Source organism: Gossypium hirsutum, chromosome A13, assembly GCF_007990345.1.
Source record: "Gossypium hirsutum isolate 1008001.06 chromosome A13, Gossypium_hirsutum_v2.1, whole genome shotgun sequence".
Classification (NCBI taxonomy): Eukaryota; Viridiplantae; Streptophyta; class Magnoliopsida; order Malvales; family Malvaceae; genus Gossypium; species Gossypium hirsutum.
In genome coordinates, this window is record NC_053436.1 from 111,493,342 (window position 1) to 111,631,499 (window position 138,158).

At 35.2% G+C, this 138,158-nt stretch overlaps 23 protein-coding genes, 1 long non-coding RNA gene and 1 pseudogene across 88 annotated transcripts in view; 14 read left to right on the plus strand and 11 right to left on the minus strand.

The window, feature by feature from the left end:
* The first annotated feature begins 1,257 nt into the window (after positions 1-1,257).
* LOC107957665 (rab3 GTPase-activating protein catalytic subunit) lies at positions 1,258-10,499 on the plus strand. Of its 5 annotated transcripts, none has more exons than XM_016893210.2 (22): positions 1,258-1,524; positions 1,670-1,713; positions 1,799-1,862; positions 2,030-2,144; positions 2,237-2,304; positions 2,431-2,528; positions 2,719-2,890; positions 3,151-3,376; positions 3,508-3,670; positions 3,823-3,929; positions 4,057-4,149; positions 4,596-4,724; positions 4,831-4,964; positions 5,694-5,783; positions 6,002-6,075; positions 6,656-6,839; positions 6,956-7,027; positions 7,756-7,795; positions 8,623-8,864; positions 9,388-9,565; positions 9,644-9,855; positions 10,127-10,499. In XM_016893210.2, the coding sequence occupies exons 1-22, from the start codon at positions 1,471-1,473 to the stop codon at positions 10,433-10,435; spliced, it is 2,868 nt and encodes a 955-aa protein (XP_016748699.1). In that variant the 5' UTR covers positions 1,258-1,470; the 3' UTR covers positions 10,436-10,499. The 5 variants fall into 5 exon arrangements, with proteins under 5 accessions (XP_016748699.1, XP_016748701.1, XP_016748702.1 ...); XM_016893212.2 differs by having other exon boundaries at positions 3,829-3,929; XM_016893213.2 differs by having other exon boundaries at positions 3,544-3,670.
* Positions 10,500-10,982: 483 nt separating this feature from the next.
* LOC107957666 (heat shock 70 kDa protein) lies at positions 10,983-13,426 on the minus strand. Its single transcript, XM_016893214.2, has one exon. It carries the CDS (start codon positions 13,123-13,125, stop codon positions 11,167-11,169), a length of 1,959 nt encoding a protein of 652 aa, XP_016748703.1. The 5' UTR covers positions 13,126-13,426; the 3' UTR covers positions 10,983-11,166.
* Positions 13,427-18,396: 4,970 nt separating this feature from the next.
* LOC107960649 (uncharacterized) lies at positions 18,397-20,799 on the minus strand. Its single transcript, XM_016896957.2, has one exon. The coding sequence runs from the start codon at positions 20,797-20,799 to the stop codon at positions 18,397-18,399; it is 2,403 nt and encodes an 800-aa protein (XP_016752446.2).
* A 229-nt stretch (positions 20,800-21,028) lies between these two features.
* LOC107960650 (vimentin-like) lies at positions 21,029-21,919 on the minus strand. Its single transcript, XM_016896958.1, has one exon. The coding sequence runs from the start codon at positions 21,917-21,919 to the stop codon at positions 21,029-21,031; it is 891 nt and encodes a 296-aa protein (XP_016752447.1).
* Positions 21,920-25,336: 3,417 nt separating this feature from the next.
* Positions 25,337-26,403, plus strand: LOC107957667 (uncharacterized). Its single transcript, XR_001700518.2, has 2 exons — positions 25,337-25,766; positions 26,019-26,403. It is a non-coding gene; the product is annotated as an uncharacterized lncRNA (long non-coding RNA).
* A 1,771-nt stretch (positions 26,404-28,174) lies between these two features.
* LOC107961246 (protein LIGHT-DEPENDENT SHORT HYPOCOTYLS 6) lies at positions 28,175-29,215 on the plus strand. The gene has a single exon (XM_016897435.2). The coding sequence runs from the start codon at positions 28,411-28,413 to the stop codon at positions 29,065-29,067; it is 657 nt and encodes a 218-aa protein (XP_016752924.2). The 5' UTR covers positions 28,175-28,410; the 3' UTR covers positions 29,068-29,215.
* A 2,989-nt stretch (positions 29,216-32,204) lies between these two features.
* LOC107957668 (glucan endo-1,3-beta-glucosidase 9) lies at positions 32,205-34,595 on the plus strand. Its single transcript, XM_016893215.2, has 2 exons — positions 32,205-32,637; positions 33,206-34,595. Exons 1-2 carry the CDS (start codon positions 32,300-32,302, stop codon positions 34,320-34,322), a joined length of 1,455 nt encoding a protein of 484 aa, XP_016748704.1. The 5' UTR covers positions 32,205-32,299; the 3' UTR covers positions 34,323-34,595.
* Positions 34,596-34,702: 107 nt separating this feature from the next.
* On the plus strand, positions 34,703-36,342 carry LOC107957669 (UDP-glycosyltransferase 87A1). The gene is made up of 2 exons (XM_016893216.2): positions 34,703-35,323; positions 35,416-36,342. The coding sequence occupies exons 1-2, from the start codon at positions 34,834-34,836 to the stop codon at positions 36,306-36,308; spliced, it is 1,383 nt and encodes a 460-aa protein (XP_016748705.2). The 5' UTR covers positions 34,703-34,833; the 3' UTR covers positions 36,309-36,342.
* A 645-nt stretch (positions 36,343-36,987) lies between these two features.
* Positions 36,988-41,113, plus strand: LOC107957670 (UDP-glycosyltransferase 87A1). The gene is made up of 3 exons (XM_016893217.2): positions 36,988-37,570; positions 37,676-38,213; positions 40,636-41,113. Exons 1-3 carry the CDS (start codon positions 37,078-37,080, stop codon positions 40,961-40,963), a joined length of 1,359 nt encoding a protein of 452 aa, XP_016748706.1. The 5' UTR covers positions 36,988-37,077; the 3' UTR covers positions 40,964-41,113.
* Positions 41,114-41,259: 146 nt separating this feature from the next.
* LOC107961247 (UDP-glycosyltransferase 87A1) lies at positions 41,260-42,999 on the plus strand. The gene is made up of 2 exons (XM_016897436.2): positions 41,260-41,959; positions 42,055-42,999. The coding sequence occupies exons 1-2, from the start codon at positions 41,467-41,469 to the stop codon at positions 42,915-42,917; spliced, it is 1,356 nt and encodes a 451-aa protein (XP_016752925.1). The 5' UTR covers positions 41,260-41,466; the 3' UTR covers positions 42,918-42,999.
* Positions 43,000-44,607: 1,608 nt separating this feature from the next.
* On the plus strand, positions 44,608-47,365 carry LOC107957675 (mitoferrin). Its single transcript, XM_041085994.1, has 2 exons — positions 44,608-46,010; positions 46,871-47,365. The coding sequence occupies exons 1-2, from the start codon at positions 45,231-45,233 to the stop codon at positions 47,078-47,080; spliced, it is 990 nt and encodes a 329-aa protein (XP_040941928.1). The 5' UTR covers positions 44,608-45,230; the 3' UTR covers positions 47,081-47,365.
* Positions 47,366-47,686: 321 nt separating this feature from the next.
* LOC107957672 (shewanella-like protein phosphatase 1) lies at positions 47,687-51,215 on the minus strand. Of its 2 annotated transcripts, none has more exons than XM_016893219.2 (10): positions 50,844-51,215; positions 50,204-50,304; positions 49,907-50,020; positions 49,519-49,731; positions 49,145-49,280; positions 48,832-49,007; positions 48,674-48,762; positions 48,512-48,581; positions 48,127-48,234; positions 47,687-48,018 (listed from the first exon to the last, which is right to left on the minus strand). In XM_016893219.2, the coding sequence occupies exons 1-9, from the start codon at positions 51,019-51,021 to the stop codon at positions 48,148-48,150; spliced, it is 1,164 nt and encodes a 387-aa protein (XP_016748708.1). In that variant the 5' UTR covers positions 51,022-51,215; the 3' UTR covers positions 47,687-48,018; positions 48,127-48,147. The 2 variants fall into 2 exon arrangements, with proteins under 2 accessions (XP_016748708.1, XP_016748709.1); XM_016893220.2 differs by having other exon boundaries at positions 49,525-49,731; positions 50,844-51,163.
* A 426-nt stretch (positions 51,216-51,641) lies between these two features.
* LOC107957671 (rRNA biogenesis protein rrp36) lies at positions 51,642-55,352 on the minus strand. The gene is made up of 6 exons (XM_016893218.2): positions 54,516-55,352; positions 54,193-54,405; positions 53,990-54,103; positions 53,492-53,674; positions 52,946-53,110; positions 51,642-52,332 (listed from the first exon to the last, which is right to left on the minus strand). Exons 1-6 carry the CDS (start codon positions 54,738-54,740, stop codon positions 51,997-51,999), a joined length of 1,236 nt encoding a protein of 411 aa, XP_016748707.1. The 5' UTR covers positions 54,741-55,352; the 3' UTR covers positions 51,642-51,996.
* A 1,174-nt stretch (positions 55,353-56,526) lies between these two features.
* On the minus strand, positions 56,527-58,556 carry LOC107957673 (60S ribosomal protein L10). The gene is made up of 4 exons (XM_041085995.1): positions 58,367-58,556; positions 57,087-57,588; positions 56,902-56,983; positions 56,527-56,818 (listed from the first exon to the last, which is right to left on the minus strand). Exons 1-4 carry the CDS (start codon positions 58,374-58,376, stop codon positions 56,750-56,752), a joined length of 663 nt encoding a protein of 220 aa, XP_040941929.1. The 5' UTR covers positions 58,377-58,556; the 3' UTR covers positions 56,527-56,749.
* Positions 58,557-59,228: 672 nt separating this feature from the next.
* On the minus strand, positions 59,229-68,827 carry LOC107957676 (probable LRR receptor-like serine/threonine-protein kinase At1g06840). Its single transcript, XM_016893222.2, has 21 exons — positions 68,517-68,827; positions 68,162-68,423; positions 67,723-67,873; positions 67,466-67,537; positions 67,229-67,300; positions 67,002-67,145; positions 66,816-66,887; positions 66,602-66,673; positions 65,234-65,308; positions 64,629-64,697; positions 64,454-64,522; positions 64,269-64,340; positions 64,051-64,137; positions 63,763-63,831; positions 63,039-63,550; positions 62,239-62,397; positions 61,660-61,943; positions 61,147-61,198; positions 60,770-61,020; positions 60,222-60,356; positions 59,229-59,887 (listed from the first exon to the last, which is right to left on the minus strand). Exons 2-21 carry the CDS (start codon positions 68,271-68,273, stop codon positions 59,537-59,539), a joined length of 2,880 nt encoding a protein of 959 aa, XP_016748711.2. The 5' UTR covers positions 68,274-68,423; positions 68,517-68,827; the 3' UTR covers positions 59,229-59,536.
* A 7,206-nt stretch (positions 68,828-76,033) lies between these two features.
* On the plus strand, positions 76,034-78,194 carry LOC107957678 (trans-cinnamate 4-monooxygenase). The gene is given in 3 exon segments (NM_001327661.1): positions 76,034-76,818; positions 76,926-77,059; positions 77,596-78,194. Coding segments are annotated over 3 exon segments (1,518 nt in total).
* An 851-nt stretch (positions 78,195-79,045) lies between these two features.
* Positions 79,046-79,564, minus strand: LOC107957680 (RING-H2 finger protein ATL73). The gene has a single exon (XM_016893229.2). It carries the CDS (start codon positions 79,562-79,564, stop codon positions 79,046-79,048), a length of 519 nt encoding a protein of 172 aa, XP_016748718.1.
* A 1,045-nt stretch (positions 79,565-80,609) lies between these two features.
* On the plus strand, positions 80,610-83,106 carry LOC107957681 (bZIP transcription factor 18-like; annotated as a pseudogene).
* Positions 83,107-84,850: 1,744 nt separating this feature from the next.
* Positions 84,851-86,495, plus strand: LOC107957679 (expansin-A8). Its single transcript, XM_016893228.2, has 3 exons — positions 84,851-85,314; positions 85,399-85,711; positions 85,903-86,495. Exons 1-3 carry the CDS (start codon positions 85,182-85,184, stop codon positions 86,204-86,206), a joined length of 750 nt encoding a protein of 249 aa, XP_016748717.1. The 5' UTR covers positions 84,851-85,181; the 3' UTR covers positions 86,207-86,495.
* A 5,671-nt stretch (positions 86,496-92,166) lies between these two features.
* On the plus strand, positions 92,167-95,982 carry LOC107957677 (probable serine/threonine-protein kinase WNK4). 2 transcript variants are annotated; one of them, XM_041085996.1, is made up of 7 exons: positions 92,167-92,694; positions 93,346-93,611; positions 93,709-93,932; positions 94,019-94,176; positions 94,270-94,564; positions 94,662-94,973; positions 95,192-95,982. In XM_041085996.1, exons 1-7 carry the CDS (start codon positions 92,617-92,619, stop codon positions 95,638-95,640), a joined length of 1,782 nt encoding a protein of 593 aa, XP_040941930.1. In that variant the 5' UTR covers positions 92,167-92,616; the 3' UTR covers positions 95,641-95,982. The 2 variants fall into 2 exon arrangements, with proteins under 2 accessions (XP_040941930.1, XP_040941931.1); XM_041085997.1 differs by having other exon boundaries at positions 92,558-92,694; positions 93,315-93,611.
* A 3,990-nt stretch (positions 95,983-99,972) lies between these two features.
* LOC107957682 (transcription repressor OFP1) lies at positions 99,973-101,182 on the minus strand. The gene has a single exon (XM_016893230.2). The coding sequence runs from the start codon at positions 100,961-100,963 to the stop codon at positions 100,019-100,021; it is 945 nt and encodes a 314-aa protein (XP_016748719.2). The 5' UTR covers positions 100,964-101,182; the 3' UTR covers positions 99,973-100,018.
* A 5,051-nt stretch (positions 101,183-106,233) lies between these two features.
* Positions 106,234-109,233, minus strand: LOC107957683 (transmembrane protein 87A). 3 transcript variants are annotated; one of them, XM_041086000.1, is made up of 5 exons: positions 108,826-109,233; positions 107,457-108,352; positions 107,277-107,372; positions 107,062-107,198; positions 106,234-106,785 (listed from the first exon to the last, which is right to left on the minus strand). In XM_041086000.1, exons 1-5 carry the CDS (start codon positions 108,923-108,925, stop codon positions 106,617-106,619), a joined length of 1,398 nt encoding a protein of 465 aa, XP_040941934.1. In that variant the 5' UTR covers positions 108,926-109,233; the 3' UTR covers positions 106,234-106,616. The 3 variants fall into 3 exon arrangements, with proteins under 3 accessions (XP_040941934.1, XP_040941933.1, XP_040941932.1); XM_041085999.1 differs by having other exon boundaries at positions 107,457-108,361; positions 108,826-109,208; XM_041085998.1 differs by having other exon boundaries at positions 107,457-108,393; positions 108,826-109,206.
* A 202-nt stretch (positions 109,234-109,435) lies between these two features.
* On the plus strand, positions 109,436-127,640 carry LOC107957684 (uncharacterized). Of its 13 annotated transcripts, none has more exons than XR_005907945.1 (13): positions 109,498-109,839; positions 110,394-110,532; positions 111,241-111,374; positions 111,463-111,806; positions 111,903-112,942; positions 117,497-117,546; positions 123,281-124,141; positions 124,544-124,735; positions 124,840-124,961; positions 125,078-125,207; positions 126,439-126,502; positions 126,890-127,026; positions 127,240-127,640. XR_005907945.1 is itself a non-coding variant. In XM_016893231.2 (5 exons), exons 1-5 carry the CDS (start codon positions 109,580-109,582, stop codon positions 112,415-112,417), a joined length of 1,392 nt encoding a protein of 463 aa, XP_016748720.2. In that variant the 5' UTR covers positions 109,436-109,579; the 3' UTR covers positions 112,418-114,357. The 13 variants fall into 13 exon arrangements, 1 of the variants encoding a protein (XP_016748720.2); XR_005907948.1 differs by having other exon boundaries at positions 123,281-124,132; positions 126,388-126,502; XR_005907950.1 differs by lacking the exon at positions 126,439-126,502 and having other exon boundaries at positions 123,281-123,619; positions 123,963-124,141.
* Positions 121,020-122,075, minus strand: LOC107933476 (uncharacterized). Its single transcript, XM_041084854.1, has 3 exons — positions 121,523-122,075; positions 121,344-121,441; positions 121,020-121,208 (listed from the first exon to the last, which is right to left on the minus strand). The coding sequence occupies exons 1-3, from the start codon at positions 122,073-122,075 to the stop codon at positions 121,020-121,022; spliced, it is 840 nt and encodes a 279-aa protein (XP_040940788.1).
* A 552-nt stretch (positions 127,641-128,192) lies between the features above and the next one.
* The window catches only part of LOC107923852 (uncharacterized), a 17,153-nt gene continuing 7,187 nt past the window's right edge, over positions 128,193-138,158 (plus strand). For 5 of the 45 annotated variants that reach the window (XR_005907966.1, XR_005907971.1, XR_005907961.1 and 2 more), the window contains exon 1: positions 137,369-137,849. Coding sequence is in view for 1 of the 45 variants with exons in the window: in XM_041086001.1 (XP_040941935.1) it covers positions 131,146-131,236; positions 131,323-131,390; positions 135,866-135,948 (242 nt within the window). In the remaining 44 variants the exon portion in view is untranslated. Of the gene's footprint in view, positions 128,455-129,185; positions 129,349-130,178; positions 130,406-130,991; positions 131,237-131,322; positions 131,613-134,961; positions 135,571-135,655; positions 135,726-135,818; positions 135,949-136,038; positions 137,850-138,158 lie in introns of those variants that run through there. The other 40 variants (XR_005907993.1, XR_005907999.1, XR_005907998.1 and 37 more) reach the window with 31 other exon arrangements.

Here is a 138,158-nt window from a genome sequence, read left to right on the forward strand (position 1 = left end):
AATTAATAGATTAATAACTATAATTTGTATCAAGATTGAATTTTAAAATTCAAAAAAAATATGAAAACTTAGAATGATCCAATTAGAAAATATTGATCAAATCTACAATTATACACATTAAAGTGTTTCCCGACAATATTGATAGTTTTTTTATATAGATTCTTGTTTGATAGTAGTGGTAGAGCTAGGAGGTTAGCAGGAGACTTGGTTCCCTAAAATAGAATTATTTTTATTTAAGTCATTTATAAGTTATAAAATTTTAAATTAGTAAAAGTAAAATTATGCTTTGGCCTCCCAAAGTGATAAAAATTTGATTTAATATTTTAAAATTATAAATATATAAACTATTAAAACTGTAAAATTATATTTAGGAAAAAAGTATTAGATAAAAAAATTAATTTAGGAAAAAAATACTCCTTTAAAATATAAGTCAAGTTTAAATTTTAAAATTCAAATCTCAAACTTAGCTCAACCTATTTTTATTTTTATTTATAATATATAAATTTTTTATTTTTATACTATACGTAATTAAATCAAATAAAAATGAAATGTATAATACCATAATATAACATTAGTAAATGTATACAATTAAATGAAAATAATATAAAATTAGTAAATATTAAATAAAAACTATATTATATTTTGATAAAAATAGAAAATAATATGAAGATGTAAATAAGTTTAAGTTAATCATTAGTAAAGGGTAAATGTACCATTACATGTTTCTTTATTATAAGAAAATTAAATTAGACAGTTGATAAGAATAAAATAAGATTAAATTTTAATATAATTAACATTTACTTTAAAAAAAAATTGTCAAGGGAGTTATCTTTTAAAAACATTTTGTGATTTTGCAGATAAAATATTGTTGGAGTTGAACTATGAATGAAAAAAATATTTTTCACCTCATTGTTTTAGACAATAAATGTTAATTTCATTTCAACGTGATCTTATTTAATTCTTTTTAATAATATATAGACCAAATTGATCTTATATCTATAGTAGAGGGACTTCTCAGGAAATTCCACCTTAGTAGACACACGATTCGGGCATGATCAGATGCGGGAAGAGACTGCTAGTTAACCTACTTTACTTGCATTTTCGAGCCAAATTATTGGTTCGAAAAATGGTCAGACTTGAAGGATGGGAATGTTAAAAGACAAATTTCGAATTTTAACTAAAAAAGCAAGAAACGTTTGTCATTACGAATAACTTGAGGGAGGTAAGTCTAATTTTGCAAAACTTTAGCATTAGATCGAGCTTATTGTAATTCCATGGCTAAATTGCTTTTCCTACTTTTACTTGCGTTTTCCTTGAGAACCAGATCTTTCCCTGTCACCCTCGTCGCTTTTGATTATACTTTTTGCTATGAACGATTGATTTTGATTAATTTTCTGTAGCCACCGGCAATTTGCGACGGAACCAAAATTTGAAGCTGATTTTACCTGCTCGATAACGCGTGATTCTTTCATGGCATCTACAAGCAAAGCCAATTTAACTGAAGACGATGAAGAAGAAGAGGAAGTTTGTCATTCACATCTTCACTTTTGTTTTTTTTCCTGTTTTTGATTTCCGAGTTTCCCTTAGCTAGAAAATTTCGAAAGCAATTTGAATTTCTTTTGATTTTTTTTTTGGTTGGAAAATTGAAGTTTACTGGTTATTGCTGCAGATTGAACACTTTGATGATTTCACTCTGGCTTCTTCATGGGAAAGGTATTTAATAACTTAACGATTTCACTACTGCATTTTACTCATTTATTTTTCTTCCCTTTTTAATATTATCTTATCGAATTTTTAGGTTCATATCTGAAATAGAGGCTACTTGTCGACAGTGGTCAGCTGATGGTCCAAAGAATTTGCTGGTACGCTTGCTTTGATTTCAGAATATTGTTCTATTTAACTCTGGTTATTCAAAATCTTTTATTTTCTTCTAAATAGTTTTTATAGATAAGAATAAGGATGCAGGATAAGATTATATTTGCTATCCCATGATCACTTTCAATGAAAGCAGATTTCCTGTCCTTTGTAGGAAAAGGGAGCTGTTCATTTGGATTATTCTAATAAAATATATAGGATTAAATCCGAGTTGAAAGATGCTACAAAAATCTATTCCATGGAGTACTACTTTGGGATCGACAATGATGGTATTTTTGGTGAAAAATTACTTTTACCCCCTATTCATTGAGCTACCGGGTTTGAACTTATGTTTCTTGACTTGCGTTTTTGATTGGCACAGGCAACATTTCTGACTGGAATTGCACTTTGCATGATTTGCAGCTTTGTTTTGGAGTAAAAGAATTCTTGGTATGCTCAGCATCTTGTCCTGTCCCTTCCTATTCTTTCAATAGTCTTCTTGATAATAGTTCACTTCTGTTTGTATAATGTTATGATGCTTTCATTTCCTTTGCGCCTGATGTGTGCCATCAATAGGTGATTTCACCTCAGAGTGCCAGCGGTGTGGTACTTGATGCTCCAGAGTCCAGCAAGCTTTTAAGTGCAGTTGCAATTGCTTTGTCAAATTGTTCATGGTGGGTTTCTGACAGAAATATGCTGCCATTAAGTATAATTTTCTTTGATCTGCTTTTGACATAGCAACATGTGATGTTATTAATCGTTAATAGATTCTAATTATTCATATCTGTAACGTTGGTATATTTGTTACATGAAATATTACTAATAACTTTGAATCTGAAACTTATATAAATTTTGGTGCTGCAGTTTGTGGCCAGCATTTGTGCCAGTCCATGATCCTTCAAGAAAAGCGTTTATTGGAATCCAGAACATGGGAACAATTTTTACTAGAAGGTTTGAGGCAGATCGTATTGGTAGCCAAGTTCCTGTAAAGTTCATGCATTTGGAAGGATTGTATGAATTGTTTGTTTCTAAGTTTGTAAGTTCCCTCGTTATTTATTAAAAATGTGATATTGTTCCAGCTCACAAACTATAGTGTGTGTTTGTTTTTGGCATTTAACATGGGTCAATTATTACGATGGTAGTGAGATAACATTAGGTTTTTTAACTAGCATTTTATAGTTATTTCTCATGTCTATGCAAGAGTGTTTACATCAGATTTTTTAATGTCTTTTATACACATTGATGTTATGCTCTTATTTTTATGTGGTAATATTAATTGGTTATTTATTTTTGAAGGCTTACTGGACATCGGACCATTTGACACATCTCTTCAAAGTATATCTTATGATGAAACTTACGTATCGAACCCTTCCCAATGATGATGAAAATGATGGTATCCAAGACGCTGATGCTGAAAATGCAGAATCTGAAAAGATGCCTGACGGTGGCAATCTCAATAGGAAGCATTGGGATGATGATTGCCCTTGGAGTGAATGGTATTCTGCAGAAGATCCAGTAAAGGGTAATCTTATTTTTGTTATGCTCACTTTTCTTTATTAAGAGGAGGCTGGTGGAAAATTCTGCCTTGTAGATAACTTGCAGGGTCTCTAAGCTGATGCAAGCTTTGAGAGACTGCTTTTTCTTTATGCATAGCCGCAGGCACTGGCTTGATGGATACTATGCATGTAGGGTTTGATTTGGTGACCACTTGGTCGGAAAAGGTGATTGAAAGCTCCTTGGAAATGGCTGAAATGGAAAATGCTTCACCCCATGAAGCCGAGAAGTGGATTCTAACTCCAAATTTGTCTCCAAATCTGTAAGGAATTTGTGCATGTGTTCTATATTTATTCTAAAACTGAGATTGGTGCTGCATATTCATCTTCTTGTTTTTATGGTCCTTTTTGATTTGTTAGTTCCTTAATGCCTTTCCCTATGAAATATCTGATTATATTGATTTTTTGTATTAAGTGATAGTTCAAAAGGAGACCGAATTGGATTTGCTTCCCAGTTGCAGCTTTTGGTTAGTGCACTGGATATGTCATTTGAAGCTCAATTTATGGAGGATTTCGTTTCAGGTCTTAATAGCTCTATCTCCATCTTGGCATATATATGATGCTGCGGATGTATTGAAGTCACCTCGAAATTTATTTTAAATTGTGTAACTTGTTCTTTTTTGTAACTCGTGCATTTTGTTACTAGCAGTTGAAAATCTTGGTTCAGACAATTTAAAGTCCTCTATGGTTATACCGCCACCTACCGTCCTTGACCGTGTGCTTAAAGATCTTTTGCTTGAGGGTACTTTTTCTTTCAATTCACTAAGCATTTTGATGTGTTATATCTCTAAGAATATGTTGCGTGCTTTATATATTTCTCTCTACGTGCTTATATAAAGTCTTTGATGTTTCCTGCTGTGGCATAAGTTACCTTCTCCATCTCTGTGTCTTTTTCTAGAAATAACCAAATGCTCTTTTTGGCCAAAAAGAAGAAAAATCTGCCTTTTCTCAACTCATCGTCAGCTTTGCTGGCTTGTTTAAGTAGTTTCTATGAATATTAATTTTCTTTCTTGACATATGACTTCTCAAGGGAGAACAGCTTTTTTTTTTTTTAAACCTTACATAACAGTCTTCAATTTGCTGATTTTGCTAAGGCAAATATAAGAGTTCTTAAGCTATTAATTTTCTGCCTTCACATATGACTTATTGTTTAAAATTCACTTGTTTCTTTCTAATTTTACATAACAGGTCGTCAATTTCCTGATTTTGCTAAAGGCGAACATAAGAGTTCTCGAGCAATTAAAGGCGCACCTCTTGAATCTCTTTTTGCACAGTTCTGTTTACACTCATTATGGTTTGGCAATTGTAGCATACGTGGTATGAATGGAATCATGCATGATAAATTTTCTAGAGTAAAATGTCTGTATTTGACCTTGTAACATTTTCCCTGACTAAATGTTGGTTATTCTTCTTGTGTGTTTAGCCATTGCTGTGTTGTGGGTAGAGTTTGTTCGAGAAATTCGTTGGTATTGGGAAGAGTCACAGCCATTGCCTAAAATGCCAGCCCATGGTTCAATTGACCTAGCAACTTGTTTAATCAACCAGAAACTACAAATGGTAATAAAATATAATGGTCATTGTTTGACAGCTTGTGACTATGTTTCAAGTGAAGACAGTTAATATTGATTGAAATATAGGGCTTTTAAAGGAGCTGAACTTCCTATATGTGTGTCAAGCTTGTATCATTGACTTCTTTTCCAGCTGGATGGTGCTTATTAATTATTGTCGTCTTTCTACTTTAGCTCCTTTCTCTTGCATCCTTTTGTACTGTTAACTGTCAAACAATTTTCTCATACTCTACTGCTATCTTTTACCCTTAATTCAGTTTACCCAAGTTGGAGGGGAAAATGAAGACAGATACAGCTGTATTTGCCATGCACTTATTTCATGAGACCTTTAGCTAATTTTTTAATTATCATTGCTACTCAAATTTGTCTGCTAGCTTTCTAGTTCAAATCTTTTAGGTTAGACATGGGTTTGCAGTAAAATGGTTCTCTTAAGTCCTGAGAGCCATTGGTTACACTGAATGGCGCATGCTTTAATGTGATTTACAAAGCTCTGTTGCAGGCTAAACTTAGATCCGTAGAAAATTACCTTGTTTGCATTTTGTTGTCAAGATCTTGTATGTTCCATTTTGTTTTTACTTTTCTTCCTCTAGTAGGCACTTGTTTATGAAGAATCTTATCTTATTTATGTAATTAGTTTATTTTTAATATTCACTTTTTTTTTTCTTTCAAGCAATATGATGACCATTGAATTATTTTACTTTGCCCTTTTGCTTGTCAGCTTGCAATATGCATTGAGAAGAAGCGTGAACTCAATGAAGAATTTCAAGACTGTCTTGGAAGTAATGATGACGTGTTTGTACATATGGAGGTTGTGAGCCCCTTTTGTCTTCTCTTGTTCCTTCACTGTGCTTATTGTATTTGATAGTAAGGCGAGGTGGAGGTTGAGAAAAAAGAGTCTACCCCTTGTTCTTCTTCTCATGCTTTTTACCTTTCACTTTCTTGCTACATTTATTCTACTTGTACCTCTACGGTCCTGGTTCATCATATTGTCTTTGGCTTGAACTGTTCATTTGATAAAAAATGCAGGAAGATATTCAAGTTGGAGAGGAGTCTACTAGTTTTCTTACTCAGAGTCAAGATTTTGATGGGAAACGTGACAGGTGAACTAAGCAAGTGAGAGTTCTTTGGTTTCTTCATAAAAATTTGTTGTCCTTAGTGGATTTGACAACTCCTTTTTAGTTCTCTGCTCTTGCTTTAACTATATTACATAAGCGATATTAGTTGATCCACTTTTGCTTACTCTTATGATGACACTGATTAAAGCGCATTCATTCTCTGCCTTTATTATATTGATACTTGTGTAGGCAGAATTAGTGGGGCTTATTGAATATGTGTGAATGACAAATCTATGCACCTTGTTACCTGACTAGGTGGTGCATTTTTAAAAAATGATGTATGAGATGCTGGGTTCATTTTCTGTTTACTTCAGCAGATATGTAACCTGGGTTAATTACATGTCTAGAATTCCTGAGTTAGAAGGTTCATTTTGACGTATCTTGTAATACTTTTCCATATCACAATAATTAGTTAGTGTAGAAGATTCTATGAAATACAAATGAGATAACAAATTTATCAATTCATAAGTTCTCCTTTTGTACTGCAGTGTGCAATAGGTTACTGCATCCTTTTATTTTGGACTAAAGTTATAATAAAAACATGATATCCTTTTGGTTTTTGCAGTCCCTTGATTCTAGAAGGTTTTAATGAATCTAAAACATCTATATCAAAGTTCAGTACAAATTCTCAAGATGCCTATTCTGCTGATAAAAGCACTTCAGATTCTAAAAGGACAGGGTCAGCTGGTCCTGTAGGGTCTATGAAGCTTCTGAATTCGTGTCAGAGCTTGCATGCTCCATTTACACAGGTTTCACTTACATCTCTGATTTACCAACACCCCCCCCCCAAAAAAAAGAAAAAAAAAAAAAAACTCCTACAAAGTATGTTTAACGCAGTGGTCTCTTTTCCTTTGAACTGTTATAGAATGCACCACTCATGACAGAAGACATGCATGAAGAACGACTCCGTGCTGTCGAGGCCTTTGGTGATTCATTTGTAAGCCCAATGTTTTTAGAAGCCATTTGCTTATGATTGTCAGTTTGTTCTTTTTTTGTTGCATCAGACAAACCATTAATCTTAAACATATCACCTGGGAGTCGTATGATGTAAACATGGTATTAGTCAAGGTAGCCATCCTGCTTCTCACACCCTTGAACTTGGATTGTATAAAGATTTAGTCAGTTATAGATCAGTTCAGACAGTCATGTAATGTTCTGCGTGCCCTCTCCCTTCTTCCTGACATATTAGTTCTCTCAAGCCAAAGTAAGATTTAACATGCTTTAAGCATTTTAATGATATGTTTCTCTTTACAATCAGTGACTCAAAACTGATACCTAGCAGCTTTTTCTAGTTACTGTTTAGCTCAGGCACCAAAGAATTAATAGAGTTATATTTCATTGTGCTAAATATCTAAAATTTACGGGTTGGCTTTCTCTTGCAATACTTCATTTTGCAGTTCAATAGCATTATTTCCTTCATTAATTGGTTAACGGATGCTTGAATTTTATGGCTATCTCTGAATCATGAATAGGATCTAATTTGCTGATCACAGTTAGCAATAGATTTACCTTTATACATTTTTTCTTTGCGTGTTTCATCTATCATGATTATAATTAGAAGGAAAAAAAAAAAAGAAGTTATAGCATTTTTTATATATTTCATGTTGTCTTGAACAACTTTAATTATTTACTACCGCTCAAGAAGATGTTTGATGTTCATTACAGAACTTTTCTGCACAGTTGGAGAGAGAAACATTATCTTCAGGTAATAACTATACTAAGTGGTCTTCCTCTTGAGAGTGATTTTGTTATGTTACTTTGTAAGTAATTAGATATTGCCAGTGGCAGATGTAACTTCAAGAGACTGCTAAATTCATTTTATATGGAACCATGCTTTGATGTTGAACTGGGAAAGTTCAAAGAAAACATAAAGCTTTTCAACATTTACATCTGGTTTTGTTGGGGATTAGTTATGGAGCTAAGAAACTGTTGAATAGTTGGCACAAAGAATATCTTCCTCCCTATTTAGAAATATTTTGATGTTTTGTTAGTTGATATATCTTTTCCTATGTCAATTTTTAATCCTAGTCCAGCAGATTGGGAATTCATTGCATCTATTTAAATATAACTGTTTTGGATCCATACAATTGCTGAATTCTTTCTGATCTGACTTCATCCAAAGAACTCCCTGGCAGTACAACTGTGAATAAGGTAATTACGTATTTCATCTTTGTTGAATTATGCATCAATGGAACTGCATGTTTCAACTTTACATCAAGGAAGAGGATGTTAAAGTTACTGGCTACCTTAGTGGAGTCACACACTGCATGTAGGCACTCTCCTTGGAGGCTGATAAGAGGGAATCAATTCTTAAATTGCCCTCCCAATTCGGTAAATTTTTTTATGTACGAATGCAAATAGGATAGAGGCAATAAGTCCAGGCTTGTATGATGTTAGATGTTAAATGGTCCCTTCATTCTCTGTTTAACCTTCTTCTCTCATAAGTTTGATGCTTAAAGTCTCAAATATGTTCTTATCTGCTCTATGCTTCACTGTGCATCTTTCCTGACAATTCTTCAAATTTTGAAATAGACATGTCAGCCTTTAAAGCTGCAAACCCAGATGCTGTTTTCGAAGATTTTATCCGGTGGCATTCACCTGGAGATTGGGAGAATGATGGAAGTAAAGCAAATGATAAGTGGCCTCCTCGAGGAAAACTTTCACAGAGGATGTCTGGCCCTGGGAACTCATGGAGAAAGATTTGGAATGATGCTCCTAGTTTGCCCGCTTATGAACAGAAACCCCTGCTGGATCCAAACCGAGAAGGAGAGAAGGTTAGCTTTTTGTTCCCTTAATTTGAATTTTACCAAGAGCATACTGATATCCCCTGTGGTTCCTTTGACCAAAAAGATAATGTCACGTGCAGAGACATTACCGAACAAACCTGTGGCCTTAGGCCTGAAAATTATGACTTGGAATGCCTAAGCTTTCCAACACTCTTTGCAGAGTTGTGTGCAGTAGCAAACATGATTTGAAAGTTCATTCTAGTTTCATTATCCTGACTCTGACAATGGGAAACTGCTTACTCATTCCCAAGTTTGTGATGATGATGTTTCCAGAGGCAAACCCTTCTGTTAGTATCCGCCTTAATTGATTTATAGGGGAAGAGATTCAGAAATGGTACCCACATATCTTGAGTTGTGCCTAAATATTCACATTTGATTCATTGGTAGCAAAGATTTATTACCTGGCATATAGATGACTTGAAACTTTGCTCACCAAGTAGCTCGGTAATAACCGTCACCCAGTTCTTTGATGCATCAAGCTTGATTCTTCTTGGCTTCTTGAATTCTACAGATACTTCATTACCTAGAAACTGTGCGACCCCATCAGCTTCTTGAGCAAATGGTTTGTACTGCCTTCAGAGCCTCAGCTGACACACTGCACCAGACGAATTTTGGAAGCTTGAAGCAGATAACAACTAAAATGGACCAACTCTTCCATACTATGGCATCTACACTAAGGCCTTTGCAAGGTTTTCTTTCATCATTCTTGCAGGTTTATACTTTTCAAAATTAAGGTCATTGAAGTTTCAATCTCATGCATGTCACAGCAAATCTGTTATCTGGAAATAGTGAGAAAATTGAAGACCTAAAACGGCTTTGTGTTGCCCTTGAACATGTTGAGAAGTTGCTAACACTTGCAGCTTCTCTTCGTCATAAATTCATACAAGCACCACGTGTCTATGAAGCTATTTTCAGTGACTACTACGACTTTTACCTTCCGAACATGGGAAAGGGCTCAGCAGATGTTGATATTCAGAAGGTAAATAGCTTCTATGCCATGAATCTTCACTTTTACCACTCTAGCATTCATGGGCATCGTGGACTGTTTCAGTGTACTATTGCTTGGGGAAATCCATTTCATGTCTTTGGACTTGTGATTAAAATGTTGGCAATATTGCAATCTACTATTCCATAAAGACTGAAATCAGCAAGTAACTTGAATTTAGATTTAACTAATAGAAACTTCAGCGCATCAGTTTCTTAGAATTTGCCTCCAACTGTGTTGGGTTTAACATCTTTTGTTTGCTTAGGAATTTGACCTGAAGCTACAGCTACGGGTGAACGAGAGACAAGTTGTGTCAAATATGTTTACCCCACCCACTGCCAATCAGTCATGGAGAAAAGTTTTAAGCATGGGCAATCTTCTTAACGGCCACGAACCAATCCTCAGGCAGATTGTCTTTTCCAAGCGTGACAGCGGCAGTGACTGTCACTATGCAGTTAGCACGCGCGGCGGACCTCACATGGATGATCAACAAGAAATAGAAACATATCGGATGTATGTATGTGGAACCTCAAACGATCTACGGGTAGCACTTTGTGTCACCTCATACGATTAAATGTATTTAAACAATGCAAAGTGTAAATGACGTTGTTTTAATTGGGTTATATTTTCACTTGTTAGCTATTGATTGCCAAATTGCCCGGTACACCAATTCTTTTGCATCAATGGATGAGTAATTAGGGTAAATTATACTTAAAATCATTAAACTATTAACATATTATATTTTGATCACTTAACTTTAAAAAATTACAAATTAATCATTAAATTATTCACAAATTTTCAATCGTTTAGTCTTTTTCATTTACATCGTTTGCACTAATTAAAATTTTCGTTTTTACAATTTATTTTTTCATGAAACAATTATAAATACCATAAATACACAAATCAAAATCCAATAATTTTTAATATCCAAAATTAATCTTTAAATAGATTTAAATTTAAGACATTTTCCTATTGACTTATTATACCGAACATTAACCTCCAACTACTAGGGTGTAATTACTTACCCTATTAAGTAACCCATATATATAGCTCAGAAAAGGTAGCGCTAGTAGTATTTGTAAAATCATAATCTGAAAATAATGAGTTGAAGAGTACTTATGTTGAGGCGAATGAAATTTCAAGTTCTTATTACATTGTTACGTTTTTACATCTAAAAACCTCACCTATCGCACCCATCACATAATACTAGCCAAACCAAGGTACACAAAAAAACAAAAAAAAAAAAAAAGAAAGGAACAGAGACAACAACAGACAATTTAATATGCAGAAGAAAAGCCATGGAACTTAATCCACTTCTTCAATCTTGGGCCCTGCACCAGACCCACCAGACCCACCACCGTTAGGCATCTCAGCACCACCACCCATTGGCACATCACCTCCAGCACCACCTTGATACATCTTTGCAATGATGGGATTGCAAATACCTTCCAATTCCTTCAACTTGTCCTCAAATTCATCAACTTCAGCCAGCTGGTTCCCATCAAGCCATTCAATTGTATCATCAATGGCTTTCTCAATCTTCTGCTTCTCTGCAGGGTCGAGTTTCCCAGCAAACTTGTCATCTTTCACGGTGTTCCTCATATTGTAAGCATAATTCTCAAGCCCATTCTTAGCTTCCACCTTCTTCTTCACTTCCTCATCCTCTGCTTTATACCTCTCTGCTTCTTGTACCATTCTTTCAATCTCTTCCTTGCTCAATCTTCCCTTATCATTTGTAATTGTTATCTTGTTCTTTACACCTGCAGTCTTATCTTCAGCAGACACGTTCAAGATACCATTTGCATCAATGTCGAAACAGACATTGATTTGTGGAACACCTCTTGGTGCTGGTGGGATCCCCGTCAGCTCGAACTTGCCGAGCAAATTGTTGTCTTTGGTTCGAGCTCTTTCACCTTCATATACCTGAATCAAAACCCCAGGCTGATTATCAGAATATGTAGAGAAAATCTGTTCCTTCTTTGTTGGAATCGTCGTGTTCCTTGGAATCAACACCGTCATCACTCCACCAGCAGTTTCAAGACCAAGGCTGAGAGGAGTAACATCAAGAAGCAACAAATCTTGGACCTTTTCGTTCCCTTCACCGCTTAAAATAGCGGCTTGAACAGCAGCACCATAAGCAACAGCTTCATCGGGATTTATGCTTTTGCACAGTTCCTTGCCATTGAAGAAATCTTGTAAAAGTTGCTGAACTTTAGGAATCCTGGTTGATCCACCAACAAGAACAACTTCATCGACCTGACTCTTGTCGATTTTGGAATCTCGTAGACATTTCTCAACAGGTTCCATGCATTTCCTAAACAAATCCATGTTCAACTCCTCGAACCTTGCTCTTGTAATAGTGGAATAGAAATCAATACCTTCATAGAGTGAATCAATTTCAATGGTGGTTTGAGCAGTGGATGAAAGAGTCCTTTTAGCCCTTTCGCATGCCGTCCTTAATCGCCTCAAAGCTCTTGCATTGGTGCTGATATCTTTCTTATGTTTCCTTTTGAATTCTTGAACGAAATGATTAACAAGCCTGTTGTCGAAATCTTCACCACCAAGATGAGTATCACCAGCGGTGGCTTTAACTTCAAATATACCTTCCTCTATCGTCAACAATGAAACATCGAAAGTTCCACCACCCAGATCGAAAATCAATACATTCTTCTCGCCGGACCTTGATGCCTTCTTGTCCAAGCCATACGCAATTGCAGCAGCCGTTGGCTCATTGATAATCCTTAAAATATTAAGCCCGGAAATGGATCCGGCATCTTTTGTAGCTTGCCTTTGGGAATCATTGAAATAAGCAGGCACGGTTATAACAGCGTTTTTCACGGTTTGACCCATATAAGCCTCGGCAACCTCCTTCATCTTGACTAACACCATGGAAGAAATTTCTTCAGGAGCGAACTGCTTCTCTTCACCCTTGTAATTAACGACGATCATCGGCTTATCACCAGGGCCGGCAACAACCTTGAAAGGCCAATGCTTCATATCGGCTTGCACCGCTGGGTCAGAGAATCGACGACCGATCAGACGTTTAGCGTCGAAAACAGTGTTCTGTGGGTTCATAGCGACTTGGTTTTTAGCAGCATCACCGATGAGACGCTCGGTGTCGGTGAAAGCAACGTAAGACGGTGTCGTTCGGTTGCCTTGATCGTTGGCAATAATCTCCACTCGATCATTCTGCCATACACCAACACAACTGTATGTCGTCCCGAGATCAATCCCAATTGCCTTGCCTTCAGCTTTGGCCGCCATTCTTATGCGTTAGACAAGAAACAAGAATTATACAGGGAAAATAAAGGGATTTTTAAGAGAGCTTGTCTGGTTGAATCGATTGCTTAGATGAATTTGTAATATTAACTGATGATTTAACAAAGGGAACCCGGGAGGTATATATACAAAAGGGGGGAGGGGATTTAGGAGAAATGAAGAAATTTCGAGACATGAGTGGAAAGGTAGTGAAAATGGAAGAAATAAGAAAGCGAGCGATGAAGCTAGAGAGTTCTAGAAAGGCAGAGGATGATGAGGTGCTTTTATTTGTTTGGTTGGGCTGTTGTTCCTTCTTACAGTTCATCGCATGTCTAGTTACGTGTTGTAACTTCTAAAGATATTATTTTATGGAGCGGGAAAAATAGGATGTGGTTACACATGGGTCCGGTTATCTATACTAATATTATTTTTTTGAATTAATATCAATTATAGTAGAAACAATCTTGTGGACAATTTAATTTTTTTTAAATATATTTTTGGGCTAATTTTTTTAAAATATATATAATTACTATTTTTAATGTCACATATTTGAAATGTTAAACTTTCGATAAATTTTAACATATTATTAATTAAGAGATGTGTACATTTTAATACATTTGTGTTTTTTTTTTCATTTTCAACACATCAATTTTATATAAATTATTATAATTATTTAGATTTACCAATTTACCATAATTAAAAATAAATCTAGTTTTAATATGCAATATGATGTGTAACTTTAATTTATTTTAACTTTACACATAAAACATTAAATTAAAAAAATTATATTTTAGACCTTTAAAATTTAAAAAATTATAATTTAATTCTCTCAAAATTAATATAATTTTAATTTCATCCTTTTAAAACCTATAAAAATATAAATAAATATGGTAATAAAATTACATTTTAAGTTTTATAATAATATAAAATTTGACCTTGACTCCTAAACATAAAAATTTGATTGATTTTGAGAATGGTCTATGGAATGTAAGTTGCAAAGCAAAGGATAGGAATAGGATAGCTTGTCAGCTCTTCCTTTCCTTTTTACCCTGCAAACCCACCAAAGTTTAACAGATCTTTTTAACACTTTCATTTATTTTATAGAAAATAGAAATTAATTTAATTTTGTTATTTGAATGATTTTGTCAAAATATATTTTGTTTAGTTCTTTTCTTGAGAAGTAGGTGTTGTTATATAATTATTAAAGGTGTATGATAAAAATTGTAGCGATGATAATATTAATTATTGTAGTTATAAGGTAAAAAATTTCACCTCACTACAATCACCGCTCATTATGTGTATTTTTAGTTCTTAAAGTTTTATAGTTCAAATTATTATCTTAAAAAAATTTCTAGTTTTACCTTTGATTTGAGCTAAAGTTTTATCATATGCAAATTATATCTAAATTTATTCTAATCTAAGTCTGGGATAATTATTCTTTGCATTTAATTAATTCTAATATTAATAGATCAGATTTATATTATTTATAATTATATTTATAATTAGACATGTGAATTTTAAAAAATATAAATATTTGTAGTAAAAAGAAAAAACCATGGTGAGGGTAACGGGAGGCCCATTAAAGCACGGTCCAAAAATAACATGGACTTACACGTATGGCTACGGAAGGGTTGGGGCCGTCATCGTCCCATTTCAGTAAATTTTCCCATCGTTCATTCAAGTATACAAACAAACAACAAAAGCTCGAGCTCACACACTTCATCCCATCCATTAACTATTTTTTTTTTATTATAGACAAAACCCTATTAACATAGCATAGGTTTTGGTTATGACTCTCTATCTAGATTCTCACCCTACAGCAAATTACATTTAAAAAAATAAAAAATAACTATTCCATTGATTTCTTAGGTATAAAGATGGGACTTAAAATAATGATTTATCCAAAATGTGAAAGTGTTACTAAGTTTTGGTCAACAAAACAAGGACATAGACCCTACAAGGGGCCAGGGAATATTGGACTAGAGTATGGATGATGGTAGATGGGGTTATTAGATAGAACAACGAGGGCCTGTTACACACATGCATATACGTACAACAGCCTTTCATAATATAGAAATCAACAAAGATGATGCAGCTTTGTGATGGTGTACAACCTATCAGCCTGGCTGTGTGCCCCAGACCAATATTTACTGTATTAGATCTATTGATCCTTTGTTATTTGAATGATATCCCCACTCCATTGTAAAAAGGTAGGTGTCGAAACCATTTTTTTTAAACGGGAAATCGACTTTTGAAAACGAAAAGTTGGGAGTCGCCACCAATCGTTTTTTAATAAGGTGTGATTGGATCACCTCAAAACACGGTCGTTTTTAATAAACAAATAAATTTTCCAAAACGACGATTTTGGTCTGCAAAAATAGAAAACCGGTTCGAAAGTCAGTTACGTACGAGGAAGGATTAGCACCCTCGACATACCCAAAATTGGTACTTAATCGATTAATTAAGTCCTAAATGTCGAAAATTAAAGATTTTGTAATATCTGATTTTGGGTCTAGTCGGAATAGTGGTTTCGTGACCACAAAATTCGAGATATAAATAATTATTTTATGATTATTTTAAGGTCTATGATATGATTGCATGATTGTGTGAAAATTTCGTGATGAAATTCTATGCCTAAAGTGCTTAAATTGAAAGTAGGGACTAAATCGAATAAGTTGCAAAACTTGCATTCTAGAAGTTTTTAGTACGAAATTGTGTTGGAATATTAATGAGGAGGTCTTAAATAGCAATTTGACCAATTTTAAGTTCATGGACAAAATTTGGACATGGAAGGAATTTTGGAAAGTTTAGTAGTAAGGGTATTTTGGTCATTTAGTTATTAAAATGAATTAAAAACAAAATTAAAAGCCAATTTTTGTCCATCTTCTTCATTAGGCTGAAATTTCAAGGGTTCTCCATAGCTAGGGTTTGTTTCAAGCTTCCAAGCTCCATAAGCAAGGAAAACTAAAATTCGGGCTAAAATGGGGAAAATACCAAGTTGTGGACAAAATGGTAAAAGTAGCCATTTTCGCATACGGGGTAAGTTCATGTGTAAATGTAGTAACATAATTGTCATTTTAAGCAATTTAATGTTGTTTATATGATATGATGCTGATTTTTAATCGTGAAATATTATGCTTTGTGGTTAATGTTGAGTAATATGCAAATTATGTTTACTACTTGATAAATATGAATTGCTACCGAGTATCGGTTCCGATATTCCATGGAAGACGGCAAATGTGAGATCGAGGAAAAAAGCCCGTTTGAACCTTAGGAATAGATTAGGATACAAGTGACATGTCACTAGGATGGTTGAGCATCCGAACTCGTTGAGTTGAGTCCGAGTTCACTTATGGATGCGAATGTCCGAACTCGTTAAGTTGAGTCCGAGTTCGAGAGATGTAACTAGGCATCCGAGCTCGTTGAGTTGAGTCCGAGTTCACTTATGGATGCGAACGCCCGAGCTCGTTGAGTTGAGTCCGAGTTCACTTATGGGCGGGTTACATGGTAGCTTGGCTACATATGTGGCACTTATGTGCAAACTTTCCATGTATCCGAATTATATTCCGATGTGTTCAACGGGTAAAGTTCTACTGAAATGGAGGAATACTCAAGATGAAAGGGACGTATTGTTTTGACAAGCCAGCTCGAAAATCGGGAACGGTCGGAGGCTCGCTCACACTATCCGTATACCATCTTGGCATAATGGCTTGTATATTTTGAGTATGGCATGTATAGCATTATAATCATTTTGTATATATGGTCTTATAATATGGTTATTGAGTGGTATGGAAATGCTTGGTAATGATTAGCCATTGGAATGGCTAATCATGATCATATTTGGTGTTATGTATGCTAAATTGCTAGCTAATCCATGGAAACCATGAAATAGGTAAAATTTACCATAAAATAGATTCAGACAGCACCAGTGACGTGAATTTGAAAAATCACTAAAAATAGTAGAGATACAATTAGATGATGAATAATATATGGAATTGAAGAATTATGAGTCTATTTTCATATGGATGGAACAAAACAGGTATATGAGTTATATTTTATGAGATGTTTAAATTTTTGTGAAACAGGGCCAAAGCGATTTCTGGATCCCCTGTTCTGACTTTGTAAATTCACCATAAATTTTACAAACGGCATAGTCATTGAAGCTCTGTAGAGGGAGATATCTGATTCGTAATACACAGAGGTCAGAGTAGTCGAACCCTGAAACAGGGGAGACTTTAACTAATAAACTGTACTAATTGGCCCGACCAAAAATTCTAGAAAAAAATTAGTAGATAGATATATGAGTCTAGTTTCAGGAAAAATTTACGGAATTGGATTTCGAGTTTCGTAACTCGAGATATGATTTTTAAAGCGACTGTGATGCAGTTAGCCAGCTTGTATGGAAATTTTAAAATGAATTGTATGAGCTGTTTAAGTAATGAATTAAGTCTATTAACACCTCGTGTTCGACTCCGGCAATGGTCTCGGGTACGGGGCGTTACAGATTTGGACAGAGTTCAAAATACGATCCTCCTTTTATTGGCTTTTAAAACATTTAGGTAAGTCAAATGTGTGTTAAAGACCATCTCACCTTGAGGTAAAACATTACATCCAGTACGTTAGGACACAACATTTTTGACCCTCAAATGTGATTTTACCTTTAAAACGTTCGTTTTAGCTTTAAGAGGATATTCGAATATTCAAAATAAACAAAGAAAGCGAAACCCAGTACGTTAGGGCACGATCCTTTGAATTCTTTACCAGGGAACGCCCCTTTCCCAACTGTCAACTGCAGGCTCATTTTCGTAGCTCCTAATATCCTAGGTATCGGAATCCTGTTTCCTTCAGTTATAAACATTGCGTTTACAAACTCTAATGATCGAAATGAACATTCAACTACTTCGTTGTCATTCTCTATGTAGGGTGCATCACTGGTAACTGACGCAATAATGTCCTCCTCCGCATTTATTGTTATTAGCCGACCCTCAGTAACCATCTTTAGCTTCTGGTGCAGCGAGGATGGCACTGCCCCAGCTGAATGAATTCAAGGTCTTCCTAATAGACAGTTATAGGAAGGCTTAATATTCATCACGAGGAAATCTACCTCGTACGTGTTTGGGCCAATCTGAAGAGGTACTTCTATCATTCCCATTACTTTCCTTTCTGTGCCATCAAATGCTCTCACTATGTTCTGACACGTCTTTATATGGGAACTGTCTATAGGTAAACGGTTTAATGTAGCCCACGGCAACACGTTCAATGCGGATCCATTATCAACTAATACTCCGGGTAGCGTATACCCCTTGCAACGTGTAGTGACATGTAGAGCCTTAGTAGACCCCCAACCCATGGTGGTATCTCATCATCGCTGAAGGAGATGAAATTGCCAGCGCTTATGTTGCCGACGAGACGGTCTAATTTGTTAACCAAAATGTCATCCGCAACATAGGTCTCGTTCAACACTTTCATCAATGCTTTACGGTGGACCTCCAAATTTAACAGCAGAGCTAATACCGATATACGATCCGGTCGTTGGTGTAGTTGTTCTACGACACTATACTCGCTGTGTCTTAGGAACTTCGAAAATTCCTTAGCTTCAGTTTCCATTACTGGCTCATTAACCTGTGATTCTGATCCCTCTGCTTCTTTCTTAAACATGACGAGTTTCCCTTTTGTTGGTTCGACTTCTATGTTTGACGTGTTAATCGAACCCTCCTTATCTGAAACTGTTATACTACAGTTATAATTCCAAGGCACCCTATGGCTATCTTTATAAGGGGAAGCTGTTGGCTTCTGAATTATAACTCTTGGTGTAACTCTTGCTTCTACTTCACTAACTCTAGGCTTCGAAATAATTATCACTAGACGACTGGCTCTGCCACCTTCTTCACTCGACTCTCCTATTAGAGAGCATACATCTTCCTCTTCGACAGACTCAAAGAACTTCAATTCCTTATTATCCATTAGACCCTGTACTAGGGCTCTGAACTCAATACAATTCTGGATCTCGTGATCTTTCTCATGATGGAACTCACAGTAGTTCCGTGTATCTTGGATTTTATCTCCCAACCCTTGCGGGACTAAACCTCTCTTCTGCATCTCATTCCAAACTAGCTTCAATGGGGTTCTCACCTCCGCGATATTCAGCTTGACTTTCCTCCCCACATTCTCAATTATCGCATTTACCCCTTTATCAGTATGACTGGGTAACGGATTTCCTGTACCAGGTGTATCATCAAATTTTAGAACACCTGCTTTGATAAGCCTTTCCACGCACCTTTTGAATGAGGTACAGTTTTCTATCGAGTGCCACGTAATCCCTGCATGGTATTCGTACTGAGCATTCGCATCGTACCACTTAGGGTATGGGGGCTGCAACGGCTCTAAGTGGAAAGGAGCCACTACATGTGCATCAAACAGATTTTTGTACAACTCCCTATATGTCACTGGTATGGGAGTAAATTGAAACTTCTCTGTATTCTGTCTCATGTTAGGCTCCCGCCTTAGTGAGGCCTGTTGGCCTATGACTATCGCCTTTGACTGACTAACAGTGGCCAATTTTGCGTAGCCTGAGCTCACATTACCTACTTCATTCTCTCTTTTCTTCGGGGCTGACCTTCTCGTGTTTTCCCCGACTTCTATCTTACCTGATCTTATGGCATTTTCTATCATTTCGCCAGACATTACTATGTTCGCAAAGCTCTTGGTTGCGTTACCTAACATATGAGTAATGAAAGGCGCCTTCAATGTATTGATGAAGAGCATGGTTGTTTCTTTTTCTAGTAACGGTGGTTGGACCTGTGTAGCGACCTCTCTCCATCTCTGAGCATACTGCCGGAAGCTTTCGCTTGGCTTCTTCTCCATATTCTGGAGTGTGATCCGGTCCGGTGCTATATCTGTTATATGGCCGTACTGCTTCATGAAGGCCTGAGCTAGGTCCTTCCATGACTTAACTTGGGTACGACTCAACTGATTGTACCATTTGGCCGCAGCCCCAGCCAAACTGTCCTGAAAATAGTGAATCAACAACTGATCATTATTGACATGACCCGTCATTCTCCGACAAAACATCGTGATGTGAGCCTCAGGGCAACTAGTTCCGTTGTATCTTTCAAATTCTGGCATTTTGAACTTGGGAGGTAATAACAAATCTAGGACTAGACTCAACTCTCTGGCATCCATTCCGCAGTAATCATCAACACTTCCCAACGCCTTGAACTTCTCCACCAACCATTTATATTGGTCCTCCATTTGTTTGGGCAGTTCTATTTTTTCTTTTTCCAACTCTGCTGCGTCGTCGAAGTCAGGGACCTGGGGGTTTGCTAGATTATCCTTAGGGTTGGTGCTCGATCCCGCTGGGAAGTTTACTGGTGCCGAGGTACCAGTTTGATAAAGAGGTTGGACATTAACAGACACCCTTGGTGGTTGTGTTTGCATGTTTGTTGGCGCAAAACTTGTAGGACAAGCGGAATCCTCATTGTCATTTCTCGTGTCAACCATAGGGTATTTTCCTTTGTCAGACCCTTCTTTAAACAACTGTGTCAGCTTGCTTATCATGCTATTTTGTGATTCTAGCATGTTTCTCTGGGACTCCAGCATTTGGTCTCTCATTTCCTGCTGGACCTTAGCCAGCTGCTCTTGCATCTGAGCCTGCAGTTGCTCTTGCATTTCCTTTTGCATTTGCTCAAACCTCTGATCCGTATCCTTTGTCTTCTTTCGTGTGTAGTACCGGTGTTCCAGGGTAACTAGATAAATGGCCACTAATTAATAAGGTTCTTTTGTGTACATGATGTTATGCGATACAATGTAATGCAAATGCATGGCATGAATGCAAAAAGGAGACGTCGATTCGAATTCAACTTCATTTAGAAAACTTCGCTGAAAAACAAAATCTTTTACATAAAATGAATTACATATACGGTCTTGCCCTAACACCCAAAGCTTTTACTTTCCTAAGAAGGCAGGCTAACTCTCGCCCCCGAACTGATTCTAACTCATATTTAACTCCTAGCACATCTGCTTGGACCGCCAAAGTCTGTAAATGATCAACCACCTCTCGTATCTGAGCTATAGCTTCACCCATTAAGTAATCCCTATCTCGGACCTGATCCTGAGATCGGTGAAGTTGCTCCCCTAGTTGCTCATTATTTGTTTCCAATAATTCAATTTGATTCTCACAGTTCTGAAGTGTAGCTTCAAGTTCTTCTACTTTCCCCTTCAAATTCTCGATCTTACTTAGACTAGCTCTTAATTCAATTACTGAGTTACGACACCGATGTTGCTGTAGTGCCATTTCTAACTCCTCCACCTGAGCTCTTAACATCTGTTTTTCATTCTGGCTATCGTCCAAACTCTTTTTACAAGTGACTTCTCGAGCCTGAGCATCGTGGAACTTTCTTTCCCACCAATCGGCCCTAGCCTTTTCCTCTTGGATTTCTTGCCTCCACTGTTCAGACGTTTTACCCAAACCAGCATTTCTCATTGACTTTTGCAGCTGCTTGTAATCAGTCTTTAGACTGTCTAGGTCCTCCTCAACTTCTCTCTTTCTTTTTCTCAAATTCTCAGCCTCGGATTTTTGAACATCAACATCCAGCTTTAAGTACACTTTTTCCTCTTCCAACTGCTCTATTTTCCTTTCTAACTCCGAGGTTTTCTTTTCGAAGTCTTGCTTTATGATTTCCAATTCGGAGGGGACCACTCGCAGATATTCCTCTATCGGTCGAGCTTCTTCTAAATTTGGCTTCGGGATATTATCGTTAACCCTTCTACTCCAACATTCGTTATATTCAGGAGTTACCATTGGATTCACAGCAACTCCCTTTATCCGGCAAGTTTGGTTCTAAGCATTATAAATCTCACGGCTCTTTTTCTTGGAGTCTTTCTCCCCATATGAGAACCCACTCTGAGCTAGCCCCTGCGTCATCGGTATAAATTGTCTTGATCTATATTGCCTCAATACCAGTAGAGGGACGTATCTAACGGCTCCCCAAATCCCCAACAAAGGGACCCAATCATAACTCCCACATCGGTAGAGAATCTCATCAGAAACCATCCAAGGGGCCTTTCATTCGATATCCTCCTCTTGGAGATTTTGAAGTATCGCCATCCATTTTTCCTTTGTCATGTCATCTTTTCTCGATATGGTCACTATCTCATTCAAAGGTGAGTAATCTCCGAAAAAGGGTCGGTAATAGGCCTTTTCTACCCTCCAAAAGTGGCTATGAAACCATACTAACAAGAGTTGTGCACACCCAATAAATCTACCTTCCCCTGACCTCCGACATACACTCAAAGATCTGAAAGTCTCCGCCAGGATTGCAGGAACTGGAGTGACACCTTTACCTAATCGGTCAAATAGATCGGCGACTACTTCATCTACATGCCTTAACGCTTTAGGGAAAATAACCAAACCATAAATGCTCAGGGCGAATACATCAACTCTTTTCTTCATGTCAGGGTGAGTCTGGATCAGATCTCTCAAATTTTCCCAATGGATGCACTTTCCACTGCCTTTCTGCTAGACCCGAGCCTCAACCCACTGTTCACTCATCCCAGTGATGTTCATCAACCTTTTTACAAAGGTTGGGGTATTGACAGCTCTAGAATAAATCTTATCAACTTGAAACCTCGGACAATAAAGCAAGGCTGTATATTCCTCAACAGTAGGTGCTAGATCCACCCTTCCGAAAGTAAAACAACTGAATGCGGAATTCCAAAATTGAGCCATGGCGCGGAACAAATACCTATCTACCTTAACATCGAGGAGATAAGGAATATCACCATAATTACAGTAGAGTAGCTGCTCCATCTCATCATCCCAATGACTCCATAATTCTTTCAACTCCTGAAGATCGTTCTGAACCACACTAATGAGAGTAAAGTTCCATAACTCTGACGTGCACTCCTTTGTCAAACTGTCACCTTTCTCTAACTGTGCATTCTCCGACCATCTTTGGACAAACGCGTTGTCTTTCACTTTATCAATGAATTCGTTCTTCATGGCAAAACTTTCTATTAGTAACCAAACCGTATATTGACACCTCCTTTTATGATGAAAATGATATGCAAACACTATTAAAGAAAGAAGTAAAAGCACAAGTCAGAATCATGCATAAGAATATAAATCAAAGCAATAAATAAATTAGCCAAAGCCTATTCGGAAAACCACTAGGGCTAGGTGTAATTCTACCTAAGGCGGGTTCCTACAGCTCACTACATGTGATTTTGTTCTAGTGTAAAGGTACCTGAACCAGCAGATTCCTCGACCCTCGCCCATTATAGGTTCATATAGATCAAGTTCAGTTCAGGGGAATACATTTCCTTATGCCCGTGCGGAGGTGAAAACCTCACGAAGACATAAGTACGGATGTATTCCGGAAGCGATCCCCTAGCCCATGCGGAGGTGAAAACCTCACGAAAGCATAGTTTCTCACTCCCACTTAAAAGGCGCGACCACAACGGTCATGCAAAATGATGCAAGAATATATCAAAAGACTCAACAAATAAAGTAAAACCCACATGATAAAAACTGACAAAAACACAGAAAGTACAATGAGAGGATCGTAGATTTAAAAACCAAATTTCTAATTTTTAACAATAAGATAGAAAACAATCAATTTACAGCTCGACTAGTAAACTCCCCAGTGGAGTCGCCATGCTGTCGAAACCATTTTTTTTAAACGGGAAATCGACTTTTGAAAACGAAAAGTTGGGAGTCGCCACCAATCGTTTTTTAATAAGGTGTGATTGGATCACCTCAAAACACGGTCGTTTTTAATAAACAAATAAATTTTCCAAAACGACGATTTTGGTCTGTGAAAATAGAAAACCGGTTCGAAAGTCAGTTACGTACGAGGAAGGATTAGCACCATTGACACGCCCAAAATTGGTACTTAATCGATTAATTAAGTCCTAAATGTTGAAAATTAAAGATTTGGACAGAGTTCAAAATACGATCTTCCTTTTATTGGCTTTTAAAACATTTAGGTAAGTCAAATGTGTGTTAAAGACCATCTCACCTTGAGGTAAAACATTACATCCAGTACGTTAGGACACAACATTTTTTACCCTCAAATATGATTTTACCTTTAAAACGATCGTTTTAGCTTTAAGAGGATATTCGAATATTCAAAATAAACAAAGAAAGCGAAACCCAGTACGTTAGGGCACGATTCTTTGAATTCTTTAAATACCGAACATTGCCTTGTTTAAAATTTTTTAGAGTGAACCGGTAAAAGGATATTCTGATATTCAAAACAAACAAAGAAAGCGAAACCCAGTACGTTAGGGCACGATCCTTCGAATTCTTTAAATACTGAACATTGCCTTTGAATTAAAAAACGAAGATAATGGTATGTCACATGCAAATAACATTACCATAATAACCTAAACGGTGCATACTAACAATAAAACATAGTAGCAAAAAGGTTTGATGACAAATAAAAAAAATGGTAATGGTAACATATTAATAACGGTATAAACAAAAGATATAAAACAATTATATAAATATATAAAACGGAAGATAATAGGAAAAAAGGATTCCTAATAATATACATATTAATAATAAGAAAATAGTTGAATAAACAGTATAAATTTTAAAACGGGATCTTTAAAAAAATAATAATAATAGCTGTATACGTACAATTAAGAAAAATAATTTAAAAAAATAAACAAATAATTATACACAATATACAAGTAGAATAATATGGAGTCAATAATAAAATATATATATATAGATAGATAAAGAAAGGATCTATAAAAAAATAATAAGGTGAAAACAATAATATATATACATATGGAGGGATAAAACAAATTAACAATATAAAAATCAAACTAATAATGTAAAATGACTTGTTTAAAACGAGTTTTAAAAGAAAGACTAATAGATGATAGAATAATAAAAGGAAAAAAAAATAAATGAAACTAATAAAGAAAACATAAAATGAAATAGGTAAATAGTAATAATAATAGTAGATATAACCGTAATTATATAAAAACACGAAAAGTAAAAATATATATATACATTAGTAAGCTTAGTAATAGGTTTTAAAGAAATAAAAATATTGGATAAAAGAATGCTGAGAATATCTATTAAATAAGATATAATAATATATTAATAGTATAGTAAAACGTAACAATATTAAAAAAGTGATAAAATAATAAAGTCATAGTAGTAAATAAAAACTTAATGTGATAAAAATTGTACAAAGTTGATTAATTTAACAACATGATAATTAACAATGTCAATAAAATAACTAATTTAATAATAAAGTAAGCCAAATGGCTAAGAAAGGACTAAAATCGGGCCAAAACAGAAATTTGGGACAAGTTTGAAAAAAGAAATATAAAACATTGAAAAGATAGAAATCACAGAAGGATCAAAAGCACAATAAAACCAAAAAAGTAAAGTGGCGCTATTCCCTTTGCAATTAAAACCAGAAAAACCAAAGGGTTGTCTGCCATTTTCTAAAGCAAAATTAAAACACCCCATTTATCAACCCATTTGCCGAAACTGGAAAAAACAAAGGGGCTTTCACCCTTCTTCCCTCTGCTAGGACCAGTGAACGCGCCCATCATCGCCGGACCACCACCAGATCTAGTGGCCGACATCGCGCAATAGGGGTTTCAACCCCGTTTTAAAACACGCGGTAAGTGTATTCATTTTTCCCCTTTCTAGTACTATTTTTGAGAAAGAAAAACAAATCGAAACTTAAAAGGTGTGAGATCTGAAAGAAAATCACCTAACAATCAATTTCTCTGCGATTTTCCTCTGTGTCTTGTGGTATTTGTTCGTATATTCTCTTTTTTAAATCCAAAAAAAACGTAAAAAAAATACACTGTTTAAACGAGTTTATATAGCCTAATTTCTAACTACTTGTTGCGTGCTTGCTGGTGCCAAGCGGAGATCGCGGGGAGGTGGTGTGGCGCACGACTCGGAGTTGCGCGACGTGCGGAGCCCGGATTCAGGCTTGCGGCGCTGGCTTCCCTGATGCTGGGTTTCTCATTTCCTTTTTTGTTTTATTGGTATTTGGCCTAGGTATTATGTGGGCTTGTGTTTTGTTTTGTATATTGGGCTGAGAGATGTGGGTTAGGTTTTGGGTAATCTGTTGGGCTTTGGGTTTGTTTTAAATTTGGTCCTACAGTAGGGTTTTGGCATTCTTAGCTTTGATTGATTGCTTCAGAGTTTGAGGAGTGAAGAGGTGAAGTATGAAAAATATTTTTGCATGACTGAGAAGAATCATTCATTAGTGGTAGGGTATACAAAGATTATGATTTTTTGCGTTATATTCCTTCACACTACTTTTTTAGATATGTATATCATATATAATATTTATAAAAAATATTGAAAAATGTTAACATTTGAAGTAGTTGAAATGAAAATGAAGGAAATCGAGGAGATCACTCAATCTGTCTTCAAACTCCATTGTTGTTTTAATTACTATCACCATCACCAAAATGCTATTCAATATTATTAACGAGGAGATGTGGTAAAACTGTGATTATAATACGTTTCACTATATTCGAACCAACGTCCTCCTACATTATAAAAATATCTATGTTAATTGAGCTACGATTCAAAATGTCTTTGGATTGACAGTGATTGTGGGTGATAAAATCTTCTATTTTATCGCCAACGCTATTTTTAACCTTACCGGAAATAAATACACCGCCCATCCAAAGGCACGCTAAATCAGTTCAACTATTCATTTTAAATATTTCTAAATATTTTTCAATAATTTTAATATATATTGTAACATTTTTCATATGATTTCCGGTACATCCCATGTTATTATTCTAATTTGCTTGTACTAATTAATTAATTAATTTTAAATCCAAATTCTAACAAAATTTGTTTATATGAAATCCACTCAGATTTTGAATATTTTGTTATATTTTTTCTTTTTTATATTCTTATAATTCTATTAGCATATTTTAATTTTTTTTAAAAAAGTTGTTAATATTTTTACGAAAAATTTATTTACACAATTCTATTAATATTCTTCTTATAAAAAATAATGTTTAGATACAAGATAAAATAATATTTACTATTTATTATTATTATTGTTTTTATCATATTATTTACATAATTCAAATAAATTTAATTGATATTAAAAAACAGGATAAGAAAAACTAATATATTATAAATCATTGTTCATGATCATCTAATTTCAACATATGACATTGCCTTGAAGTGCACTCTAAAGCAAAATGCAATGTGTAAATATATTTCTTTAGATTATAATTGTAGAAAAGCGATTATTCTATGTATACATATAATAATAACTCAAGAAGCATGTACTAACATATTTTTATTTGTTGTATTTAAATTATATATATTTGGGATTATTGAAGATGTAAAATGTTTGGGTCCGTAAAATGTGCAATGGTTGTACAATTGAAGTTAATTCAGGTGTCCTATTCCTTGGTAAAATGTAAACATCAAATACTGTGGCTACCAGCATATGCATGGTGCATGTGCTTTCTTATTGGTATTGCCCTTTTTTATATTTTATGTTTTTTTTATATATATATTACATTTTAATTTCAAATGAAGGGAATTTTTCTATGGAGATTAATTAATCTTTTTAAAGTTAATTATTATTTCTCTTAATAATTTCATCTATGTCTTATCATTTCAATTTAACTCTTTAAATGCACCACCACAACCATAACTATCCCATGCACACTCTCGATTTCCTAACGTTTACTGCACTTCTACACAGCAACTAGGAAGCTCCCCATTTAGTTTTGCTTTTATATTAATGGAATATGGATCCTTTAGCGGAAAGGGGTGATGGGGCCGCCGGGGATGGGATTCAATAGTGAACCATGTCACCTCCATTGGGGCCACCATGTGATCCACCCTACATGAAAACTATATACACTATATATTATTGAATATTGAGCAATATACATACACAAAGAGTACACCACCACCATTTCTCATGATCCACTTCGTAATCTACAGTATTAGATTTGAATATTTAATTTTCAATATAAAAATGCACGTAACATGTGTATTTGGATGTCCCACATCATCGAGATTCCTGTTCTTGCTACTTGTTTTTTTTTTTCTAACATCAATTCATTTTATTTCCTTCTTTAACTCAGAATCATATCTTCTTCTCTATCACCAATAAAGAGAATACAATTATACAAGAAAATCTTTCCTGTCACCGGTGGGTGGGGGAGCCTATTACTTCTTTCAATATGAACACTAATACTACTATTTTACCTAACCTAAGAGCTTAGGATTTTGATAGGTTTAGTGTTCTTTTTTGTTTTAAATCGATGGATTCTGGTTCCAGAGCCAACCCGAATAGCATCAACGAGGGTTCATCATCAGCTACAGCACCGGTGCCGATGGATTCACAACAAGGTGGAGCTGGTGAATTGTCTTCTTCTCCAGCTCATCCACCGAGTCGCTACGAGTCACAAAAGCGTCGCGACTGGAACACTTTCTTGCAGTACTTGAAGAACCACAAGCCCCCACTGACGCTATCTCGTTGCAGCGGCGCACACGTAATTGAGTTCTTGAAATATCTTGACCAGTTCGGCAAAACTAAGGTTCACGTAACCGCTTGTCCTTATTTCGGACATGCAAACCCGCCCGATCCTTGTTCTTGTCCACTCAAGCAAGCGTGGGGTAGCCTCGACGCGTTGATCGGACGGCTGAGAGCTGCTTATGAAGAAAACGGTGGACGTCCGGAATCAAACCCTTTTGGGACAAGGGCTGTGAGGATTTATTTGAGGGAAGTGAGAGGAGGGCAGGCTAAAGCTAGAGGGATTCCTTATGAGAAAAAGAAGCGAAAAAGGCCTTCTACTACGGCCGTGTCGGCGGCTTCTGGTACTCAACCACCTGGTGGTGCTGCCGGTGATGGTAGTTGTGGTGGAACAACGGCTAACGATGGTACTGTCACCGCTGCTGCAACCACTAATAGCGTATAGTTGTTCTCTTAATTACTATTTTTATTTTTTATTTTATCTTCTAATAGCTGTTTTATATGTGATTATGATGAGTTATCACATGAACTAAGTTTAGTTAGCAATCTTGTTTAATCTCTTTCGACATATTTCCACTTCTACAGTTTCTTCATTTCTTGTCATGCATGAACATGATTCCTATATATATATAAACACATACATATATATGTATAAGTTGAAATAAAAACAATAAGATGAGAGTTATTAATCTATTTTTAATATCCCCGGCCCCTTGTACTCCATCTTTAAAAAAAAAAAAACAAAAAAAAAACAGAGAGCCTTTTTTGCTTCTATAATTATTTAACTTTAGCTTCTTCCTCAACAACGAACTAATGGGTCACTTTGCATTCATGTTATCAAGTAAATTAACTTGGCAAAGTATCATTATTGCTATTGGGTAGCTTTCATTGTTTTGACCTATTTGTAAGCTTTAGTCCAATCAGATAATTTTGCATTTGAATGGATTTCTTTTGGAAGGGGGGGGGTTGGGTGGGGTTAAGATATGTTTTTAGCTGACAAATTAATACAAACACTTGTTACACTGAACACAACACAAACACTTGTTAGCCGAATCTTATACTACAAAATAGATTTCTCTCAACAACAGTACGTGATCTGGTCCCGGCTTTCTTCACCTTCAGCTTTGTTATATATATATATGCACACGTGCACCTCTCTGCATTTAACTAATAAAACCTTCATCTAAGATGTTGAGGGTTTTTTGTTTTATTCTCTCTTTTAATTTGCTGTTATATATAACTCTTTTAAATCCCATCCTCTCTAAATTATCTGCTTCTCTCCTCTCTTCCTCTCACATTCTTTTTCTCCATCTGGAAAACAACACTTATTAATTTCTCTATCTGCATTGCAAGCATGGATGAATAATAATTAATAAAAATGATCCTTGTGATTGCTGCCTTTGGGTAAGCTGGCCCTGCCTAACAGCGAGAAGGACCAGTAGCTAGCCAACCCTTTTCTTCCGTTCTATTGCATAAGTGTATGTATATATGTACGTATATATGTATTATGATAACACTCCATAATATTCTTCTGTTTTGCTATAATAACATAGACCCACAACTCAAATTCCTATTTCTGACTTTCATTTGTAGATCTATATATCAAATTAGATCATTGCTACATTTTTTGCTCTCTTATCATCATAGCTTAAATTGTTTTTATTTTTACAAGTTCTTTTCTTCTTCTTTCATGGATTAAGCTTTTTGTTGTAATATGTCCACTTGGCGTAAACTCTAGTCATTCTCCCCCAAAACTAATAAATTCCTATTGTCTGTAAATATTAATTCACGTTTGTACAAGTTTATTTGATGAGGATGAGGATATGAACTCCAACTTTGATCAATCTCTCATTGCATCTCTACTAGTCTACATTAATTTGATTGAAGTGAAAAGTAAGCAATTAAAGTGACGTACGAAAGGGAAAAGGTCGTAATACATAGATGCCAATTGTTGCTTTTGTCGTTACCTAAGGAGGGCTTTCATGGTTTTAGGGAGACATGCAGTAGCTACATGGTTTTATAATTCTTAGTGCGTGGTTCGTAGTGTGAAAAATAAATAATAAATTATCTCAAACATGAATCAATCTCCTTTAATTCTAAAGAACACATAAATAATGAATTTTGTAGATTAATCACTTTCTAACACATATCTATATATAATAGATGATAATTGATAAGAAAGTTGCCCCGTGGGATTATAAATTTATAATTAAATCAAACAAATTTTTAATGATAAGTGTAACCACAAATTTTCATTTATTATTAGAAATTATGGTAAACTATTTATAAACCTCATCAACAATGTTTGGAGAAGAACTGTAATTGAAGAAGTTGAACGTTGCATTAAGTGAGAGGTAAACAAGTAAATAGATGGAAGTGATGAGAAGCCGAGACCCAACAAAGATTGTAAAGAATGAATAGGACAAGAGTGGGTCCCACCCCTCTCAGCTGGTTTGAAAAGCTGTTGTTTGGGTCGCCGACAGCATTTCAGGGACGTTGTAGACCAAAAACCTGCATCTTCTTCTTTTTTGGCTCTGCCTTTAACCTATCCCTGTTTTTATCATTATATTTTGGCTTTAAGAGGTGAAGCAAGTAGTAGAAAACCGAAAGGAGTGATTCTTCGTAAGACTTGGAAGTGGAAATGTGATGTGAGGCAATAAGGGAAGGGCAGAGCTTCGTATGACGTGCAGTGCTCACTCGGGAACTGCAATTCATTCCAACCTTTCAGTTGGGCAGCTTTGCTTTTTTAACTAACCTCCCAAAGATAACATCTTTGAAATGGACATACCACAATCCATCAAAAACTCATTCTTATATATATATGGAACCCATTCCATTGCTAACTCAATTCTCTACAGACAATAGTTACAGGCCATAATAAGTTATTTTTCAAAGTAAAACACATGCATTTCAAGCCTCAATCACATCATCCGAACTCCGTAATGACTTGTATCACAAACCTCCACCTGCTCTCTCTTCTCTTATAAACCCCATTTTGCCAAGGCAAACCCATTTCAGTATAACTCCCAACTATGACCTTGCACATCAAAACAATGCCTTTAGGCCCTGTTTTTTCTTGTAACCTTTTCCCAACATATGCCTTTTATTCTTTTGGATAAAAAATAAATACTAGTCAAAGACCATATATTCTCACTTTTAGGCCAATCATGTGATGAACTGGTCTCCACCCTATTCCTATACCAATCAAGCATTCAACCCCAAGGTAGTTGTCGTTGAATTTATGCAAGTCTATGCCAATTGGTTTAATAAAATAAAATTATTGAGTTTGGGATCATAATTTCAAATAAGAAAGAGTAACAATCAATTTCTTTTTTCTACTTGCATTACATGGCTTCCATTTAAATGAATACTTTAAAAAAAATGCCGTAATTCAATTTAATGAAATTTCTTTTACAATGCTTTAATGAAATTTCTTTTACAATGCTATAAATCATAGAGGAATTAAATTTCTGAAATTAAAAGTAAAAGAATTAAATTTTAAAAATGGCGATAGTATAGGGATTGTAGCATAATTAAAACCATATTATTTTATATATCGGTTAAAACTTAAAAGCTCAGTAGGAAAAAGGAAAACAGAGCACACTCATTTCTACCTTCACTGTCTCTCCACCAAAACCAACCACTCAAGACATTTTAATTCATTGCTATCATAGCAAATGTATCCCTTCCCAGTGTTTCTCTTTCTCACCATTCTATGCCTTCTTGGTTCTACAGCTGACGCCATAGGCGTCAACTGGGGTACCATGTCTTCTCACCCTCTCCCACCTCCCAAGGTGGTTGAGCTCTTGAAGTCCAACGAGGTTTCCAAGGTCAAGCTTTTCGATGCTGACCCACTTGTGCTACAAGCTCTCTCTGGCTCCAACATTGTTGTCACTCTGGGCATCCCCAATTCCATGCTCAAAACTCTTAACTCCTCTAGGAAAGCTGCTGAGAGTTGGGTCCATGATAATGTCACCCGTTACTTCTCTCATGGTGGAGCTGGAGTTCGAATTGAGTATGTTTCTTGCTCTTCCTTCTCCTTTTTTTTTTATATATATCTTTTTCTTTGGTTTGATGTTAAGGCATAAATTTGTTTCCTTTAATTTTGTTTGTTTATTTTAAATTATGGGGTATATATTTTTCATGTTTCGGTATGAGGTTCTTCATTTAGTTTTGATGTTAGGGTTTGGAATGGTAATGTGGGTAGGTGAGTTGCTGATTTTGATGGATTTTTTTTCCTTTGTTGGGTGTTTGTAAGCTACAATTTAGTAGGAAAGCTCAGCTATATCAGTTTAAAGATAACAAACCAGTGGTACTGAACTACTGATTTTCAGTGCTTTATTGCAGAATTTATGAATGTTGATTTGGTTTAGCTTTTTAGTCTCTTAGACATTAGGCCTAATAAGAGCTAACTGAATGGAAACCAGAGACTTGGTCTCATAGCTAGTGCAAAACTTTGTCCAATCTTTATGGGATGCATCATATTTTCCTTTGTAAAGTTCTTGCCCTTTTCTTTTGATTTATTAAGTTATGATTGACATTTGTTCTTTTTCTACATCAATGGCTGAGTAAACCTTTTGTAGGTATGTTGCTGTTGGAGATGAACCATTTCTTCAAAGTTATGGTGATCAGTTTCATCCCTTTGTCATTGGAGCAGCGATGAACATCCAAGCAGCTTTAACAAAAGCTAACTTGGCAGGTGAAGTGAAAGTTGTTGTTCCATGTAGTTTTGATACGTTTGTGTCCGAATCTGGTCGGCCTTCAAAAGGACACTTCAGGACTGACCTCAATAAAACCATGATCGAACTACTTACATTTCTCAGCAAGCATCACTCTTCTTTCTTTGTGACTATTTCTCCATTTATAAGTTTCCAGCAGAACAAAAACATATCCCTTGACTTTAGTCTTTTCAAGGAAAATGCTCATCATCATAATGACAGTCTTAGAACTTACAAAAACAGCTTCGATTTAAGTTATGATACCCTTGTTAGTGCATTATCAAAGATTGGGTTTCCAGAAATAGATATTGTTGTTGCACGCATTGGTTGGCCTACCGATGGAGCAGCCAATGCAACCTCATCTATTGCTGAGACATTTATGAAGGGCCTCATTGATCACCTTCATAGCAAAACAGGAACTCCTCTCAGACCTCGGAATCCTCCTATCGAAACATTCATATTTAGCCTCTTGGATGAGGACCATAGAAGCATAACCTCTGGAAATTTTGAGCGACACTGGGGCGTGTTCACTTTTGATGGCCAAGCCAAGTACCATTTTAACTTCGGCCAGGGCACTAAAAACCTTGTGAATTCTCAATTCGTTGAATACCTTGCTCCAAAATGGTGCGTTGTAAACAATAACAAAGATTTGTCAAATGCATCTGCAAGTGCTTTGGATGCATGTTCTACATCTGATTGTACTGCGCTGTCTCCAGGTGGCTCCTGTTCCAATATCAGCTGGCCCGGTAATATATCCTATGCATTTAACAGCTACTATCAGCAGAATGATCAAAGGGCAGATAGCTGTGATTTTGGGGGGTTGGGTCTCATCACTACTGTTGATCCATCGGTTGATACTTGCAGATTTTTTGTTGAACTTCAAACTTCCTATTCAACTTCTGCTCATGAGGCTTATATCTTTCCGAGGATAATATTGCTGTTGGCCTGCCTTTTTTCATGTTTATTGGGTTTCAAATGGTAGAGAGAGATGCTTTTTAAATTAAAAAAGGCTTATTGCTGTGATATTTCTGCTGCAGGGAATTAGATTAGCTTCCAAAGCTCTGTTATTTGCTGGTTTTCAGTTGAAAGAAAAAGGATGGGAGAAAATTAAATTGACCTCAATTTTGTGTACTCGGAGTCATTTTATATCTTTGAGGTTGTTTGTGCTGGAAATGTAACCTTGATTTCAATTTTTCTAGTCAAACTTTAGCATCAAAGTGATGATTGACATTAATCAAAGACTATATGTTGAGCATACCCTGTTTACCAGTTTATCCTCTTGGTTAATGTGTGAGATCAACCATTCATCCAGGTTGCTTTGTCGTCCCAATTGTTACCGCCTAATAACTACAGGCCAAACTTGCAAGTCACACAATAAAATATAAACTGAAAACTTTTAAAAATATTTGTATATATAAACTTTACATCAATTGCGTTTGCCAGATTGTTTTCAGAATTCTTCCCCATATCTTACTCTTTGTTAAATATCTGGCATGAATCTGATCCACACGAGACCTATCTCTGGCACTCATGTGGTGGCAATACCTTATCCTGGAAGGGGCCATATCAATCCTATGATGAACCTGTGCAAGTTACTAGCTTCAAGGAAGCATGATCTTCTGATCACCTTTGTTATAACCGAAGAGTGGTTGGGTTTTATCAGATCCTACACCAAGCCTGATAACATACACTTTGCTTCGATACCAAATGTTCTCCCGTCTGAGCTGGTTCGTGGTGCTGATTTTCCTGGCTTTTATGAAGCTGTTATGACAAAGATGGAAGCTCCATTTGAGGAGCTCCTTGATACTCTTGAGCTACCAGTGACTGCTATCATAGCTGATACTGAATTGAAATGGGCAATTTGCATGGGAAACCGAAGAAACTTTCGTGTGGCCTCGCTCTGTACAACATCAGCAAAATTTTTTTCTGTATTGCATAGCATGGTTCTCACAGAAAACTGGCGTTTCTTGATCGATACATTAGGTACTGATTTACAGCTTGTAGCGTTTTCCATATTCTGCCAATATGTCTCAATTGTTACATGATGTTAATGATTAATTGATGACTATATACAGATAATGGAAGTGAGCTTGCGGAGCGGAGCTCTGGAATTTCACCGGATATTCGGATGATATTTGAAGGAAGTACGAGGCAAGTGTTCCAGCTTTCATTGGAATGCATTTCACGGGTGCCAAAAGCCAAATATGTTCTATTTACTTCAGTCTATGAGCTTGAAGGACATGCCATTGACACTCTAAAAGCAAGGTTCAATATTCCAATATATACGATTGGCCCTGCAATCCCCTACTTTGAACTTCATGGGAACTCCTCAGAGACTATGGTTCAAAATGTCCCCAGTTATCTGCAATGGCTTGATATTCATCCTCCGTGTTCTGTTCTGTATGTCTCCTTGGGGAGTTTCCTCTCAGTTTCCAATGACCAAATGGATGAAATTGCTGCTGGGCTACAAGATAGTGGTGTTCCATATTTGTGGGTAGCTCGTGGAGAAACTTCTTGGCCGACGGAAAAAGGCAGTGAAATGGGGTTTGTAGTACCTTGGTGTGACCAACTGAAGGTGCTATGCTATTCTTCTATTGGGGGATTTCTAACACATTGCGGGTGGAATTCCATTCTTGAAGCTATCTATGCAGGCATTCCAATGCTCACTTTCCCGATACTTTTTGATCAAGCACCAAATAGTAAGCAAATTGTTGATGATTGGAAGATAGGGTGGAGGTTGAAAGAAGAACAAAAAGATGGAAGTTTGGTGACAAGAGCTAGCATTGCAGAGCTTGTCCGAAGTTTCATGGATCCAGAGAACAATGAGGTGAAAAACATGAGAAAATCAGCAAGTGAACTCAAAGAAAAATGCCGAAAAGCAGTCGCCGAGAACGGATCATCTCAAAGAAACCTTGATGCTTTCATCAAAGACATCTCACAAGGTCATGATGTAATGCTCATTGAGTAAATTGATTTTGATATAAATGTTATGCATTTGTTTTTACTTTGTTGATTATAAGTTGGCAGCAACTTTTACATCATTTGCCATCTACAAGTTTTAGTGTTTTTCTGCATGAAAAGACATGAACCAAGAATAACATCACGATGAAGTTCGAGTTAAAACCCCATTAATTTGTAAGTCTAGAATTCAAAAGAAGGCAAGTTCAATACGAAACATCCTATGAGCCTAGTAAGACAGCTGAGATCAAAGGTAAAAAAAAAACAAAAACAAAAACAAAACATGAGGCATCTGATAAGATAGAAAGAAGATGGAAGTCCTTTTCAGACAAGGAAAATGTGTCATATAGTCCATGAAAGACGGTCATTCGTGTTCCTATTATAATCTATAAAGTTTCAGACATTATAAACTAATATATCTCATTTTCTAGTGCCATCGACTTTTAAAGGACGTAAAGTGTCTAAATCAAATCGAATTTATTCTTTTGAGTGACAGTGTGACACCTTAGAAAATTCACTACAGTTTTGTCTGCTTCTTTTTGACATATTCTTTTCTCAATAAAGAAACAGAACGTATATTAAAATCCCTTTGAAAACAAAGTTTACGATGGTCGTCATCAATGACGACTCGGAAAGCACAAAATTTGAGACCTTGGTTTATTGTTTTAGCTATAAAGTCCAAAGAAAATATGTCTTCTCAACGATGATAAAGAACTATCATTGCTGGAAAATATCAACTCTCACGAACTCGTCAAATCACTCTCAGTGAAGTTCCAGACATGGATTCAACAAATGTTCGGACGACCAGGGTGTGCCACGTGGTGGCCATGCCGTTTCCTGGACGTGGCCACATCAACCCCATGATGAATCTTTGCAAGCTACTTGCTTCAAGGAAGAAAGATATTCTCATCACCTTTGTTGTGACAGAAGAATGGCTTGGCTACATCGGCTCTGATCCCAAGCCCCATAACATACTTTTTGAGACAATCCCGAATGTCATCCCACCTGAGCGGCTTAAAACCGCCAACTTTCCAGGCTTCTACAATGCTGTGATGACAAAGATGGAAGCTCCTTTTGAACAGCTTCTTGATCGACTTGAGTTGCCTGTAACGGCTATCATAGGAGATATCGAGGTTCGATGGAGCACCGGTGTGGGGACTCGAAGGAATATTCCGGTGGCCCTGTTCTGGACGATGTCGGCGTCTGTGTTTTCCATGTTTCATCATTTTGACCTCCATATAAAGCAAAGCCATGCAAAAATTGATCTAATAGGTAAGGGATGCTAAATTAGTGAAGTATCCTTAAATTTTGAAATTAGTAAAACTACGTTTAATTATTTTTTCTTTTCTGTTTCTTTTTCATTCTTCCTTGCAATAGAACAAGTAGAAAGCATAGAAGGAATGTCTTCATCCAATGTAGAAGAACTTCGGACAATTTTCCATAGGGACGACCCTAGAGTGTTGGAACTTGCTCTCGACTGCATTTCAACAGTGCCACAAGCACAGTATCTCCTATTCACATCAGCGAACGAATTTGAACCCCAAGTCTTTGATAGCTTAAGGGCAATTTATAATTTCCCGGTCTATCCCATCGGCCCTGCCATACCTTACCTGGAACTTGGAGAAGGTTCCTGTGAAACTAAAAGCTACCTTCAATGGTTGGATTCTCAACAAACAGGTTCTGTCTTGTACATCTCATTGGGAAGTTTCCTTTCAGTTTCAAACACCCAAATGGATGAAATTGTTGGCGGGTTGCAAATCAGTGGAGTTCGATACTTGTGGGTGGCCCGGGGAGAAGCTTCGAGGTTGAAAGATCGTTGTGGTGATATGGGGTTAGTAGTTCCTTGGTGTGACCAGTTGAAGGTACTGTGTCATCCATCTGTATGGGGATTTTGGATGCATTGTGGATGGAATTCCATCCTGGATGTTAGAATTGTGTGACCCAAATTCTAAGAGATTGCTTGCAAGTCAAGTTAAACAAAAATATATTTTCTTTCTAGAAGATTTAGTATTTATTAGTATAATATATTTAGCATTTATTAGTATAGTTTATTTGACTTACTAATTTAGCCTATAAATAGGCTCATTTACAATCTTAGAATTAAGAGACATCCATTAGATTAGAACTCATAACACATTCAGAGAATTTTGTGTTTACATTTGAGGGTTCTTTGTTTTTCGGGTTTTTGGGATTTAGTTTTTATCTCCATCTTTTGTACTCTTCATTCTTTTGCCATTATAGTAAAATTATCTTTGCTCGTGATTTTTTATCCTCTTTTGAGGGGTTTTTCCATGTTAAATTTGTGTGTTCATCTTCTCAATTTTTTCTACTATTTTTACTTGTTCGTTGCTTAATCGGGACGATCCTAACAAGTGGTATCAGAGCTAGTTTAACTTTCATAGATCAGCCCGGTCAGAGATGGCAGCAACAAGGTTTGAAATTGAGAAGTTCGATGGAGAGACAAATTTCAATCTGTGGCAAGTTCGGATGATGGCAATTCTAGTTCAAAATGGCTTGAAAAAGGTTGTTACAGGGAAAAAGCCTGAGAATTTAAATCAAACAGAATGGGAAGAGCTTGATGAAAAGGCCTTGTCTGCAATCCAGTTGTGCCTCGCGAATACAGTATTGCAGGAGGTATTGGTGGAGAAGACCTCATTCGCCTTGTGGAAAAGGTTAGAAACTCTTTATGCGACTAAGTCTCTAGCTAACCGTTTAGTGTTGAAACAACGTCTATTTACGTTTCGCACGAACGAAGGTGAGCTTCTTAAAGATCACATCAGTCAATTCATTACTCTTTTAAATGATTTAAAGAATGTTGAGGTTTATATTGACGATGAAGATCAAGCTATGCTATTATTGTGCTCTTTACCCTCTTCATACAAGTCTTTCAGGGAGACCCTGATTTATGGCAGAGACAAACTCTCGTTCAAAGATGTGAATGGTCATTTGTTGAGTAGAGACAAACTCGACAATGAGTTTGATTTGAATAGCAAAGCAGATAGACAAGCTTCCGTTTTGGTAGCATCAAAGAAACGAGACAAAAGGTGTCGCTATTGCAAAAAGTTAGGTCACGTCAAAGCAGATTGTTATAAACTGCGAAATAAAAGAGCTGCTGAGAGTAACGAGGAAGATGTAGCTGGTGCTAATTTGGTCGATGAAGGCGGTGATGATTTCTTGTTAGTGTCAACGAGCGATAACTCCAAGCTTACGTCTGAGTGGATCCTAGATTCAGGATGTTCTTTTCACATGTGTCCCAATAGAGAATGGTTCTCCATGTACAGTTCAGTTGAAGGTGGAGTTGTGCACATGGGAAACGATTCATCCAGTAAAATAATCGGTATTGGTACTGTTAAAATTAGGATACACGATGGGACGATTAGGACACTCTCAGATGTCAGGTATGTACCTGATTTACGAAAGAATCTCATCTCCTTGAGTATTTTAGACTTGAAATGATGCAGAATCAACATCGAGTCGAGCGACATTAAAGTATCTCGTGGAGCTCTCGTTTTGTTAAAAGGTAAAAGAACCGGCAGTCTTTATATTCTGGAAAGTTCTACAGTGACCGGTGAAATCGGACGTCCCTCGTCCGTTACGGAGTCAAAGTCAACTCATTTGAAGCGGAGGCAACTTGGTCATAGGAGGGAAAAAGGTATGACCGTTTCGTTGAAGAGAGGTTCTCTTTTGGATGCAGGTTTTGAAAAGTTAGGGCACTGTATTCGTGAAAATCAGACCCGGGTTAGTTTTGATTTGGCAGTGCACAAGTCGAAGGCTAGAAGTCTTCCAGCTTCTAAGCATAGATTCGACTCAGTTAATTCCCTGCATAGTTCAAGATAGGCCCGTGGCGGGTTTTGGCAAAGATGGCATTGAAAGAATTCGTATCAAGGTGGAGATTGTTAGAATTGTGTGACCCAAATTCTAAGAGATTGCTTGCAAGTCAAGTTAAATAAAAATATATTTTCTTTCTAGAAGATTTAGTATTTATTAGTATAATATATTTAGCATTTATTAGTATAGTTTATTTGACTTACTAATTTAGCCTATAAATAGGCTCCTTTACAATCTTAGAATTAAGAGACACCCATTAGATTAGAACTCATAACACATTCAGAGAATTTTGTGTTTACGTTTGAGGGTTCTTTGTTTTTCGGGTTTTCGGGGTTTAGTTTTTATCTCCATCTTTTGTACTCTTCATTCTTTTGCCATTATAGTAAAATTATATTTGCCCGTGGTTTTTTATCCTCTTTTGAGGGGTTTTTCCACGTTAAATTTGTGTGTTCATCTTCTCAATTTCTTCTACTATTTTTACTTGTTCGTTGCTTAATCGGGACGATACTAACACTGGAAGCTGTTTTTGCTGGTGTTCCAATGCTTACTTTTCCTTTGTTTTTGGACCAAGATACCAATAGTAGGCAAATCGTGGAAGATTGGGGAAATGGGTGGAGGGTCAATGATGCGGTGAAAGCTGAAAAATTAGTCACCAAAGAGAATATTGCAGAGCTTGTGCGAAGGTTTATGGGTGCTGAAAGCGATGAGGGAAAGCAGATTAGAAGAAAAGCAAAACTACTCCAGAATATATGTGTAGTTGCCATTTCTGAAGGAGGGTCTTCTGCAGCTAACCTTGATGGATTTATTAGTTCCATTTCACCAGGAAAAGACCACTGAGAGTTTCTTTTTCTTGTCTTGTGTTCTTGAAAAACCAATAGTTTTAAGCTTCCATTCATGAATTGTTTTACTCTTAATCTTTTCTTGAGTGGAAATGCATGTACAATTCCCTCTACTGTCGAACTAAAATTTTAAACCAAGTTAAGGCTATTCAATTTATCTTTTTTATATTTACTATATTCAGGTGGCCTGCAAATCCCACTTGCTTAAAGATAATTTTTAGAAATTAGAGATTTAAGAAAGTTAATGTAAACTACAAGGTTGAGAAACGAAAAGACGTAGGAATAAAAAATGCAATTCAAGCTTTAAAACATCCTAATTTATGGATTACATGTGCATATTTTTAGAATTTCTAGGATCCATCTGTCGCCAGTTACATTTCCTTGTTTTCTTCTTATAAAGAAAATACCAGTTTCAAGGCTCTTGGTCTCAAGTTTCACCATTATAATAGTACAATCTTTTCGTGATCTCAGTTCCCACCAGGTTGAAAACAAAGTTGAGATATGAGCTCCACCAGCAGCGCAAAGCGGGCCGTATGCCACATAGTGGCCATGCCGTACCCTGGCCGAGGCCACATTAACCCCTTGATGAACCTTTGTAATGAGCTAGCTTCAAAATCTGATAACATTCTCATCACCTTTGTGGTAACCGAGGAGTGGCTTAGCTTCATAGGCTCTGAAAGGAAAGCTGGTAAAATCCGATTTCGATGTATACCGAACGTTGTGCCATCTGAGCTGGTCCGAGCTTCTGATATGATTGGATTCCTGGAAGCTGTTTGGACCAAGATGGAGGCTCCATTTGAGCAGCTCTTGGTTGAACTTGAGCTGCCACCTACTCTTATTATTGCTGACACACATCTTTTTTGGGCGGTATCTGTTGGAAATAGGAGGAATATCCCTGTGGCTTCGTTTTGGCCTATGTCAACTACTATGTTTTCAGTGTTTCACCATTTCCATCTTTTCCAGGAAAAAGGTCACTTCCCGGTGGATTTGCTAGGTAATGCACCCTTCTTATTTGTTCTTCTAAATCTATCCTAATATTCATTCTGTTTTATATTGTTCTAATTAGTGCTTGTATTAAATCGGATATAGACAACGAGAATGAACTAGTTGACTACATTCCTGGGGTTTCATCGACACGTTTGTTGGACCTTCCTGGGTTTAATGGAGGGATCTATCCACTTATATTGAAGCGAATCTTGGGGTGTGTTTCGTGGGCTGGTAAAGCAAATTATCTGTTGTTACCTTCAATCTACGCGCTTGAATCTCAAACCATTGACGCTCTAAAAGCAGAACTGTCCCTCTCCATCTACACAGTCGGCCCTTCTATACCTTACTTAGACTTAAGCCATGGCGACAAAGATGACTGCTTGCAATGGCTTGACAGGCAACCTAGTAACTCTGTCTTGTACGTATCAATGGGAAGTTTTCTTTCAGTTTCAAATGTCCAGATGGAGGAAATAACAGCTGGTTTGCAAGACAGTGGTGTTCGGTTCTTATTGGTGGCTCGTGAGGGAAGTTGGAAGTTGAAGCATGGGTGTGGGGGTGAGGGGTTGGTGGTGCCATGGTGTGACCAACTGAGGGTGTTATGCCATCCTTCCATTGGGGGATTTTGGAGTCATTGTGGTTGGAATTCTGTTAAAGAGGGTATATTTGCAGGCACTCCTTTTCTTACGTTTCCTCTATTTGCTGATCAAAACCTCAACAGTAAGCTCATTGTGGAGGACTGGAAGATCGGGTGGCGAACAAAGAAACATCAGTTCACAACAAGAGGCGAAATTTCTAGTTTAGTTAAAAAGTTGATGGATTTGGAGAGTGATGATGAAGTCAAACAAATGAGGGGGAGAGCCAAAAAGCTTCAAAAGGAATGTTTGCAAGCCATTGAGAGGCATGGATCATCTGAATCCAATATTAACTCCTTCATCCACAGCATTTTACAGTTTAATGACCATTAATCGAATTGTATTTTAGTACCTCAAGCTCGGGCATTTTCTTTTTGTTGAAGAATAAAAAAATAGTTAAATTCAGTTAATAAATACTTAAATAATTGTGCATTTTGAGTCTGGCATTTTTTCTTTAAAAACTCTTAGTGTTTCTCTTCTCTTTTTTCTCTCTTTTCCTATTGTTTTCTTCTTCTTTTCTCTGTCAATTCTTCCTGTTGTGTGAAGGGTATCAAAGCTTCTTGATTTTCTATAATGAGTGATGGTCTTACCACTCATACTCATATAAAGGGGTCAACTTGTAACACCCTCGTACCCGATCTGGTAGTTAGATCACGATACCAAGTTTATAATTCTAATCGAACTATTAAAATTAATTTGCGAAAACAATACAATTTAAAAACTTATCTAAATTCAATACGAGCTTCCAATAGCTCTCGTAACAGTTTATAATTGAATAGGGACCAAATTACAAAATTTTCAAAATCTCAATCCAAGCAACATTGGGGGATCCTTGTTGCGACATCACTCACTGATTTGAGCTCGTCGGGAATGGTGAACTTGTTGTCGTGACATTGATTCTGTGTCCACTTAATTTATATTTTATCATTTCTCATAACCTACAATCAAGTTTATATACCATAATTCATATAATTCATATGCATCTATTTCCAATTTCAACACCATATGATTCTCAATCAAATTTATAAGATTAATCAAACTATTAAAGTTTTAGAAATAAGTTCATTAATACATCATATAACAATTATTCACTTAATGTCTCAACTATTCATTTAAATTATTTTTATGTATTAACAAATCTATCACTTATAACACTTTCCTCTTCCTCTCAATTCCACATATTTTATGTACATGTGTATATGTATATATGAACCTTTGATTTCGAGTATAGTATGCTTATATGTAACATTAATTACGATTTCACTAATTACATATTTTCAGCAAGATTTTCCACTTCAATGGCAGTCACCAAATTATTTATATCTTGGTCTTAAGCGCTCTAAATTAAGATCCGTTTATTGTTTTTGAAACTAAACTCAATGAACTTTTTACCTTAAAATTTTCAAAATTTCCACTTAAGACAATTAATTCAGTATCTTCTTCAAATTTTCCTTTATTCTGCTGTTAGGCAGTTTTGACCCTTCTCCACAAAAAATTAATTTTCTTTTCAGTACAAAATTCATATTATGTTGACATTTATTTCCTTTGAAAATAGACTCATCAATATTTTAAGCATATAAATTTTAGCTTCAGCTCCTAAATATTTTTGTAAATTTGTAATAATTTTTCAAAGTCATAATAGAAGAACTCAAAATCATTCTGACATTGTCTCACAAAAGTTCATATATCTCATAATCTACAATTCTATTGCTTACATAATTTCTTTTATGTAAAACTAGACTTAATAAGCTTTAAACTCATATTTAATTCAACCTCTAAATCGATTTCTATAATTTTTAGTGAGTTTTCAATGTTAAAATACTGTTAATCTAATATACCTATTGTGGGCACTGATGGGGCTATGGTTAAGGAGTCGGATCAGATTAAGGACAATGATATTTTCGGTTAATAAATACCTAATGAAAGGGTGTATTTTGAGTCATGAGATTAGTTAAATGAAATAAAGCGTTTCTTGAAATTATAAGGCTTAAGTGATACAGTGTGTATCACTTGGTCACGAAAATGTTTCTATAACTTCCTCTGTGATTGAATGCTTAAAAACTAACATGTTAAAGGCATTAGGCATTCAAGGAAATTTCTCCTCTTTTTCTTTTGTTTTCTCCTTTTCTCAGTCAAGTTTTCCTTGTGTATCACTTTTAAAGTTGATTTTGACTAATAGAAGTCCTCTAATTGAGGCCGTAGTGGGCCTTATCTAGGCTTATTTCTGGGGGTTTATGGCTCCAAAGTCCAAATTTGGCCAACAAGGAACCAAATAAATTGTGCGGGCTAAATTATTACACACCAAATTCTAAAAAAACGTTAAAAATTGAAAAGAAACCCCCATTTCTTGGAACCCTAACTGCAACTTGTCTATCTTCATCTCTCTGGCTTGTTAAATCTTCAAATCTGTTAATTTAACACGGAAAAATCACTCACTGTTGACAGAATGGATCAAGAAGAAGATAAAAATTCTTTCTTTTGAGCTTTTTTTTTTCTCTTCAAATATGCAATCCTATCTTATTTCCCATTTAGAGGAGTAAAAGTTTTATATGGCTATAACTTCACCGCTAAAACCATTACAAAACCCTAATTGTCCCTATTCTTCATTCCAAAAAACCCAATTTTTTCTCCAATTCTTTATTCTTGATGGCGACAGAAGCTACCACAACAAATTTCCAAAATTCAGACTTCAGGCCGGTCCCACAGCCACCGGATTTTCACCCGGAAGTAATCGTGAGCCCCCATGACGGGCTCCACTTTTGGCAGTTCATGATTGCTGGTTCCGTTGCCGGCTGCGTTGAGCATATGGCTATGTTCCCTGTTGACACCGTCAAGACTCATATGCAAGCCCTCGGCTCTTGCCCCATCAAATCGGTGGGTGTACGTCACGCGCTCCGTTCCATTCTCAAATCTGAAGGACTCCCGGGCTTATATCGGGGAATCGGGGCCATGGGACTTGGGGCTGGCCCTGCCCATGCCGTCTACTTCTCTGTATACGAGGTTTGCAAGAAGTATTTTTCCGGTGAGAACCCGAATAACTCGGCGGCTCATGCTGTATCCGGTGTTTGCGCGACGGTAGCAAGCGACGCCGTTTTTACGCCCATGGATACGGTGAAACAAAGGTTACAGTTGGGCAATAGTGCTGCTTATAGAGGGGTGTTTGATTGTGTTAAGAAAGTTTTGAAAGAGGAAGGTTTTGGGGCGTTTTATGCTTCCTACAGGACAACAGTGCTCATGAATGCACCGTATACTGCCGTTCACTTCACAACTTATGAGGCATTGAAAAGGGGTTTGATTGAGATTTCACCAGAGAGTGTAAGTGATGAGCGGGTGATTGTCCATGCTACGGCTGGTTCTCTCGCTGGGGCTTCTGCTGCCGTTATCACTACACCACTTGATGTAGTCAAAACTCAGTTGCAGTGTCAGGTAATTTAATCTTTTGCTCTCTTTTTTTCTCCCTTAATGTATTTTGTTGCAATGGCTGAAGCTATAATCAGTTTATGCTAGCTATATTTGGAGCTTTTGTTTAGTGGATGCAGTAAGTGGAAAATTCTATGTATTGACAGTTAAAAGGGTGCCGGGCTATCCTAGTGTAATCAGTTTATGCTCTGTCTGTGTTTCCAGACAGATGATATCATGTACTTTTGCTTTTAGGTCAAATCCTTCATTATCAGTTTGTTTGCTGCTACTGGCCCTTTTAGAAAATGGAATCAATCTTTGACAAAGTTATTATTCACCTCCGAGTACTTGTTGTAATCCCCTAATTAATAGAATATATCCATAGATATGGCTTAAATGATTAGGATGGTTTTAATTGACAACTGTCTCATGCCTCTCATGTTCCTTCTTGTAGATCTTATAATCTTCCATTATTTTGTGTGCTGTATTATCTTTTATCTGGTTAACTGAACCAACATCTGGAATATAATGCTACATAGTCTTAGTTACTAACACCTTTAACACTAGCAAAGATGATTGAGACCATTTCTCTTGAACTGAATGCTTGTATCATCTTCTGAGTTGTGTTTTAATACCATATGCAGACTTTCCCTTTATTCGATACATGTGTACTTAAGTGCTTGCTCATTAGGTCTTTATTTTTGGTCCATCCTGGTTTGCTTACAATTTTAGTGATGGTTTTTGACGATAAATTGAAACATTTGTGTATTGGCGTCCTTCAAGATTTATATTTGTACTTGAGTGAGCTGATTTTTTTTACTTTGATTAATTATATGCATCTTGCTTTACTGATTGTGGTAGTATTGTTATTGAAAATTGTTCCACAGGGTGTATGCGGGTGTGACAGATTTAAGAGTAGTTCTATTGGAGACGTGGTCAAAACAATAGTGCGAAAAGATGGGTACAACGGCCTCATGAGAGGATGGATTCCCCGAATGCTTTTCCATGCTCCTGCTGCTGCAATCTGCTGGTCAACATATGAAGCAGCAAAAGCATTCTTCCAAGAAATCAATGCTAGCAGTGAAAGTGGCACGTAAGGAATTGCAAACAATGTATTGTGCAGCTGCATGAGCAACACCCGAAGCAATGGGGTTGACACGAGGGATGGGAAAGCAATACATATACTTTCAGGCATGTTGCGGGTCTATTTAAGTGGTATCCGAAGAGTGTATACATTGCTATTTGTTATAATAATAAATGTTAATGGTCCTATAAAATGGTGAGATGATTATTTGTGTTTGGTTTCACGAGAATGAGAGGTAGAAAGTTTTGAGTTTTAGCTGGAAGATTGGAGTATTGAAATTGAAATGTTATTTTTGCAAGCGGAAGATTATGTGCTAGTGTTTGTTGATTAGTTTTGTCATTTATTGTTATTGACGAGTAGATGAGTAGCCCTCTGGCAGGACATTCGGTGTTCAATGGACGTATGCTTTCTGTTCCCTTCTCGGTCTCCTCTGCGCTTCATTCTCCAAAACTACATTATCACTACTTTGCTTAGGATAATAAAAGAAGCCATGCCATAAATGTGATGTTTGTATGCAACTTACTCTTCTTCTCTACTCGGTCGAAAGCCCTCTAGGGCCGTGTGGTTGTAAGAAAGAAGACTATTTATATTTAGAATCAACTAGCACCAGTGGTCTATATCACAAATCCAATATGTTAGGAGCAAATTAGACAGTGCAATAAAATAAAAATATACATGTATTATTGTAAACTAAAATATATGCCTGCCTGCCAAATTCACAATTGAAATAGTTTACAACAGAGCAGGAAAGAAAAATAAAATTAGAAAAATGATTAGACATAAAAGCCAGCCTGGTTCCGGGATCAACTTCAGCTTCTCAGACATCTTCCTCTGTTGATTTACAAAAGTTGCCTTTGCAAATATTTTCTTTTTCATCATCATATTTCTGGATGATGATTCCTGCAATTTATAAATACTCCAACTGTAGTTGAAAGTTGAAGCAACAATATTCTGCATATACAAATGGGAAAACAACACAGATGAAACCATTGTCCAGTATTTGCTTCATCTAAGTAATGACATAAATAAATAAATAGGAGGAAAAGTAATAGTTGATACCTGAATATTTACTTCCTGTATCTATAGATAGTCGACCATCTGAAGCTCACTGAATCTGTTCCTTTTGCTCCTTATTACTCTTGCTTTATCATCTCTTATCTCTAGAACCTAGTGAACACATATCCAAAACAAATTCTCTCTCAACTCAACTTTGCTGTTGTTTAAAAACAAAATCAAATTGGCAAAAACACAGGAATGGATCATGGATATATGCATCAGTAATGGCTTCCACTGTTAATGAAGCACATAGGCATGGCTGAACACATTTGACAAAAGAGTATCCATAAAGAAGTAGGAATTTAATGATATGCAATCTCAGTATTGCATGTTAAGTTCATTTTTTTCTTAATAAACAGTGTGAAATACTGGTATATATTTAGTTCACCTCTGGTCTCGAATTAAGAACTCCACTGGACATTCCAACATCAATGCGCCATATGCTGCAATTGTACTCACTGCAGGGAAGGCTAGATGTTAATAACTAAATGTAGAATGGATGAATACCTTACTAGTTAAAAAAAAAACATTTTCAACAAAGTATGCATACCAATTTGCCCCGGAGAATTGAGGTGTGTGGCCAACCACCATTGCCTTAGCTCCTAGTGCTTGCAGTGTCTCTTGAAGAATAGCATTTATCTGCTAACGAACAAGTAATTATAGTTCTTGAAGGCAATAAGTACTAAAACTATTAGTTGGCATACTTGCCTGGTTAATCTGATAATCCGCCAAGTCTGAAATATCTCTAGAGTATAAGCGGTTCCAAACAACGCTATCATAGCCTTTTGTGGCTATGAAGGGCATGTTACGATTAGTATCCTCTTCAATAAGGCCTCTCATCCACTGAGATACTTCCTTGTTCATCTTCTCTATGCCATAAGCAACTGTGCAAGTACCAAGACTCCTATCAGAGAATTCAAAACAAAAGAAAGAGAAAGAACTTCTTACGGTATTATTGGATGAATGATAATGATTTTACTAAACTGGTTCATGCAAAATATGCAAGTTGATATTTTCTTACCATGGTGAGGAAGGAGGCCACCATGACAGAAGATCCAATCATTAACCTTAAGAGCTACAGCATGTCGTGCCAACTCACACGCTAGTGGACCACCCGGTCTAAACAGAACTGATCTGGCAATCACCCCCTTTTGTCTCTGTCCTAATAAATAATTTGAGATCTTTATCAGAATGGTATCTAATAAATAGGGAGGACATAGAAAGTGTCCTTTTACCCTACATTCTGGGAGTATACTAGTAACCAACTAGAAAGAAACACTATAACATGGATTTAGATGAAAGAGGAAGTGCAACATATTTATGATAAATGAACAATACTTAAGGAACAAGAAATGTAGTAGTTCAGTCGATTGACAGGAATGAGAACTTTAGTACCTTTACCAGATTCCATGGACCCCAATGGTTTCTGGACATTTTACGTTCATCTTTCCATATTCTAGACACGCCACACCAACGAACAAATGCTTCATCCCAGTCATATTCATAGTCATTCAAGTATTCCAGGAAATCGGCACACTCGTCAAAAGCGTCAGACTCTACATATCTAAAATCCCCTTCCACATTCATAGTTTCATGATTTCCATTGACCTGCATCAAGAAAAAGACTGTCAGCATTCTTAAATTGATATAGAGCTGTTGCATGTGTAAACATCTAGACATGCTTAACATGTAAGCAGGATTTAAGAATGCACTGCAGCAACTTGAACTTCAAATTTTGATTTGTAAAATGCACCAAAGCTGTTCTACTTTTAGCATCACAAACCTGGAAAACAGCTCCACCTTTAGCCTTGGCTTGTATACCTAATGATCGCAACAAGGATAAGATAGCTATTTCATCATCTCCTCGATCAAGCACATCTCCTAGCTGAACAAGTACCTTTTTTCTCAAACAGAAACATAGGCATCAGATGGGGTTCTGAGTAGAGAAACAAATCCATACACACAAGAATTTTTCCACATTGGGTATAGTTGGCCATTATGATAGTAAGAAACAACATAGGAAAAATTCTAGTTTTCTGCATCATTGTTATCAACAAAAGTAGTAGAAGAAGAAGAATACCGCATCTTCTCCAGTCCATAGGTCTTGACCGTCCGAACTCAAGACACCAGCCATTTCAAGCGCATATCTTGCTTGATCAAGGTCTCCATGTAGATCTCCAACTACACATGGAAGCATATAAAGATATAGATAAATGACAAATAAATGTTATCCAGTTTTGATTGATTTCATCAATTGAATTACTTCCACCATTGGCAATGACATTTTAAGCTAATTTCACATTGCAGTTCAATCATGTGGGGTGCAAACTATCTAAAATATTTTATACATTCTAGCTATTTAAAGCTAAATCTTGGGACTTAAAAGTGGAGAAGCTTGAATTTAAGACTAAAAAGGTAGGCACAAAAGCAATAACAACAAAATGGTTCTATGTTTCCTATGATCTCGTTTAATGATAACTGATATGTACTGTGTTGGTCTTTTTGATTCCCAAGTCTTTGTACCACGCAACAAGATTTCTCAAAGCTACAGAAATCAACATCACGAATCAAGAGCTAGATCAAAGCATAGAAGTTGAGCATAAAATTAGAAAATTAACTTACGTTACATGGGTTCTCAAAAAAAAAAATACTTACGTTACATGGAGTTATAGCAAGAAAAACGACAAGTTAAAAGAAAAATAAATAAATAAATAAACAACCTGCAACTATACGGCGACCAGGAGCAGAAACAAAAGTGGGAGGATTTCCATTGACGACAATGGGCTTCAAGGCTGTTCCTATACTACCATTACTAAAAGAAGAGGAAGTTTCAGTAAGCTTTTTGGGGCATGATGAAGGAGGTGGAAGTGGCAATGAATTCAAGCATAGTGAAACCATTGCCCTGCTTATTAGTTTTCTTTTAATTTGTTATGAAGAAAAAAGAAAAGGGTTTTTGTTTGCTTTGCTTAGAATGGCCAAACAAAGCAAGTTTCTCAGCCAAGTATTTAGTTTTACATCTTTTGTTCCTTTTTTGCTTTTTGGATATTGTGTATATATATATATCTGGTTGTGGATGGATAGGATATTGCCAATTGCCATTGGAGCTTATGTGATAGTGTCGTAATAATTGTAACGACCACCAAAGCATCCAAACTCCAAACATAAAACGACATCGTTTGCTGTGTTCTTGACATAATTGGCCTCTGGCCACAATCATAGACCAAGAAAGCCTTTTGTCTTTGTGCGTTTTTTTTCCCTAGTCTAGAAAATCACTGTCACCAAACAAATTGATTTAAGGGAAGCGACAATAGTAATAATGTCTGGAAAATACCAAGTTTTTTTTCTTGTTTTCATCTAAAACAAAAGGTGAAGCAAATGATTCTATAAGGGAAAATAAGAATAAAAAATTTTCAAAACAAGTTGAGGCAAGTTGATGAAATGATGTCATTTAGTGCACAAGTTTTAAACTTGAATGAGGGAAATGTATAGGTAATAGTAATTGATAATGATAATAATAATGATGGAATAAGCTAAGAATACCTGCATTCAAACCTTATTGTTGTTCGGCATAATAGCATCTTAATTTTGTTACTGCATAAACCCACTTTTTTTTTTCAGAAATAGACCATCAACTCATCAAGTCTCAAAGGGCTTAAAATACACAATGGTAACCCCCTATATATCAATCAAGATGGGGAAGATCGTAGTAAAGTGTTAAACAATTGAAAAAACGGTGAATCAAAGACCACTGCAACATCTCAATTCCTTCATACAAAAAACGTATATATCAAATGCGAAGTGAGGCCATATAGAAAGTTTCGCCATATGTATCTCACATCCTCGTCTGTCTAAAGTTGAGCTATGAGACCTTGGTCAGGAAGAACTTCGGGAACCCTCCGCAAACTCCAGGGGTGGCACAGGACAGACAGTGATATTCGGAGTTATTTTCAGACTTGTGTCAAGAGATGCCTCAGATGGTAATGCTCCTGATGTAGCAGGCATGGAGTTGATATTGGCTAATGAAGGTACCTTGATAGGGTAAACTTCAGTGACCTCTTCAGTGCGATCATCTAAATATACAACATCTTGCATAGTGAGTTGGTGGTATTCAACAACCTCCCTCAGGAAGCGATTTTCACGTGCATAGATGGAGTTCTCATGAGCTAGTCGTGCCTTCTCTGCCAACAGTGTCTCCAGTTGAAGACGTATCTGGAAATAGCAATAGAAATAGAAAAGAATAAAACGGTTTACATGTCTAAACAAAATTGCTTCAGTTATCACAAAGAGAGATGCCATAGATTAGAAGGCACTTGTGCTACATGGTTTATGAAAAATGAGGAAACATTCTTTAACATGATAAACTATAGGAAGTTCAACTTCAACCTTGCATAATCAGATGAGGCTATCCTTCATTTTCTGTTTTTTAGCAGAAAATTATCTTCATAAAGTGAGAGGTAGGCTCAAGAAGATTATCCATTCATACAGCATCTATTATTTCAGACATTATTGTGGGAGAAAATTAAAGTTTTGTTACAATTGTAATTTTTAATTTGGTTCAATAATAATCAACATTTAATGACTGAAGGAATATTCCATATCATATTCTGTGCAGCTAACTTTTTGACCATCTTTAAACTAAATTTAAAGTACAAGGTTGAAATTGCATTCGATAAAAAACAAGTGGTAGATTGGTCCATCATTCTAAGTGGTAAAATTGAAGTTCACTCCAAACAAATAAGACTTTTAGATCCTGCAGATGAGTAAATTGCCATAAATCGAATATAAATACAACACAGGATGCAATAATGAGGAAAATCCATACCAACTCATCATTTTCTGGGTTGTCACCTCTGTCACGATTCTCACGAAGGACTCTATTTTCTTCCTCAAGCTGAGCACATCTCTCCTTTGCAAAAGCCAAATCAGCTCTAACGGTTTTTAACTCTCGAAGAAGGAGCTTTGCCTTGGCAGCCATAGCCATCGCAACCTGTTACAAAATCAAAGAGCCAAATCATCCATCCAATTTTCAACAAAAAGGTTATTACATTGGAGGGGAAAAAATGATGTGCGCAATTTATTTCACATCCCCAACAAAACCTCACCCATCTTCCACATGAAGAACAGTGAATATTCATTGTTCTATTTTATATGGTTCCTGCACTTGTATATATGCCACTACAAATTACCTTAAAAGAAAGAAGGAACAATCTTATTTTCTCATGCATGGTAAAAACATTTGTGTCACTTTTATATTGTTAAAAGAATCCAGTACTGAGGTTTCTAGAGCTATATAATAGCAGAGCACTAACAATGCAAACAGAAAAATACATCCATGATATGAACCAGTGACACAAAGCAGCCACCTTACATCACGAGATGCCTTCAATTGAATTTCTTGATCAGCTTGCACCGGAGTTCGTACTTGCTGCTGCATTTGTGGCTGTTTAGCATACTCATTTTGTGCCACAGAACCACTAGACTTTTTCTTGATATGTTTGCGGGTTTCTTGAATGATGCCTGCGGTCCGGTTCTCCACAATTGTAAGACCCTCCTAATAAGCAAAGCAAAGCAAAGAAGAATGAAACAGGTTTGTAAACATTTCAAGATGCAAGAGAGAGATGAAAGTTCTATGACAGGGAAAATGCAAAAAGACTGACATGTGGGCAACACTTGGCTACCAAAAACTATCGTATAAAAAACTTTAGTAGATCAGAAGTGCCCAAAGAAAGCATAACAGCCCTTAAAAAAACAAAAAAGAATTTCTTTTCTATTTTTATGCAAACACTTTATAAAGCAAAATGTTACTAAAACTTGGAATATTTATATATTCGTTACCAGCAAAAAGCAAGGGGATTGACGAACTAACCTCAACAGCATTACCAATGTAATTAAGGGATGATGTAATTGCACCTATGCCCTTCTGCAATGTGGGATTGCTTGTTTTCTGATGCCTATCATCTGACTGGTACGTATTATGGTACTGCAGATAGCAAAAAGTGAACACCAATATTGAAACATTGATAGAATTAAAACACATAATGGTAGCAACAGTATGAGTTGGATCCTGACCATTTCTGGTGTTGGCCTCTGACTCTGAGGCAGCTTTGATTTTGGTGGTCCATCAGACTCAAACTGGTACTGCACATTATTATTATTATTACTATTACTATTATTATTATCATCATCCAAAAAGGATTTAGCTTTCCTAGCGAGAGAACCCCAAAATCCTTGCTTGGATTCATTTAGAGATTTCATAGATTCGTATTGATGGGAGCGGGAATCCTGGAGAGACAAGCAGTCCAAGGAGGTTAGGGTTTTCAAAGAATGACGAGGAAAATTATCGCAATAAGAATATATAATGAAGTAGAAAGGGGGGAAAAAAAGAGAGAAACCTTGGGGGCGGAGAGAGGAGAAGCAGAAGAAGAATGAAGGGGACCATAGCCATAAGCGGAGGAGAAAGACGAATCTTTGTGCGCAGAAGATGCCCTTATGGCTTTGGCTGCATCTACTTCGACATCCACCAAATCATCTGCATCTACATCAGCTGATGATGATGAAGATGATGTTAATATTCCCTGCTGCTGCTGCTGCTGCTGTTGCCTCCTCCTGTAAGCCATTTCTTTTTTCCTAATTCCTATTCCAATTTCTTTGCACAATTCATCAACTCGATCTTAGTCTTGCTCTACTTTTGTTGTTGTTGTTCCTTGCTGCTTCAATCTCCCTTTCGAATTTGGATTAAACCTGTCGCCTCATCTCTCACTCACTCTGATATCTGTATTTTGAATCGTGTATTGGAGTATGTAGGTTCTGTTGTGGCCACTCAGCCGTCGCCGACGTCAACGCTCTACGCCCACCATTTTTCATCCAATAAAATTCTACAGTCCACACCCAGTCCTATTCTGCTTTACTTGATTTCAACTGCAGCTGATGCAGCTTGTAACAGCCCATAGGATAGGCCCATTTCTATACATTTTGTTCATAGGCCCATTACCATACAAAATTACATATTAAAAAATTTGGTTTTAAAAAAATAAAAATTTTGAATTAATTGTAATATGTATTTGCAATTCTATTTTATTTTTTGAGAAATATTTTCATTAGTGGAATCATGAACGAAAAAATATAAAAAAATGACATATAATACAAACGATGAATAATACATTATAAACTAATGCACAAGTGTCACTGTTTGCAGAAATAAGTCCAAAAGAGAAAAATAAATTGATATTAAACAAACACTAGAAAATTTTAAAAACAAACTAGAGATGCTTCACATTGACCAAATCACTAAAAATCGCATCCTAATCCACCAGCATTAGACCAATCGGTTGACAAACTTGGATTAACTAATCCCTCCACATCAGTGATACATCAAAGGAAATCTAAAATGACCTCCATCATCCTCATATCTAAGTCCAATTTTGCGAACATTGTCATAGTGCTCTATCATAATAAAGACGTTTTAAGAACGGTTCATAAATCTAATGCTAGATTTATCAAAATTTAATACATACACCAATACATAACTAGAAATGAAAAACTAAAATCACCTTTCAGAGAAAAAAAAAGTGGACAAAATAACCACTATAGTATGTTTTGAAACAAGAACACCATACTTTTTCAGAGAAAATAAAGTGAATTGAAACTAAAAACTAAAGAGAATTGAAGCATATTGCGAGACTACAACTAGTAACCAACAGCAAGATGAAAGATCAATTACTGGATTTTTAGAAAACAAATTGTTCACTAGGCGAAGCTTTTTAATTCCATAACAAATGTTAAAAATTCACCATGTGTCCCATTTATTTACATGTGATGTGATGACTTTTTAATCTCATTTGAGAAGTTAAAATCATGTATATTTTTTTAAAAAATAATATCTCTAGAAGAGAAGAACAATAGTGAGTGTAACCATAACCAACATTTCCTTTAAAATCGTTTACTTTTGAAACTAACACAGAATGGAAGGAAGCGAAAGAGGCAAAGTGATTTCTTACTCTTTTTTTTTGGAGGTTTCTACTACTACTCCAAATGAAGTTTTCAGACAACACAATATGAGTCACTTGTTTGCCATAAACCATAAGACTGATAATTTACACGATAAGATTTACAAGGAAACTTTTCTTTGTTCACTTGTTTGTCATAAACCTACTTTAACGTGTTTCATATTCATATGCATACAGCTAAAAAAAATAGCTTTCATTAGGCATTCCAATCACTCAGAATATGGAAACGTCGAGAACAGCCATATTTATACCTAAACCGTGTGAGATCGAATCCAGATGAATGTAACACTCAAAAGTCATGATCACTTAAAATTTTCGAGCACATTCAAAATTTCACAATTTCAATTCAATAATTACCAGCCTAACAGCAAATATAAGAAAGAATTATACGAAAATATGAGCAACCAAAACTGTTTCCAACAAAATGCATTATAAAGTAGAAAAATCCACAATGAACCAAACCCTTCAAAAGATTTCAAGTAAAAACATACTTGAACATACTTGGTCTATGGGCAATTATACTAAGCATTAAACAAAACAAAGGTTCTTTCAACAAAAAGAGTGAATAAGATAACTATCAAGACAGCCAACTAGTTGAGGATTTAGAGTATCGTCAGATCTTAAACGGCAGCATGGAGGAATGCTCTTCCTGGCTCCCGATTAGCTAGAGGTCCATGACATCCAAGAAGCTGCAAGGCCAAAAACAAATTATTCAAGTTCATGATGAGACATAATTAATAAACTCCCTTCCGTGCCTATGAAAAAGACAAACCTTAGCATTAACACCATCAGGGACAATGTGATTCTCTGACTTATATTTCAAATAATCAGTTCGGCTGAACTTTGTGAAACCCCTGAACATTGCAAGAGAACCAATTCAAGACATTTAGCATGCCAAACAATTATGTAAGAAAGAAAGTATGAATCATTTTAAAAGTTCTTAAGTAAATTGCATACCACTTCCTGCTGACAATAATCTTTTGGCGACCAGGGAACTTGAACTTAGCACGTCGGAGGGCCTCTTGAGCATGATGACTGTTGCTGTCCTTGCAACGAACTGAAAGGAGGACCTGACCAATGGCTACTCTAGCACATGTTCCCTGAGGCTTGCCAAAAGCACCTCGCATACCAGTTTGGAGCCTATCAGCTCCAGCACATGAAAGCATTTTGTTGATACGCAAGACATGGAATGGGTGAACACGGACTCGCAGGTGGAAGGCATCCTTCCCAGCATACTTGGCCATATACTTGTTGCAAGCAATACGAGCAGCTTCCAGAGCTTCACTAGAGACATTTTCCTTCTCCCAAGAGACCAAGTGAACACAGAAAGGGAACTCATCCACACCCTTCTTTTTCATTCCCACATCATAAATCCTAATCTTGGGATCAGGAACACCACGACAATAACGTGACTTTGGGTAAGGTTTGTTTTTTATCTGACGATAACACCTTGCAGGTCCTGAAAACGAAAAATATCATAAAAATTTCAATTACAATCAAACAAATTTCATATCCTTCACCTCCGCAACAAAATCAACTAAGTGACAAGAAGGCGTGAAATATCTTAAAAGGTAATTTCAGGTGCCAAGCAATATTAGCAAATCTGAATTACATCACCTGAGTAAGGAAAACGAAAGTGGGAAAGTCGTTTGCATTCCAAAATGGATTACAAACGTATAGACAACCATTCCAAATGATTTTATTTGGAAAGGCATTTTCATGATAAATCAGTTAAGATATTTATATAGTCCAAAACAAATTCCTGTTTTTCATTTTGAAAAAGGGCGATAAACATATCATCATCCAAAATGGAGAGTCATTTAAATATAATTATTCTTTGCAAAAGGCAGGTCTAGAAGCATCGTAATAAATCAGATTCAGAAAAATCGAAAACTTGAGAAGCAAAGAAAGAAAGAAATAGCAATTATGAAGAAACGGATACAGAATTTTATTTAAATCATTATATAATGTATAAGAATCAGGAAACGTTCGTAAAGAAACTTCTGAAAGTTTATGCCAACGAAAAATCTTCAACATACGAATGAGAAATAGAAAACTAAAAAATGATCCATGTTCTTTGAGCTAAGTAAGCAATTAAACCTTAAATCTAGACAGCGATTCGTCATGATAGCAAAACAATCATTCATCTCCAGACATTCATTCAAAAATAAAACAATCGAAAAATAAAAAATAGGAAAGCAAAACCATAAAAAAAGTCCAGAGAGACAAATACTCACTTCTCCCCATGGCGGTAGAACTCTGTAAATATTTCGCGGCTGCAAAAATAAACCTAGGTTGTAAAGAAAATGGTAAAGCTGTATTTATAGAGCTGGAAGCTGATAAAGTTAAGAAACCCTAGTCAAAATGAACACGTTCAACGCAGGCTTGTACGTATGCGAATGCGTCACCATTGGGCCTCTACATTGGCGCTCGGCTCTCTCTTTACTTGTTTGACCCAATTATTGGAAATTTGGGTTTTGGGTTCGACCAACTGACCTTGCGAAAATTTTAAAGTGATTTTCTTTTCTTAAAAATAAAATAAAACATTTATGAAAATGGTGTGTATATATTGAGCCGAGGAAGAATTTGCTTACACTAATATAAAATTAAAAGAATTTTACATAATTTTTTAAATTCTGATTAATATTTTAATTATTCAACCCTTAAATTTTATCAATATAATTAGATTTGTCATTTACCTGTCATAGATTCAATATCTTAATCATTATGATTGAGATCCTCCTATATTTATTTATTAATATATACTTAATGATTGAAAGATTTTTTTATTATTAAAATAAAGTGTTAGATATTTTTATTTTACTCAAAACTCAAAATGTATTATTTATATGAAAAAAACTTGAAATATGACAATTGATTAGGATAAAGAAGAAAAAAACCTAATGTTCCTATTGTTAAATATTAATGGTGTATAAAAAATTACTTTAATTTACTGTAAATAGATCTCTCCTCTCGACATTAACAACACTATTTTTGCTAAATTAATAAAAATCAAAGCATTCACTTGATTGATGCCAATGGTTAGGAATTCCCAACTTTTACTAGTACTAGCTATGAATAAATATAATACTCCCGTAATTGGCTTTTGATTTAGCATTCATATGCATTGTATTGTGTTAAAATTATACCCGTCAAAGAAATGATGAATGCATAATGCACATTCATTCAGTAGCATTTTTCTATTCCTAACAATAGTGTTGATAATATTGGTTAGCAAAGGAGCAAAGCAGAAGAGAGCATTATTAAGAACATATAACGAAAATAAGCTATCTAACAAAAAGACAATCTAAACATGTGACTTATCTACATATCATGCTTCATATCAGGAACCAAGAAAGTAGCTGTTGATGGTCCAAATTTCACAACAAAATAGCTTCCATCTTCATTCATCTAGGCGTGATGGAGGGAATGACTCCACTGACAAGGTCGCTACCAGAAACATCCGATGACACATAGGGATTCTTCACCAATGATGATGATGATGAAGAGGATGGTGGAGTCATCTTTTCAGCTGCAGTGTCGATGGATACTGAGACTCCCACGTCCGACTCTGGCATCATTGCCCATATATTTTCAAGTTCACGAACCACATCTGCCATTGAAGGCCTACCATCTGTCTCATCTTGGCTACATTTGAGGGCCAGTGTCACAAACTTCTCCACGCATTCAGAAGGATAAGAACCCATCCTCCCATCGATCACCGAGAATATCATACCAGAATGATATGCAACATTAACCTGATAACCATTGAAACTAACATTAATCTTGTGAAAAATAAATAAATTACTATATAAATGAACAAGTCACTGATATTCCATGGGCGATGCAAGCAACTAAAGGCTCCCTCCATGAAAGTAATCATCATAAGATCCTCATTCCCAAACACCCAACAGCAAGGCTATTTTCCCTCTTCATTTTATTGGAAAGAAGTAGATATAACCTACATGTCATTTAGTCTAGTAATCCAATAACTTCTATTTTCGACTTAAAATTTCCCGTGTGTAAGTGGAGGGGATACTGCAACCAAGATCAAATTTCAATGAAGATATGCGGATAGAAGTAAAATGTTACCTCTCGAACAATGTTTTTTCCATGTGAGATTGGCTGCATCCCAGTCAAGAGCTCCAGAAATACAACACCTAGGCTATATACATCACTCTTGTCTGTCAACTTATGCGTTAAGAAATACTCAGGGTCGAGGTAACCCTGCCAGAGAAAACAAATATTAGAGATTGAGATAATAGATATATTTGACCATACCCTGATTATTATTTCAGCCATGAGACAGTCAATTAACCTATTAGAATTCCAGCTCTTAGTAGTTTTCTGGTGCACCTCTTAAAAGTTAAGTATAAATAAAGGAGGTATTTCATCAACTCTGGCTTGAATTATGAACTGTTTGTATTATTAATATTTCCAGAAATTTTCCTTTTGTCATCTAAAGACTCAGGTGCTAAACCATTGCAGTTTTAATCTAGAACAGTGGTAATATAATCAGAGATGAGAGGAATTGGACCAAATAAAGAGAAGAGATAGAAATAACATCAAATTTAGGTCTATTAAGATGCTACAGTTCATATGTTCCACTATTTCTTTGAAATTATCAACACGAGACTTACTGGTGTCCCTTTTACAACCGTAGATACATGAGCAGGCACTGCCCCCTCCATATCTGGAACAGGAGCAAGTCTTGATAGTCCAAAATCAGCAACCTTTGCTGTGAACCTCGAATCCAATAGTATGTTGCTGGCCTTGATATCTCGATGGAATATGGGAGGATCAGCTTCAGTGTGTAGGTAGAGGATTCCCTTGGCTGAGCCAAGGGCAATTTTTAATCTCATTGCAAAATTCGGAGGTTCTTTAGACTTAACTGTTATATCATATGAGCATAGCATTAAATTAGAGCATCTAATATAGGCAGAAAAAACTAGCAAGACCAGTAAAAGTGAATTTTGCATTCCTTATTGTGTAGTAATATATCAGAAAGATGAACTACCAGAAAGATGATCCCTCAGAGTGCCATTTGGCATAAACTCGTATACCAACATCTGCATGTGCAAAAGAAATCTATTAGTTTTTCGCCATATGATGATTTTCAACAAATGCTAAGAGAGATAGAGAAGGGTTGTTCTTGCTATATTGTAGCACATATAGTTTGGAGCTTAACATTGCTCATAAAGAATGAAGTTAGAACTTAGAAGAAAGTATTAACCTTAGTTGAAAGTGACAAAGAGCCAAATCTAAGCTGATAAAACCTCATAGTACTTCTCCATCTATGTGCATGTATCCTCTCATTTTATTTTTTGGCAACAGCAGAAAATGACAATTCCAAAGATTTTACATCTTTCAGTTATATTTTTAATTTTAAACAATTTGAATTTTTTGTTTGGAAACTGTGAAATGGCTCGTCTGTCATATTGCTGGCCAAGCAACAGAGATTTGAGGGTACAAGGCATTCCACTGAGGATATGTCTAGTGTACATGATTGAAAGAAGATGAGAGAAAGTACCTGCTCGCCTTCTTCATCACAATATCCAATCAAAGATACAAGGTTCCGATGGTGTAATCTTGACAATAATTGAATTTCAGTAAGGAACTCCCTTTCACCCTGTAATGATCCCTCTTGTGCACGTTTGATGGCTACTATCATGCCATCAGCCAAAGTTCCTCTATAAACCTTTCCGTACCCACCTTGGCCGACTTGAGTAGAACTGTTAAAATTGTTTGTTGCCGTGGCCAATTCTGTGTAAGTGAAACTCTTGACACCATCTATCTTAATTGATGATTTCAAAGCTGTATAGAAAATAGTCTCAATATTAGAACAAATACCTAAGAAAGAAATAGGATGATATTTTAAAGGCATCAAGCATACATGTAATACTACATTTTGTTTCCGGAAGAATGCAACAGATCATAATAGGAAACTAGGCTTTTCCCTGATCCATTTTAAGAAAATCAAGATAAACAAAGTCCAAATTCAACCACAAATTTCCAGATAAAGATTGAAAAACAATTCAAAATATCAGAGGAATCAGTTGCTGACTACATAATGTCTAAATGGAAACTGCGATCTGCATAAGATACTCACTTTGACGACGTTTTGAAACTAAACGGTAGTTCCTCAAACGCACTCTCAAGATTAAGAGTGTGACGACTGCAGATAATGTAACAGCAACAGCAATGCCCCCAAGTACAATACCAATCAATGCACCCGTACTGACACCAGATCCTGAAGTGCGGACGACAGCTGCAACACCCAAGAGAATTCAGAACCACGCAACGAAACAGATCAAAGTTATTCATCACCAAAATTATTATATATGCATGCACATAAACAAGGAGCAAATTCTAGGTTTATGTCATCTCTGGGCAAGTTACAAGTGAGACATTGCCAACCAATTGTGGTTGCCACAAGGCCTTATTACTGATGACCATTTAAAAGAAATGGAAATTTTGTAAGAGCATCAAGTGTCCTCGATTAAGATTTGTCTTTAGCAGACAATCATTGAAAAGGTTTATGACTTGTATGCCAAAGTCAGTCACAATAAAGTTTTCCTTCAATCCGGAGGATATAAAATGTGTATCACAGGATCATCAAATTATGAAGCATTTCAATGTTTTCCAAGTAACCTTCAGCTGTAGAGGATGATTAGGCTTAAGCTAATATAACCATAATGTTGTTACTCATAAATGAGGTGCTGAACATGTTATCCAATTTTCATAGCTCACACAGGTTATGACATGTCCAGAAACGTAAGGGAAATCATAAAAGTCAAACTTCAACTAATTTATTATGGTGCAATGCAATGTTTGCATTTATTGCATCTATTTTCCATAAAGTTGCAAAGAAAATTTAATTATGTAATAGATAAGGTTCTCAAGACAAACCGCCTCTATAGATGTCTGGTAAATTGAAGTTGATAAGTTCATATGGACCAAATATGTCACTATCAGGAATATTCCATCCTGTGAACATTCCCCTGATTCGTTGAACCTCACTTCCATTGAACATACTGCCACTGTTGTTACTGGCATTATAAACAGGATAGAGCTTCAAGTTCATTTTCAATCGAGGTCCTTTTTCCCATTCAAAGGAACCAATATATAGCTGATCAGAATCCAATTCAAGACCAGTGGTAAGGTACTCCGTAAAGCTATTTATATATGGAACAAAATCTGAAAAGCCAGGACTCTTCAACCGATATACAACAGGAAGAGGTGCAGCACAAAAGCAAGATAAGTTAGATGTAGGTGAATATTCATAAGGGAAGGGGCACGATTGAGGTTGACAGGAACCAGTGGAGTTTGTTCCAGACTGACTTCTAGTATTATCATTGCGGGATGCACATTGCTGGGGTAAACTTAAACTGTTATTTGTGCAGACAGGGTTCCCTTTGAGCCTGAAATTGTTCACATAATTAATCCAAGCAGTACAATAATAATTTCAAAAAGGCAGCATCAGTATATACATTAAAAATACCCCAAAAAAACTCAATTTTCATTGATCAAAAGCATCTGTAAAGATACATTTAATTACTGATGAAGAAAAAAATATACATAATATGCATGCTAGTCGTTTGAGTTAAATTTAAATGCAAGTTTAGAAGCAAACCAGAGAGTGATATTTGGAGGGAGGTCAGTGCTGCCTGAAATATCGGTAAATGCATTGTTCTCCAAATCCCTGAAAGTGTCAATTAGCCAAAAGCCATAGCTTAGCAAAATAAGAAGCTTAAAAAATTCTTGCACCTTTAACCCCAAAAGAAAACCCATAAGACAGATGAAATCAACCAAGATAAAGTAACACTGTAGCTCAGCATATCGGGTCCAAAATCTTTGAGGTGCAGAAAGTTGACAGCATGGGGAAATAAATTAAAGCGCATTTGCTCTTTTTAGTGCTTACACAATAAGACTTTCGTTTGCATTCAAAGTCTTGTTCTGCCATAGGGAGGATGGAATGGAACCATTCAATGAATTATTGGCAAGTGACCTGCAATGAGGAATAACTGGCAACATAAAAAAAGGGGGGGTCTAAAATTCATAAAATAAGGAAATAAGGGGGAAAAAAAGAAAAAGAGTTTGTCTAAAGAGGTGAAGGAAGACAAAGGAGAAAGTCCTCACAGTTCCTGAAGAATTGGTAGGCTCGAAAAGCTGGCAGGAATGCTTCCAGTAAGTTCATTGTTGGCTAAGTCACTGTGCATATTGTTTACATAAAAACATTGGTGCCATAGTCCTCAGGATTCAAATATTGCATATTCTTAGGGAACAAACACTGAGATAAGCAGATTGGAAGATTAAGATCTTACATGGTTGTGATATTCCGTGACAGTTGATTTGTAGGTATGGTACCATTAAGCCGATTTGAACTAAGGTCTCTGAAATTTATATGATATAGAGGAGAAATAAAACATTGGGTCAATTTTCCCAATGGATAAACAACATAATACAATTACTTACAAAGCAGCAAATATATGAACTTACAAATAACCAAGTTGGGGTATCCTGCTTAGATCAGGTATTGGTCCTTGCAAATTACAGTTCCTGATGCTCCTGATAAAGCCAAGTGATGCAGAAAAACAACCATTTATGCAATGAGAGCGTTCTCTGAATTTGTATAATGCATTCAAATGCATGCTTAAATAGTCATTGAGTCTAAATAAAGCTTCTAAAACATTGAAGGTTAGGGACAAGTAATGGAACACATTTAGCTTCTTCGGTAGATGCTTTTTTTTTTATGGATACTTAATTGGCATGAAGTATAATTTCAAAGGTGGAATACCATAAGACTAACTGCTCTAAATTGTATAAAACGTTTTAACATGTATAATTTTCTTTTCAATCTTAATATATGTGAATAAATGTTTGCGCATTCCAGTGCTTGTTATTTTGCCAATGTTTTCCTGCTAATTCAATTTTGTGTGGTAGAATCTACACACAGTGGCATATTGCAATGCTTTCTCTTAACGCTTCAATGATTACATCTTCCTTATAGCCAATAAAATAGAACAATACTGTAGTATTATGCTCCCCAGTCCCCATCACTTCATAAACCTTCTAGTAAACAGAAGATTCAAATGAATACTTACAGTTTCAATAATTTAGACATGTTTCCATAGGAATCTGGAATTGTAGTCCCTTCGAAGTTGTTGTTATCCAGTTGACTGCAAAGGGTTAAGAAACAATTTAGAAACTGAGCACAAGGTTACTCATGCATTATAATATATGGAAAAGTGATTTTCTTTTTCTAGGGAAAAGCAAAAATTAAGAAAAAAACATATAGGAAGCATGGAAACAATAAGCACAACCAGACAGCAATATTCTTTTTAAATAAATTTTTTTATAGCACAAATTGTATTTTTCTTGCAACCTCAGTTTCGCTCGGTACGATTCTCCTCATGGCACTAAACAACTACCCAAGCAGAATAGCTCTTTCTCTCTCTCTCTGTCTCTCTCATATACATATTTTAATTTCTTAGCTATATCATACCATTCAGAGGAAAATAATTCTAGAGAAGTATTTTTTTAGAAATTATGTTGATATAGATAGAAGCTGCATCAATCACATTCACTTATATAATCAGCTAGCAATCAAACAAAAGGCATTGATGTCTCTGTCCAAATAAATAGCAAAAATGTCATTCCACAAACACCTTCTGGAATGAATTGTTTCAATAACTCCTTACAATTAAATGATTGATATTGCAGATTCCATGCACTACTGAACATCTGCTGCTACCATAATTGGCTACAGAATCTTTTTCTTTTGAAATTGACTTGGAATTGAACACATCATGGCTTCTCCATAGTGTTCACTGAATATCTTGACTGCTTGAATAAGGACAATTTTGCATCAATTGGATTGAAAACTCAGACCTTGATTACATTTTGGCCGCTTATCACCTAAAGCTAAGCTCGTCAATCCCTTCAACAAAGCCTTACCACATAAACCAATGCTCCATTTTTAAATCAATGGGATAGGTCATATCCCTTGCATAACAAGATCAATAACATGGAATATAAAAGGTTATAATGAGCATGCACAATCACTTTTGAGTGATGTACTTTTGATATGATCTTGATTCTTTGTATATTGTCAAGGTAAATATGAAACTTCCACAAAGCACTAAAATGTTTGATCTATACTGAGATAATTACGGATCTCAACTTAGTGGTAAGGATAAGTTACTCATCCATGCCTCTTGTAGAGAAGAGCAGAGTTTTAACTCCAGTATAAATGGTATGACAGACAATATCAATTAGAAGTAGACAATTCAAGAATATACATAAAAGGATCAACTGTACTGTATGCTTAATCTAAAATGCATAATAAACAGTAAGTCACTAAAACAGCTTATTAATAAGTAAAACAAAATGCTAAAGCAGGTCAAGAAATGTAAAGAATCAAATACAGTGATTTATCTTGGTCAAAGCATAAATCTAAATCCAAACCATACAGGATAGTCAAATTCGGCATTCTGGATAGCTCTGGTGGAAGATGCCCAGATAAATTGTTATTGTCCAGAAGGCTGCAGAAACTCATTTTGTCAGCAACAAAGTGACATGATTAAACAGGAAAGCAGAAGAGGGTGCAGATGGTTAACAATGCAACTGATAACGAAGATGAATGACATGACTAGAATTTAAGACAATAGTTGGTGAGAAACTTACAAGTGAACAAGATAAGGTAATCTGGCGAGTTCAGGTGGAATTTGCCCACTAATTGAATTGTTGTTCATGTGACTATTTACATGGGTTAAGAGGAAACAAAAGAACAATGAATATGAAGAAAAGGTGTAGTAGAAGGAAAAAAAAAAACTCACTGATAGGGTGACTAGCAATAAGGAAAATACTTACAAATGCTTTGTTTTGTTTAAGTTTGCAAATGATTTGGGTAATTCTCCAGATATCTTGTTCTCGTCAATTTGTATTCTGTCTAAATTTGGAAGATAACCAATTTCTTCAGGCAAAGAACCTGTCAAGCGGTTTCCATTTAGGAGCCTGGAAACAAAAATATCATATATGAATAACTACACATAATTCATTCAGTTCTGAAGAATTTCAAATTGAACTAGATCACTTACAAGAGTTCCAAGGATGTAATATTGCCAATCTCCTTTGGTATACTTCCAGTTATGCTATTCCACATAAAATCCCTTTGGTAAAGTTAGAAGAAAAAAATATCAGCCAATAACAAACACTGTATACTGGCATTAGGTTAAAAATGGCAAAACTTCCAGAGTCTTTGGCAAAGGATATCTGAAAATAAAATTTGAAATAAGATTAAGGCAGTTTATCAGGAGCGATATAATAAGCCTCACAATATCCGCAAGCGAGATAAGCGGCCAAGCTCCGGTGATAAGCTTCCTGAGAGATTCATATTCAATAGTTGCCTGCAAAGACCATGACAAAAAGGAATAAACTGTCGTAACAAAATGGTAGACAGAAATGTGTCTTTGAAATCAGGAACTTATGTAATCATTCTTCGAGAAGTTATCACAAGAATCAACATAAGGTACAAAAGTAAACCAGTACTTGGAAAAGGGAGAAAGTAACTATTCTTGTGCTGAACACTCACAGTTCTCTAACATGTAGATAGCCATCATCCTGAGTTCCATTAAAGCAAAACACACCTGTCCAACGGGATGTGCATGGGTCTCCTCGATTCCAATTACTCAAATTCCTATTAGGATCAATCAAAGTTCTCCTGATGGCTTGTAATGCCCTGACTGCAAATTGATGCGAATGGAAATGGTGAACAATGATTCAACAATCAACATTAACAATTAAGGACTTTCCGTCCAGCATGGAAGGAGAAAAGGGAAATAAGTTAAGTTTTAGAAGTGGTCGTGCTGTTATACATCTCCTGAGAGATGCTGTTAGAAACTGGAGGCGAAAAACAGAAAGAAAACTCAGGGCCAAAAGTCCAAAACTAAGATAATTTAATACATCCAAATCCAATCCAGGGGCAAAAGTTTGAGTAAAAGATGGTGCCTTCCAAGTGTAAGCAAAATGACCTTCATCTGGGTGCGTGATGCCATCCTGAGCTCCGACAAGTAAAGAGGATCCAAAGAGCCACATAAGAAAGAGAGCTCCTAGTGTCCATGGCCATGCCCCTGATGTGAGCATCCTCGGAATGCGAAACTCAGCAGAGTTTTGAAACAAACCCAGACACAAACCCAGACCGCCTGGGAGTTTTTGTTTTCAGAATTCCAAAAGCCGCCCTCGGTTACTGGATAAGCTAGCTAATTGGACAAGAAGATTAACCTCAAATGAAAACTGCAAATACAAGAAAAAGAGGAAGAAATTGAACACGAGAACGCAAAATAATCGAGAAGAAAAAGAAGTAGAAGAAGCAATCAATAAAGTTACCCTGTTCCCTATAGTGTTGGTGGGCGGAATTAGTAGTAAAAGGAAAATTGTAAAAACAAACCAAAGAGCTTGGGATGGGGTGAGTTGGGGTTTGGTATGTGACTGAGTGTGGAAGACTGAGTCCGAGTCTGACCACGTCGACATGAAGAATGGCGCATAGCTGAGCTGATGATGATGATGAATACTAGTATTAAACTCGCACATCTCTTTCGGTTAATTTCCAGGTTTCTACTGCTATTTTCCTTGCTTTTGAATTTACTTTATTAAATATCAATTAATGTCAGCTATGTCTCGAGGTTTTTTTTTTTTTTTTTCGGTAGTGGAGTATTAATTATGAATTAATGGCCAATTGGTTGAGCTGTTGACTTATTTTGGCGGGGGAGGGTGGAGGGGCGGGAGGGAGGCGCGAGCTTCTTTTTAATTTTATATGCCATGTTTCAGTCAGTGTCAGGCTGCACAGCGCAACTTTTTGTTTCCATGTTCGCCTCCCGACCCGACTCAAATCCGACTGCCCTCTGTAACCTTTTTATTTCTTAACCTCTCGAATTAAGAGATCCAAAATTATAATGATACAAAAAATTAAAAAATTTCCACACCATTGTTGTTTTTTTAAAACAAGCTTACCACATCTAAATAAATCATTATCCTTCCATTACTATCTAATAAAGCATTTATTTGTAATATGGGATTGGTTTATGTTAATGGTTCACTTAGACTTACTTAAGTACAAGTAAACATAATATATATCTAGATGAAATAATAAAGCTCAGCAATAGCAATAATAGTAATAACATGTGTTAAAACAAATTAGAAATTCAAGTAATAATAATATTTAAGAGGATTAAAACCCTATCCTTAACGCTAATTCACCTATAACTATATATATCTCTCAATAATTTATTTTGTTTCAACAATCAACAAGAATAGCAAAAATAATACTCGTATAATGATAAAGCTCATTGGAATTTTTGCTGTGCTTTATAAAGCAATTGAGATAATTAATACAAGTTACAGTTACGTGTAGAAAAAATTGAGGAATAACGAGTGTCCAAAATAAAGAATAATGCATTTACTTCAATGTTAAGCGGAGATTTTAAGTTTTTATCAATTTAATTAGCATGAATTTTAGTATATTTTTAATAAAATAAAAAGATTAAAATGTCTTCAAATAATATAACATATTTCTATAATTTTTCTAACTAAGTTAGTGTCCGGTTAACTCGTGACACTAACTTAATCAATGACTTAAATTATAATATAGACATATATAATTGATGGATGTAATAAAATGTGCATAATAAAGTTAAAATGAATGAATAAATCAAAATAAAACCTTGATTAGTTGAGTGGTACATTTAAAGTTTTTCCAATGCAGTTAGCATGAGTTTGAATATTATCATATACATATTTTTATTAATTTTGTAAATTAAAAAAATTAAAATATTCTCAAATAATATAATTTATTTTAAATACGAAAGATAATTTCTACAATTTCTTTAACGGATTAGGTCGTTAAAATTTTATTAATAAGGTAGATAATGAATGTTAAATTCAATTCCCTTGTCAATATTTTTATTTTTATTTGTAAGGTTTTCTTTTTTACCGTGTCAAATTTCTCTTTTGGATAATTAATTGATAGAGAAATACTTTTCCTTGATCAACTTGTTTATTTTTTAATTAAAAATAAAGTTTTGGTAGCAATTCTAGTCAAAAGTGGGGTGTTAAATTATCATTAATTATTATTAGCATGGTTAAAGAAGAAGTCCAAAGTCATGTTTTTTATTTTAAAATTAATTTTCTGAATTGAGTTGTTAAACTGATAATCACATTTAAGGTCTAAAAATTAACAAGATGGATAATAACGTAATATAAGATGAAGATGGGAGAGACAAGTTACTGCCAGACTTTTCAAAAAAGAAGAAGGTAGTACTGAAACATCTATAACTTAAATCGTAGCTTATACTAATCCTAATCTTAATCCAATATAATATCTCTACTTAATCCTAACCTAACCACAGCTCAATTGATGAAGGTAAAAAAACATCAAGAAATTTAAGTTAAAATAACTCTAATAGTGTTATTACAATTTATTATTGTTCACAAAGTTTAGTCAATAGATCTAAATCTCATCAATCGAATGTATTGTTTCCGTATCGGAGTTTTATCCTTGACCTTTGCGAAAAGTCATACATGGTACATGGAGGGGACGTCTCGGTTGGTGCCCCATGTAAGTTTGCTTTTAAATCCTATACAAAGCCTAGGTTGGTGGTTCGAGCTACGGTGCACGTAAATACCTCTATAATTATTCACACACCCAATATTAACATTCATTCCAAGTATTGCAAGTAGCAATCTTCACCAACCGAGGCACCCGCTTTCTAAACCGTACATGGCTCTTTCTATGAAAATCGGGGGACAAAACCCTGACATGGGAACAATACATTCGATTATTATTAGTCTAAGTCGATTACCTAAAGGACAACACTTTAAAGACTTTTCTCAAAAGAACCACTTCCACATCAACAATTATATTTTTATTAAAAATGTCTTTTTTTTCAACTACTAAGAAAACCTATTCACTTTTAAAAATCTACCATTTAAAAACCTTAATTAAATTACCATCTAATAATAGGCCGCAAAAATAAAAGTAATAATTATACATGTGTCATAATACCGTTGCTAACTTTGGACTCCTTGAATGTTTCTCGGAGAAAAGTTAGGTTCGGGTCCATTAGCATCGACAATTGTTTTATGAAGACTGGTTTTTGCTATAACTTCAATGAGTTCCTTTAACCAAATCACTATTTATGAGTTGTCAGTTGATTCTTCAACAGGCACACAGTTAGAGTTTAGAGCTGCTCCCATTGCTTGGGAGTTTACAGTTTCATGTTCTATTTCACTTCCCGATGAGGTCTTTTTCACCTTTTCTTCACGGTATTATTATGTTATCGGTCACTTTAAAATATTTACCCTTACAAGGTAGTGCTTACTGATTTATACGGGATTCCACGTTCCCCAAGCTACTTGGGATAGAGCGTAAATTTTTGTGCGTGTGGCACTTTTCTGGTTAATGAAACAATTTCTTTTTATCAAAAAGTTTTATACTTGTTAGCTATACATGTAATACATAAGATATTAAATATATTAGGCATGCAACTAGGAAGATTGGGGAGTAAAAGAAGAAATATGAAAATAAAAGGATAAACACTATGAGTTTGAAAGACCAGAATTGCAGCCCCACTTTGACATCAGAGTGATCAAATAATTGTGCAAAAAAAAGGTCATTGTAAATAGGGTTCTAATCTGAAAACAGCAATCCATAAATTGAAAGCAAATTAAGAGAAGGCCACACCCAGTGCATTCAAGCAAACAATTATCTACTTCCATTTTTCTATGTTTATGGTGGGTCAAACTCAACATTAAATGCAATGAGAAAATAAGCTGAAATAGATTGAAAGGATAGTAAAAGAAAGAGAAATGTATTTGCAGCTATCTTATGCATGATAAATTGGTAATTGCAATTAGCATATAGAGTTATGATATTTTTCTAATTCATATATCAACTTAATAATTACCATAAGAAAATGTAAAATGGCCTAACAGGTTTATATTGGTCATTTATGCGCACCTACAATATGCAGTGCTGAACTTTCTTAAATGAAAGAATAAATGGTTACTATTTTATGTGTTAGACAATTTTGGAGCAATTAAACAAGAATGGTCAAACAAGTTTTATATTTATCAGGTACGTTCTTAAACTTACTCAAAGACTAAACATGATTTACTGATGTATCGCATGAAGAAGATTTTGCAAAAAATGAGCCAGCTGCAGCTTATCACAAATGATCTTGTAATGTTTTTATTATTATTATTTTTGACAGAAACCAAGCACTTCATTAAAACTACAAGACAGCAAGGCCGAAAGCCTAGAGAAATAAAACCGTAAAGTACAAGGCCAACCGAGCCCAATCCTAACCCCTCATTGCTGCCTGGAGCAAGGAAAAATGAAAGCTGATCGGAAGTGTCTGTTGAAGCAAGGATGAAGTACCCACGTCCAACAGGAACGCCGGCGAGTAGGAAATAACACCGTCTTCATAGCGGAGCTTGTCGGGGGCATTGGCTGAGCTTTCATCCTAAGCCTTCGAACGGGCGTCAGCAACCGGACAGTGAAAGTCTAGTGCAGCTTGATCGTCGATCGTTTCCATGCACGAGCAATCGAGGCTAATTTGGAGAACGCAAGGGTAGTTAGCTGAGTTTTGCAGTAGTTTAATTTCTTTCCAAGCCATAAACATTCATTTTACCAATTATAATAATAAAATTAAATATTCAGTTATTACTAAATTTGTGTTGGAGATATGGTTGATCATCAAGGAAATCGACATTAAAGCTTGTTCACTACTAGTCTCAACCAGTATACTGTTTTACGCATTGTTGCCATAAGACCTCCTACTGCATTCAAACCACCAGTTGCGGTTTGGTCTAAATTATATAAGGATCCTCAAAGAGTAGAACAATTTTTGCGAGAGATGCCAACAAGGAACGGTCGGTGATATTTCTTATCCGATTTGTGGTTGCTGCCATAAAACTAGCTTGCATGCTCTTCGAGACTGCCAAGTAACAAGGTCAACATCGACCAAGGTAAATTCCAGGTTCAATTAAAGTTTTTTTTTTTTTGATATTATCAACATCTATAGATAATAATAAGAATAATTGTATGTGATTATTTATTTTTATAAAATATTAGTCCAAATTAAAAGTAATTTAATATGATTAAAGTTAATTGAGTTTCAGTTATAAAATAAATTATATAGTTGAATTACATTTCCTTGTAAAATAGTCAAAAACAATTTTTATTTTTTTGTAAGTTATGCATATAAGTAACTTAAATATGTGTTATTAAACTTGATTTATAGTTATTATAAATTTATATTTTTTATGTATTTTGCATTTTGTGAACAAAAATAATTAAGGGTTTAGTGTTGAAAAGAAAATCTCAATAATATTTTAAATTATAATTGCAATCTATATATGGATGAAAAAATAACAATCCAGGTGAAAATTTTTTTTCAACAAAACAGGTAGGTTGGTTGGACGATATGGGGTGAAAAATTGGGCATATAATTTAATATAGTAAGAGGTATAGTAGGTGGGGTTAATCATTCGTTGGACGTAAGGTGACGTGATGGTGGTCTCAGCTCGGCCCAGTCTCTTTATGGGTTTTGGAAGGTAAGGTAGGGTGGTGGTATTTTATATCCACGTATCTTTCCACCGTAGTAGGTGAGCCTTGGAACGGCTCTCCCTACATTTTTATTTTCTTTTTCATAGTATCATCGCCAGTTTCGTGCATAATGGGCCACGATAACTCCACCCATATAGTCGGCTCGGCTTACTGGATCAATATCACTTTCGTATACTATTTTATTTGTAATGCAAACATTTTGTTATATATTAAAACTACACATCAAATAAATTAATAAATGCTTTAATAAGTAAATCGTTATCCAAAAGTCATTAGATAATTTCAATAAAAAATTTATGTTTATAAAAGTTGTGAGAAAAATTGTAACCAATTTTGAGTTGACAAAATGATTTAGGCTTTTTTTTTCCTTTGGTTCCAAGGCAAAATGATTTAGTCAATGGCTCAGTTAGCCTACTATTGTTCTTTTCCTTATAATATATAAACAAAGAGAGGAAAAATAAAAAGAAATTATCCTCCGCGTACTATAATGGGAGGGGAATCAATGTTGAACATCAATACAAAACAGAACTAGAAAAAAAAAAAAGGTTAATTTTGAAAAATAAATGAAATATTATTAGTGCTATATTTCTGTTACGTACACCAATTATCTACTGAAATTAACAAAAAGTAATTTATTAATAGTATTTTAAAATTTAAATAGATTTAATAAATTGAATAACTGAAATGAATAAGCTATTAAAAAGAATTAAAGCTATAAAGAAGAATTAATATTTTATTTTTATGATTTTACTTCGTAAATTGAATTACTATTATTTAAGTCTCACGCGTACAGTGGTAGTGCCTGTAAATTTTTTTAGGGATAAAATTAAATTGTATATTTTTACGATAGTAAAAATATAATTTTATCATTTTAATAACCTATATCTATATAATTTTTAAAGAGTTAAATCAAATTTTTATTATTTTTAATGAATTAGAATATAATTTTATTATTATTAATTTAAAATTTTATAAATTATAAAGAATTTAAATTTAAATTTAAATTTTAATATTTTAAAGGAGGGCAAAGCACCTTGGTGGAAAGTTAAGTGCCAAGCTCTAAGCATAAAATGAAATTAAGATGTAAGGTAAAATTAAGAAGGGTAGGTTTCGTATTTATTATGAGGACTAGGAGATAGCGGTGGTAGATATATCATCTCATAAAAGCAGTGTCGTTTAACTTACAAAATATTATTTATTTTGATTTATTAATTTTTGCAGTTTTATTTTATTTCTCACAAAAAGGAGTATAACAAATTTAATAATGTGAAGGTTTTTTTTTTTAACATGTACATTAAATTCTATTACATAAGCGATAAATTCCTCTCTAAGATCTTATAATAACGCCCTGATGAATATAATAAGAGTTGCAAACCCTGCCCCGATCCTTTGGGCTTCTTATAAATTACAATTAAACTTCCCCTCTCTCTGCTAATATATTATGTTCTTTTTGTTTATTATGTATAAATCGATGTCAACTTATGTTGGTTGCTTGTTGAAAATGTGTTTGTCATCTGGTATTGGGCTAATTATCGCAACAAATAAGAATATTTTAATATATAAAATATTACCAACCACCTCACCTACTCCACTCCCTTGCAACGAAATGGCTGGCTCACCCAAGCCCATACCCTCCTCTTTTTTCTTTTTCTTTTTTCCTAAAGAACAGATCCCAACCTTTTAAATACTATTTAAGTGATGTAGGTCATGTGAAGGAAAATATTTATATAACAAAATAAGAAATTATTTAATTGAGTGAAACTTTTTATATTCTACAAATAAAATAAATACTTAAAAAAATATATGTTAATTTTTTTTAAAATTACTTGTAAAATAAATAAAAGAAATATATTAAGTATATTAATTACTCACCTAAAAAATATTGATATAAAATAAATGTACGTCAAATGTTTTAGATTGAATATTATAATTTTAAAATTATTAAATATAAAAATTTAAAACATTTAGAATAATAATGAACATGAAAAATTTATATTATAATAATTTTATTGTTTTTAATAATTGAGAGAAGGAAATAAGTTAAATATTCATAAAATATAAATCCAACAATCCAAAATTCAAAGCTCACCAACTTAATCCGGAGCACACACATGCCAGCAACCACGACCACAAGCCCCACCTAACCAAGGCCTGCCACAGCCCCATTTCAAATCTCCCCCCCTCTTTCTCTATAAAGTTCGTTCCCTTACTCAACAATTTCAGTTCACCCACCAGTTTATTGCCGAAGTAAAGAAAGAAGAAATAAACTCAAAGCCAAATGGATCTCCTCTTCTTGGAGAAGGCCCTCCTGGGCCTTTTCGTGGCGGTGGTACTAGCCATCACCATCTCTAAACTTCGTGGCAAGCGGTTCAAGCTCCCTCCTGGACCATTACCCGTGCCGGTGTTCGGCAACTGGCTCCAAGTGGGTGATGACTTGAACCACCGCAACTTGACAGATTTGGCCAAGAAATTCGGTGACATATTTTTACTTCGAATGGGACAGCGTAATCTGGTGGTGGTGTCTTCACCTGAGCTAGCCAAAGAGGTGCTCCACACGCAGGGAGTGGAGTTCGGCTCAAGAACTAGGAACGTAGTGTTTGATATATTCACGGGTAAGGGTCAAGACATGGTTTTCACGGTGTACGGAGAGCACTGGAGGAAAATGAGGCGGATCATGACGGTACCATTTTTTACCAACAAGGTTGTGCAGCAGTACAGGTTTGGATGGGAGGACGAGGCTGCTCGTGTAGTGGAGGACGTGAGGAAAAATCCCGAGGCAGCCACCAACGGAATCGTTTTGAGGAGGAGATTGCAGCTGATGATGTACAACAACATGTACAGAATCATGTTCGACACAAGATTCGAGAGTGAGGATGATCCTTTGTTTGTTAGGCTCAAGGCTTTGAACGGGGAGAGGAGCCGGTTGGCTCAGAGTTTTGAATACAATTACGGGGATTTTATTCCCATCTTAAGGCCCTTCCTCAGAGGATACTTGAAGATCTGTAAGGAGGTTAAGGACAGGAGGTTGCAGCTCTTCAAGGACCATTTCGTCGAAGAGAGGAAGTATGTATCAAGTTGTTTCTTTTCTTTTTCCTGTTTTTGGGCAAACACGTTGGTGTTAGAATTGAGTAAACAACACAATTGAATGATGTGGCTGAAATTCATTTCAGGAAACTTGGAAGCACAAAAAGCATGAACAACGATGGATTGAAATGTGCCATAGATCATATTTTGGATGCTCAACAGAAGGGGGAAATCAATGAGGACAACGTTCTCTACATTGTCGAGAATATCAATGTTGCCGGTATGTTATATGCTCTGTCTGTCCTGTCCTGTTCTGTCTTAGCCACTTTAGTTTTTACCTCAACTCTGCTAATCAATCCTGTCCTGCCTTATGGATATTTTATATTTGATGCATTCATTTCAAATGCATAAATGTAAATATTTCAAGAAGTTGGCCATTACAGTTACAGGCATGTTAATAAATTAGGACTACTATCTTCGTTATAGCCCTAATTAGTATTACTGTAAGGGAAATATGTCGTGAGTTTAGCATACAGTTTCTGCCACAGCTACTCTTTAATAGCGCGTCTAATTGATTTTACTCAATTTTGAAATAAAATTAAAATTTGACTTCAACTTCTTGTGAAATTTATGAAATTGAAAAGAATGAAAGAGAAAATAGGATGGATACTTCTTTTAATCATTTTTCTTTAGACTAATTTGAAAAACAACTAAGTGAAAATTGGTGGGTTTTGTTTGTTTTAGTCACTACTTGGGGTACAGGGGACAAGTTATCGTAACAAAAATTATTGAGTTAGAATTTGTTGTGTTCTACAGCAATTGAGACGACACTGTGGTCGATCGAGTGGGGCATTGCGGAGCTGGTGAACCACCCTGAAATCCAAAAGAAGCTGCGGCATGAACTTGACACTGTTCTAGGACCTGGTAACCAGATCACTGAACCTGACACCCACAAACTCCCCTACCTTCAGGCTGTGATCAAGGAGACTTTAAGGTTACGAATGGCAATTCCACTACTCGTGCCCCACATGAACCTGCATGATGCGAAATTGGGTGGCTATGATATCCCTGCTGAGAGCAAAATCTTGGTAAATGCATGGTGGCTTGCCAACAACCCTGCTAACTGGAAAAATCCCGAAGAATTTAGGCCTGAAAGGTTCTTTGAAGAGGAAGCCAAGGTTGAGGCCAATGGTAATGATTTCCGCTACCTCCCCTTTGGCGTGGGGAGAAGAAGTTGCCCAGGAATTATTCTTGCATTGCCCATCCTTGGTATTACTTTGGGTCGATTGGTACAGAATTTTGAGCTCTTGCCTCCCCCTGGGCAATCTCAAATTGATACCACGGAGAAAGGTGGACAGTTCAGTCTTCATATTTTGAAGCATTCCACCATTGTTGCTAAGCCAAGGCAATTTTAACTTGTTCTCTTCTATCCATTTTAGTGAACTCTTGTAAGACAGTATGAAACATTATTCAGTTGAAAATATTTGTGAGGTGTGACAATGTAAATCCATGAATCAATCAAGATTTGCAATAAGATTAATATTTTCCCTTCCACGCGCTACTTGTATATTGGTTATTGTTTTGTTGTTCTCTTAATAGTTATACTAGTTTAATATTATTTATTTGAACATGCATATCTCCCTATTAATTTTGGGCAAATCTATATGCTAGGCGATTACTGGTTTAAAATTATGTGGCTGATACCAAAATTATTACAGTGTTATTCTATAAAGGGATAAAAACTCCCTCCAAGTAATGCGTGAATGAGTGTGAAGTGCCGAAGTTGAGTAAGAAACGGTATAAGAAACGGTAATCAGAATGGGTTTAAGGGCGACTCTTTCACTAGGACTCAGCTACGGTAATCTACCGCAGATAGATACTCATTCATTCAGTACTCTGATGCTAGCTATGTATATAGTTACATCAAAAAATAAAAATAGAAAGGGGGTGATGTGGGAGCAAAATATTCATTGAAAACTCCAGTTTGTCTGTGTGTACATCTGTAATCGTACGTATTGATTCTGATGCATCACAGATATTAGTAGAAAGGCAAGTGTAGAAGTAGTACACAGGAGGAGAGACTAGAAAGTAGAAAGCAGAAAGCACTTTTCCGATTTTCTTTTCTTTTTTCACCCAGCACTGCAGTAGAACAATACCAAATAAACCAGAAATTATTATCACATATGTACTACTGCCACTGCCACCAATCAAGCTCAACTCCCAAGCTAAGCTAGGTTGCCCTGTCCACAGCTTTCAGGCAACCCAACTATGAAATTCCAGCATCTTGTACTATATGTATCAATGCTTGCCGGCACAATGGACAGGAGGAGTTTGACAACAGCCATGTGTCTATACACATAGCATGGAAAACATGGCTGCACTTTGGGACAAGTCTGACTTTCTCGCCTTCTGCAAAATCTCCAAGGCAAATTGAACAATCTGTCACTGTAAGATTTAGTCCTGATTCATATGCCGTGGCTGGAATCTGGCTCAATGCACTCTTTGTGAGGCCTGTACTAGTTGAAGGCAGTTCGTCGAGTGCTGGGATTTGCTCTGAGGTCCATAAACCAAAGCTGTAGCCACATAGTACAACATAGCGGATAGCTGAATTCAGCCCAAGAGCACAAACCAGTGCACACAGCAAAGCTGCCAGGACTATCACCATGTTGTCGTTAAAATTGGACTCATTGTTGTAGGTCCCAACTACGCTGTTTAAACTGCTGGGCGGCATCGCGGTTTCCATATCTAGGAACAGCCGATGTGGGCGTTGTTGAGGAGTCACCATGGCTTGTTTATGAACAACTTGTTAATGTTTGGGTTAAGGTGGGTAGGTGAAGAGCTTTTGGGCTACAAATATGCTGGCTGGCAATGCTCCTTTCCTCTCTCAATGCCTTTCTTTCATAGATAAATTTCACTTACCTTAGCTGAGCTGAGCTGAGCTCCACTGCTATTGGTCACTGATATTAATGGTCCTTGTGCATGAAAATCTTGTTGCCTTTGGTCCCAAATTAGCTAAAGCTGAAAATCTTAGAACTAGGAGAGATATTTTTAGTGTTCCACGAGTATCTATCCTATCCACCTGCTGGGTTTTAAATGAAATTACTAAAAAGTTTTATATTGAATTATTAATTTTTATAAGAGCGAAAAAATATATTTCTTTTATTAATTAAAAAGTAAAAAAAATTGTTGATGACAGTTGAATTTATGCATAATATCCTCTAATTCAATAAATTTAAAAAAAAAAATAAAAATGATTAGACACCAAATATAAATATCACAACATTCAATATAATTTATATCCAATATAAATAATGAGTAATTTTATAAGTTTGAATAGAAAAGTCAATTTAAAAGTGAAAAACTGATTGTTTAATATAACTCGAGTGAACTCATATTTCTATAATTATAGTATAAATATTAAATGTTAATCCCATTAATACGGTGTTTGGACTGGGGCAGAAAACTACCGTTGAATGGTTAAGAGTGACGGCTTACTTACAGGCTTCCGGGCAAGGCGATGCCATTCATTCATTCTTCACTTGAGTTGCAGTGCATTGCACAGACAAACTAATAGGAAAAGAATTAAAAGGCAGGCACAGACAGCATTCATTTCATCAACGTGTCAAGCAGAAGGGCAATTCCCTTCTTTTCCTTCTGTAAAAAAACTTAAATTCCCGGAAAAAATATACAACGATCATATAATCAAAAAAAATTTGGTTCATCCTTTGGATAAGGTAGGATAGGATCTGATGGTGATTCAATCCAATTACACAAACAAATAACAACCATTGCAAGGTGGTGATGGAAACTCAGGATCCGCAATCTCAACCATGCCCACTGCCAATCCACCACTCCCGCCATCAAATTCAGCCGATACCAGCTGTGCATTCATGACGAGAGGACCCAGGAGGGCCCACTCGGAGGTGTTCTTCCGCTTGACTAACCATGACATGTCCCTCTTTATGATGGATCCTATGAACGCCGGAGGATCCGACGAGGCGTCGACGACCTTTTCTCAACCTACATTGACCTCGACAAGCTCAACTCCTCCGACGCTGCACTGACGGACTCACAAATCTACTACAGATCCTTCTGAGGTGGAGAAGCTGTCGTCATCCTCCTCCAGTCCTAGACACAGGCACAGTAATTCCGTTGACGGCGAAGTTATGGAAGCCAAGAAAGCTATGCCTCCTGATAAGTTGGCTGAACTCTGGAACATTGATCCCAAACGTGCTAAAAAGGTTCCTTCTTCCTTTCCTTTTCAATAACATTTCGATTTTGCATCAATCAAATGTTTGGACAATTGCAAATTGTTTCTTTTGCTTTTTTCAACAAATTTCAAGGAATTATCACTTACCACTGTATTAGGCGTTATCCCAAGCAAAACGTATTTGTGAATAAATTGAATGCTCCAATAGAAAAAAGAAGCCCATCTCCTTTAAATTTCATTAATTTTATGTGATAAAAACGAACTGAAACCATTACTTTTTTTTTAATTAAGGATTTTTCTTTTTTCTTTTTCCTGGACAACAAGTACTTTATTTTTAAGTAACATACCATTTTTTTGCATCTATTTTTCTCTTCTTTCAAAGGACAAAATTTTCCTTCCTAGTAAAGTAATGCATGAGTTCACTTTAAGTTGATTAAACAAAATCTAATTAACATCCATGATGCCTATTACTTGATCAAGATCTGACTATATTGCTCGGTTAGTCTCCCTTCAAGTAATTATATATTTATCTAAGTAATGTTTAAAAAGTCCGCTGATAATTAGATTTGGGCATAATTATATTCTGTATAGGTAATCATTATAATTGATGAATTTTTCTAAATTTAGGCGTAATTGGAGCACCTAATTAATTTGTAAGTTCAGCTTTTTACAAGATTCGAGGAAAACTAGGAGTTTGTCGAAGTTGCTCAAGAGTCAGTGTGATGGGTGAATATTGTAGTATAGGCTGTTTGTATTAGTTGTTAAGTCAGTTGTTAGTTAGCTTAGTTAGTTTCAGTTGTTGTATTGTTTGTTATTTTGTTAAGATACAGTTGTGCAGGAAGTTGGATTAGGTCTTTTATTAGAATCGACTATACTTTATGGCTACTATCATTCTTTGAATCTAAAGTAAGCTAGTCTCATTTAGGATATTATAGCTTTGATTAACAAAAACAAGTATATATCCTTTTCTCTAATTCTTCTTAGTCTTTGTAGGGTTTTGTAGTTGTTTTCAACCGTGCATTATTGAATATTTGACAAACCATAACCATAACATGGTCTTATTAATTTGATAGATAGAAATTTCTACACTGAGATTGTATATAGGTAGAGGAAACTCTACATAACACGCTTGCAATGGCAGTGCCAGGTTGAGTCTGATCAGTTCATCCTGCAGAAGCAGCAAAATCATGCTTTTAGTTGTGTAAGTTTAAACTCAATCATTTAACAACTAATCCAAAAGAGAGAGAGATAAGAGAGAGAGAGAGACTTGGAGCAATCGACATCAGGGGTGACCTTGTAGGGACAAGTAGTTCCACATTTTGCAGGGATCTCATTAACACGGTCGTAGTTGAGTCCAGGGATTTTTGCAGCACCTTCTTTAATACAGTTACATTTCTTCCTGCGGTCTTCGGTGGTTTTGGCAGCCGCGTCCAGAGTTTTAATACCCGTACAGCAACTTGGAGCCACTGTCCCTCCAAAAACCCCATAGTTAATGCACGGAATAAGGAGGAATGTGACCTGTTCGCATGTTATGGCTGCACCTACACAATGATGAAGCACCAACATGGAAACTGTAAGCAACAGCATCATCAATCCCATCTTTGCCTTCCCAGACCGGCCCATCCTTCCCTAAGTTTGTGTTTACTGACAACTTTTGCTGCTTAATTTGTTATGTTATGCAGATCCGTACTTACTGGACCTCTACTCCTCTACCCTTTATATAGAGAGAGCGTACTTGGATTGGGCCTGCTCTTTTTTTTTTCTTCTTTTCTCGCATGCGTCAAATTGAAGGCGATGAGGAGCAAGATTTTCCGGTTACAAACAAGCATATTGTTGGCATTAGCGGCAAGAATATTCAAACTGGAAGATATCTCTTTTACGTATGTTCATATATGATGATTGATGGTTAGCTGAAAATCAAATTAAAAGACTTCTTAACATGTGCTGGAATAGCGATAGTGTTCATCTCCATATTGGTCTCATCCTCCAACTATCTTCCCTCAAATTTCTTTATTTAAAAGTTAAAAAAGTAGATTTAAAATTTAGTTGATATATTTTATTTTCAATAATTTACTTTTTTATATTTTCAGATTTGAAAATTCAGATTCAGTTGTTCTACCATTAAATTAAAAAAAAAACTCACAGTAGGAGCTATGTATTAAAAAGATCATTTGAATTTGACAAAAAATTTGAATGGTATTAACAATTTTTAAAATTTCACATGAAAATTTTGATCAAAATAAATTATTTAAACAAATCAATGAAATTTTAAAAGTTAAGGTAACTTAAAAAATTAAAGTATAAATATTAAATCTCAAATTTCAAGAGACAAAAATTAAAATTAAACTATTATTATATAATTAAAAAAATTGTGTCACGTAACTGGTAGTGAATATTCTTTGGTGTCAAATATCTTTGTGTTATATTATTATATTTATATCAGGATTATTGAATTAGGTACAAATTGTCTTCAGTCTTGTTATGGTTCTCATCCCTATATTTGAGATTTAATTATTATTTTTGGGTAATATTTGGTCCCTAGATTTTATAATAGCTAATCCAAATAATTTATACACTTAAATGTTTTCATTAAACGTTAATATGAATGTTTTCTCAAAAACATTCATTTAAATTTGTCATGATAAAATAATTTTTATTTGTTGGAACAATATTAATTATTTAAAATGGCTAATGAATTATGAAGGTAGACCAAATTATGTCAAAAACTAAAGTATAGAGAATATATTCCAAATTTCATTATAGTGTAGGGGCCAAACTGATATTTTATCATCTCTTGTATTTTATGTCTGAGAATGGAAAATAATCATTTCTCGTATTTTCTTTCTTCTTATTTTTCTTCCATATCAAACACACTTAAAGTTTATTTTCTTAATTTTTACTTTTCTAGTCCCTCCTATACCCTAAGACTTTGCTTGGTAGACTGGAATGAAAATTAGAAAGATGAGAAATTGAGGAGATAGAAAACTAGAAGGATGAAAAATATAAATTTTCTTTCCATAGGTGTGCTTTGGTAGGAGAAATGAAAAAATAGAAAGAAAATGTATGGTAGAGGTGAAAATGGAAGGAAAGAAAACAAAACATTTGAAAAATGCATAATTTTCAATTAACATACGCATCTTTTTCATTTTCTCTTTTATTATTCCAATTTGGAAAGAGGAAGGAAAATTAATTTTTAGTATGCTTAGTAGGGAAGAAAATTGAGAGGGAAGAAAATAGAAGGGATGATGAGAGATATGTGTATATTAATTCAAAATTATACATTTTTCATCCCAATATATTAATATCAATCATTCCAAATTGAAATGATTAGAGGAGATAAAATGAAAGAGATATATATATTAATTCAAAATTATACATTTTTCAAATAGTTTATTTTTTATTTCATTTTTCGACCCTATCAAACAATGGAGAGAAAAATAAAAATTTCTTATCATTCTTCTATCTTTCCTATTAAACACATATAAAAAATTTATTTTTTCATATTTCTAATTTTCTACCTCCCATATTTATTATCCATTTTATTTCACCATACGACTTTTAATCCCGTCTTGGATGGAACATAGTCTAATCTGTTTCACTATTGAAGGAAAAAACCGGTGTAATTGAAGCCAGAATGTGCATGCACGCACGGAATTCTCCTAGCCAGAATTGCATTGCATTTATGTAGCATACCTGAATTTTGGGCGCCGTCCCCAAAATTCCACGTCATGGATTAACTAATTAATAATTAATTAATACAAGCTGGCTCCCATCCCATGGGGCATGTGAATGACAGGTGAGGCGACCAACTTCCAACAGAATTTGTACATATCAGCTTGCACGAATGCATGGAAGTCTACCAACTCCAACTCAGCAGCTTCGAAATCTGCACTCACTCGCACAACCAATTAATATATATTGCAACCCAGAAAAAAGCAGTGCAATAATTTTGTAAAGCTGCAAACATACAGATGCATTCATGTGATGTCAGTGCATGTGCTCTCCCGATTTGCTGCTGGCCTGCTTAGGCTCAGCCTATAAATGCATTGCAAATTGCAAACACTCTTCCCTTCAAAGCCATTGTACATTACTCACACCCACCCAAAGCTTCGCAAATCATCAGTCTTCATTACCCCACAACATCTCAGGCTCAGATTCCTCTTTCTCTGTACCATAAGCATTACTACTTCAAATGATTTCCTCTGCCATGCTTCTCATTATTCTCTGCTTTAGCTTAAACTTGCATGGATTTGCTGGAGCATACGGCAGCTGGCAAAATGCACATGCCACTTTCTATGGTGGCGATGATGCCTCTGGCACAATGGGTAAGTGCATGCCACACTATTACTAATGCTCAACATCAAACGTCCTTTCACTGTGGTTTGAAAATATTTTGTGAATATTTCCAGGAGGAGCATGTGGCTACGGGAACTTGTATAGTCAAGGGTATGGAACAAAAAATGCAGCCCTAAGCACAGCTTTGTTCAACAATGGCCTGAGTTGTGGAGCATGCTATGAGATGAGATGCGATGATGATCCCAAATGGTGCCTCTCTGGCACAATAACTGTCACTGCGACAAACTTCTGCCCTCCTAATTTTGCTTTATCTAATGATAATGGTGGGTGGTGCAACCCTCCTCTCAAACATTTTGATTTGGCAGAGCCCGCCTTCTTGCAAATTGCCCAATATCGAGCTGGAATTGTGCCCGTTGTCTTTAGAAGGTGAGAAGATCGTTAAAATAATATCTATGCTCCATAGTTTTGCGGACAAAACAAAATTTGTAAACCAATGAATGGTTGAATAAACATGACGGTCTAAAATCTAGATAAAGAGATTCCCTTTTTTGGGTCTGGTTGGATAAGTTAGTATATACTATAGCAGTGACAATGAAGTGTATGTGTTGGTTTGGCAGGGTGGCATGCGTGAAGAAAGGAGGCATAAGATTCACCATCAATGGTCACTCTTACTTCAACTTGGTGTTAATCACCAATGTGGGCGGTGCAGGAGATGTTAACGCAGTGTCCATCAAAGGGTTCAAGATGAGGTGGCAATCCATGTCTAGAAACTGGGGCCAGAACTGGCAGAGCAACTCCTACCTCAATGGACAAAGCCTGTCTTTCCAGGTCACCACCAGTGACGGTAGAACTGTGACAAGCTACAACGTGGTGCCTGCTAATTGGCAGTTTGGTCAGACTTTCGAAGGAGGTCAATTTTAGAAATCCAGTTCTAAGGTAGAATTAATAAGGGTAGTAAAGATACGTATATTTAGTTGCTACCTGCTTACTGAATGAAGAGGCAGATGAAATCTGTATGTAACAGTTGCTGGCTAGTGCTGTGACTTGTGAATGAGTTGTGGTGGAGTAGAAAATGCTGAGGTGACTAAAAATGCGTCCGCACATATATTAATTTACTCTATTCATAAGTAGCAGTTCAGTCGTAAACATATATGGTATTGGTTATATATTTGAAGGCATTACAATAATATACTAATTAATTTCTATGTAATCCTAATTATATTTGATTGCTTTGATGGCTCCAGGAGTTTGTAAAATGAATATGTATATATATATATAGTGACAAGTGATAAGAGGTTGGATTAAATTAACTTCAAACTAATTGATCTTAGAATTTATTAGTATGCATTTTTCATAAGGTGAACAACAATCGGTTCATGACATGTTCCTTCAATGAATATTAATTGAATTGATATTAAAATAATTAAAATTTGATGAATTAAATCTAAAAAAAAATTCAATTGTAATTACCATTTTCAAAAGTTTAGAGAAAATTAGATAATTATCCTTTAAACATATTAATTTAAATTAAGAAAAACAATATGAAATCGGTCATTCCGATTGATAGAAAATTAAGAGCCGAAGAGATGGGTTGGTGCCATTAATTTTACAGTTATAAATTTATATAAAGCCTCTTGTTGTTGCTGTATATATAAATGAATTTACTAGTATTAAGTATAGTATAGAGTTTTCTCAAAAAAAAAAAAAAACGGAAGTATAGCATAGAGTTTTCATTACCTCCTCCTCCTTTGAGAAAAAGAAAAAAGAAAAAAAGTTGCGTGTAGGAAAAATGTGAATGTACATATAAAGGAGACAGTAGAGCAACAGCAGGTGAATGACATTAATGGAAGTATTGAGTTAAAACAGTTGTGGTGTGCTGTGGTTTCCTTACAATAAATGAAAATGTAGGTAAGAATAAGAGGTAGTGTCTCTTGGGGATTGCTTTAATAGCGCAGGACACCCCTTCCCCTCTCCCAACTTCAAACACTCTTCTGTGTTTCCTTTCCTCATTCCTTATTTTTGGAAGCAGCAGATCCTAGGATATATAATATAGGCTTCTTCTCTTTTCGTTACTTGTCTCAGAAAGCTCCAGTGATCTAATTGCTAGCCTAGTAGTGCCACTATTATCTCCTTTCAAAGAAAAAAAAAAAAAAAACTGGACAACACCTGCACCCGCACGCTTGGAGATTACCAACATATCCTAACCCTATCACCATCCCCATACAAATTTCAAACTGCAAAAATACGAGTGACAACCAGCGGGGTACAAATACTATAGCTGCTCCATTGTTATATATAATTTGCAATAAAGTTCTTGTCACAACTCTTGCATTCAGCTTAATTTCATTCCTTTTATCTTTATCTTGAATCAGTCAATTAATGATTAAGATCAGGTCTCCCCTTGTTTCCTTTCCATGCGTCATTTGTTGCAAGTGATCCATGACAGATATATATATATATATATAAAAGAGGCTGAATATATTTATATATAAATATATTTCAAAGACGTTAACGTCATATGCGCAAAAAAATGAATACTTCAGTTTAGCACCAAGAGTATATATAATTAAGACAGTCAGCACATTGTTTATTGGTATGATCCTTACTTTTTTTCTTTTAGCCTTCAGCGCTTATTGTCAGTAGCGTACAAAGTATAAGACTCTTCAAGGCGGCTAATTGTCGTATGTGACTTATGCTAGCTACAATACTATGAATGATGTATCCTGAATGATGCTTGCAGCAGGTAAGGGAAAGTGATAAGCGTGGGTTCGCGGAACTAATTCAATAAAAGAAAAAAGGATTATTTTCGCATGTTTGACTTTGGAGACATGAAGTAAGTGGGGTGGGACAGAGACAATATAGCCTTTGTATTCAACAAGTAAATGATGATAAGATTGAGATCCATCTCACCTGCCCTCCTTTAGTGCTTGAAATGGATGCTGGTTGTCACAACTTATTCGAAGTTGGATAGTATCATTCTTCATATGTTAAAAAGAAAATTACTCATATAATGAAAAAATGTGCTAATCATTTAAAAATTAAAGGGAATATGCAAATTAATTACTTGACTTGTTCTTCTTCACCTTAGACCTTGAGGTAGCTATATAATGTAACAAAAGGCAAAAACATTGACGCAACTAATTACTTCATCATTTTTGTTTATACATAGAGAGAACGAGGATAAGAATGAATAAAATGACACGTATTTTATGGTAGCAATATTTCCCAATACTATAAAATCATCTAACTTTTAGCCACACGCTTCTAGCTGCTTCCTCTCTCTTCATCAACAGAATCTAACAGCCATCCCATGAATTTTCAAAGTTACATGCGTGCCAAGAATCTAAATCCCTCCAATCCAAACTCAAAATTAATTTTAATCTAAAATAATTACCTAAATTTAAATTAAGTATATTTTCTAAAATAATAATAAAAACAATATTTATAGCTTAATGATTGATTTCTTTTAATTTATGGCTTGTAAATAATAATTATCATTGTCTTCTAAACTATGCAATTTTCATACAATACTAATTTTTAAATGCCCGACTTTAGTGACATCCATTTCAATTAAATATATATATTTTTAATTTTTTAATACATACTAGATTACCTTTCACCCACTGGATTTTTTTTAATAACTTAATTACACTTATAATTTATAAATTGTTTTTCTAAAAAATTAATTTTAAAAAGAAAAGATAAATTAAAATAAAAATACTATTTTTTTTGTAAAAAATATTTTTATGTAAAATAATTATATTTTGAGAAAATAATTAAATAAATTTTAAGTGGGTAGTTTTTGAAGTAAATAGTGGTTGTTTTTAGCTTTGGTTTTTATTAAAATTTTAAAGTTTTACAAACCCTTAGTTATCATTTATTTTGATTTGTTTTTTTTTAATTTTTTTAATTGAGTTGATGACCCATGATACCAAACTCAATTGACCACTATATTTTACTTTAACAAGAATTCGAGTTACATAATTCTAAAAATATTTTTGAGAATATATCTAGTCTTGTTGATGGTAGTAGAATGAAAAGCCAGATTGCTCTTTTATTGGATGATTTGGAAGATGAGGTGTGAGGTAATCATGGGGAAGAAGGATTGATGTAGTCGTAAACAAATTAAAAATTCGACAAAGGCAAGTGCACCTATCAATTAATAGTATAGCTACAGTGAGTAAATATATCGTTCCTATGAAAACTAAAAGTACTATTAATTACCGTTTTTCTATTATTTAACCAATAAAAATAATCGAGTAACCAACCAATAAGCGAAGCAATACCTAGGAAAGAATTTACCTAAACTTCATCTGTCATTATCAATCTAAATTACGCAATTTCTTCAATCTTGATCCGTAGAGATTCCTAAAGTTTTCTAATATCTATCTTCAAAAATAAGAGCAGCTGTGTTTAGGTTGATTAATTGAAATTTCTTTATTATTAAAACATTTATTATCACATTAACTCGATTTATGAATTTCTTTATTAAATTTGACTCTAATCTAATAGATTTATATTGTCCTATTTCTAGGATTGCATGTAATTCTACTTAATTACGCTAGATTTACTCTTAAATAGGGTCTATTCCCCCTTTGATTTAAACACATCAAACATGAATCAATAATTTAGAAATATTAAACTAAGAATTAAACACACGTAATTGAGAACAAGATCTACGTCTTTATTGCGTAAAATCAAATCAAAAGACAAAATTCATTATAAGGTTTATCTTCATATGTATTTAGAAAATTAATTCATAATAGTAAATAAAAACATCTAAGATATAGTATAACTTAAGAAATGAAGAAACTCATTATAATTTCCTGAAAAATTAACTGAGAATCTTCAATTTTGATGGAAATCTACTTCAGAATTCGCTTCAATGGTGTTTTTTTGAGTTATTTTCTTAAATATTCTATGATGACTCCCTCCTATCTTCTTATTTTTGTGATATATAAGTCTTATAATACCCGAAAAACTCTAAAAATCGCGTTTTTCTGCTATTTGGAGTGCAATTCGAGAAATCGACACGACCTGCCACATGGCCGTGTAGCAGCCCGTGTGGATCACACGGCCGTGTGTCCAGGCCATATGGAATGATCCAGCCTGTGTGACCCTTGTATCTTTCTCCAATTTTCTAGTTTTCGCTTCTTTTGTTCCTAAATGCTCTTCTAAATATAAAAATATGAATTTAAATGATTAAAAACATAAAATTCACCATTAACGTCGAATAATCACCCAAAAATATATTACGAATGAGACTAAAATATGTTACTTTTAGCACTTAGATTTTAATATTGTTGGTGCTATGGAAAGATTAAAATTTGTTGAAGGTGTGTGGAGTTTGTGATTAAAGAATTCTAAACCCGAAAGAAAGGAATAGGAAAATGTTGGTTGGATAAAGCCTGATGTGGGTTGGGTAAATACAGATGGGGCTTTTGATTTAGTTACAAGAGATGCAGGCGTAGGGGTTGTGGTGAGAAATTGCAATGGTGAGATGATTAATGGTTTTGGCTGTCTTGTTAATGTGAGTTCTGCAGTGATGTCTGAATTTAGAGCTTGTGAGCAGGGTGTGCAATTGGCTTTATGGAACAAATACGAAAAAGTGGTTTTTGAGACTGATTCTTTGGACGTGTTCAAATTTGTATACTTCAAGAATCAAAATGTTTCGTGGTGTGTTAAAGTGGTTGCTGCTAACATTGTTGATCGTCTTAAACTTGTTCCTAAGTATAGATTGCCTTCCATTCGACGAGGAGCCAATATGGCAGCTGATTGGGTTGCGACTCAATTCAAACGGAAGATATGTCCAGAGAATTGGCTTTCACAGCCACCATCTTCTTTTGTCAATGTGCTTAGTAGAGATGGACTACCGGCTCCACCCTAAGTGTTTTGTTTTGCTTGTATTTGGGGGAATTTGAGTTTCTGCTTGAGGTGGTTCTCATGTATTCCTTCCAGGATTATTGGTTTTTTTTTTCTTTTGTTTACTGTTTGTACTCTCATGGGTTGGTTTATTTTCTTTTTAATAAAAGTTTACACACAAAAATCTTGTAGTACATAGCTACGGCTAGTCAGGAAATGGCTAAAGTCAAAGGTTGACATACTGATACAAATTAAGTGGAATCCATATCGCTTGAGAAATGCGAGTTGGAAATCTTCTTTTTTGTTCAATATGCGAATGGGAATTGGAGTGTTGCTCCACAGAAGGAAAAAAAAAAGAATTAATGTAAAGTAACGTGCCTAATTTAAATTTGATGCCATCCACCTCCTTGCTGGTTTTAAGTTTTTCTCATCCATATATCATCTCTTTGTAGGACCTGCCTTAATTTCTAATCACAAAATCATTGTTTCCCTGCCTGCCTTCGTCTTCTTCTCATCTATAATTTCCTTGTATTAATTGCCTTTAATTTGCACATATTTATCATATTTATTTTCGTTGATACATTAATTTTGATTTAGTGTAATTATATATAATAGATTAACATAAAATGATGTTAATTTAATAATATTATTAATAATTTATGAAAATTGAATTAAACTAAAATTTTAAATATAAAATTACACTAAATTAAAATTTATGTATAACATTACATATTAAATAAAAAATTATTTTTAATATTTATGTAAAGAAATTATTCATCAAAGTATTGATAGTATAGTCTTTCTTTCTTTTTGGGATTCTCTCTCATCATCCTCCACACAAATTGTTAATATTGCTGCTACTAACAAAGTGTAGCCACAGATATTCGGACCCATGCATCGATATTGCTCAGTCAAATCAATCTCATAGTTCTCTCCCACAATTAAATATTTGATTGAATGTCAAAAAGTATTCCTTCACTTACCAATATCGCTACAATTCTTGCACTAGATACCCATTTCTCTAAGGAACACCAACCTTTTTATCTTAATTTCTTCATCATCAATTCCTGTACGTGTCAACCTGGATCAAATGTTAGTTTCTCACGTGCAATAGTGAAAATGGCTTTATCTTTTTCATGCTAAACTAACGTATTATTGGCTACTCCAGCCAGCCAGCCCAGAGCCATCACCTCTCTTTCTCTCTATTTTGGCTGCTTCTTCTTCTTCTTTTCTTCTGTTGATAGGATTCTTTTGGCTTCTTTAATTTGGTGTCTTCTCTTCTCTTGTCTCCTCTCCCCTCCTCTTACAAATATCCACCCCCCCATCTTTTTAACTAAAATAATACATATCCTTTTTCTCCCACTTCCAACCTGCCAATATCTATATACACCTTTATTATAAACAAGATACATATTACTTGCTTTTAGTTAATTTCAATTTTCTTGTACGTCTGGCTAGCTTGCACAAACATGATGCGTAAAAAGCAGTTCGATGAAGCCAAGGATCATGATTACGTTGAAACTGATCCTTCTGGACGATATGGTCGGGTAAGTAATTGCAAATTCTCATCTTAATTTCCTCTACTTTTTTTCCCGACATGCTTCTTGCTGAATTTCACAGGCATTTTTGATGTGAAAAGATTTATTTTTCTTTTAGCCTTATAAGAAGTTTATATCGAATAAAATTAAACTGCAAAAGAACGGGGGCGGGGGAGCGTGATTTAATTTACAAATCCGTGGATGCTTATGATCGAATTCGCATCAGATTGTTTTCCGAATTTTAATTTGTTAAACTAGTCTTTAGGGGGCGGGTGGTCAACACTAATTGGTAGCTATCACTAGCACGACTCTTCCAGCAAGTTGATGGCCCATGACTATGAGTGGATTAGCATTTTTAAAATAGAAAAATTATCAAAATGGATTACATTAAAATAGAGTTATTGAAGGTCATTTAATATTCAATTATTAATTTCGCTGTTAGCATCAGACAACTTTACATTATAATATAAATTAAATTAGAACAAAAAAAAAAAAGACTACTAATAATAACAATTGTGGAAGCAACTAATGCACGTGGAATTTGATCATTTACTCGAGGGTTTCACACAAAAAAAAAAAAGTAGAGAGGAAAATGTTGTTAATTCCTGGTTGGACATTGATTTGACCAGTCTATTGGTGTTTCCAAAATGCATCCATTAGTTTGAAGAAATGCTGGGGAAAGGTGCAATGAAAACAGTGTATAAAGCAATCGATGAGGTGCTGGGAATGGAGGTGGCGTGGAACCAGGTAAAACTGAATGAGGTGCTCCGATCGCCAGAGGATTTGCAGAGGCTGTACTCAGAAGTTCACCTCCTCAGCACCCTCAGTAATGATTCTATCATAAGATTCCACTCCTCCTGGATCGATGTTCATCGCAAGACCTTCAATTTCATAACTGAAATGTTCACTTCAGGATCTCTCAGAGAGTACTGCTCTTTCTTACTCTTCTTCTACTCCTACCTCTTCAACACAAGTAAATAAACCACTAATTGATGATGAGATTTCTGTCAACCAAATCTGCAGATACAGGAAGAAATATAAACGGGTGGACATCCGCGCCATTAAGAATTGGGCTCGCCAAATACTGCAGGGTCTTGTATATCTGCATGCTCATGACCCTCCAGTTATTCACAGAGACCTTAAGTGTGACAACATTTTTGTTAATGGCCATCTTGGGCAAGTTAAGATTGGCGATTTAGGGCTTGCAGCCATTCTCCGAGGATCCAAATCAGCCCACAGTGTTATAGGTACCCACCGTTTCCTTATTCCATGCTTGCTTGCTATATGTAGGTATGCTACCTCTAGAGTGTTTGACTCCAATGTCCATCGATAGGCACTCCAGAGTTCATGGCACCAGAATTATATGAAGAGGATTACAATCAACTCGTTGATGTCTACTCTTTTGGCATGTGTGTGTTAGAGATGCTTACATCCGAATATCCATATAGTGAATGTGCCAATCCAGCTCAAATTTACAAGAAAGTGACCTCGGTATGGTCCAGTTTCAATGGCAGTATTAGATTTAATAGGTCGATCTCACTTAATCGGAGTTTGACTGACATGCATGCCACTTCCTTTGTTCAGGGGAAGCTACCAGGGGCATTCTACCAGATTCAAGACTTGGATGCACAGAGATTTATTGGCAAATGTCTAGTAAATGCTTCTAACAGACTATCAGCGGAACAACTATTGCTTGACCCATTTCTCGCTAAGGATGAAGCGACGAGGCTTGGGAGTCCAAAGCTCTTTCTAAATCAAAGTGAAATCGAGAAATTGCACCTCAACGATAATCCACCCAGAACAGACATGACCATCACTGGGAAGCTTAATCCTGAAGATGATACCATCTTCCTTAAAGTTCAGATTGCAGATACAGAGGGTATGAGATCAGGCCCTATTTTTTCGAGTTACTAACATATCCAATTGTTTGAAAAAAAGTAGTGAATCATTCTAATCCACACGGCCTTGTGTTGCAGGATCTACTAGGAACATCTACTTTCCCTTTGATATTGTGGAAGATACGCCATTGGATGTGGCAACTGAAATGGTGAAGGAGCTTGAGATAACCGATTGGGATCCACTTGAAATTGCAGAAATGATTGATGGTGAAATTTCAGCTCTAGTCCCACAATGGAAAAAATCAGACCTCCCTAGACATCAAGCCCATAATACATATAACTACCAGGTAGATGATGATGATGGGTGTCATCATCCGTTTTACTCTTTCTCCTCCTGTTCTTCATCCCAAATGTCTGTCTTGATGTCACATGGCTGCGATTGGCTTCGAGGTACGATTCTAGTGTATATATTGTTTGTCAATCCATATATGTTTGTTGCACTAATGTTTAGGTTTTCCTTCCTAGACTGAGTTATATTATCCATGGGGTTGCAAGCTATTCTTTGTCTTGTCACTTTCGGTATCACATAATTATTTACTTAAACTGGCCTTAGAATTAAGCAAAATAATAAATAAAAAAGAGAAATCATTGTCAGATTGTTATCGCAGATGATGATACCAGCTCTCAGAGCTCTTCGCACTCAGGAATATATTCCAACTTTAGTTACTTGTCCGGAGATGACCCCAATCCTGATATGAGCCCTACAACAACAGCACGCAAACATGTCAGCTCAAGAATTCACAACTCGACAAGATTTTGGCATGGAGAAAGTTCAAGAAGCGGGCTGTCAATAGGTAGTAACAAGGCTTTGGAATCACATGCAGCTTGTAGTTCAAAACATACGAGATTGTTGATGGGCAATCGAAAGCTAACAAGGAATCGATCGCTAGTAGATATTAGGAGCCAACTACTTCACCGATCATTAGTGGAAGAGGTGAGTAAGAGACGGTTGTTTAAGACTGTTGGAGCTGTGGAGGATATTGGGTTTCAGTCACCTTGTGAGGTTCCTACCAAAAGGACACAGAGGACTTCAGGGAAGAACCGCATAAAATCCTAGGCCTAGCTCTCCACTCCCACCAGTTTTACACGTCAATGCTCCACTCACTGCCTTTCTTTTAATTTCATCACCCAGGGATGGACGACTGCATCAAGTACACCCCGAGTTTTGCCTTAAGAAGACATAATTAAGGGATTAATTGAGTCGTGTATATTGGCTATACGATTAGCTAGTGTTGCTCCAATCACACTATATACTATTATCTTTGATTACAGAGTGCTTTGGGTAAAAATTGAGACATTTTCCAGCATAAAGTTATAAGATATATGATTACGGAGTGTTGGATGTAATGATAATGTATATTGTATTTTTAAAAGGAGGATGTAAGTTCTAACTTTGAAATTGACATCGTTCAGGGGGCAATCACATCATCGATTATGAACATTAAAATAGACCTGTAGAATACCAAAAAAATAAAAAATCTACTCCAAAATTAATAAACTCAAATATAAAATTTTAATTAATTTAGATTTCAAATTAATATATAAATTTTTTGCTTTTAAGTATGTTAAAAATAAAATAATTTAATTTAATTAAAATATAGTTTGTTAAGTCATTAACTTTTACAAATTTAAATTGATTTTTTTACAAAATTTATAAAAATTTTCAATATTTAATAATTTATAGATAAAATTATACTAAATAAATGTATAAAAGAATAATTATGTAAAATTTTAAAATTTTACAAATGCTATTATTATAAATGATAACTTTTTATTTTTAATAATATAATTATTTTTAACATACAAATATTATAAAACTAAAAGCTATTAGCATTTACTATTTGAATATTTTGGTTTTTATATTAAGGAAAAATCATTTCATTAAATTAAAATTAGGATAAAAAGAGAAAATGAGGAGAACTTAAACCCAAGCTAATAGGCTTACCCAATATAGTTAATCCTATATCCCCTCATTTTCGCCTAAATTATGATTGCAACCGGACATTAAAATTTTCATAACAGGAGGACAAATAACAAATTTAGAGTATTTACATGGTCAAAAGTTGTTGTTACCTAAAAATGAGTGTTTTATTAGCATTCCTACATATCCAATGAAGATAAAGAATTAAACGAAGAACTATGGGAAAGAACCGCGGTTATCGGTTTCCAAAATGATATCCTCCGCATGCAAAGAACAAAGCCATGGGAGTGCCCCTCGAGCAGCTATAACTTCAGCTATAAAAGGGTCGAAGTTGCCTTTCTTAAAACCAAATATGCACTTAACGAACTGACTCGAATCAATCCACACAATGGCCGCCCAACCAACAGCCCCATCATTCATAAAAATGGCCCCATCAATATAGCATTTAAGCTTACCAATCGGTGGTTTACGCCATTGTACATCATCAACCACATTCATCTGTGGCAGGATTGCCTGAACCTCATGAACAATGCGAGCAGCCAGCTAACCGTGAAGATAACCATTAGCATGCTGCTTGATACACCCCTGTTGGCATTTGATGCTTCCATAAAGCGGCATTTCTATTAAACCATATGCTTCTTATGCTATATAAGATTTTTTCTCCACGTGCCATTTGTTGATCCATAACAACCATATATGTTATTTAAGATATGAGTGAAAAAACTGTATAAGAGTTTCTTTGGTTTGATGTCATGAGTTAAAGGTATGATCAAGTCCCTTAGGGAGATTAAAAACAAGGCCCAAATCAAAATTACCATAGTAAATGATAACTAAAGGTTTTTAGGATTATTTAATTATTTTTTAGAAAAATGTTTAATAATTGATCAATAAATGGTTATTTAATTATAGTTTCAGATAACATTAATTTGCATCACTATTTATATCTTATGAAATCAAAAGAAATAAAAAAAAAATAGTCATTGTTAGTAAAATTTTAATTTTCTCAAACAATATTAAAAATACATGATAAATATTCGATTCTATCTATAAAATAAATATTGAAAAATGTATGAATTGTAAATATATTTGATTCGAGACTTAATTTGTCAAATTTTCCCCATGCTCTCATGTTTCGGTTTGAAACATTATTATTTGATATATTATGTTATTTTCTCGCATAAATATTCTTTAAAGTTTTAAAATTAATTACGTTGTATAAATATGTAATTTTATGATTTAATTTAAAGTTTAATTCATTAATACTTAAAAATAGAGTGAAGATAATGATGATAATCTATTTCAAAATTAATAAAATTTAAATCAATTCTTTGAATTTCAATTAATAAAATTTCTCTAGTTAAGTATGTTAAAAATGAAATAAACTAATTTAATTAAAATATAGTTAGTTAACGTCATTAAATTCTAAAAGTTTTTAATTGATTTTTTTGAATAAAAAATGGTAGCTAGAGAATAATTTCTAACATTTTATAATTTATGGATAAATTTATACTAAATGAAGAGATAATTATATATAATTTTAAAATTCTAGAAAAGCTATTAATATAAATGATATATTTTTTAATTTTAATAACATGATTAAACATTTAAGTTTGAAATTATAATAAATTTGTTAATTATTAAAAAGAATTGTATAAAATAAAGTTAAATGGTTGACAACGTAACAACCTACTTCATAATTATAATTGTATAAATTATATAAGCTATTAATAAAATAAATAACTTTTACGTTAAAAAACCAAAATTTTTGTCGCATTATATTTTTAATTATAATTTAAATTTTAAAATTATGTTAATTCACAATTTAGTCAATGTTTTAAATCATTTTAAACTAAAAGTTTCAAAAATTAATAAAATATTTAAGTAAAACTAATTAATATATTACGAATAATTGAAAATTAAAGTGATATTTTAGTAAGTAATGAAAAATATAGTAGTTAATTCAAAACAAAGTTGTAAATTATTATAGATAAGAGAATAATTATAAAATTCACCATTAAATTTTCAAAATTTGCTCAAGCTATTAATAAGAATAATATATTCTATACATTTACAAAAGGGATCATTATAATATCAATTAGTGGTCTTAATTTACTGATGTAGAAAGAAGAGAAAATTATTGTTAAATAAATAAATATAATGCTCCTTTGAGTACTTGCTATCCAGCTAATCAAACACACACTTGAGGCTGGGAATGGAATGAGATCAGCATGGGAACACACTGTTCCAAAGTGGCAGGTTTAACCACAGGTAGAAAGAGGGTGAAAACTGAATTCGGAGCTCCCAAGTCCCAATATAGTTATATATGCTAATATCTGCTGCCTTACAGACAAGGTGGCCTCTACCCTGCCCATTATGCTAAAGGCAAGCTAACGTGGAATTACTGCCTTGGCGTCTGGTGAGTGTCTATTGTCTAAACTTCTTTCAGCTTTAATATATAGCAAAATAATTAATAATGAAGGATTAACTTTAGACAAGATTGGAGGCCTAAATTGCAATTCTAGCTGTCTAAACTTTTCGAGTCTATTAATTTCTTTTACAACTTGACAGCATATTTAATTTGTGATGTAGACCTCTATATATACTTCTTCGAAAAGAGCTTTCAATCTTATGTATGCCGAAATGGCAGATCCAATCAATATGGAACTTCCTAAGCCAACTTCGACGGAGCAGAGCATATATAAATAAATATTCCAACCCTTTACCCCACATTCCTCATTTATTAATTTCCAATTGTATACAGAATACCAGTAAGAGTCGCATTCATGCAAAAGCAATCATGCTTGTCTAGTAAAAGCCAAGCAATCATATTGATGACGCTCTTCAGGCTTACTTGATAATATAAGTAACAATCTCCTTTTGCTTTTCCTTTTCCTTTTTGGACCTTGTTTTGGTTTACTCGTCTCACTCACAAATCCGCTTAATTAAGTTGTTTGCTGACCCAAATATCTCATTGTTAATTTCTACTGTTTGCTTCATCCTCTTGCTACTACAAACGAGTTATCACTTAATTCTTACAAGATTTACTCTATAAATTTCTTAACTGCTTAGCCTATTATATATTTATATCAGATTGCTCAAGTCAAAGGTTCTTTCCATTTACTCATCGGGCTTAAAAATTTGACCTTTCTGACTCCTCCTAGATATTTCATATTATACAAAACATTTTCCACCTGTTTCATGATATTAAGAAACTTTTATCATGCTTAATAATCATGGTCTTACAATATTATGATATTTTTCATTATTATTATCCAACAAGTGGCTTCTTGTGTTATAATTATGCTCCGCGACAAAAAGGATCACAGAATGCACAGAGCATTCATCGACTCCATAGTACAAGAGTGTATGCTAGAACAGTGTTCACTCCCGCCCATCCGGAAACTTACTATAAGAATTCATGATAAGAAAAGATATTCGACATAAATAAATAAAAAATGAGAAAAAAAATAAAAGCTGAAAACAGACCAAGTCAAAACATTTATTTCTGGGAATTTTACAAGCGTAGGTTAGTCATATCAAACCAGATTTGCTCGAATGCTTTAATGATAAGATCGTGGTATTGATTAGAATTAAGAGAAAGATAACAAGCAAGAAGATCTTCTAGTTCCTTTGAACTCCGAATATTATTCTCCACAATCATCTCAACCATAGAATCCCTGAAGTCTCTCTGTGGATCCAGCGAAGACTTGACGACTGCAAGACTTTCTGCAATGCTCCTATTCCTAAACTTTAAGTACCTACAAGGTGACATGCTCTTTCGCGCATAAGCAGCTTGAATCTTCTTGCTTGCAATTTTTGGAGAATTGGCCCGAAGCTTTATTCCCGAAGCTTTATTCACCAGAGGACTACTTCTGGGAGATGAGCTCCTCATCAACTTGGTGCATTCATCTGCCTTGTGATTGGACTTTGGTAGCTTTGTCAATATTGGAGGAAGCTCAAGTTCAGATATTGCGTCGAATTTGCTTGTGTTATGCATGTCGATGATGATATCAGTAGTGGAAGAACTAAGTTGACAATTGTAAGAAGTGGAGGGTGGAGGAGCCAAAAATTCATCATCCTCTGAGTCGGATGATTCAGGGTAACTCTCAAATGGAGAAAGAGAATAGTGATGAGCAGAGTTGTTAAGTATGGGTATGGTATGGCGGCTGAAACCAGCAGACGCAGATGAGATGGCTCTGGGAGAAGGCTTGTAAACTGTTCTTCTTCTGTCTCTTCTCTTCAATGATTTTCTTGGTGGATCGCCGGAGGCTTCGACATGTAATCTGGCAGCTTTGAAAGGTTCCGAGGTGAAGTGCCTAGGCTTGGAATTGTGGTGTGTTTGTGATGTGGGAAGTTTCTTTTGCTTGCTGTGATGTGTTCGGGTTTTGTTCATGTCTTTGAGCTTGTAAAACCAGGCATTTGGTATCATATCTGAGAACCTGAACCTGTAATTACCCATCTGAGACTTGGATAATACAACTCTTTCTTTGTCACTTCACCACACTACTTGGACAATGGACACCCCTCCAATTCTCTGCATCTTTCACACTTGCTTTCTGCTTTCTTTCCTCTCTATTTAATACTAAAGCCTTTTTCTGCCCTCAAGCATAATTTAATAATAATAATAATAAGCTTACAGCTATCCAAAGGGTACAAAAATAGTCTGCCCAATTATTATGCCTCTCTTTGTGCCCGTTTATAATTTATTCACACTGGAATTTTTTTTTTTTAAGAAAAAGTAATTTATCCCTTGAGACAACCAAAGTTTACATTCAGAGAAGAGACACCCTTAATTCTTAGCGGTACAAAGCAAAGGAACGAACCTAAGCCTCCTTTCTAAAATATAGTGGCAAGTGAAAACAATGCCTACCTCAATGTACTCAAAACTAAATTACAACAAGTCTATTAGGATCTTCTTCTTTTTTTGGATAAATGTGCTTTTATTTACCCAGTAAGCAGAATTTTGCTACGAAAATTATAAAGAAAAACTAATGTTTACAAATATCTATCCTATACATTTGGAATTCCCCATGCTGTACGAAGCCTTCTATTACTTGATCACTCATTCACATTAACCCCCATATGCCTCATTCTCATTATCTCCTTTATTGTTCCTATAATTTCTTGCTCTGTTCCTCAAATTCATGAATTGTATACAGTTTTTCTCCTTTCATATCAGGTAAAGATGTGCACTCCATGCCAGTCTCAAAATAACAGTAATAAGCGCCCTTCACAAATTCATTGAATAAAACTTAGATTAATCTTCAACTAGAAAATCAGGCTCCATATATTAAAGAGAAAAAATAAAACTAGGAATGGTTATGTCTCCATCTCCCATAAATCTTAATCTAATAATGTTTATTAATAGGAAAAATAATATACTAGAGAAAATATAAAAAATTTTCTTAATTAAATAAAACGGAATTTTTCTAGGTTTCTTGGCAAATTCACATCAAACTTCCAGTTATTTTCGAATGTCTCCCTAACACTTTTTTTTGCTCAGATCATGAAATAATTTCAGTTAAATCTTTCAATTCCCTTCAAATTGGTATATTATAATCTCAAAACAAAGGTCTGTAGTTCAAGTTATGACCAAAATATTGAAGTTGTGCTATGTTGAAAGTCCTAAACGCACAAAATTTTTGTCAAAAATAAACTTTAAGGTCACTTTTTTACAATTATTCCCTAAAGAAAATATAAATATAAATAATAGAGAAATATCACAAATAAATAGAGAAATTAAGCACTTATCACAACACAATTCAAAGCAATTTGTTTCAATAAATTGCCAACTTCCAATTGGCACTTAGTAGGCCATTTCAAAAACTTGCCTCAACAGTCTTCTCCTTAGCAAATCAGGAAGCTAATCGCCGGAACAACTATAGCTCCCCCTCTTCACAAGCCTTATTCTAACATATTTAACTTAAAGCATAATTAAGTGAATCAGCCATTAATGTTCTTTTCTAGAATTTACATCAATAATCAAAATACCATAATTATATCTAAGTAGGTTGTGGAGAAGTAAATATGCACCAAAGCAAAGTGAACCAAATACCAATAATATTCATAAATTTTTCACTTTTACAAAAAAAGAATGAAAAAAAAAGCAGCAAAACAACTCCCATTAGTAGGCGTAGCAAAATAAAACTTAGCATCAACATCACTCCAACCTTTACCGAACCAACGTTGTGACTTCAAGGGTGAAATGTAGTGACTTTGAAAACAATGATTTGATGTCGCTACCTCAAATAGGGAACGTCCCGACACCAAAGGCTTGCAATTCTTGCATTCTGCTTCCTACGTTGCGACATCGAACTTCCCGTTTTGCAACACAACGACAAGCATTGAGTTCCTACACCTTTGAATGGTGTCATGCACACTCACTAAGTATGTTAGCTCACCTTTAGGCCTCATTCAGTCCCCAAGGTCATAGAAAAACTCAAAATATAATTTTTTATTGAATTTAAAGGTTAGATAGAAAACTTAACTAAAACACAATAAAAATGTTTGTATTCAAGCTCCTTAAGTTAAGTGCGAAACTAGTTTTAATTTGCAACACTGAATTACAGTAGATCGGTTTCAGTCTGTCATATAAAACAATATAGTTGATTTTTATGACCTAAAAAGAAAATAAAAATTCACAATATAAGGGTTCATTCCAATTCCTCAAGTCATCATATCATGCAATTTGGGTACATGAAGCTTGCTAAACTTCTTAAGATCAAAAAATTCAAATTGAATTAAACATGATAAAAAACTAGGTATAAACTAGGCGATTTCCCAACCTTCACATACAAACATAACCTTAACCTAGAAATACAACATTGAAATTCACATTAGGGATGACCATTTAAATATCAAAAGACTCGATATACATGCTACAATATTAGATGCCAAAATGAGCATATTTCTACCGTCTTGATGATAGTGTGATATCTAAACTAATCCTGCTTTGAGAGTTCCGAAGAATAAGAATCTATATGTAAAGAAAACAAAAATAGATAAGCATTTAATGCTTAGTAAGTTTAAATGGAATTTATAACACTTACCTTGATCATAGGTGAGCAAATTAACTACCAAAAGATTATGCATACATCTAGCTAGAACATGACACATAATGTCACAAACAAAGTGAGCATAAGAAACATAGGTATCCATATGTATTAAACATTATAAACATGACCCAATTCATCACCAAATTGTACCAATTCAAATAAGTTCATCACAATTTCATAAACTTTCATCAAACTACTAATCCAAGCCATTACAAATTTAACCACATACCTTTATAGTTTATCAAATTTGATTTTTTTTTCATTTTTCGATTTCAAGATTCAATTTTAGCATTTCTTCCAATGAAATCCTAGTAAAACTGACTCAAACTTGCGGGTGAACTACACCACACCAAGATAGCTCGTATGAGCATAAACAACACTACACCAGAGCACTAAAGAGCAAAGCCCGTAGGCATCAAATGTATATACACATACAAATACATCCATCCACCACACCAAGACCTTCGAAGAGATAATGAACACTTGATGATTCATAGCAAATGTTAGATCCCAAAATAACACATAATCTCCACATCGTCAACTAACCTGTACACAAGCACCCATCTGAACCTATTGGCATGGCAACTGTATCCTGACCCTTCACTAAGTTCACATCGGCATCAATTATTCATATTTGTATAAACATGAGCTATGATTATCACATATCAACTTTTGAAATTCATCGATCAAGTCTGAACATGAATCACACATACAATTCATGATGCATTTAATTTTCTTGTCATTCTTCTAGTTAGCAATCAATAGATATAACATCATTCCCTTATCACAACTTATTTCAATTCATTTATGTTCCTAGTCAAGTATGCTAATTTCTACCAAAACCTTAACAGAAGTTCAAATATAGATAAAATGAAAATAAACATAAGCATACCTATTTAACAACAAAGGCTAGTAAGTTCCATAAGAACTTACCTTTCAAAACACAAAATAAGTAGATTTCTAATGGACTATTCCACAATTTTAACCTTTCTTCTACAAGCTCCACTTTTATTCAATTCTTATTATACACAACAATATATATACACACCAAATCAATAATATATATTAGCACACAATGTTGATTAAACGGCTCACTAAAAATGATTCCATGTGATGAATGATCCTATTTAATCTCCTTTTTTAATACACTCTTATTTTTTATTTTATTCAATTTAGCCCCTGAACTCGAGATAAGCATGTTTTTCGATTCCTAGCTTCGGATCAAAATTCGATTTCACTTTCTTTCATTAGGAACCCTATACTTTCTATTCTTAGCATAATTTCATAAAAAAAATCATTTATTCAATTTAGCCCCTTATTTACAAAGTTAACAAACAAGCTTATATAACTTTACAATTTAGTCCTTATCATGATCTAAACTTAACAACTATCAAATTCAAGCCTAATTCATCAATTTATCAACAATGACAACTTGCTAAAAACTCAAAAATTGAACAATTTGATACATGGGCTAGCTAAATCAAACTCTCATAATTATAAAATATATAAAAATTACAAGAAAAGAGCTTAGTTTCTTACCAAATTAATGGTCGAATTCGAAAGGGACTTGGAAGCTTTTATTGGCTTTTCATTTATGGTGGTGGATGGTGGTATAGTGAAGAAGATCATGAAAATTCCACTATCATATTTATTCCTAATTAGTCTTTAATTAATCTAGTTTAATTGACTAAATTAAACTTTAATCATGTTAATAATATTACTAATTAATCTAAGTGGAATCTAACATACTCATCCATTAACTCATGCCAAAAATTGGTTTAATTGTAATTTTGGTCCTCTGGATAATTGTTATTTAAGTCCTCAAATCTTTTATTAATTTAAATTCAATAGTGATTAGACTTTTACAAATTAGTCCCTAAGCTTTAATCAATTAATTTCTCGGTTAAATTACTTCTATTTTACATTTATACACTCAATTTACAAAAATAAAGTTTTCAAATCACATTTTTCGATACTACTGAAAATCAAGATGCTGCAGTATTTACTACATGCTATGTCTTACTTAGGTAAAAGAGAAACTATCGACTACTGATGATGAATATGAAAAGCTAGAGGACACTTGCACTTTTGGTGTATGTCACAGGTAGCCATTTGATGTCATTTGTTCACCAGTACGAACATCTTTCTCAGTTGTTACTAGTCTTTCTAATGAAGAGACAGCTGAAGGAACCAATATAAGTATTGTTGAGGACTGTCGGATTCAGAAGCAATTTTCAGCTTTTGTAGCAACCAATGGAGATCAACAATCATGGAGAAAAGAGAAAACCATTGACCATTGAAGTTGCAGTTTTGAAAGATCATGTCCCTAATTTGGATGTCACTCGTAAACATGAGGTTATTGACTTATTAACCCTGAATATTTTTTATTGTACCAAAAGAAAAAAACCCTCAATATTTTTTAAAGCTATTATATATATTATTTATTACTATATTTGAAAACCCTCCATTGAACACGTTTAAACCTGCAAGCTCCTGATTATTATATCATCCACGATACCAATGATACTAATTCAAACTCCACTGTTTCCCTTATAAATAACCTTTTAATATTACTCGCATCATGCTCATAAATGAGTCCAATTTATTAAAAAGAAATTTATTAAAAAGTTAGAAGCTTTATAGGAACAAAACATAACATTATGTCGCTATCATGTTAAGCAAACTTTCAAATCATACGCCTAATATATTTTACAATAAAGAAAAAACATTAAAGATTACAACACCAAAACGCATGCATCAAGACATGAGATATAACGATGCCGTTTTAATTTTTACCTGTTTTATTCTCTAAACTAGAATGCTTGACCATCCAGCACCCCCTTTTTTCACATGTACAATTGAAGAACACTACAAAATATGGACAAAATATGATGTAAGCTAGTAGTTCTCTCTTACCTACAGCAGAAGACATAGACATGAGTCAAAATATTAAGTTATCGGATTCGAAAAACCATTGCTCTGAGGATAACACGCTTATCTTCACGTGGGATCCGCTCGAAAGTTGGTTTGATAGAAACCATGTTCCGGCGATGGATTTTACTCCCTTTTATCCTCTTCAGATTCATCTTCCTCATCGGAGATAGCAGCATTTCCATTCTTTTGCTCCTGCTTGACTAAACTCACATCGCCGTTCGATTGCCCCCTAGTTAGAGATTGAGCTTCTTCATCATCGAATTCCTCTCCCACATCTTCCGAGTATGCATATCTGACAATTAGTGGTATAAGTAATGAAAACACATTAATTAAAGCTATAAGATACCCCTCAAAAAAATATAACCATGAGAAGCCTATTTATAGGGGGAATTCCTGCCAATGAATGTAGATTCTAAAAATCAAAATATGGCGCCATAAGGTGGACTTGCTTCAGGTGAATGAACTCGTCTACAGCAGGTCAAAAGCTCAGTTGACATACCCTTTAAGCATTTTTAAGGTTATGGTCGTAAACTGGCTCGAAAGAACTTTTTATAGGAATAAGACGCACCGTTGGGAGCTTTGAGATGGTGCCCAAAGGTAGCAAATAACACAGAGTAGTGCAAACGAAAGTATGTCCCAGAAAGCTGTGATGATCCAAGCACTTTGCCACCTCTCATTGAATGGATCAGTTGCTTTGAAGTATATCTGTAATACCGAACGAATCAGATCCACCATTCTTGAAAATTCCAACCAAGAAAGAAATTGAAATCTAGACAAAACAACCTCATAAGTTATCCATGCAACAGAAGCAATCACTGCCACAGCTAATGCATTTGAGAATTTCCTATAGATGTCCAACTTCACTGATATTCTCTTTGCCTGGATGAAAGAAGTGTGGTTATCGTAAAGGAGAAATGTAACATTTCCCATCATTAAATCTGAAAGAAGAGAAATACAAGATACCTGTAACTGCTCTAGTGTTTTGGAAAGAGATGTAAAGATCCACAATATCAAAAATGCATCAAGGAACGCATCGGGAAGGCCTAGGAAGAGTCTTGCTCTTCCTGATACATCATTGATGGTTCCTACGTGCTCGGTAATGTCAAGCAATTCAGATGCCACAAAATAAGTAGCTCCAATAAGAAGCACCTTCGAGGTAAGACCACCTAAAGTTGGGCGTACGACACCATAGCCCATAGAAACGGAAAGTATGAGAAGTCGAGAAAGTGTTTTCTTTATAGCTCCAACTGTTACAACCCAAGCTGTAGTTACAACAGGTCTCATTCCTGTTTTGTTAAAATTAGAATAATCAAGATACCACAATATCATTTCGAACAAGCCAAGACCAATGACTGCGGCAATGCAGTGCTGAAGTTGAAGGATATCTTCCCAAAACCTCATGTATTGGGAGAACCAAATGGCACTAAGCAACAAATAAGCAATTGCCATGTACACATAGAACGTCATCAATGGAGCCATTCTTCCAGGCAAATAACCATCAGGATTCTTCCATACCGTCTTTCCACTCATTACTGTTCCCTTGAGTTTCGGATCACATGCAATAAAAAACAAATTATGCATCCCAGTTTTCTTGATGGGAACCTCAGCATTGTTCATTTGTGTTGATAAATCATTCCCATTGAACTGTATACTAAAAACCATTGGCCAATTAATCTCTGTTGCCGAAGGTATCCTAATGACTTCACCTTGCTTGCAACCTTCTAGCTTAGCAAGATCAGGGGTGCAACATATCGACCTTTGTCCACCATAAGCTGAACCGCCGATATTGTTTCTATCAGCAGCCGCGAAAATCACTGCCTGTATCAACCCGGTACTATGTTCCATCTCGGATTGTTCATCTGCAGCATCTTGAGTCCTCCAAAATGTAATATTTTCAAATCTATATAAAACTTACAAGCAAAACATCAAATTTTGAAAATGGAACCCTTAATTCAGCACCAAAATTCTAGTTTTACTAATGGGCAAGCATAATTGTTTTATTATATCGACGACTACACGATTGTCTAAATTACAGATTTAATTTATATATTTATCAAATGAGAACGGCACATAAAACATAGATATAGTCATATAATCATTTTTAACTTCAATAAGCAATTAATAATAGTAAATTTTAGAAAGCACATTTCATAATTTTAAATATAATAATTACGCATCTTCCGGTAATCCTCATTAATCTGCAAATGCGATAAGCATCAATGACTTGATTTCATAACAGATCTAATCCAAAACCGATCAAACAACGCTACATTTTACATTTACAAAAAATGATTCACGTTCTTAAGTAAATGAAATGTTTCGTTCATTTTACCGAATAAAAGAGCGGCCGTCGGTGGCGGGGTTGTCGGAGGAGAGAGAAGCGTAGAGTCCTTCGCTGCCGCCGGGAAGAATGTAAGCATTGCCGACTTCATTGAAGAGTTGATTCTGGTAGATGTGGATTGAAGCGTGGATCGTTGTTAATAGAGTTGATAATATAACAAAGATTAAAAAGTCAAAGGATTTATTGGCTATTCGAAACGAGAAATCCATGACGATGAATTGGGGTACTAGTCTTCAGCCCTGACCTTAGGGAAAGTAGATCGGGCGATTTTGAGGGGCGAAGGGTAGGAGAGTGAGTGAGATTGAAACCAAATGACTTTAAGCAAAGAAGTAAGCACAACCTTACTGTCGGTGCGAAGGCAGTATGCTTAACGCGCCAAGAAACACGTGTGCATACCCTGGTTATTATTATTAGATAAACTACATTATAAACTATTGATAAATTTTATTTTAATCATTTAATTATAAAAAATTATAAAATAATTACTCAACTATTAATAAATTCATTTTTTATAATTTAACTATAAAAAATTATAAAATAATTACTTAACTATTCAAACTTTTAATCACCAATAAATTATCCATGACAAATTTTACAATTTAGATAATAGTAACTTTAACCCCAACTTTAACTCTACTCTTGTTTAATCGGTTTCCTCAAATTAATGGTCTTAAATTTGACGAATTAACTTCCACTACATCCAAATTCGAGTCCATTTGCTGTGCTGTGAGTGAATTGGAGAGAGATGAGAAGGGGGAAAATTGCCCCAGATGGCAATGAAACGAGAAAGAGGAGCGAGAAAGGAGACTCGAAATCCCTCAATGCCTATTTCAAGCAGAGGAAGTCACGAACAGAAGGCTTCAAATGCCAGGATCTTGAAGGAGAAAATCAGGAACAAATAAGAGAATCGGGAAATGAAAATAAGGGCAAGCCGGGAAAAGGGTTCTTCGCTTGCTATCTGCTAACCTCTCTCAGCCCTCGTCATAAAGGCCACACCTATATCGGGTCTGATTCTACTGTTCTCTTCCTATATTAATATTTTGCCTCATCCTCACCGTGTTTCTTTCTTATCTCAACATTATGGATGCTAATGCTTCTTTTTTTTGCCGTCAAAGATTGATCTTTTCTTTTGGCAAGATATCTTTTCCAATTTTACCTCTAAGGTTCAGCTTTATGATTCTGTACTTCTCACTCGAGTGTTTTGAATGGTACATGACATGTTTCAAGGCTTTTATTAGATTCGTATTTACACCCTTTTAGGTTTATCTGAGTGAATTCAATTTGAACTCGATGTTTACTTGGTTATGATCTTTAAATTCAAATTTCTCTTTTTTCCCTTCAAATTTTCCGTGTAGTTTCTTTTCTGGTTCATGTTTGATTCGTTACCACTTATCATGAACAAATTGATGCTACTATCTATGTGGCTTAATAAGTCATTTAAATAATATCAGCTTGCAGTTGTTTTCCTTTGATATGAGGTTCTCCAGTAAAAAATTCAAGCTGACCAAACAGTCTGCAATTTGAACTATTTATCTAACGGCAGTGTTGCCCAATTGCAGATTTACTGTGAACCCACTGCGTCGAATAAGACAGCACAATGGAGAAATAGGGAGTGGTGCTTGGAGGACAAAGAGCCGACGCCCGTGGGAAATGGTTGTGTGCATATATGGTTTTCCAACCAATGTATCTGCTCTTCAGGTCATATATATAATATATATTTTATATTTTATATGTAGTCTATAACATGGTTGTATTCGAATCTGTTGCATCACCTTTTGGGCTTAGTAGAAAACTGGCAGGTTATGCTTGAAATGCCATTTATATGACTATGAATTGGTCTATCTCACAAGTCTCATCATTTAGCGCTTGTTGATTTTCTTGTATGCATGTGCTTAGGATCCTAGCTTGCTTGTTGTAACAAGGAATTTTGTTGGGCTCGACAGCTATATTCTACCTTGAGTTTTCATGCACTTGTAGCATCTTTTTTATTCTTATGCTAATTGGTTAACTTATTCCGACTGCAGCAGAATATCTTCTCACTCTAGATGAGATTTGGCTATGGCAGGAAACCTTTAGTTTAGGGGATTTTTGGGGTTCTTATCTACTTTATTGTGAAATTTAATTGTCTTATGTTGTCCATGCTTAGTTGATGAAGTGCTATGTATAAATGTGTATGTTAAATTAAGCCATAAGGCAACAAGAGATAGATAATACCGGATTTTTTTTAAATGCAGAAAAGGCAGCTTTTTGACACTCGAATAGGCATTCTTGATTGGTGAACAATGCTTCCAAATTTAAAATTTTCTGAGCTAATTGATTTTATTATATGTAATACTTCCAATAACTGTTCTGACTCATGGTTTATTACTAATATATAAATGTTTTCTGATGGGTTGATGCCTGCAGTTTGAGTGGGCCTGGCAGCATCCTCAAGAATCAGTGGCCGTGAGGCAAGCAGCTGCAACTTTTAAATCCTTCTCTGGTGTCACCAATAAGATAAAACTTGCATATACGATGCTCACCCTCCCTGCCTGGAAGAGGTATATACTTGCCTTTTATCCCTGATAAATCCTGTTTTGTTTAGGTCAATAGTTGGTTAACCAATGTGTTATATTGTTGTTTGATCAGCTTGAACATCACGGTAAACTACTTCTCAACCAAATACACAAATCATTCTGCTAGTTGCCCAAGCTTGCCGGAGCAGATGAAAGTTAAAGTTTCACCAATGGATGAGCTCCCCTGCTATACTGAACCAAATGAGTTTGAATACAAAGATGATTGTGATAACTTGGATGAATATGACGAAGTCAGTGATGCATGTGAAACTGTTCCAGAAACATATCCAAATGAAGTGGTTATTGTTTCAGCAGATAATTTGCATAGCATCATTCATGAGGCTTGTCATGAACAATCTGAACACATTGAAGAATATGGGACAAGAAAACCAGGGGAGTCATCCAATCTTGGAGTAGGTAATGTAGAGTCACTAGTTTTCATTCATCCCCCTACTAGCAAGGCAACCTCAATTGCTACTGGCCTCACCATGGTAAATGCTGCTGAATGTGCAGATATGAGCATTGCTGGGAAGGAGTCTTTGAGGGGCATGCGGTTTAAGTATGCTGTGGAAGCTGATGAAGATCCACAACCATCGGTAAAAGAGAAACCATCAACTACTGACGAGGAATATGAAAAGCTAGGGGACACTTGCACTTTTGGAGTATATCACAGGCAGCCATTTGATGTCATTTGTTCACCACTACAAGCATCTTCCTCAGTTGTTACTAGCCTTTCTAATGAAGAGACAGCTGAAGGAACCAATATACGCATTATTGAGAAGGAATGTCGGATTCAGAAGCAATTTTCAGCTTTTGTAGCGGCCAGTGGAGATCAACAGTCATGGAGAAAAGGGAAACCATTGACGACTGAAGTTGCAGTTTTGAAAGATCATGTCCCTAGTTTCGATGTCATTCGTGAGCCTGAGGTTATAGATTTATTAACCCCATCTCCCAGCTATAGAGTCAGGCCATGCACCAAGAAAAGAAGAATTTCCAAGTTTTCTCCCGAGATCATAGATCTCACTTGAGCTTTGTCTGAGCATAGAATGTTGGGCATGAATTAACAGGAGGATTAAGCTGGCCACAAGAGTAATTGTTTTATCCCTTAAATCAACTGGAAGGTCTGGGTAGGGAATTTTATTCATTTCTACTATGATAATGACCCGTTCTGCTTTAATGCTAATTGATCAGATTCGAAGTAATTGTTTTCATCAAATACTACAATCCTGCCTAGCTGATGATGAGGAAATTACTTCATTTTATATCGTCTTACCTCCGATCAGGCCAGCTTCCTTCCCATCATTCGAAATTTAATTCCTCAAATATATCTATTCAATTCATAGCTCCCTCATTTCTTCGCCAATTCTCTCTCACTCTCACTTTCTTTTCAATTTTTTCCTGTCATTCTTTTTTAGCTTTGAGTAACCACAGGCCAAAAAAAACACGGTACAGTAGGAAGAGAGTTTTTGTGAGAGAGAAACCCTAAGTTTTCTCTGGTGTTTCTAGTTTTTGTGATTTTTTAAATCTGCTGCTTCATCGGAGACTCATTTCAGGTATCAATCTCTGTTTTAGTTTCAGATCCATGCTTCTTTACTTGTATTTCAGTGGGTTTTTCTTAGGGTTTTTGGTTTTCAGCTTTAGAAATAACTGGTTCGTTCCGTCTGTCAAATCTATAGATGTTGGTCTTGTTCTTCATTTTTGTTTGTTTATCGTCTACTGTATGTTGTTCTTTATTTTTGGATTGTTTGTTTCCCTCTGTTTAATGTTATAGCTTTTTTGTTATTGTCTATTTCTTTTAAATCTTTGCTTAGCAGAATACTAATTGCCTGAACAAAAAGCATCCGTATGTAAATTGTTTACTGCATCTGTGTTGGCTTGATTTGAGTTCTAGGAACCCAGTAGGAGTTGTGACGCATGTAGGGTTTATTTGGTAGTTTTTTCTGGATGGTAATAGCATGTCTTTTTAATTTGTAGTGAGTTGTGACATTCTGTTTCTTAGATTTCTCAAAAAATCTGTCCTTTAGTTTTTAAAAAAAAAAATAATCTAATTGGGATGCTTGTTAATATTGATAGTAATTGAAGAATTGGAGAATTTCAACCTATTTGCTAATTGCAAAGGTTTTTTTCGATTTGGGTTTCATGATCATATACGGTGGAGATTGTCATGATTCGTGTATGCATATATGTTTTCTTTTTCATACTGCTAGGTAGTTGCATTCATCAGTAAAATAGTTGGGATTGGTCGTGTTCTGTTGGGTATGATTTGCAAATGGATTTTGATTGGAAGTTTTAGGTAGACCCATAGTATCTCTGTATATCAGCTGAATGGGAAGTTTTGTGTGACTATTGATATATCCATGTGGTGAAATACTCAGATTTTGGTTAAAGATAGAATTATATTCATCTGTGTTATCTAGCCTTATATTCGAAACCCTATTTGGTTAACAATGGAAGTTTAACAAAAGCGAGGGTTTTTAGCTGCTTCCATGCTATTTTCTTCTTCATATCTGGAAAATATTGCTATCTAATTCAGAAGTACTTCTGAGTAAGTCTTTTTTTCTCAATTTTCTACCTATTTAGATACATTCATATATTTTAATGAATTTGGGTCTCCCTGGTATTCTAGGCGATTCTTTATTTTTAATAGAACTTTGGATATGTGGTAAATATTTTCGTTTTGGGAGTAAATTTTGGTACAGAAATTGCATATTAGTCCAACATCATCTATGTATTCAATTGAATGTGTTTTCGGTCTTTTAAGGATGTTGCTTATGGATTCCTTTACGAAGGTTTCTTTCGATCGCAGCATTAGAGGTGGAGATTTGATTATTGTATATGAGAGGCATGATACCATGAAAGCTGTTAACAGTGTGCGAGAATTCGGTTCTTCAAAATCGTTTCGGTGTATTTAAAGCTGTTAAAGCTGCATTATATTTGTTCAGGGAATAAGAAAACACTAATTAAATCATACTGAGTTTTTAAATATTTCCAGAGAATTTGACATTTCACAACAACATTTTAATAAGTGCTGGGTTTATTTTCATATTCCACGTTGTATCTCGTTTAGGGATAAGCTATTCTAAGAATATTCCCATCATATCCTGTCCCGGTTCAGTATTTTTAGTTCCCAGTTCAGCTGTTTTGGTATCCGGTTCAGCTTGGAAAAACAGGCCCAATTTTATTTTGGTTGAGAGAGTTTAGTATTGTATTTTGCTTAAGAAATGATTTAGTTAGAATATAAAATATGATTATTTAGTTTTTAAAGTTAATAATAAAGTTAAGGGATAATGCATGACAAACGGTTTAAAAATAAGGAGAAAATAAATTTTAGAGTTATTTAACGTAAGGTTTAAAATATTTTAAAATAAATAAAAATTTTAAAAATAAATTGCACGTGAGTATGTTTTAAAATATCAAAAATTTAAATTTAAAATCAAAATCGAATTTTTAAAATTTTAATTATCATATTGCAAAAAAGAGTTGATAAAATTTAAATATTAAATATAACATTAATATATTTTTCAACAAACTTGCAATGATAAAACCATAGAAAGTGAATTTTTTTATCGCTTGGATGCTTTATTTACTTATTTAAATTTATTTATTATATAAATAGTAAATCGTACTAATCAAAACATATATTATTAATCAACCAAACACTTTGGAAGGGAATATTGAATTTTTTTAAATAATATAAAAATTTATTTAAAATTTTAAAACAAGTTTCAATTTTCTATAATTAGATAAATATCATAAAAAACTTATGGGTCGTGCCCGGCCCGGCATCGAATCAAATGCCTTATTACCTAACCTTGGTTTTCTTTTCCTCTTCAAGTCACACTCACACCCCCCAATTTCTAACGGCTAATTTCAAAATCCCTAACCCTAACAAAATAGCTTTGCCTTCTCCACTCCAACACCCTACGGCCACCACTATTGTCGTTCACGAGTCAGGCAGTCACCATCGGTCCGCCATCATCGTTTACCAGTCAGGTAGTCACCATCGGTCCACCCATCAATCTCTTTCAAGTAAGAGCAAAATTAAAATTGTATTCCTTTTCTTTTTCAAGTAAGAGCAAACCCGTTACTACTCAACTATAACTCAGTAGCATTTTTGGCATGCAAGTAGCTCATAAAACCAAACCCGCTCCTCCTTTTATTCTTCTTATGCTTTTTGCTTTTACAATTTTTTTTCGTTTTCCCCTAGGGTTTTATTCAGCGCAGCCGGCTAAAGGTAAAGTCTGCATTTAGTTTCGAGTTATTGAAGTAGTTTTTTTAAAGATATAATTAGGGTTTTGGATAGTGAATTTTAAGTGGATTTGTTGAATTCTACCCCCGAAAGTTTTGTCTTTGTATGTAATGTAATTAGTCTTTTGATAGTGATTCTTAAATTTGATGCTTTCATTTCTGTTTTTATAATATTTGTTGTCTTCTTGCTTGCAATACTAACTAGAATATTAGATATTTATTGTATTTGTACAGTGAGTCAATGATATTATATTTAATTTAAATCTAATTTGATCTGTTATGCTTCGTTCATTTATAATTTCAAAGTTTCAATCTTTTTAATATCGATTTGGCACAATGGATCTCGAATATTTAATATTTAAGTTTGTACTTGTAACTTTCTACTGGTTTTCTTTGTTATTAGTCTGTCCCTACATTTTGAAGGCAGCAGATAATTGGGTTTCTATTTTCTAAGGTTGTATAGTAATTCTCCTTAAAAACTGATGAAAGCATGATCATCTTTTGTACCTATCTTCATCTGTTTTATGCAATTTAAATTAAGGGTCTCCTTCATAATGTTGATAGTTGATTGGACAGATCACCAGTCCATCGTAAGATTTTTGTATTTAGTTGCAGGCAATCGCTCATTGCCCTCATTTTTCCACTGGTTTTCATCTATTTTGATTTATTCAAAAGCTGAAGATTTCATTTGGCATTTACATGGTTGTTAAGGACATTTTCTTGGAATGATGAGTTCTTTATCTATTTTTATTCTCATTTTCCAGGTTTTCATCTTTTTGATTTCTTCAGAAGCTGATAGTGTTCGCGTTTCTCTTCTGATAATTTATTTGTTTTTCACTGTTTCTCGATGCCATGTTCAGTTGTGAGTAGTGCATGTTGTCTCTTATCATGATTTACTGAATTATTGTGGTTTTGAACTTGTAACATTGTGTTTCTCATTCTTCCTTGTTTGTTTGCTCAGAAAACTGAGGGAAAATGGGTATTGCAAGGTGTTGTATTGTTTTTCTGACTTTTAGTTGCAGAAAATACTTGCTCAACTAAGTTTAAGAGCCTTTTTGTAAGCAGACAAGAGGATCTTTATCCTTAAGTCCTAAAATGGAGGTAAATATTTTAGGTCCTTTTGTTATCTTTTTCCCCATTTTGAATTATGGGACCAAGGAATGTTCTAACTTAATTTTTCCTTGTTTGACTAATATTTGAAGGATTTTTGGATTGAGAGACCTGAAATAATACCTCCTTTTGTAGTTCATTAAGGAAGGAAGTAAGAAGAGATTTTGGGATCAATTAACATCAATTTTAACCAGAAGAATGTGGTCATATTTGGAGTTTATGTCTCGCATTTTATCTGGTGCTAAGGTGGTGCATATTAGTCAGTCCATGGATCAATGCATATTAGTCAGCCCATGGATCAATGCATATTCAGTTTTCTTTTCATACTGTTAGGTGCTTGTACTCATCAGAAAGGATCTGGGTATATTTTCTTTAAAATAGTTGAGTGGAGCTGATCAATGAACTTTGTTGGAATTGTTTGTGTGCTGGTGCTTATATGATTTGGAAATGGATTTTGATTGAAATATTCAGTTAATTCCTAAATGCATGGCATGGTTGGAATTAGGGATGTAGTTGAATCGAAAAGGTTGTTTTATATTACAAAGTAGTTACAAGTGGTTTTTGTGCTGCATTAGAAGATGTTAACTATGTGATGTTTTCTTTCTTCTGAAGAACGCAGTATATTTGCCTTTTTTTTATCTTGAAGTGAGAGTTTTCTTTCAAAGTTTCATATTTGAATTGTATTACTGGTTTATTTTTAAAAAAATCCAAAGTCTTCATCTTTTGCTTTGGTATTGTTAATTATGTAGCAAAAGAAGGTTTATCTTTTGAGGACGTCGGCCATTCATATTGACCCAAGGTATCTCTCTACAATCTCATGATTTTGTTTGGAATAACATTGATGTGTGTTGTTTTATTTGATTGTTGTTTCCTGTCTACGTGGCTGTTAATGTTTTATTTGGCACATTCCATATAAATTTTGCTTCCTGCATCTGTAAGTGAAATGTGTGTTTATATATTCTTTTTATATATTTGCATTCATCCATAAATGAAATTTGCATGTATATATATTTCTTTCTATCTGTTATAAATTTTGCTTCATGCATCTGTAAGTGAAATGTGTTTGTATATATATTCTTTTGATATATTTGCATGCATCCGTAAGTGAAATTTGCATCTATATATATTCTTTTGATATATTCTTTCTATCTGTTTGTGTATATATATCCTTTCTATCTGTATGTGTGTGTGTCACGGGGCAGTTTGGCCCGTGACATGTGCATAAACTTTTTTTATATAACTTGTAAAAACACTCAGAGGAAAAATTCTGTTATATTGCTACTGCTTTAGTTTACAGCTTTATAAAGAGAAAAATAATCATTTTAAAGGAAATAAATCCTAATCCCTAAGAATCAGTAATTGATATCCTAATTTCCTAAGAATCAGTAACTGAGATTAGTTTCTATTTACAAGAGATCACAACAGATTTCTATCCTTAATTATAGGGATTCCAATACCATCAGATTTCTATCCTTAATTATAGGGATTCCAACACTCCCCCTCAAGTTGGAGTGTAGATGTTAATCAAACCCAGCTTGCCACTAAGTTCTTCAAACATGTTTCTGTTTAAACTTTTGGTTAACATGTCTGCAACTTGTTGTCTAGTAGGTAGGTAGATGATGCATACTTCTCCTGAGTGTACTTTTTCTTTTATAAAGTGACGATCTATTTCCACATGTTTGGTCCGATCATGATGCATAGGATTATGTGCTATGCTGACAGCAGCCTGGTTGTCACAGTACATCTTCATAGGTCTGGTAAAAGGCACTTTTAGTTCTCCCATAAGTCTTTGTATCCAAACTCCTTCGCATATACCATGAGATAGTGCTCGATACTCTGCCTCTGCACTGCTGCGTGCTACCACAGATTGTTTTTTGCTCCTCCACGTCACGAGATTACCCCAAACATAACTACAATAGCCGCTTGTAGAGCGTCTATCATTAACAGAACCTGCCCAGTCTGCATCAGTGTAGACTTCCACGCTTCGGTTGATAGTCTTCTTGAAGTACAGGCCTTTACCAGGAGTTCCTTTTAGGTATCTTAGTATTCTATATGCAGCTTCCAGGTGCTTCTTCCTCGGGGCATGCATATACTGGCTAATAACACTCACACTGAAGGCTATGTCTGGACGGGTGTGAGATAGGTAGATGAGCCTTCCTACTAGACGTTGATATCTCCCCCTGTCGATTTCTTCTCCATCCTCATTAGTTCCCAATTTGAGGTTAAACTCCATAGGAGTTTCGGCTGGTTTGCTGCCCATCAAACCAACTTCCGACAGTAGATCAAGAACATATTTCCTTTGGGAAATGAAGATACCTTTTTTCGACCTTGCTACCTCCATACCAAGAAAATATTTAAGACTCCCCAAGTCTTTAAGTTCAAACTCTGTACCAAGAAATTCTTTCAATCTCAAAATTTCGCTCGAGTCATTTCCTGTTATTATTATATCGTCAACATAAACGATAAGGATGCAGCATTTACCCTCTTCCGAGTGCTTGTAGAACATGGTGTGGTCTGCCTGTCCTTGAATGTAATTTCTGCTAGTCATAGCTTTTGCAAATCGGCTGAACCACGCTCGTGGAGATTGTTTCAGCCCATACAAGGACTTCTTCAACTTACACACTTGGTCCTTGTTTTCTTCAAACCCTGGTGGGAAATCCATATATACCTCCTCATTTAATTCCCCGTTGAGAAAAGCATTTTTTACATCCAATTGAGTCAAGTGCCAATCAAGGTTGGCAGCAAGAGATAGCAGGACCCGAACGGTGTTTAGCTTGGCAACCGGTGCAAACGTCTCGTTGTAGTCGAGAACATAAGTTTGGGTGAATCCCTTAGCCACAAGTCGAGCTTTGTATCGGTCAATACGGCCATCGGGTTTAAATTTCGTAGTGAAAATCCATTTGCACCCTACGGTTTTTTTCCCTTTAGGCAGATCCGAGACTTCCCATGTTTCATTGTTTTTGAGGGCCTTCATTTCTTCCATCACGGCTTGTCTCCACTCAGCTGATTCAAGAGCCTCTTCTATATTTTTGGAATTTTTACAGAATCAACATTAGTCACAAAAGCTTTGTAAGACTTAGATAAATTTCCATAGGATACAAACCGAGAAATAGGATGTTGAGTGCAGCTCCTTGTACCCTTTCGAACTGCAATTGGAAGATAGATGGATGGTGACGGAGGTGGGACTTCTGCTTCAGAACAGTCCTCGGTTGGAGATGTAATTGGCACTGCTGTATCAGTTTCAGGAGAACGATTCCGTCGGGAGTAAACCTGTATTTGCTGTTTTCCTTGACCAAGTGGCTGTTGTACTTCGGTGGAGGTATTGTCATTGGGAAGGACGGTGTTAAATTCTTGCTGTATAGGGGAAACAACTAAATCTGGGATAGTAGTAGTAGGATCAGGCGGTATAATGAGGAGAGTATTAAGGGTCTCATCTTCATTTAAAATCTCCCCCTGAAGATGAGATGCTGCAAAGTATGGTTCATTTTCAAAGAAGGTAACATCTCGAGAGACAAACATTCGGCGCAATGTTGGTGAGTAACACTTATAGCCTTTTTGTGTAGGGGAATATCCAATGAAGATACAGGTGTGGGCTCGAGGATCAAGTTTGGATTGATTTGGTTGATGGTTATGGACAAAAGCTTTACAGCCGAATATTTTGGCTGGAAGATTAGGGACATGAAATAGAGGGAAGGCCTTTAAAAGAGTATTTAGAGGTGTTTGGAAATTGAGGATCTTTGATGGCATTCGGTTTATGAGATAGCAGGCAGTAAGGACAGCTTCTCCCCACAAGTATTTTGGAACATTCATAGTGAACATTATGGCTCGAGCCACATCAAGAAGATGACGATTTTTCCTCTCAGAGATCCCGTTTTGTTGAGGAGTGTCAGGACAAGAGCTTTGGTGTATAATGCCTTGGTCAGAAAGGTATGGACTTAAGACAGAGTTGAAGTATTCTCTCCCATTGTCAGTACGGAGGGTATGTATGGTAGAGTTGAATTGGGTTCGAACCATTGAGTGAAAATTTTGGAATACTTTGGGTGTTTCAGATTTTTCTTTGAGTAGATTGACCCAACAGACCCTAGTATGATCATCAATGAATGTTATAAACCATCTAGCCCCTGTAATATTTTTCACTCGGCTGGCTCCCCATAGGTCACTATGGATTAACGAAAAAGGTTGGGACTGAATATGTGGTTTTAATGGGTATGGCACACGGGTATGTTTAGATAATTGGCAAATTTCACATTTCAAGGAATTAATACTTTTATTTCAAAATAACAGCGGAAGATGTTTTTTCAAATACACAAAGTTTGGTTGTCCTAACCTACGGTGCCATAACATAATAGTGTCCTCTTTTGCAGTGGATAGAGCTAATCCCCCTTGTGTACTGTTTTTATTCCAAATATATAGTCCATCATCAACTTTAGCAGTGCCAATCATCCTCCCCGATTTCTGTTCCTGTATCACACAACCAATTGCAGAAAATTCAACAACTTTTTCATCCTTAGTAAGTTTACTAATTGAAAGTAAATTACAGGACAAGTTTGGAACATGTAGGACTTTATCGAGAGAAAAATTCTCTGTCATTTGTACTTCTCCTATTCCAGCCACAGGTGAGTAAGAACCGTCAGCTATGCGGATTCGGGATTTGTTATGACAAGGAGTGTAGGTGTGAAACAACGTGGAGTCACCTGTCATGTGATCAGAGGCGCCCGAATCGAGTATCCAAGGAGATTGATTATTAGATTCAAAAGCAATGTTGAGGGCAATACCTTGAGTTGCTAGAGATCCATGAGTAGTGGGAGTACCAAGTATCTCATGGAGAGTCTCAAGCTGTGTTTTGGTTAAGCGAACATCAAGAACATCATCAGCAGTAGTGGAGGATAACATGGCAGTCTTATTATCCTTCTGTTTTTTTTCAGGATAGCCATGGAGTTTGAAGCATTTTTCTTTTGTATGACCAACACGATTGCAGTGACTACACCATGGTCTTGTTGATCCAGAATCATTTCCAGCACGTTGTTTTTGTGGCTGTGGACCTTTGGAGATGAGAGCAGAGGTTTCAGTAGGACGATTAGAAATTGGAGTCATAGGTTTAGGTTCCTTTGAATCTCCCATCATGACAAGACGACGCTTTTCTTCTCTTCTAACTTCTGCAAATGCTTCACCGATCGTTGGAAGAGGTGATCTACCCAGAATTCGGCCACGGACCTCATCTAACTCACGGTTCAGTCCTGCTAAAAACTCATAAAGACGTTCATTGTTGAGATGGACCATAAACCTGTTGTGTTCTAAGTCTTCACCCCAATCTGCCTCATAATACATATCCAGTTCTTACCACAATTTTCAAATTGTTATAGTAGTGAGTTACCTCGAGTGTTCCTTGTCGGATGTCCTTTAACTTAAGCTTGATTTCAAATACTTGGGAGGCGTTTCCAAGATCTGAGTAGTTTTCTTTGACTGCATCCCACATGTCTTTTGCAGTTTTGAAAAAAAGATAGGTGCGGCTTATATGGCCTTCCATCGAATTGATTAGCCAAGCCATTACAATTGAATTGTTGAGTTCCCAAGTGGCATAAGTAGGATCAGCCATGGTTGGTCGTGGGATTTCTCCATTGATGTACCCTAATTTGCCACGACCACGAATCACCATAAGAACCGATTGAGACCATTGCAAGAAGTTCTTCCCATTTAGCCGATGATTGGTGATTATAAGGGAGGAATTAATTTCACCTTGAGTGATTCCCTGATTGATATTCTGAGTTATTTATGATGTTTCAGTTTCAGAGAAATTCTCATTGATATCACCCATTGGAGGACTAAACCACAGAAATTTTTAGTAAGGGAATTTAGAGAAAAAAATAGGATCGAATGAATCCTATAGCTCTGATACCATGTAAAAACACTCGGAGGAAAAATTCTGTTATATTGCTACTGCTTTAGTTTACAGCTTTATAAAGAGAAAAATAATCATTTTAAAGGAAATAAATCCTAATCCCTAAGAATCAGTAATTGATATCCTAATTTCCTAAGAATTAGTAACTGAGATTAGTTTCTATTTACAAGAGATCACAACAGATTTCTATCCTTAATTATAGGGATTCCAATACCATCAGATTTCTATCCTTAATTATAGGGATTCCAACATAACTCTTTCTATCTTCCATATAAATTTAGCTACATGCATCTGTGAAATTTGTGCACATATATTCTTTTGATTCAGGGGTTCAAATTTTAATTTTAGTTGAAAAGTTAATTGTGTATTTATATATAGTATAGATTTAATAATATAGTATATAAACACACATTTAATTAATAATTAAAATATTATCTTTTACAAAGTAAATTATATTATTATGATGATATTTTTATATATAAAATCAATAAAAATAATAATAAGATTTTTACAAGAATCACAAATCTTTAACTTTTAATTTTATTATTCCAACAAAAATTTCATTCCGGTTTCACTTTTTTTTTATAAATATATAGATGTACCATAATCTAATACAATAAATAATAAATGATAGGGTTGGCCAAACTTCTGTAGCAGCTACTCGTGGGGCTTCTTCTCCACATACCAATAATCCTAACCAAGCGGCCTCTTTGGTTTTTTAGTTATGAAAAATATTTGCTTAACTAAATTTAAGAGCGTTTTTATAAGCTTTTTACCCTTTAAGTCCTAAAATGGAGGTTAATATTTTAGATCTTTTTGATATCTTTTTCCCCAATTTCCCCAATTTGAATTATGGGACCAAGAAAAGTTCTAACTTAGTTTGACTAAAAATGAAAAGAAGCTGTTTTAAAAAGGAAAAGGGGTTGGTGATGGCGCCGCACTTCAGGATTTTGGGGTTCGAAATAATTCTCAGGTGTTGTATTTGGCCTCTTCACTTTTCTGGAAAAGTTTTTTTTTTTTTTTTGTTATGATCATTCTTTGCTTGTTTCCTGCTTATGATCTCACCTTGGAGCCTTAACATCAATTGACCTGGCAAATATCAACTTAAACAAGATTCATATGCTAATGAATTATGGGAATCCATCATCCCGAGTAGGTTTTTATAAATATTGTTAAGAGGAATCTCAACTTAAAATTGATCTAGAAATTTGGCTCTCATTTACTATTACTGGGGCTATAATGTCTAGCAGCTGGCGGCATGTAAATTATAAACATGAAGAATTCCTCCTCCTGGGATTTTATGATGTGTATTGCAGGTACATTTTTTACCTTATGTTGTCTAAAAAGGTTCTGGGAGACATTCTAAGAGGAGAAAACACCGTTTCTTCCATGGCCTGAACAAGCATTCATGATGACATTCAATCATTCGGGCATCCCTGTTTTCTGATCCAGCTCATTCTACAAATTCACAATGTTCCATAGCAAAGTAAATGTGGTACAAGTACATTGATTTCTAGTTGACATTTTAAATGAATTTTAAAGCTCTTGTAATACTAAATTTTTAATAAATTAGCTTTATCATATCTCGTATTCTCAAAACCAAATACATTGATCATGTCATCATCTCCAAGATTCCACAATTTTAGTTGAAAAGTTAAATGTGTAATTATATATAGTATAGATTTAATAATATAGTATTATAAATACACATTTAAGTAATAATTAAAAATATTTTCTTTTACAAAGTAAATTAGTTTATTATGATGATATTTTTATATATAAAATCAATAAAAAAACAAATAATAAGATTCTTAAAAGAAAGACAAATCTCATACTTTTAGTTTTCATCTTTATAAATCCTTTGTCTTTGCCTGTTCATCTCTGTTTTTTGTTTCAGATATATTTATTCATCACTCGAGGCAAAGCAAAAGGGAAAGTAGGAGGATTTTGAGGAGAGTGAAAAATGGCTGGTCCTGCTTCATCGGAGAGTGAAGTCATTCTGAAAATACTATTCGGGTCAGGAGGTTGCCTCAGTTCCCACCATTTTTATCGGTGGAAATCATGAAGCTTCCAATTATTTATGGGAATTGTAAGTCACCCCTTTTTCTTCATATGTTTTAGCTTGGGGATTTTGATTCTTTTATGAAAAGGCCTTGAATTTTACCTTCTGCAATTGAAATGTGTGAACTTTAGGTATTATGGGGGATGGACGGCACCTAATATATACTTCTTGGGGTTTGCTGGGGTTGTGAAGTTTGGCAATATCCGTATCGGTGGACTTTCCGGAATTTACTATGCACGTAATTATTGTTTAGGTTGGGTTTGAAGTTCTTATACTTGTCTATTTTGTGTTTATTCTGGAGTTCTTTTAATGATGATTGTTTATTTACTGCAAGCGAGTGTCAAATATGTTATATTGATTCGTATTTAGGGTGGAGAGTTGAAGCTTTGAAACTGAAATGAATTAGCTAGGGAGCTTCAAAATTTTAGGGGCTAGTCCCCTGTGAACCCCTTTGGCTCAAATGTTTTTGCGTGTAGGCTGCATCGGATTGTAATTTCAGGTATGATTTTCACTTTTACTAACTTTTTATTTTCATGTTTTTTTTTAGTTTCAAACCTATGCTTATCTTCTTTTAGAACAAGTTTTCATCTCTGTTTTAGTTTTCAGATTTATGCATATATTCGTCTTTTTAAATCTTGTGATGTCATTTTTTTGATAGTTTATCGCCTGTTATGTGTTTTATTTTTTATTTTTGTCGGTTGTTTGTTTCTCTCTGTAATCTGTATTGAGGGACATTTTCTTGCAAATCTTTGAGTCCTATTTATGAGATTTTATAGCGAAGATATGTTTCTAACAACTATATAAGTATCTACCCTAAAACCTTAACTGATTAGCAGAAAATAATTGGTGACATTTTCTTGTTTCTTTCCCTTTTATTGTTTCCTCATTTTCTCTATTTCAACAAGTAAAAACACTACATTTGTTGAGGGAATAAGAAAACACTAATTAAATCATACCGAGTTTTTAAATATTTTCTGAGAAATATATTAAATATTTTCACAACAACGTTTTATTAAGTACAGGGATATCCCCGTCAATAAAAAAAAAAGAAGAAAAAGTACTGGGTTAATCGCCTTAAAGAAAAAAAGAAAAAGAGAAAGTACTGGGTTTATTGCCTTCAAAAAGAAAAAGGAAAAGAAAAAGTACTGGGTTAATTGCCTTCAAAAAAAAAAAAAAGAATAAGAAAAAGTGCAGGGTAAATTTTCATTCTTCTTCTGGTGTAGGGATATCCCCGTCTTATCCTGCGTCGAAATATGCTATTCCAAGAATATCTCTATTAATTCCCGTTCTGGTTCAGTACTTTTAGTCCCCGGTTCAGTTGTTTTTGTATCCGGTTCAGTTGTTTTTACATGTCTGGACCGGGCTACCTGTGGTGCTTATTCCATTCTAGGGGTAACCCATTCGAGGGATATCCCGGCTTGGGTATAAGGATACCCCGGTTTCGTATATTCCATTCTACGGATATTCCGGTGTGGGTTTAGGGGCTTGGGCTTAGGGTTGGGCTGGTGTTTTTGGGCTTTTGTTGCAGTGTTTGGGGCCGTGGATTTAATAAATCCAACATGCCAACTCTAGGCCATTCATGATTTTAGTCCAACAAACCAAATGGACCGTCTGAATGAGCGGAAAAGAATAAAGAAGCCATCCACTAAGAAATGAAGCTTCACTCTCCTTTGTTATAGGGTTTATGAATAACGTCGATTTCAATCTCTCGTCTCCTGATATATCTACAGCATTAAAAGTCCACCGTTTCATTCCATCTTCGTTTGTTGGGTTTCGGCTCAGATCGACTCGCGGGTAAGATTTCGTGCCTTTGTTTCACAGTTCGACTCCTTATTTCTCTTCTCCTAAAGATTCTTCTCAATTGAATCTTTGGCGTTATCGTTTTTACACAGCTTTTGGTTTGGAATTACGGGTCGATCATAGGATGGTTGACTGAATCGGTTTCCAAATTGGGTTTTTGTTTTGTGTTGTAAGCAATTGAGTGAATTGGGATTATAAATCCATAAATGGGTTTTGGATTTCTTTGTCTTTGTTGTTTCAGAAAGTGATTTGTTTGAATTTATACTTTTGGTTGGTTTAAAATAGTTTAACTATTTTGGAGTGGCATAGGGATTGTTATAGTTTATTTTAAATGAAATAAAACACAGTTCATCCTCATCTACTCAATTACTATAAATTTAGGGAGACAAGATGTTTGGGAGTATGATCCAGTACTTTTCAACGGAACCCAAGCAGAATATGAAGCCAATCGAGTTGAAAACGTCGCCAGAGCAAATGCAGACCATAACCAAGTCGATGATACTTGGGAACGAGTCAAGGTCAGTTGTTTAGTGGACTATAATTTGTATTAATTGTGTATCTATATTTGTTGTTTCCACATCTAATTAAGCCAAGCCCAAGAGTGAAGTAAGGGCAGTGCAGTTTTATTGTTGCATAATTTTAGGATCTTGAATTCCATGCATTATTGTTTTTTTCATGCTTTACTTGCCCGCGCTTGACATAATGGAGTAGAAATGTGTTTATGAGTTCAGGAGGTTGGATTGAGAGGCCTTACCAGCAAGAGGCACATGAAGATCGTGCTGAGATGGATGAGAGAGAGACAAAAGATTAGGCTAATATGCAACGTTGTGGGGCCTCACAAACAATTTCTGTATACAACTTGGTTCAGTAAACCAAGCATTAGCCACACAAGAGCTGTCCATAATTCCTCAACTTCTACACCTAGTTTTTCTGTCGATACTTCTAGTCCAAAGTTGTCTTCAGGTTAGGTTGTAGCACGCTTGTGCTGGCTGCAATACCATCGATTGCAGAACATGTACTGTTTTTTGCAACAGTGTAATATAATTGTTCTGTTTTCATGTTGTGGAAACTTTACCCTCTTCTTCCCATATATTTTCGATTTTAATGTACAAATTCCAAGTTTGATTACTTATCATCATTTCTGCCATTCAAACGGCTCTATAAAAAAATAAAAACAAAGTAAAAGAGCTAAGAATTTATTGAGAAATCTCGAGAAACAAACAAAATCGAGAAGGATTAGAGGAAGATGGAAAGAGGAACCTTGATGGTTCTTCGAGGGAGATTACTATAGGCAATTGGCAAGCTGATAATTTTTTTGGTTGATAATCATCAAGGTTCCTCTTTCTATCTTCCTCGGATCGTTCTTGATTTTCCCGATTTGTTCGTTTCCCGAGATTTCTCAATAAATTCTTAGTTCTTTAACTTTGTTTTTCATTTTCTTCATTCCTAAAGTTTAGTTCAGTAACTGAAGTTTTTCCGGCTGTGATGAATCAAAATCCTCAGCTATTTATTTTATGATCATCTTCTGATATTGAAGAAAGTATTACCTCTTTTTGAATTTTGTTTATTTTTCCTGCTTTAATTTTGGTTTCTTTATCTTTAATCTAAGCAGGACCAAACAGCTTACCTTCCCAAATCCGAGTTAGCTCCTGAAAACCTTGAAAAGGTTAAAAAAAAGAAAATCAAATATATCAAAAGCCCTTGGGCCTCAGTTCCGCCGAACCCTGTTAATAGCCTGCTTCCCTTCAATATTTAGACCATGGAACAACAAACTTAATCAAATTTTGTATCTCTTATATCAACCTAAAATGAAGGTAAAAGTTCTGTGAAGGAAGCTGTATGACCAGGTTCGATATGATCTCAAAGAAATAGCTTTCCCTTCTTCATTGCCTGATCCTCCCCACATCAAAAAGTGCTGCAAATTGACTTGGCACGAGCTCTTCTTGGTACTTTTCTTTTCCAATTTCTCTTCTGCAGTAAGAGTTTTGTTTGCTTATTGATTTCTGGGTTTTAATGATGAATGCTGTTAGATTCTGGGTTCCCCCCTTCCTTTATATAATTGTATTTTTTTTATGGTTTATGTGATGGAGAAGCTATATTAGTACTGGATTGTAGTTTAGATATTACTGCCAGTTTACAGAGCATGGCTCTTTCATTTCTCCATCATAGTAAAATAGTGAGCTTGGTTTGTAAATTAATCTCTCTTTTTTTTTCTTTTTTTGTGTCGTTGCTATTGCTGTAAGCAAAACATTTTTGAATTCTGAAGTGTTTCTTTGGAAGAAAAAAAATGCATGTTTTTTTACTTTAAATCAAGAATGTATGTTTGGAAGTACTTTACGCTTGAACTATTAGCAATTTCTACTCAAATATGATGATTTTGCCACTTCCTTTTTATCATATATAATTTTTTGCTTTTGTTCCATTGACCAAATTTTAAAGAAGCATAATGGAAATTTGAAATTTCACAGATGCTAGCTGGTGATCTGGGTGGAAATTAGATCATTGGGATATTGAAGTGATCAAATGGCTTTTATGTACTGTTCTGCTTACTTGATGATTAACTTAACCACTTGAATGTCAAATAATGCTCAAGAACCTATTATTTGCCTACGCATTAGGGAATAAGAGGCATTTATTTTTAGTATATAAGTAGTAAAAACCTGTCATCCTTCTTTAGGTCTTGAAGGAGGTCTCTAGGCTTTATGCTGCAAGTTGGGTAAGGGATATTGGTGCTGATCTTAGACCAAACGATTATAAGAAGGATGATGGGACTGAAGGTAAATCCAATGGACATAAGAGTAGGAGTACAGACACAGAACCTTCGACCTTGGAGGATATTGGTGAGGAACTTTACTTTGTGGTTTCTTATCTTGAAATGTTCTGATGTATAAGTTGTCTGTAATGAATCAAGAAGTATATAGCATGACTTGCATAATATGCGGCATATTTTATGTGCAATAAACCGTTAGATTCGTGCTTGAGACATCTTATGGAGGTTAAGGAACAAAGTCCCATAATGCTTGAGTTCAGTTAGGTTTTCATTTCAATTTCCTTTTTCAATAGAACTTGTCTGGAGGTAGCATGGAATTTATTCTTTGATTTCTTTTTCCCCTTGCTGGTCTGAGTCATCCGTGACTGCATTTTGTTTTATTATGTTGTTGGCACCTGTGTTCAAGTCTTAGAGTTTACGCTTCCATTGGCATATTTTTGGTGAACCCCTTCTTCACCAGGCCAAGGTTCAGTTGTTAAGGAAGATATTAAGTTATTGTTTATCTCCTAGCAATCTTAGTTATCTGGGTTTCATTGTCTAGAGCCATTACAGTGACGATCGTACCGTTATCTTATGCTACCTAGGTACCTTTTTTTCTTCTCTTTGGTATCACTCTGAAGAATGATAGCATGATGTGCCATCTGCCAACATTCGATTTTCTGAACATCTTAATATATATTTCTTTAATTGATTTTTGAAAGAAAATTTTTAACTCATGATAATTTTCTACTTATTCTGTCATCATTTACCTTGTTGGTACAGTTTCTCTGTTTCAACTAAAAATTTTTAGGCCGAATTTCTCTCGTCTCACCCTTTTTTCTCTCTTATTTTCCTGATATTATAGTTTATCTTGTTGAATTTTACATTGTTTTGATGTTGTCTATGGAAATGATTTAATAGCAATAGCTGCAAGAGGAGGGATAGAGACTTTGAGGCCTGCTTTACAGAGGTTATACATGACAAGGGCTTCTGCATATAGAGATGCTCTTAAGAGTTTCATAGAAGGATATCAAGAAGGTATCTAGCAGGTCATGGAGAAAAAGGAAGATTCTTCTAAAGCACAGCAAGATGGCAATACTGATAGAAATTCAACTTGATGGCTGATAATTGCATAATTGGAGATGCATGTGAGTACTTCTCTAGCATACCTATTTTAGATACAAGCTTAGAGATTTGGTGGAAGTTGGTTGGCATGAAATCACAAGAATGATACATGTCCTGAGAATTTTCCTGTATTGAGAAAGTGAGCTTTAGAAACTGCAGATATAATGGGTATCTCCATTGACAATGGTGATGCTCTTTTCCTATTTATATACATATATATATTAATGAATTCGGGTCTTCCTGGCATTCTAGGTGATAGTTTATTCTTTATGGAACTTTGGATATGTGGTAAGTATTTTTGTATTGGGGAGTAAATTTTGGTACAGAAATTGCATATTAGTCCAACATCATCTGTGTATTCAATTGAATGTGTTTCTGTCTTTGAAATACGACAGTCTGTTGCTGTCATGCTTCGTAGTCTCAAAATTATCTCAGTTTTATGGAATCTTGCGTAGGACTCATTTATGATGCATATTTTATCCCATTATATTTCTGTTTGTCTAATTGATAATAGAAAGATTTAAGGATGGTTGTTTTTTTTTTTCTTTGATTCTTCTGTGTTGGTTCGCGAAAGAAGGAATGTTTTACGAATTTTCACTCCTTCAACAGAGAGGACTTCGAGAGGACTGGAATAAGCACTTTAATCACTGTGGGAGTCCGAGATATTCAGGGTAAGGGATTTCCCGATCAGTTTTCTGGGTTGGCTGACTCTGTATTTCTGGACCTACCACAACCTTGGCTAGCCATTCCTTCAGCTTGAAACATGTTGACACAAGATGGAACTCTGTGTTACTTCTCACCATGCATCGAACAAGTACAACGTTCATGTGAAACTCTTATATCTGACTTGACAGGTAACATATTAGAACCAAGTTTATCCTATCTTGTTCAAGCAGTTTTTCTTTTAAAGCATCATGAGTTTTGCTTGTAATATGCACAGATATATGGACGTTTGAAATACTGCTCCGCATGTATGAAATCCGTGAATGGAAAATGGATCACTCGAAGGTCAATGATAGGATTTTTAACTTCTTTTTCTTTCTCTTTTTCTTTTTTTTAATTTTCTCTTCCTCCCTTTCTCTAATACGCAGATTCTATCTGGGTCTCTTTCCATTTTTTTTCCTTGATTTTTTTTTTTTTTTTTTAGCTTTTGTATAACCACGTGCCAAAAAAACACACTTGTTACAGCAGGATATTGACATCCCACCCTTTATCGGATTGTAATTTCAGGTATGATTTTCACTTCGACTAATTTTTTCTTTTCACGTCTTTTTTAGTTTCAGACCTATGCTTCTCTTCTTTTATTTCTGTGGGTATTGTGGTTTTCATCTTTAGAACAAGTTTTCATCTCTGTTTTAGTTTAAGGACATTTTCTTACAAATCTTTCAGTCCTATTTATGAGATTTTATAGCGAAGATATGTTCTATCAACTATACGAGTATCTACCCTAAAACCCAAACTGATTAGCAGAAAATAAATGGAAACATTTTCTTGTTCCTTTCCCCTTTATTCTCTTGATATTCGCTTTTTCAACAAGTAAAAACATTATTTAATATGTATCACAATATTTTTATAAACATTTTAATTAATTGTTTTGCAACCACTTTATATTAAATGATAAATCAGGTCTAACATTTAATCATCTGAGCAAAGAGGCTTTTTAATGAAAATGTGTCTTCTAGGGCACGTTTTTAGCTGACGTGGCTGAAATTGCTCCCTGTAAAACGCTTTTCCAATGAAAGCGTATTGGACGTAGGCTGTTATTGGAGTATTTAAGGGGAACACTTATAAGCCATGTGTCCTTGTTATTCAAAGGCTGTTATTGGAGTTTTATTGGTGGGCTTGTTATTCAAAGGGGTGCAGTATTAGGGTGGCTATGTGATTTGATGTAATGAGGATAAAGAGTAGTGACAACAGAGTGGTTTAGCTTGGCGTGTTGTGGCCTTGGGCAGAGGGTGGTGATTGGTGGGGTTGTCCCCATTGTTGAGGTCTGGTGAAGGTATGTTAAGTGAGGATATGTGTAACAATTGCCCTCAGTTGAAGGGAAGGTTATAAAGTAACCTTACCTGAGACAAAAAGTATTAGTGAAGTCTCTATGTTCTGGACAAGCTCTGTCTAGAAAATTTTCTGCCTACTTTGTTTCATAAAATTGGAGGAAATTTTTGCGAAGTTTGTGATTTGATTGTTCTTGTGAAATTCGCACAAGGCCTTGAAGGCAAGGTGTAAACATTCAAAGTATGAATGCATGAAGCCTTGGAGGCAAAGTATAAATGTGCAAGGTGTTTGAGAAGTTTAGTTGTTTGAGAAGTTGAAGTATGCCTTGAAGGCTGTGTCTAAGAAGACGAAGTATGCCTTGAAGGCTAAGTGTCATAGAAGACGAAGCATGCCTTGAAGGCTAAGTATTTGAGAAAACGAAGTTTGCCTTAAAGGCTAAGTGCCGAAGAAGATGAAGTATGCCTTGAAGGCGGTGTCTAAGAATAGAAAGTATGTCTCGTAGGTTAAGTGTTTGAGAAGTAGAAGTATGCATTAAAAGCTAAGTTCCTGGAAATATGTGCTTGAACATTGCACAATATTTTTCCCTGAAAAACTTGTAATTACTTATATAATTGTACCTTCTTTGAGGTATGCCTGAAAAGGTCGAAAGCTACTCGCCAATGGAGAGTGCTCATGATATTTATCCCTCCAAAGCTTGAGGAATGTCAGTAATTATTTATAATATGCAGAAGTTATACAGTGCTTATCCTTTAGCTATGTATGCATGGAAGTGAGCTTGTCATATGTGGCGAGTACCTTTCAACCTAACTGTGCGGTTAGTGATTTATATTTATATTAAATATACACAAATTTCTATTTATCACTGTTTATCACTGCCCTGCTTCAGACCTAACTGTGCGGTTTACACAAATTTATATTAAATATAATTTTTACATAAATTTTTCACCCGATGCAAAAAGGCAACAAACTAGGGTTAGTGATTATATTTATAGATGGAAATAAAGAAGAGCCCATTGTTTGTTTTGAGTTCTCACTTAACCCGTTTGCCCCTGGCATCTTCCCTCATGACTTAGAAAGAAGCTGCCCTTGCTGCTGCTCCCTCTGATTCTATTCCCATGTCAGCCCAGGCCTATGTTTCTCCTCCTCCTCCTATTCATCAATTTCTTATTTTAGAAAAATAAGAATTCTATTTTTCTTATTCATCAATGTTGCTTCCCTTTTCCCTGAAATCCCAGCTACTGTGGTGTATGAAAATGATAAGGTGCTGATCTTTTTCCTTTTTACTTCTGATTTTAAATTCTGCGGATTCAGTCACTGCCTATTTGTACGCCGGAAAGATCTTTTAGAAATCAGGCCCTATTTTTCCCTTCTTGAACTATGGCTTGATTCTTGCAACAGGTGATGCTCATTTTATATATATTTTTTGTATTTGTTTCTTAAAACAAATTTCCCTCGACCAAATTCTGGTCGTGACCTGGAACTTGGTCTGGCTTTTAACAATTCAAAAGGCACTACTTTTGACCTTTTCCGTTTTTATCTTAAAATGGATAGAAATGCAAACACCCCCGGCCTAATAAGTTGGAGAAGATACGTCGTCGTTGTGCATTTTGACAAGTAGCCTATTATTGGCCTAAAGTAATGCATGGAGACTTGTGGGGTAGCACATTCTAAGTTAGAATGAGAGAGTAGAGGTTCTTTTGTTTGTCTTAATAGCTGTCTATATAAAGGGCTGTGTTTTTTATTTTTGTTTAATTTATTTTCACTAGCTGTCTTGCTAAGAGTAATAGATGAGAATTTGTTGGAATTTTGAGGGATGCTGATTGTATTTAAGAGGATGGATTCTAAGAAATGAACGTGGAAGTGGCCTCATGCCTTGAAATTATTAGGTTCATTAATTGGTCAGTCAGCTGGTCAAATGTTTTCAGGGAAATGAGATAGCAGATGTATTAGGTAAGGTTGGCATTTGAAGGGAAGTATTTTCATGGCTTGATAGTGATATTTGTTCTGTTTTATTGAGTTCTCTGTGCGATCATTGGTATTTCCATGTCCTGGCGCTGTCTGTTCTTACTTGGTGTTTAAGTTTTGGTTGACTTGTGCTACTGATGTTTTAATTCTACATATTGGTACTGAAATGTCTGTCTGAAATTTTTTAATTAGCTTTGAATTTTGCTTCCATTGGCCGAAAGCTTTAAAGCTATCACTGTTGCAAAATTCAAAGCTAATTAAATTTTTTTTCAGTGCAATAGTGAGTACTGATATTTCTTTGTTACGAAAGAAATAAAATATAGCCAAACTTCTGTAGCAACTGCTCGTGGGGCTTCTCCTCATACCAATAATCCTAACCTTGCAGCCTCTTTGGTTTTTTAGTTATGAAACATATTTGCTTAACTAAATTTAAGAGCGTTTTTATAAGCTTTTACCCATAAGTCCTCAAAATGGAGGTTAATATTTTAGATCCTTTTGATATCTTTTTCCCCAATTTGAATTATGAGACCAAGAAAAGTTTGCTGTTTTAAAAAATAAAAGGTATAATTAATAAAACCCAACGGTAAAAAGCTTTTTTTTTGTAACTTCCACATGGCAGATGACTTTTGGGGGTTTTGATTTTGGACTTGGGGTTTGCGAGTCTTTGGGCTTCTGGTGACGTCATTTTTCCTGTTGGTTCATTAGATGACTACAGCGAAGACATTCCCGTTGAAGGCGAGGATGATCTAGAAGATGATGCAGAACCGAAAAATGAAAACCGGTCCTCATGAATGTGAATAATGTTTTCAATCAACCAAGAGGTTTATTAGTGCAAAAAGATTGATGGCAATATCTTGCTATGCTATGAGGCTTTAATTATTTGAGAAGTTGGCAACTTGGTTTAATGGCCCACACTTTTCCAACTCTCATCAGCAGAGGAGAGCACCTATTCAAGTAGTGGGCTTTTGTTGAGGTTTCTTTCATTCTTTCTAAAATAATGTATAAACATCAAATATTATATCAACCCGAATCAAATGCCTAATTGCGTACCGTTAGTTTTCTTTTCCTCTACCGGAATCAAAATCCGTATTTCTGGACCTACCGCAACCTTAGCTAGCCATTCCTTCAGCTTGAAACATGTTGAAACAAGATGGAACTCTGTGTTCCTTCTCACCGTGCATCGAACAAGTTGCACGTTCATGTGAAACTCTTAGATCTGACTTTACAGGTGACATATTAGAAACAAGTTACGCTATCTTGTTCAAGCAGTTTTTCTTTTAAAGCATCATGAGCTTTGCTTGTAATATGCACAGATATATATGGACGTTTGAAATACTGCTCCTCATGTATGAAATCCAAGAATGGAAAATGGATCACTCGAAGGTCAATGATAGGATTTTTACTTTCTTTTTCTTTTGTTTTGTTTTGTTTTGTTTTTTTTTTAATTTTCTCTTCCTCCCTTTCTTTAATACGCAGATTCTATCTGGGTCTCTTTCCAATTTTTTCCTTATTTTTTTTTTTAGCTTTTGTGTAACCACGTGCCAGCAAAACACACTTGCTACAGCAGGATATTGAAATCCCACCCTTCATCGGATTGTAATTTCAGGTATGATTTTCACTTTGACTAACTTTTTATTTTCACGTCTTTTTTAGTTTCAGACCTATGCTTATCTTCTCTTATTTCTGTGGGTATTGTGGTTTTCATCTCTGTTTTAGTTTTCAGATTTATGCTTCTTTTTTAGTTTTTTCATTGTTTTTTTGTTATTCGTTTTGGTGTTCAGCCTTATGAGACACTGCTTATATTCGTCTTTTTAAATCTTGTGATGTCCTCATTTTTTTGATAGTTTATCGCTTGTTATGTGTTTTCTTTTTTTCGATTGTTTGTTTCCCTCTGTATTTAAGCACATTTTCTTACAAATCTTTCAGTCGTATTTATGAGATTTTATAGCCAACATATGTTTCTATCAACTATACGAGTATCTACCCTAAAACCCTAACTGATTAGCAGAAAATAACTGGAAACATTTTCTTGTTTCTTTCCCTTTTATTGTCTCTTGATTTTCCCTTTTTCAACAAGTAGAAATATTTTCTTTAAGAAAACACTAATTAAATCATACTGAGTTTTTAAATATTTTTAGAGAATTGGACATTAAATATTCTCGCGAGGACGTTTTAGTAAGTACTGTGTTATTTGGTTAGCTTGTTATTGGGTTGGCTTGTGTCTGAGCAGATTTTTCTTGTTAATATTCATTCTTATTCTGCACAAGGATACCCCATTATATTCCATTTCGGGATAAGCTATTCCTCTGTCATCTTCAGGATATCCCGTTCCGGTTTAGTATTTTGGTGCCCGGTTCAGCTGATTTGATAACCGGTTCAGAGTTTTTGACGTGTTTGAACCGGGATACCTGTCATGGTTATTCCTGCTAGCGATATCCCATTCCAGGGATATCCCGGGTTTGGGATATCCTAAGAAAGGATAACACGGTCTGGTATATCCCATTCTAGGGATATCCGGTTTGGGTTCTGAGGGTTTGAGGCTTGGGGCTTGGGTTTGAGGCTTAAGGTTTACTGTTGGGCTGGTGTGTTTGGGCTTTCGTTTGAGTGTATGGGGATGTGGACCTCTTAGGTTTTGGTTACTGGGTTATTGAGCTTAGGTTGCATGCCATGTACTGGACTGATTTTGGGCCTTCATTTAGTTAGTCTGATGGGCCCTTATATTATTATTTTGTTGCCTTGCTTTGGGTTTTATTCAGGCCATGTTTGGTTCAATGTAATGGTTATGCCATTGCAACCTTATTCCGTGGGCCCACCTTAAACACATGTTTGGTTCAATAGAATGCCCTATTACGGGCTTATTCCATTACGGGCCTAGGTAATGAAATGTCTGGTTTTGAGCTTAGGTTGTACCCCATTTACTGGACTGATTTTGGGGCTTCATTTAGTTAGTCAGATGAGCCCTTTATATGGGTTTTATTGTGTTTTATGTATAAACTGTTTATTTAGCTATTTTAGTATCCAGTCCGATATTTTTTCAAAAATAAAATAAAATTCAAACCGTTTTCAAAATAAATGATATAAAAACTCTTTCTTCATTCATCTTTCTCACGTTCGGTTCTCCTTTATTCTCTCCTCTTTTCTACTATTTTTCTTCTTTTTTCCTCTTCCTCCTTTATTGTCCTTTCTAATAAAGCGCTGCCGCTTCCTCCACACACTTTCCAGCGTCTTACATCCGATCAGGCCAGCTTCCTTCCCATCATTCGAAATTTAAATCCTCAAATATATCTATCCAATCCATTGCCCCCCATTTCTTCGAAGATTCTCTCTCACTCTCGGTCTCTTTTCAACGTTTTCCTGTCATTCTTTTTTAGCTTTGGGTATCCACAGGCCAAAAACACACGCTAGAGTAGGAAGAGAGTATTGTGAAAGAGAAACCCTAGGTTTTCTCTGGCGTTTCTGGTTTTTGTGATTTTTGAAATTCGCTGCTTCAACGGAGACTCATTTCAGGTATCAATCTCTTTTTTAGTTTCAGCTCCATGCTTTTTTACTTGTATTTCAGTGGATTTTTCTTAGGGTTTTTGGTTTTCAGCTTTAGAAATACTGTTTCGTTCCGTCTTTCAGATCTATAGATGTCGGTCTTGTTCTTCATTTTTGTTTGTTTATCTTCTACTATATGTTCTTTCTTTTTGGATTGTTTGTTTCCCTCTGTTTAATATTATAGCTTTTGTGTTATTATCTATTTCTTTTAAATCTTTGCTTAGCAGAATACTAATTATCAGGTCTGTTTCTGTGCTTGTGTAATATTGTATTTTAGTT

Bases quoted from the DNA above. Each gene is read 5' to 3' on its own strand.
- LOC107957665 (XM_016893210.2), top strand. From the start codon at position 1,471: ATGGCATCTACAAGCAAAGCCAATTTAACTGAAGACGATGAAGAAGAA. The intron at 3,377-3,507 runs GTAATCTTATTT...CTTTATGCATAG, and splicing joins TGCAGAAGATCCAGTAAAGG to CCGCAGGCACTGGCTTGATG. The intron at 3,930-4,056 runs GTCTTAATAGCT...TGTTACTAGCAG, and splicing joins TATGGAGGATTTCGTTTCAG to TTGAAAATCTTGGTTCAGAC.
- LOC107957666 (XM_016893214.2), bottom strand. From the start codon at position 13,125: ATGGCGGCCAAAGCTGAAGGCAAGGCAATTGGGATTGATCTCGGGACG.
- LOC107960649 (XM_016896957.2), bottom strand. From the start codon at position 20,799: ATGCAAAAGGAAATGCAAGAGCAACTGCAGGCTCAGATGCAAGAGCAG.
- LOC107960650 (XM_016896958.1), bottom strand. From the start codon at position 21,919: ATGGTAACTCCTGAATATAACGAATGTTGGAGTAGAAGGGTTAACGAT.
- LOC107961246 (XM_016897435.2), top strand. From the start codon at position 28,411: ATGGATTCTGGTTCCAGAGCCAACCCGAATAGCATCAACGAGGGTTCA.
- LOC107957668 (XM_016893215.2), top strand. From the start codon at position 32,300: ATGTATCCCTTCCCAGTGTTTCTCTTTCTCACCATTCTATGCCTTCTT. The intron at 32,638-33,205 runs GTATGTTTCTTG...AACCTTTTGTAG, and splicing joins GGAGCTGGAGTTCGAATTGA to GTATGTTGCTGTTGGAGATG.
- LOC107957669 (XM_016893216.2), top strand. From the start codon at position 34,834: ATGAATCTGATCCACACGAGACCTATCTCTGGCACTCATGTGGTGGCA. The intron at 35,324-35,415 runs GTACTGATTTAC...GACTATATACAG, and splicing joins TTTCTTGATCGATACATTAG to ATAATGGAAGTGAGCTTGCG.
- LOC107957670 (XM_016893217.2), top strand. From the start codon at position 37,078: ATGGATTCAACAAATGTTCGGACGACCAGGGTGTGCCACGTGGTGGCC. The intron at 37,571-37,675 runs GTAAGGGATGCT...TCCTTGCAATAG, and splicing joins TGCAAAAATTGATCTAATAG to AACAAGTAGAAAGCATAGAA. The intron at 38,214-40,635 runs CATCCTGGATGT...CGGGACGATACT, and splicing joins ATGCATTGTGGATGGAATTC to AACACTGGAAGCTGTTTTTG.
- LOC107961247 (XM_016897436.2), top strand. From the start codon at position 41,467: ATGAGCTCCACCAGCAGCGCAAAGCGGGCCGTATGCCACATAGTGGCC. The intron at 41,960-42,054 runs GTAATGCACCCT...AATCGGATATAG, and splicing joins CTTCCCGGTGGATTTGCTAG to ACAACGAGAATGAACTAGTT.
- LOC107957675 (XM_041085994.1), top strand. From the start codon at position 45,231: ATGGCGACAGAAGCTACCACAACAAATTTCCAAAATTCAGACTTCAGG. The intron at 46,011-46,870 runs GTAATTTAATCT...ATTGTTCCACAG, and splicing joins AAACTCAGTTGCAGTGTCAG to GGTGTATGCGGGTGTGACAG.
- LOC107957672 (XM_016893219.2), bottom strand. From the start codon at position 51,021: ATGGTTTCACTATGCTTGAATTCATTGCCACTTCCACCTCCTTCATCA. The intron at 48,763-48,831 runs GCAAGTATGCCA...GTTCGTTAGCAG, and splicing joins CGGATTATCAGATTAACCAG to ATAAATGCTATTCTTCAAGA. The intron at 48,235-48,511 runs GTGAACTAAATA...TGTGTTCACTAG, and splicing joins TTCTTAATTCGAGACCAGAG to GTTCTAGAGATAAGAGATGA.
- LOC107957671 (XM_016893218.2), bottom strand. From the start codon at position 54,740: ATGGCTTACAGGAGGAGGCAACAGCAGCAGCAGCAGCAGCAGGGAATA. The intron at 54,104-54,192 runs GTCAGGATCCAA...TGCTATCTGCAG, and splicing joins AGAGGCCAACACCAGAAATG to TACCATAATACGTACCAGTC. The intron at 52,333-52,945 runs GTATGGATTTTC...TGCTATTTCCAG, and splicing joins ACCCAGAAAATGATGAGTTG to ATACGTCTTCAACTGGAGAC.
- LOC107957673 (XM_041085995.1), bottom strand. The intron at 56,984-57,086 runs GTATGCAATTTA...TGCAATGTTCAG, and splicing joins ATTATTGTCAGCAGGAAGTG to GGGTTTCACAAAGTTCAGCC. The intron at 56,819-56,901 runs GTTTGTCTTTTT...TTGGCCTTGCAG, and splicing joins CTGATGGTGTTAATGCTAAG to CTTCTTGGATGTCATGGACC.
- LOC107957676 (XM_016893222.2), bottom strand. From the start codon at position 68,273: ATGCTCACATCAGGGGCATGGCCATGGACACTAGGAGCTCTCTTTCTT. The intron at 67,538-67,722 runs GTGAGTGTTCAG...TGGTCTTTGCAG, and splicing joins TATCTACATGTTAGAGAACT to GCAACTATTGAATATGAATC. The intron at 61,944-62,238 runs GTGAGTATCTTA...TTTTCTATACAG, and splicing joins AGTTTCAAAACGTCGTCAAA to CTTTGAAATCATCAATTAAG.
- LOC107957680 (XM_016893229.2), bottom strand. From the start codon at position 79,564: ATGGTGACTCCTCAACAACGCCCACATCGGCTGTTCCTAGATATGGAA.
- LOC107957679 (XM_016893228.2), top strand. From the start codon at position 85,182: ATGATTTCCTCTGCCATGCTTCTCATTATTCTCTGCTTTAGCTTAAAC. The intron at 85,315-85,398 runs GTAAGTGCATGC...GAATATTTCCAG, and splicing joins TGATGCCTCTGGCACAATGG to GAGGAGCATGTGGCTACGGG. The intron at 85,712-85,902 runs GTGAGAAGATCG...TTGGTTTGGCAG, and splicing joins GTGCCCGTTGTCTTTAGAAG to GGTGGCATGCGTGAAGAAAG.
- LOC107957677 (XM_041085996.1), top strand. From the start codon at position 92,617: ATGATGCGTAAAAAGCAGTTCGATGAAGCCAAGGATCATGATTACGTT. The intron at 94,565-94,661 runs GTATGAGATCAG...CTTGTGTTGCAG, and splicing joins TCAGATTGCAGATACAGAGG to GATCTACTAGGAACATCTAC. The intron at 94,974-95,191 runs GTACGATTCTAG...TTGTTATCGCAG, and splicing joins TGGCTGCGATTGGCTTCGAG to ATGATGATACCAGCTCTCAG.
- LOC107957682 (XM_016893230.2), bottom strand. From the start codon at position 100,963: ATGGGTAATTACAGGTTCAGGTTCTCAGATATGATACCAAATGCCTGG.
- LOC107957683 (XM_041085998.1), bottom strand. From the start codon at position 109,043: ATGGATTTCTCGTTTCGAATAGCCAATAAATCCTTTGACTTTTTAATC. The intron at 108,394-108,825 runs GTAAAATGAACG...AGTTTTATATAG, and splicing joins GACGGCCGCTCTTTTATTCG to ATTTGAAAATATTACATTTT. The intron at 106,786-107,061 runs GTGCGTCTTATT...ACTAATTGTCAG, and splicing joins CCATCTCAAAGCTCCCAACG to ATATGCATACTCGGAAGATG.
- LOC107957684 (XM_016893231.2), top strand. From the start codon at position 109,580: ATGAGAAGGGGGAAAATTGCCCCAGATGGCAATGAAACGAGAAAGAGG. The intron at 109,840-110,393 runs GTCTGATTCTAC...GCCCAATTGCAG, and splicing joins AAAGGCCACACCTATATCGG to ATTTACTGTGAACCCACTGC. The intron at 111,375-111,462 runs GTATATACTTGC...TTGTTTGATCAG, and splicing joins ACCCTCCCTGCCTGGAAGAG to CTTGAACATCACGGTAAACT.
- LOC107933476 (XM_041084854.1), bottom strand. From the start codon at position 122,075: ATGTATTATGAGGCAGATTGGGGTGAAGACTTAGAACACAACAGGTTT. The intron at 121,442-121,522 runs GTATTGCCCTCA...ATCACATGACAG, and splicing joins TGGATCTCTAGCAACTCAAG to GTGACTCCACGTTGTTTCAC. The intron at 121,209-121,343 runs GTACAAATGACA...TGTGTGATACAG, and splicing joins CTGTGGCTGGAATAGGAGAA to GAACAGAAATCGGGGAGGAT.